At 38.9% G+C, this 144179-nt stretch overlaps 2 protein-coding genes across 3 annotated transcripts in view; one reads left to right on the top strand and one right to left on the bottom strand.

Annotated features, from left to right (window-relative positions):
- Positions 1-2473, top strand: part of LOC136849328 (uncharacterized) — a 107900-nt gene extending 105427 nt beyond the window's left edge. Inside the window, 1 exon segment of the mRNA XM_067122688.1 lies at positions 2075-2473. The gene's annotated coding sequence lies outside the window, so the exon portion shown is untranslated.
- Positions 2474-42042: 39569 nt separating this feature from the next.
- SrpRalpha (signal recognition particle receptor alpha) lies at positions 42043-113075 on the bottom strand. 2 transcript variants are annotated; one of them, XM_067122686.1, is made up of 14 exons: positions 112523-113075; positions 106673-106870; positions 106321-106507; positions 102912-102950; positions 102647-102720; positions 93759-93908; positions 80008-80136; positions 71696-71771; positions 70993-71159; positions 60846-61037; positions 60565-60729; positions 57774-57908; positions 54149-54325; positions 42043-43445 (listed from the first exon to the last, which is right to left on the bottom strand). In XM_067122686.1, the coding sequence occupies exons 1-14, from the start codon at positions 112646-112648 to the stop codon at positions 43320-43322; spliced, it is 1941 nt and encodes a 646-aa protein (XP_066978787.1). In that variant the 5' UTR covers positions 112649-113075; the 3' UTR covers positions 42043-43319. The 2 variants fall into 2 exon arrangements, with proteins under 2 accessions (XP_066978787.1, XP_066978788.1); XM_067122687.1 differs by lacking the exon at positions 102912-102950 and having other exon boundaries at positions 112523-113008.
- Between the last annotated feature and the right edge of the window lie 31104 nt (positions 113076-144179).

The raw sequence follows: 144179 nt of genomic DNA, 5'->3' as shown, positions 1-144179 counted from the left end.
ACCAATAACATCATTCACTAATCTGTTCTGTCACGAATGAGATTAAGGGCAGCTTAATTTCTCATAAGTGGAGACTTTACTACACCCACAAGTGTTGTATCGTCGGCATACTGAACAATCTTGTTTTCCAGACCAACAAAAATATCACTTACATGCACTAAAAATAACATCGGAATAAGAACATTACCGTGTAGAACTCCAGACACAATAGGTGTTGGTTCACTAAATATCCCATCGTCAGCAACTTGTTGCTACCTACCTGTAATGAAATCTTGAAGTAATCCTAAAACATATCCGCCACTCCAACATTCCAAAGTTTATAAACAAGTATCTTGCTATTTACTATATCGAAAGCAGCACTAAAATCTATGTGAATTACCCTACACTCAAAACCCTTATCAAGGTTCTCTTGCAAAGGACACGTCAAATCTAAAAGAGCATTACAGGTACCTGACTGCTTCCTATATGTATATTGACTGTCAGCTGACAACCCTTTTAGATTCCGCATACTTACATAGTGGCTTAAAAATAAGTTTTTCTGCAACTTTGGAGAGCACGGGGAGAATAGGAATTGGCCTGTAGTTGCCGCAATCAGCAGAAATGTCACTTTTTGGAACAGGCACTCTATTGCTAAGCTTGAGCTCATCTGCCAAGATACTACATCGACCTAAAAATCTATAGAATCTACTAACCTTGGGAGACAACACACTAGAAACCTTTAAAAAAAGGGGGAAGAAACCATCAGAATTTTCTCCACCCCAGCTATCAAGATTATCAAGAACTTTCTCAACATCCCCGGAGCGCAATGCAAATTTTGTAAGAATAAGTTCAGGATGACAAGTATCAGAGAGAGGAACACCCTCAGCTGACTGCTTGGCTTCAAAAGCTCAATGAAGCAGTTCAGTCTTTTCCTTAGGGCCCAGTAACTAATCTATCATCATCTATAAGTAGCAGTGGAATGTAAGACGAGCTTGACCCAAAGACAGATGATGAAAATTTTCTCCACCACAAATGAGGCTGAGTAATTCCTTCAAGTTTCCTCTTCGAGGAATTATTGTAATTTTTCTCGGCTATATGATGAATTCTGTGCCCAGAACGGCGATACTGAACAAAAATGGTGTAGTTTCCATGTGGACAATTTTGTCTCCATGTGTTGAATCTGGTCTGTTTGTCATGATATGCTCGTCTACATGTATCATCAAATTATGGCTGGTCATTTGTCCTGAATTTGATGACTTTTCTAGAGACATACCTTACTAAAATAGCCAAGGTCTGTCCTTCAAATAACACCTAATCATTTTCCAACTCTTCACAGTAACTTGATCTACATGTGCTAACAAGAAAAAATCCCATACTGCATTTAAACATTGCATTCCTTTGAGCACACTTTGCATTCAGTACAATAGTACCACTTCATTGTTCCAGACTACAACTTCTTTAATGATCACCATAATCTGGGCTTTGTTTGCAATAATTTTTTATCCCCTCCCCATCATTCTGTTCCATTTCTTAATCATTTCTCCGACTTTTCCTTCGATTCTACCATTAATATTAGGTCATTTGCAGACTGCAGCTACTAGAGGCCGGTCTTTCTGCTCCGTTGCAGCTTTATCCATTAACGTGGTAAATAATATGAATTTGGTGCTGATCCTCAGTGGACATCATCATTCACCTCAGTTTCGTTTGACATACCTCCCACTATCTTCATCTGTAGCTTTCACTTGGTGTCGTGTTTTCATGCTTTGTTGCAATATTCTGTGCTCAATCTTCTAGGTCCAATTCTTCCTTTATGATATTTCATTATACAAGTATTTCATATATTATAAGATAGGCTATATCAGGATTTGAATGGCTGAACCAAATGGACTTGAAGTAGGGTTAGGAAAATAAAAGATTCTATCTACGATAAAGTGTTTAATACTGCAAAATAGGCAGCTACAGCTACTAGGCAGAGACAATTTACTGTGGAATATTTTGTCAGCCATAAATCAACAATAATTTTGGACCGTGTTAAATTCACTTTAAACTGTTTATTGATAAGTTTTCCTTTTTTTCTCTCTCTTTTTGGAAAAAGCCGAAAGTGAACTGAGTTTGCTACTTCATTATCACAAGGTCAGCAAGAACCATGGATCATAATGTCTTTCAATCCTTCCTGATGTCACCCGGCAGTTGACAGCTGTGTACTCCACTGTGCATCCTTATCACAATGTCGTCTGGAAGCATTTCAAATGGTTGAATATATGTATGGCAATTTTTTTCTCCTATATATACTAGATTATATATAATTGCTACAATCAAGTGTTCATTCTCGGAGTAGCTGCATAATTTTACTTAGCCAAGTGCATTTTCTTATCAGGGCTATAAGCATAATTCTCTTGAATGTTGCAAAGTATTTATTGTAATTGTTTCAAACGTATTTTTCTGCAATGTCTTAAGTTATGCGTGCTTGTAATAATATTCCATTATTTATCAATAAATGTATTACGTGGTTCACAGACTTTAAGTTTCCTCATTAACACAATTTCTAAATATTATGGAAGATTTTTACTAAGAAAGTTATTTAAAAGAGATACTTAGAGTTGTTACTCTCTACCCTCTCAGCCGAGATTCTTTATTAATGGAAATTTTCGTAGGCAACAGATTCTCCCTCGAAAATTCAAAGTTGTGAATTATGCTCCTTTAATAATAGTTAATATGTAAGAAACAATAAGATGTAGCTATGATCACGGCAGCAAGTGAGGAAGTTGATTTATCTATAATCCATAAATCTGGAGTCTCGGCCGATTTTCTTAAAAATGAATAATACGTTTGCAAAAAAATTGTTGAGAGTTAATAACTCAAATTTGGTTTCTCTTCATGCCCTCGCACTATTTGGGAAGAAGGGCTGCTTCAAATTTAGAGGATGAATACCCCTCATGTGATATCACAATAGTATCATAGATCTGAAAATATAATAAATATTGATTGATTCTGAGACAATGACCCAATTTTGACTGGTGTTTCGCCTAGTGAAATGTTTTGACACTCTTAGCCTGCATCTCAATTTGGTTCTTTTGCACTTTTCTTTCGTACCATTATGTTTTACAAAGCTAATTCAAATATTCCTTTAGAAGCAATAGCTTTACCTATTTTGCTGATTGGTGAATATTCATTCATAGCAGTTTTTTCTGCCTAATTTTCAGCCATATATATAGACCAGTCTCGTTATAACCAAGAATATATAGTCGTCAAAATGTTTCATGTTGCGTACATTCTAGCAACAACTCTTCTCATTGGGTAGATGTGTTCTTTTAAAGCATTTTCTTCATTCTTTTTCGTAATGGAGAGAGAGAGAGAGAGAGAGAGCGAGCATCATAGTAATTTTGAAGATCATAAAGAGTATTCTTCACTTTTTTACCCAATTTGTTACTCTTTTGAATTAAAGATACCCAAGTGACACGAATGTATTATATAGGCTACATATGAGAATGTAACGCAATGTGTGAGATGAGGTACATTAATGACATGGGCCATTGACTTTATACTGTTGTGATTAAAATAAACACAAATTGTATGTGGAATATAGTTTATTCACAACATTTCAGCAACACTGTATCGTATTCATAGAAACAGTAGTCAAAGAATGTCCTTTGAACTGCTCCTCTCTTTAAGCAAAACACTGAGAGCACTTGAAACTTTTGGCATCCATGTACACATTCCCACAGAGTAGACTTTACATAATCTAGATCGACTCAGACTGCCGGGGGGTATTTTGAACAAAGATATGTAAAACTTCTTAGCAAACCACAACTGACATTCCTTTAGGTGGTACTGTACCATATAACCTGGAATTTCAATAACATCTTAGGAACCAAAATATTCTTAAAAATAAGCATTTGCAAAAAAAAAAAAAAAATTAGTGCATTTAACTAGAGTTCCTGAATCTCACTAATTTTCGAAACCGTAATGTGAGAAATGGTTCTTGGGAACTATACTAATATACCCCTACGTAAGAAAAATTATCTTGGTTTTTCAGTCTAGTCTGCTTGAATAATATGCACCAACTTTGAGCTTTCCTGGAATGCTCTCCACTTGAAAATTCGTAACTACTGTATGGAGTGCTATGGCCCATCTCGTGATCCTTAGTTTCAATCTTGTATCTTTGTATGTGGTATGTCATATCAAAAAATATTATTGCTTGGCATTCCTTTACAATAGTGAAGTAGCTGCCCTTGTTTCTGATTTTCCTAGTTGCATAAGCAATTTGAAATATCACATCTGCAAACTCTTGTAGGAGTATGCCTCCCAGTCTGTCCTTCGATGAATCTGTCCCAACAAAGGTCCAACTGAGGTCTGGTTGCTTTGTGCATGAACATCCTATTACAGCTGACCTTGCGTCCAAGTAATTCCCTCACTTTCTGTAATATAGGTCTTTGAGTCCCTAAGTGTTTTTACCAAACGGCATTCTTTTGAACTAGTAAAACCCACTTGTAAATGTAAAAGCTGCCTCCTCCTTGGACATTGGCAGTATCCCTTGCTCAAATAAACCTCAGTGAAAAATTTGTCATTTCAAAGTATTACCAAAATCCCAGTCTTAATATCAAATGCACATGATATATCTGGATGCTACCACACTGCAACAGACAGCTTTATGGATGCTATTTCCAGTGCACATTATTCATACCTTTGGAAAGAGAACAAAACATTTTGTGACCTTAATAAAGTCTCAGACTATCGCTGAGAAACCAAAGTCCCAAAGGGTTTGACACTTATTGACAGCCATTCCATAAATGATATGATCTTCTGGCTATTAAAAGATCAATTCATACCTGTATACATGTACCATAAAAATTCATCTCACTAAAAGAGAGAGAGAAAAAATTATTACTTTTAATAATATTTAATGTTATTTAATTTACACATAAAAGCTTGGAAACTTAAAAATTACATAAAAAAATTAAACAAACACTTTTGCTGGGTTTCTCAGTGTTCGCGTGTCTGAAAAACTCGTGTATGACCATTATTTAGGTTTCAATGAAAATTTCGTGTGTCTGTGAATTCGTGCAACTCGAATCCCGCAAGTTCGAGGTATTACTGTACTTGTTAAGTGAAACTTGTAAAGTAAGATATCTACGAGACATGCAAGTATGATATCTATGAATCATTGTACGAAAGCAGTATTTGTATGCTGTCTATTCTAAATCTGTAGTTTACACTCCCGCAAGTTAACAGAATGAAGTCTCCTGTCAAGATGTGACATTTCTATTTATGTGGCGTCCACAAATGATTATTACCAGGCTGGGAACCAAACATGGTGGCACTTACGTGGGATTAAAGGCTAAGAACTGTAAGTTACTCTAAATTTGTGTTCGCTCTCCGGCTGCTACTGTTAGTATAGCCTATATCAATATAGTCAGGCTAACTCCAAGCTAACTCTCCAGCTAACTGATGATAACTGTCGTTGATAGGCCTACCTGGTTATGCCTAATGTTATGATGGCAAGCTTAGTTCCTGATGTCGCCAGTCTTTGGCATCAAGGTAATTTAGGCTACCAGGTCTTGATTGCTGAAGAAATTCTAATTTTGCCTAGCCTACGTATATACCTAGCCTACCTAGTGATGAGCCTGCCTGCAAGCACCCTACATTGGTCAAACTTAACCACTTAGCCTATACTAGCCTATGAACTCGAGTTGAAATTATGTCTCTGAAGGCTTAAATCGAGTAATTATTAGCCTAGCTTGTGTTTGCTGAGTCTCTGCTGCCTGATGGGCTACTACGTATCTCTGATCTTCATGATTCCAAGTTTGATCATTCTGTATATTAGCTCCGTGCCTGTTTTTACCTTTTCAACTGGTTTTTTCTACACTTTTAGGGGTTCTGATACTGGCAGTGCATCTGTTTGTTGTCGGCCAAATGGAATGTCCCTTCGCCGTGTTTAGTACTGGCCCGGGGGTGGGGGGAAGTTACCCATACGTTAACAAGTTATTGCACTTGCCAGACGGGATGTGAACCGTTCGAAACAGACGTACCCGTGCTCTGTCTTGTGAAGATCGCATATGGAAACCCCTTGTTGGATGGACTTCAGGGGATAATGTTAATTACAGGTTAATTACACTCGAGCTCCAAAAATTAAAGGTAAATTCATAATTAGCAACCAAAAAAATGTAGAAAAAGTTAAGTTAGAAGGCAGTCGCAGCCACGGAGCCACTATATAGTTCTACCCTAAGTTTTTCTGTCTGATCTGACTGCCTAGCCTAGCCTAACTGTAACAATGTCTGATAATGAAACTCAGAACCACAGTGCCAGCAGAATTGTACCTGGTATTAAGCCACCTCAACAATTTAGTCTGTCTTCTAACGTTCTTGAAAGCTGAAAGATATTTAAACAGAGATGGGACACTTTTGAAACCCTCTCTGAGCTGCAAACAAAGCCTCGGAAAGTTCAGGTTGCCCTCTTTCTGCACACCCTAGCAGATGACGCTCTGAAGGTCTACAATGGGTTTCAGTTTAATACTCCTCAAGAGGCCAGAACTGTTATGGAAATCATAAGTAAATTTCATGAATTTGTTGTTGGTGAAGTTAACGAAACTTACGAACGTTTCATTTTCAACGGTCGCTGTCAAGAGGAAGGTGAAGGATTTGAGGTTGCTAATTAAAACTTGTGGCTACTGTGATAACTGTTTAGACTCTATGATAAGAGATCGCATTGTCTTAGGAATAAAAGTCACCAGTGTCCAAAAAGACTTACTTAAGGTTAGAAAACTTACTTTAGAAAAGTGCATTGACATATGTAAAGCTGCTGAGAATGCTTCCCTTAAGAATAAGGTGCTACGTCTTGAAAGTCCTGAAGTGCATAAAGTGGTTTATCACAAAAAGCATGGTACCAAGCCATTTAAGCCTATGTATCCTAAAAATGTTCCTGTAAATAATTCTGTTAATAAAGAATGTCTGTTCTGTGGTCAGAAGCATGTTTTAAGGAAAGACATGTGTCCAGCTTATGGAAAGAAATGTAGTAGATGTCTACAAACAAATCATTTTGCTCTGAAATGTCCAGAAGATTCTGTACATTTATCACAGTAAGGAACTACCAATAAACCAGTTAACACCCAGCCAGTATGTCACTCATACCCCAGTCCTTACAAGTTTGCCTTACTCCAAAAGAGCTAAACAAAGTCTTATTGTGTGAACATTTTACTCTACCAGTTCTTGATGATTCTTTGTATGAGTTAGGGAAGTCTACTGTATTTTCAAAGGCCGACTTAGCATCTGGCCATTGGCAAGTGAAACTTGATGAGGTGTCAAGCCTATTGACTACTTTCCAAACATGTTTTGATAGATTTAGATGGCTACGACTCCCCTTTCGTCTTAGTGTTTCGTCAGAAATTTTCCAGAAACATATTCTTAATACATTTAATGAATTACCTGGTGGTGTTTGTATTGCTGATGATATAATTGTGCATGGAAAAACTCAAGATGAACATGACCGTAATCTTGACTCTTTTCTTAAAAGGTGTCGTGAACAAAATGTTAAACTAAACAAGGAGAAATTGTTGCTCCAAACTGATAATGTTTCCTTTATGGGTCACGTCATTACCAAAGATGATCTTAGGTCTGATCCTGAGAAAATGAAAGCCATATCCGAGTTTCCTACTCCCTAGACTCTCGAAGAATTATGTCTGCTCCTTGGTATGGTAAACTATATGGCAAAGTTTTTACCTCATGTAACTGATGTTCTACATCCACTTCATAATTTGCTCAAAAAGGGTGTCCCTTGGAATTGGTCGCAGTGCCAAGCAGAAGCGTGTATACGTCTTAAAGAAATTATTGTGAATAGTCCACTTCTTGCACACTGTGATCCTAACAGAGAGTTGACACTCGAAAATGATGCATCTGAGTATGGGTTAGGCTCAGCACTGATGCAAGAAGGAAAGCCTATTGCCTTTGCAAGCCGAGCTCTCACAAATGCTGAAAGAAATTATGCTCAAATTGAAAAGGAGATGCTTGCAATTCTGTATGGTTTGAACAAATTTCATCATTTCACTTTTGGTTGTTTTGTGACAGTAATCACTGACTACCAGCCATTAGCATCTATTGTAAAGAAACCTCTTATGTATGCACTTAAACGGTTACAAGCAATGCTTCTTCGTGTTCAAGAATGCAATTTTGAAGTAGTCTACAAATCTGGCAAGGATATTCCAATTGCTGATGCACTGTCTCGTGCCCTTACATCTAGTTTTGAAGTGTGAAGAAGTTGTATCTGTCAACAATCTGTCATTTTCGTCATTTAAGCCTTATCGTCTTGATGAAATTAGAGCAAAATCACAATCTGATAATACCATGAAGACTCTCAAACAGACTATCATAGAAGGTTGGCCTCAAAATAAGTCTTTGATACTGCAGTACCTTACACCCTAGTTCAATTACAGAGATGAACTATCAGTACAAGATGGAATAATTCTTTGTGGTGAACTTGTAGTCATTCCAACATCTGTGAGGTATGAAATGAAACAAAGGGTACATGCTGGTCATTCTGGTATAAATTATTGTCTACGCCGAGCCCGAGAACTAATATATTGGCCAGGAATCTCTGCAGAATTTAGACAGTATGTTGAATCGTGTGATGTGTGTGCCTGTTACTCCTATAAACAGCCCGAAGAGCTACTACATCTCCATGACATCAGCGTTACCAACGCTTACAGGAAAATCTGTCAAATGAGTTACCTGAAGTACCGTTGGCAACACTGCTGCCAGTCCCGGCCGAGTGAGGCCGAGATCCTCAATTGCCTTTTGTTTGCCATGCTGTGTGGGTGTGCCCCACATCAGGCGAACTTTTAGTCATTTAGCCCGACCCCCATTTAAGAATTTGGACATCAGATCACGATTTGGACTGTTTTCAACGCTTTTTCTCCTGGATGGATACTTTATTGATGGGATTTGGAACTTCTCTCCCGTTTTTTTACTTTGGGATCGGTACTTTGGACTCGATTGGACAAGTCAAACAAGAAGGTGTCGTCGTCTGCTAGCGCCAATACTTCAACTTCGTTTACATCTTCGACGACAGAGCCTTCTTCTGCTGGAGATGCTGACGCTCATCGGCACTACACGTTCTGCAAGCGTAGGATGAGTACCCTCAAACACGATCGACATTCTGTTTGTATTTTATGTAGGAAGATGCAGTGTGGTATCAGTCAGATAGGCGGCGAGTCTTGGTCGGTAGATCAGATGGAAGAATTATTCAAAAGTAAGAGGACAAATTATTAGCTGAGTATGTCTAGTCGATTTTTCTGGCTTTATGACTAAATTAACGGAAACTAGAGATTAGGATAGTAATAGTGTTGTAGTTACTAATCGTTCTTTTTCAGCCCCCCTGCCTGTTCCAGAACCAGCCCTAACGGGTGCTGGGGGTTATGGAGATTCGCAGGCCAATAAAGGGTAGAATCTGCCGGCCCCCCCTGGCGCGGAGCAGGCAGTGTTGGCAGCAGATTTCCCCCTTCCCTCTAAAAGCGCAAGTTCTAGGGTGGATTTAGAATTAGGAATCACTCAGAAGAGTAGGAATTGTAATTTACGAAGTATTTAGGAAGAGTAGTTGAGCGTGCAGTCTTATTTGGGTTCAGGTTTGGTTGGGGTCGCTAATATTTAGGTCTCATTTAGATCAATCGTTGGTTTATTTCCTGCTTTGTGCTCTGTGCAACAAAGGTTTCCAGATCCATGAAGGATTATTCAGATTTGGTTTCTGATGTATCTGGTTCTGAATTTTTGTTTTTCCTTGAATACTCCTTCTTCGAAGGTTCCTTTTCCTTCAGGGGTTAAAATTTCTTTCGTCTTGCGATGGTGGTAATTCTGGCAATCGAATTTTCCATATTCATGATCATGTCTTAAAGTATTTTCTGATTTTGATAATGTCTATCAAGATTAGCAGGGGTAGAGGGAACAGAACCAGCCTATTTTCCTTGAAATCTATGGCTTCTTCGGCCGCTACGGAATTTTCCCGTTTCCCCCGTTTTCGGTAGTTGCTCAATCATTAAAGAATCTGGTCTGCTTTGGCCGTGTCGGGCAGGCAGTAAGGGAGGCAGACGTAGGTTAGTGGCGTTGATAGGGTCGAGTAAGCAGGATTCAACCTTGCTTCCTATTCAGGAGGGGTTTTAACAAGATAGTGGATAACCCATCTGCGGGTGTCAGGGTTTTTCTCAACGTATCTGTTGAGGCCCTTTTCTCTCGGGTTCCTTCGTCAATTGTTGGTCTCAGTTTCATCTAGGAGGCTTGTATCTTGGAGGACACCTTTTGCAGCCATCTGGAGGCCTTGTCTTCTCTATGTGGATATGTCCGGGTTGGTAGGGTTTTCTCAAACAGGATGGATATTCTCCCTCCGGTCCGGTACTACCAGACACCTCATCCCTTCGGTGTCAGTGGGGTTGGCATACCAGGTTAACATTTCGCTTGATTGTACAACGTTCTTTGGCAGAAGAGGAGGTACTTCTTTTTAAGCTTCCGCCCCACTATCCGGACATTCGGTGTGGGTTCTGTTGAGGACGCCTTTGCACTCTGCAACAGTCTTTTAGGGAGGAGGATATCTCCTCCATGGTCAATTTCGTGTAGCCGTCGTCAGCAGTAGTGTCACAGCAAGCTATGATTAGTGTGACTGCTCTGGGTTCAGGGGATGTGGCCAGTACAACGAACTTGTTGCTTCTAACTCATGTCTCCAGTGTCGGCAATTATGCATCATCGAGGGTATAAAATGTTGAAGTAGAGGTGTTCCTGCCCAGCAGGGAACAGCCGGTACACACTCTGGAGAAGCCTCTCTCTCTCTCTCTCTCTCTCTCTCTCTCTCTCTCTCTCTCTCTCTCTCTCTCTCTCTCTCTCTCTCTCTCACTTAAATTCCAGGGTCTTGTCTCCCCACATGTTTTCTCTTCTGGTATGTCTCAGGAATCACTGGGACTTCCACATCGAGAATGCAGGTATAATCTGGAACGATTCTTGCTTGTCAGATCTTCTGTGATAGTCAGAAGCGCATCTGACATCCAGAAGATCTTTAGTCTCCCCTCTTCACAGCATTTTTCAGTCCTAGTGTGCAACACAGTAGTGGGTCTGTTTTGCGACATCGTAACTGCCTTGTCGTATTTGAGAATTCGGGGAAACAAGATTATTAGAGTTTAGAGGTGTATGCTTTCCGCCTTTCGGTCTCATTCATCATGTAATCAGGAATTGTGGGAGTGTCAAGTCGTCTATGACTCTAGCTCCTTGCTGGCCCTAAAGCCCTCGGTTCCGGAATTCCGATTGCTCTGTACAGAAGTTCCGATGTTCTCTTTCAAGCGGAAGATCTTTTAGACAACCGCTTTTCCACCATGTATCATCCAAACAGTTGCGGGCGACTGCCGAGCGAACAGCTAGACAGTCCAGGCACTCTAAAGCTATGTCTGGGCAGTGTTTCTTTCAGCTTGAGAAAGTCAACCCGTAAGCTTACCAGGTCAGCTTGACATGGAGAAGTCTGTGTCGTAAGGAAGGTCATTCCATCTTTAGGCCTGCCATAACCGAAATAGCTGGTTTTTCTCTTGTTCCTTTGGAAAGTCAGGATTCTTCCATTTTCGATTATTGCTGGCTACTGCTCAGCACTTAGCAGTACATTTTCCCATCTTCCTGAAAATTTCTAGTAGTAAGATCTTCGATTTATTACGTTCCCGTAAATTTAATGTCCGGTCTTGCTGACTCGGGCTTCCTCGTGAGATTTGTCGGGAGTTCTAATGTTAACTGATTAGGTGTTTTCTTTCTTTCGGCTTTAGCTGCAGATAAAAAGGTGGGCGAGCTTCAGGAAGTTTTCCTAGGCTGGTTTCTTAGGCGGGAAATGATAAGTATTTCTCCTCTTCCGGAAGTCGTGGCGAAGACAAAGTCGGAGGCGAAACTCTGCTTCGTTCGTTTAAGATTCATCTGCAAGTGTTCGGTTCCGGCATCAGTGGGGATGTCTTTATGTCAGGTGCGAATATTGGTCTATTTATCAAGGTTGAGAAATTCCATCCGCTTCTGTGTACACTTCTTACCGCACCGCGGAATACTTCTCGTCCGCTGTCAAGGATGTGATTAGTTACTTTCGGAGAAAGGGTTCCTGGTTCCTGGTTCATAAGCGCTCACTCCACAAACACAGTTGCGGGCACATTTCACGATTCTGGTGTGGTGCGAGCTTTATGCCCTTGAACACAATTTAATTTGACGTAACATTATTGAGCATTTAACAGTTTTCATTACTGCATGGTATTTGGAGTATGTCCACTTCTTCTTTTCTTGGAATGGTTCAGAGTCTTCTACTCTGGGGTATACTTGCGAGTCCATCTGTGTTTTTTTCCTTTGCTTAAGAGACGTTCAATTCTCTCCACCACGTATAGCGGCGAATTCTCCTATCTAGGGTTCGTTCAATTAGCTGAGGTGGTATTCTCTTAGTGCGAAGACTCTTAAGGTTATTCTCTTAGTCCACGTTTAACGGCGAAGTCTATTATCTAGGGTGCGTTCATTTAGCTAAGGTAGTATTTACGTAGTGCGGTGATAATTAGGTTAATCAGATAGAGGAATTACTTTTAGGCTTTAGAATCTTAAGCAACAGTGATAGTATAATCACATGAACTTAAGTTTAGTTCGTATTAAGTATCCTCGTGGGCTAGCCTAGGTTGTTTCGTCGGTGATGGGATACTTCTTCGCTCGTCGGCCTTTGCCACAACCTGCAGGACGGAGGGTCATCGGCTCGGCACACTACCCCATTCCCTCCTTATTGGATGGGATCTGAATAGCCACTTGGGAGATTCATCGTTCTCCTTTTTACATGAAAGTTATTCTTTTAGTCCGTGTATAGCAGCTAACCCTTCTATCGTGGGTGCATTCATTTAGCTAAGGGGGTACTCTCTTAGTGCAGAGGTTCTTAGAAGCGGCCACTTGGAAACCGGTGTCGGTTTTCACGACTTTCTACCTCAGACATTCAGTTTCTTCAAAGAAGAAGAGTTTCTCGCTTAGTCTCTTTGTTACGACAAACTCGATCTTATAATTACGTAGTAATGCTAAGGGTGGGAGCAACTCTAGGTAATGAATGTAGTCTGAGGAACTTTAGAATTTTGGATTCTCTGTTAGTTGGGGTTCATAGTGAGAGGATTAAGTTTGACGTTAGTACTGTGAAGTTAGGAAGATCCAGTGGACAGGTTTGGTTTCTTCAACTTCTGCGCAGACATCGGTGGCAGCGGGTGGCGAAGAACTCGAAGATCCTGCACACCCAACTTCTTCGTACCCCTCCATACATGAGAGTGCTTTGATTAGCCACATGGGAGGTTCATTGTACCCCTCCATACACAAGAGTGCTTTGATTAGCCACATGGGAGGTTCGTCGTTCTCCTCTAATCATGGGAGGCTGTGATTAGCCACATGGTAAGTTGGTTTTTTTATTTTGGCTACTCTCTATCCATGAGAAGGTTTGAATACCACATGAGAGGTAGCTCGACTCAGACAGTACCTAGACATGAGACTGACGTCGGGGGTACTCTCTCTACAAATATTCTCACCTGCCAAATGGGATAACCAGGTGAGGATATATTCATTTATACAAAGTAGGCAAATAATGAGTTACCTGCTCTCCCTGTTGCAAGGTCGGGCTGAATTAGATTGATCCCACCTCCTTAAAAATGTTGTTAATCGGGCTAATTCAGGTGTTCAGGGAGTGTATTGCAATATGAAGTTTTCATAATAAAACTAGTATTGTAATAACTTAAATGAACACCTGAATGATTCCCACCCTCCTCCCCACTTCAGTTTGATTAGTGAACAATGCAACTGAGGATCTTGGCCTCACTCGACCGGGACTGGCAGCAGTGTTGCCAACGGTACTTCAGGTAACTCATTTGACAGATTTTCCTGTAAGCGCTGGTAACGCTGACAGTTAATTACCCACTTAGTGGGTAAAAGCTATGGGGATGTAGTTCGGGCTGGTCAGGTGACCAGGGCTAATTCAGGTGTTCAGGTAAGTATTACAATATTAGTTTTATTATGAAAACTTCATATTAAAGGAAGAAACTAACCTAGTCACAGTTGATTACTACAGTCAGTTCTGATTATCTGCCAGAAACCACATCTGATGCTGTGATCACAAAATTAAAGCATCATTTTGCACGTCATGGCATATCCGATGTTTTGATTTCAGATAATGGTCCACAATATTCTTCTCATCTGTTTGATGACTTTGCTCGAAAGTGGGGATTTTCTCATGAACCTATAAGTCCTGGAAATAGCAAAGCTAATGGTGCAGCTGAAGCAGTAGTTAAAATTGCTAAAAATCTAATGAAAAAGTGTAAGAAAGCCAAAGAAGATCTGTACTTGGGACTTCTGAACCTGAGAAATACTCCTCATGAAGGCTTAGAAACTAGCCCTATATGGCGCTTAATGGGTAGATGTACTAAAACATTGATTCCTACAGTTAGCAATTGCCTCGTGCCATCTAATTTTTCCACTGAAAAGCAAAGGAGAAAGCTGATTGACAAAAGATTTGCTATTGCTAATCGTTACTCAAACAGAAAACAGTTGAAACCCTTATGTATTGGAGACACTGTTAGAGTTCAACCCATTGACCATAAAACAGAAGAGTGGAAACAGGCCACTGTCAGCAAAAAGCTTAGTGGTCATTGTTATGTAGTATGTACTGATGATGGAGGAACATACCGTAGAAATAGACAATTTCTAAGAAAATCTGTAAAATCTAGAGATAAGTCTCCAGAAGCCCCTTATTTCAGTTCTGTGTCCTGTCCCACTTGATATTGATGCCAATGCTAGTAACGTGAATAGTAGAGATGTTCAGTCTCCATGTAAAGCTCTTGATGTGTCAGAGTAATAACACTGAGTCAGACATTATAAAAACAAAGTCTGGCAGAACAATTAAAGCTCCAGAAAGACTCAGTCTTCAAGTTGCTATTGTTTAAACTGTTAATAAAATTATCTCTATCTTGAATGATGCGTTTTATTTGTCTTTATGAGAAGAAGGTCTCATTTTGATTTTCTGATCCCATTAGTGTTTTGTTATGCCGTTTCCTATACAGTATTGTATGTACTGATGCTAGTGATGTTGCAGGTACCCTGATATGCTGATTATGTTCTTAAAGTTTTGTCTTGTTGTTTGATCTCTTTTTCTTAAGAAGGGGGATGTTAAGTGAAACTTGTAAAGTAAGATATCTATGAGACATGCAAGTATGATATCTATGAATCATTGTACGAAACCAGTATTTGTATGCTGTCTATTCTAGATCTGTAGCTTACACTCCGCAAGTTAACAGAATAAAGCCTCGTGTCAAGATGTGACATTTCTTTTTATGTAGTGCCCATAAATGACTATTACCAGGCTGGGAACCAAACAATACTTACCTGAACACCTGAATTAGCCCTTGTCACTGACCAGCCTGAACTATATCCCCATAATTTTACCCACAAAGTGGGTAATTAGCTGTCATCGTTACCAACGCTACAGGAAAAATCTTGTCAAATGAGTTACCTGAGGTACTGTTGACAATGCTGCTGCAAATACCGGCCGACAGAGGCCGACATCCCCAATTGAGCCATTCGCTATCAAAATTTGAAGTTGGGAGGAGGGTGGGAATCATTCAGGTGTTCAGGTAAGTATTACAATATTAGTTTTATCATGAAAACTTCATATTGCAATACACTCCTTGAACACCGGAAGTAGTCCAATCAACAAAATTTTAATGGAGGTGGGATCAATCTAATTCAGCCTGACCTGTCAACGGAGAATAAGCAGGTAACCCGTTATCAACGCAGTATGTGTAAATGTATGTCACCATATCAGTCAGTGCTTTCGGTGAAGAGACATGCTGGAGGGAGACCCATCTAGGTTGCGGCACTCCCCATTTTACAGCTGCAGAGATGGTAGCTCACTGATCTGCTCTGCATAGGATATCTGTTTAGTCATACACTCACCATATCAATCAATGGTTTCGGTGAAGAGACATGCTGGAGAGTACTTAGATTGTCAGTCAAGTCAGTACTGTCTCGGTCCGTCAACCTCCCATGTGGCTCTTCAGAACCTCTCATGTATGGAGGAGTACGATGAACGTCCCATGTGGCTGTTCAGAGCCTCTCGTGTGGAGGAGTATGATGAACCTCCCATGTGGTTATTCAGAGCCTCTCATGTATGGAGGGGAATGAAGCAGTGTGCCAAACCGCTGATCCTCCGGATAAGGCCCGACAATCAACGAGCGAAGAAGTATCTCAGCGCTGATGAAAGAGCCTAGACTACTAGAGAACCTCCTTGGACTCTCGTAGGGAAATTATCAAAGACTAAGATACTTAAAAACATACCAAACCTAAGTTCATGTGATTATACTATTACTGCTGCCTAAGGTTCTAACGACTAAAAGGAATTCCTCTATCTGGTTAACCTAAGAACCTCCGCACTAAGAGAACACCACCTCAGCTAAATGAACGCACCCTAGATAATAGAGTTAGCCGCTACACATGAACTAAGAGAATAACCCTCCCATGAGGTGAATTGAACGTCTCTTAAGTAAAAGGAAGTAAACATTGAGATGAACTTCCAAGTATCCGCCTCCAGAATGGAAGACACTGAACAATTCCTTAGAAAGGAAGATGAAGTGGCCATACTCCGAATACTGTGCCCTCGGGGTAATACAGAGCTTGAAGATGACTAAGAAGAACCTTGAGAAGCCTGGGAAATCATCTCCCTCAGAAAGTAACTAATCGCATTCTTTGACAGCAGACAGAAAGAATTCCGCAGAGAGACGAGAAGTGTACGCGGATGCGGACAGAGTTTCTCAACCTTTGATAAATAGACTTTTAATGCTTGCACCGGACATAAGGACATCTCCGCTGGATCGCCTGTAACGAACTCTTGCCGATAAAGAACCCTAAATGAACAAGGCAGAGGGTTAACCTCTGACTCCGACTTCACCATGAATTCCAGAAGAAGAGACCAATACATATCATTTCCCTCCTAGGAAACCAGACTAGAAACTGCCTGAAGCTCGCCCACCTTTCTAGCTGTAGTTAAAGCCATAAGAAAAAACACCTTCTTAATCAGCTGTCTTAACATTAGAACTTCCGACAAATCCCACCAGGAGCCCGAGTTGGCAAGACAGGATGTTTAATTTAAAGGAACGTAATAAGTCATGGATGATCTTGCTACTAAAAATTTTCGGGAAGGTGGAAACTACGTGTACTGCTAAGTGTTGAGTAGTAGCCAGCAGTCGCCGAATACGAAAGAACCTTGACTTTCCGAAGGAATAAAAGAAAATCAGCTATTTTGGCTGTGGAAGGTCTAGAGATGGAATGACCTTCCTTACGGCACCAACTTCTATACATTGTCCAGCTGACCTGGTAAAGCTTACGGGTTGACTTTCTCAAGCTGAAAGAAAACTGTCTAGACACAGCTTTAGAGAGTCTGGTCTGTCTAGCTGCTCATATTTTTATGCTTGTCAGAAAACACAAGTTCTGTATGGACGTGTAAGAGCCCCGACGCTCTCTTCCAAACACGTGTGTGTTCATGTGTTCGTCAATCGTCATCATCGGAATGGACAGGACAAAACAGGAGCGTCTCGTTTTCTTTCTCTACAGGAATGCAATTGCAACCATACAATATTTCCGTCTGTTTCTCCCTAAGCATTGTTGTCTTAATGTATGTACAATCACCACCACTTGTATTGCCATGCAAGCATTCTAATCATGTACTCAATGTTCCAACGAATCTTCTGCATCAAACTGTACGTGTGTTTCTGTTTGTGAAGACGCCAAATATCTCTCCATTTCACATATATTATGCTACTGCATTGTATCCATTAATCTGTCTTGAATCTCAAGCAATTGGCCATATGTAGAATTTCCTGGCCTTTCCACTGAGCGGCACCGGCCAGCAGGAGCTCGAGGAGGACGGGAGCGGGTTGAAGGGTGACGTCGGATGATCCTTCAGTGGCCGGCTCGAGGGCTGAAGGATGACGGCGGCTGAGCCTTGGTAGCCAGCTCGAGAGGGGCGGCAGCAGGCTGAAGGATGACGTGGCTGGTCCTTTGTTGGTCAGCTTGTCCAGTACGAGTGCGGGGGCGGCTTCAGGTATCCTGGAGGAGGCATCCAGGGCTCCAGTGGTGGGGTGGGTCATCTTGGAGAACTCAGGAACGGATGGAAGCAGCGAGGCGGCGAATGGTCTGTCGGCGTGTGGGTCGTCATCTTGGGTCGGCCGGGTCCTTCGGGTCACTCCGGGGTCACCAGTGTAAGGACTGGGATATGAGCGACACTCTGGCTGGGTGTTTACTGGTTTATTGGTAGTTCCTTACTGGTATAAATGTACAGAATCTTCGATGTTATTGACGCGTGCGAGCGGTAATGTAGCGTCTACACACAGACAGGTAAAACAGAGATAAAAGGTTCAGACATCTGTGTTTGTCGGCAGACAAACAGATGGTGATATCAAGAGACATGATTAACATACAGTGATGAAACATACATCAGTGGAAAGGCCAGGAAATTCTACATATGGCCAATTGCTTGAGATTCAAGACAGATTAATGGATACAATGCAGTAGCATAATATATGTGAAATGGAGAGATATTTGGCGTCTTCACAAACAGAAACACACGTACAGTTTGATACAGAAGATTCGTTGGAACATTGAGTACATGATTAGAATGCTTGCATGGCAATGCAAGTAGTGGTGATTGTACATACATTAGGACAACAATGCTTAGGGAGAAACAGACGGAAATATTGTATGGTTGAAATCACATTCCTGTAGAGAAAGAAAACGAGACGCTCCTGTTTTGTCCTGTCCATTCCGATGATGACGATTGATGAACACACGAACACACACGTGTTTGGAAGAGGCAGCGTCGGGCTCTTACAGACGCAGATGGGGGCCTTGGGTTGCCTGCTACCTTTCCGTCCGCTTTTTTGTTTTAGAAACACCTGTTGACATTTCTCTTGAACCTCACAAATGGATGTGAGAAATTTTAAATCATTTACTTAAATTTTCATTTAAATAATAATGTATTAAATATTTCATTTATTTCCTAACTTCAGATTGTCATTCAAGTATTAATAATCAAGTCAAAATCAAAGAAATAGGTCTATTTTGCAATGCATATGAAGTTAATGTAAAGTACATCACGACGCATGTGTTGAGGCTTTCTCGCGCCAGAAGGGAGCGTTGCCTTCTTGTCTTTTACTTCTCTTCAGGCAATTCACCAAGCTAGAGATGAATGGAGGTTGGATGTGAACCTCAAGGTCTTCAAGTAAAAGCTGGCTCAAGTGGTTATAGGGGATCCTTCCCTCATCCTCAAGAAGTGAATCAAATTTCAACTTAAAATCTAATGATCCTACTGAATGAACTATTCTGTTAACAAGGATTTCCGGGAGTTTGCAGTCCCCGAGACGCCCGGCTGTTCTTCGTCAAGAAACATTTTTGTCGAAAGCCCATGTACCTCCTACTTAATGGCAAGCCCTTACGGTATATGCAGGTAAGACCTTATGGAGTTTTGGTTCTTGACTTGAAAATGTATTTCCCAGATCAAATTAATTGTGGAGCGTGAACTTACAATCACTGAGTCATAGTTTTTGGGAGCGCAGGCTCCATTCAAAGAGAATTAGAAAAAATAGTTCTCACACAAGCATTCTTCTTTTCAACGAAAATGAGAGTGTGGTTGTTCTTCACGCCTTCGTCATTGTTTTAAATTTAGTTAATTCGCTCACACACGTCTGGCAGACAGAAAAGGGGGGTGGTTGACCTTTGTTTCCGCGCGAACGTCGGTAATTTATCAGGATGTCAAATAAGCCTAACATCATCACTGTACTACCTTGTGTTTTTTGGTGGTGCAGGCTTGTTACTTGAATTCCTTGAATTATTTTTAAGTGTTTGCTTACTGTTTTTGCCGTATAGGCTAGTAGGGCCTAGTGTTTGTATAATTTTTCTTGCTGTGTTCAAATGCATAGCCCATGCAATTTTTCTTGCTTTATGTTGATGCACAGCCTAGTTAGGTTAAGTGTAGCCTATATGTAATATTTTCTTGCTGTTTTTGCCACGTAGCTTAGTAGGGCCAAGTGTATAAATGATATTTCTTGCTGTGTTCTAGTGCATAGCCTAGTCGGGCAAAGTGTATATATAATTTTTCTTGCTGTGTTCTAATGCATAGCCCATACAATTTTTCTTACTTTGTGTTAATGCACAGCCGAGTTAGGTTAAGTGTAGCATATATATATTTTCTTGCTATTTTTGCCCCATAGCCTAGTTTATCAAAATGTCAATAGAAGCCATTGATCAAGATTTGCCCCCTTGGTTAGGAAGAGAGCAGGTTTTAAATCTCGTGTTACAATTGCTCTTGATCTGTTGGAAAAGGTACCTGTGGGTGATCTTACTCAGGAAAATTTTGAAATCAAACTGAAAGTTATCCAGTCCTTCCTGGACAAAATTGAGAATGTCAGTGAACAAATTTTAGATGTTTATTGTGACTGATATGTTTCCTGAAGAACCGGTGGTTCAGAATGAATTTAAAAGTCAAGCTGTATATGCAGATGAAGTTGGTGCAAGGTTAGGTAAAATTCAGAAACTTTTGAATGACCATAAGAAACCTAATGTTGGTTCTGCCACAGTGTCAGTCAAGTTACCTCGTTTACAGTGTAAAGTGTTTGATGGGCAGTCAGACGACAAGCTTGAATTTAAAAATTTTTTATTGAAGTTTGAGAATTTCATCAATGCCGGTGGGCAAATGTCAGATGCCAGCAAACTTACCTTAGGAATTATCTCACAGGCAATGCCTTTAAGCTTATTGCTACCCTCTCAGTCTCAGATGATAATTATGCTGTAGCTATCTATGCAGTTGTTGAAGAATGAATTTCTTGACAAAGAATTCATTGCTGATGAGACTTTCAAATCTCTGCTTAGTGGTTTTCCTAAGTATGACCCTACCTTTACTGAGGTGAGGGCTTACATCAATGAGGTTCGGTCTATGGTACATGAATTGAAGGTGTACAAGGTTGACTTTCTTACTGTGGCACCAGGTAACAAATTTTTGAGTCATGTTGTGTTTTCTAAGCTGCCTCCTTCCATTAAGAGGGAATTGATTCATAAAGTCAATAATAACTAACCCAACATAGTAGATTTGTTTGAACATTATAATGATATCATCAAAATGCTGATGTGAACTGTCAGTTCTAAAGCTGAAAGGTCAAGTCCTGGTCAAAAAGAAAGACTTTGTAAACAAGTCTAAGTTTTCAAATAAACCTCTCAAGGTCAATTCTCAAAAGTCTGCCACTATAGTCAAGAGTTCCCAAATCCAAGGTACCGATGCAAATACAATTCCTAAGCATACCAGTACTTTAGAAAACTTCAGCATGTCAGTAAAGCCAAAGGAAAGTGTTTCCAAATCAGTTGGTCAAACTTGTAAGTTTTGTCAGAAAGTAGGACATATTATGTCCCATTGTACTGCCTATAGCAATTATGATGAACGTAAGAAACGTTGTTTGCAATTAGGTATGTGTTATGTTTGTTCTAGTTCAGCACATTTAGCTGATCAGTGTCCTGGCAAGTTAAAAAAGATGTCATATGCTTGTGTGCACTGTAAGGCATTTTCTCATATTTCACCTTTATATCCTGTTTTTAAGACTAAACAGACTATCCAGTCTCATACTTGTGTGGGTGTACAACACACAAAGGTAAATTTTCAGCCTTTGTTACTTCCTGTTATCACTTTGACTTTTCAGGGCGACAAGGCCTACCAAAACGTTAGGTGCCTTATAGACACGGGCAGTCAAAGAAGTTATCTCAACCAAGAGATTGCTAGTAATATATGTAGTTCCCATCTCATGTCTGATATTACCTATGAGTTCATTACCTTTTTAGGTTCTTCAAAACCTCTCAAAGAAGTAAGTCTTCGAGTCACAGTTCCTGGTGGTAGGAATATTCAAGTGTCTATTTTGGCAGATGCCAGTTTTTATCATAACTTCAGTGTGTCTAATTTGGATGCTGCTTTGAGTAATTTACAGTCAGAGGGCATTTCCGTAGTTGAATCAGATTTAGCTTGTAAGGAAAGTTTTCAAGTTCAAGGTCTTATTGAGGTAGATCTTTTGCAACTTTTCTCAGAATTTAGTTTAGTCAAATGCAGTCAGGGTTCTGCTTGGAGAGAGTCTGATGGATTAGTGCCATTTGGTGACGTTAGAAATTTCTTGCCTCAAAGTCAACCCAAACCTAGGTTGCAGTGTCAGAGTCAGTTGACTGAAGAGAATGAACTGTGTCAATATGGTAGACATGTACAAGGGTAATGTGCCTAAAACCCTTGTCAATTTCATTATGCACCCTAAGAAATCATATTTTTCCCCTCTTGAGTCTTTATTTCCTGATAGCGAAGTGGAACAGGGATTAGAGAACATGTTCAGTTTAGAGTCTGTTGGGTGTTCTGATAATGTTGATCAACATTCACAACTTGGCTTATTAGTGGCTGATGAATTCAAGAAGGGGATTAAATTCAAGGATCATAAATATCATGTTGATCTCCAATGGAAAAAGGACTTGATTTATCAAGTTCCCTCAAATCATGCTGTAGCCTTGTCCGTTCTGGATAGAGTAGTTAGCAATTTACAACAAAAGGGTATGTTAGATGCCTATCAAGAAGTTTTTCAAAATCAGTTGAAGGAAGGTATCATTGAGTAAATTGATGTGAATCCTCAAACCTTTGGTAAGTATATTTGGATTCCTCATAGACCAGTGATCAAAGAGGACCCCAATACCACAACTAAGATACATCCTTTATTCAACTGTTCTCTCAAGACAAACAATAAACCTTCATTGAATAAAGCTGCCTTTGCTGGTGTTAATTTGATGGGAGATATTGTACAGTTGTTGTTATATTTCAGGTCAAATGATTTTATCATGTTGAGTGACATTAAGCAAGTCTTTTTGCAGATTATGCTCGCCAGTGAAGCAAGTGAAAAAGATAAAAACAGGTTCTGTTTTTTCATAAAGGTAGGAGATGGGTTAATAGCTTATATGTATAGAACAATAATTTTTGGATTTAATGCTAGTCCATTTATTTTGAGCTATGTTCTCAAACATCATGCTAGTCGTGTCTGCAGCAATTACATCAGTCCAAATTTTATGTTGATAATTTTGTAGTAATGGAGAATTCCATTTACCCTCTGAAAGAAGTGTACCAGCAGTCCTTTATGTGGGCGCAAGAAGGTGAATTTTGTCTAAGGTCGTGGAACTCAAATAACACTGCTTTGCAAGATTTGATGCAAGCAGATCAAACCCTAGGGACTCATGGTAACAATTATGAGAAAGTGCTTGGTTACAAATATCTGACAGGTGAAGAAGTTATTCATCTGTCCAGTAGCAGTCTTGATATTGGCGTATCAACAAAATGGGGTGTTTTATCTCATATTTCCAAAGTGTTCAATCCCCTTGGTCTTGCTTTACCTGTTACTACTAAAGATAAACTCATGATGAGAGATTTATGGCGTCTCAAATGTTACTGGGATGAAACAGTTCCTCAATCTGCTCAAAGTGAATGGGCCAATCATTGTTCTGATCTTGCTCAGTTGTTTCCCTCAAATTCCCTAGACAGTGTTTAAGTCAGGATTCAAGTAATTCATTGTGTGTCTTTTGTGATGCTTCAAAGTCCTGTTATGGATTTGCAGTTTACTGTATTAGTGATGGTAAATCTCAACTTTTGTATGCAAAGTCGAAAGTAGTGCCTTTGAAGGCTAAAACTTAGCCCATCCTTGAACTCATGGCAGCTTATCTAGCTTTAAAATGTTTACCATTTGTCTTGGATTCTTTCACATCGATCAAATTCAAGGAAATAGTATGTGCATTTGGTTCACAAATTGTCCCACAGTGATTACAGATACCATCTCGACAAAGAATGTATTCACACGTAACAGAATCAAAGATGTGTCGTTATTCAAGGACAATCTTCTTAAAGAATATGGCCAAGATGTTCATTTAAAATATGTCAAGAGTGAAGAAAATCCCAGTGATCGCTTAACTAGGGGTTTAACCTTCAAAGACTTTCAAAAGAAATTCAATTTCTGGATTCAGGGACCTTCATGGTTGGCTGATTTTCATGATTCTTGGCCTACTAGTTCTCTAGGTTGCTTGTCAGAAGCAAATAAATTGCAGCTTATCTGTTGAAGCCAGAGTTGTAGATGGTTCTTCAGGTATGGGTAATATTACTGTACCCATTGTCAGCATTTCAAATTTTTCAAACCTTACCAAACTCTTTCGAGTTGCTGGTCTTGCCTTCAAGGCCATTCAAATTGTCAGCATTTCAAATTTTTCAAACCTTACCAAACTCTTTTGAGTTGCTGGTCTTGTCCTCAAGGCCATTCAAATCTTCAAACAGTCTGGGTGGCTCTTCAAATGACCCTTTCAAAGAAGGAAAGCTGTGTGTGATGAAAGAAATGCAGCGAGATTCCGTTCCTTCAGAACTTGAGTATCTCCAAACCCCTTCCAGTAAAGCAGCTGTTCAGAGTTTAGATTTATACCTGGACAACGAGGTGTCATTCTCCTTAACCCTCCTTCCCCAGTAAACTCTCCATTTCCCACAAAGCTGTCATTGACAAATTCCCCATCTGTTTAACATCAAAATATACGTTTGCTTTTTGTTTTTAAATGGTTGTGATTTAAAGTAAGTCAACATTAAATTTTGAAGCTGGATTATTTGTGGGTGGAAACAAATTCACGAAATGTGACAACAAGACAGTGGTTCTTCTGTCATCATTCCCCAGTCTTCCCCACCAGTGAGGAAGAATAGGTAAAACCATGCAGTATGACAATGAAGTCACAAATCCTGTACTTTTGGGTAAGGAACACCATTTAACTAAACTGATCATCAATTTTTACCACAATCAGTGTAAACATCTAGGTGTACAAACTACCTTAAATATGATTAGAACTAGTGGATTTTGGATTCCTAGGATGAGACAGTGTGTTAAGCGTGTTTGAAGCAAATGTGTTACTTGCAAGAAGTTTAACAGTTTGTCTTTTCGTTATCCTAAAATTACCAATCTTCCTAAGAATAGGGTTAATTTTATCAAACCTTTTATGCACACTGGTGTTGATTTTACGGGTCACCTATTTGTCACTAATGAAGCTGGTAAAGACACAAAGATGTTTCTTTTAATATTCACTTGTCTGAACATCAGAGCTGTTCACATGGAGTAGTTGCCTGATATGTCTACTTAGCGTTTTTAAGGTTTGTAAATTTATATGGGATTCCTTCATTTCTGTACAGTGATAATGCAAAATCATTCACTGTTGGGTATAAAATAGTGGAGCAAGCTTTGGTCTGTGATGAATACAAGTCTCATTTTCACAACTATAATATTCAGCATATCAAATTCCTTTGTATTCAGCTTGGGTTGGAGCTTCTTGGGGACGTCTCATCAAAACCATCAAAACTTCTCTTTACAAAACTGTCAGTAGAGCTAGACTTGATTATTTTGCACTACTTACAGTAATCAGTAATGTTCAAAGTGCTGTCAGTGTACGTCCTCTTACGTATAGGTCGTCAGATGATGACTTGGAAGTCATTACTTCTTTCTCTTTCCTGAAATTCCATTCCATTCCTTATTTGATGTTCAAGGAGACAAAAGAAGGGTATTTATGGGAGCAGGAGCCTCCCTCTCAAGATTCAGTCATTCAAACTAGCTGTTCGAGATCAAGCCTTCTTTCATTTTAAGGAGCAATGGTACGAGGATTATCTACTCAGTCTTCGTGAACACTGTAGAGATATTCACCAATGTGACTGGAAGAACAAGACTCAAGCTGGAGATGTAGTTCTGGTCAAAACACCTAACAAATCCAGGCCTTATTGGTTGTTGGGCCGGGCTTTGGAGTTGATCGTAGGTCATGATGGAGCAGTGTGAAGTGTCAAATTGAAGAAAGGCGATGGGATGGCGGCTCATCATTCCTTCAACCATTTATATCCATTGGGGTTGTCTCTCATTCATTCTTATTCAGATTCTTCAGGGAATGAGTCAAATATTCAGATAGAAGAGGGTGTAGATCCTCATCAAAGGTCCTCTGAAATTGTTGATAGTCAGGGGGACCAAACCGCAAATCAAATTTTCGAGAGTGATGACTCTCTTCAAAGGTCTTCCTCCGTCCTTGTTGATAGTCAGGGAGATCACTCATCAAATTGTCAAAGTCTTGCGGGTCTGCTTCGTTGTGTAGAAAGACTTCATGAGCGCCCTCGACTTAAAGCTGCCGCAGATGGTGTGCTCTGTTAACTCATGAAATTCAAATTATTAGTTACATTTCCTATCATACATTCCTTTGACTTGTTACTAAAAAAATCCAATATTACAATGACATTTTTTTTTGTCTGTCAGGAGTGTGTGAGAAATTTTAAATCATTTACTTAAATTTTCATGTATATATTAATACATTAAATATTTTATTTATTTCGTAATTTCAAATTCTTATACAAGTATTAATAATCAAGTCAAAATCAAAGAAATAAGGTCTTTATTTAGCAATGCGTATAAAGTTAATATAATGGACATCACGACGCATGCGTTGAGGCTTTCTCGTGCCGAAAAGGAGCGTTACCTCCTTGTCTTTTACTTCTCATCAAGCAATTCACCAAACTAGAGGTGAATGGAGGTTGGATGTGAACCTCAATGTCTTCAAGTAAAAGCCGGCTCAAGGGGCTATAGGTGATACTTCCTTCATCCTCAAGAATTTAATCAAATTTCAACTTAAAATCTAATGATCCTACTGAGTGAACTATTCTGTTAACAAGGATTTCCTGGAGTTTTACACTCACCGAGATGCCCGGCTATCCTTTGACAAGAAACATTTTCGTCGAAAGCCTGTGTACCTCCTACTTCATGGCAAGCCCTTATATGAAGGTAAGACCTTATGGAGTTTTGGTTCTTGACTTGAAAATGTATTTTCCAGATTAAATTAATTGTGAAGCGTGAACTTACAGTCACTGAGTCATAGTTTTGGGCGCGCAGGCTACATTCAAAGAGAATTAGAAAAAATAGTTCTCACAAATGGCTGAATGTAAGTCGTAGTGGTAATTCTTTCTCCCTCTCTCTCTCTTTGGCTGGAAAAGGGTATTAATGTTTAAGATAACTGAAATTATATATATAAATAATATAATTTCAAAGATTAAGACAATAGTAATAGGATAATAATTTAAGCTATATTTGATGTAAGATAATACTTCAAGAAGAAATGTGGGAGCACTGTAGTTCTGTGAAATTCCAAGTCTGGTAGATAAGCGGTGAGGCAGTCTCTCTCTCTCTCTCTCTCTCTCTCTCTCTCTCTCTCTCTCTCTCTCTCTCTCTCTCTCTCTCTCTCTCTCTCTCTCTATGGCTCCAAAACAGCGGAATGGTAAAATTTTCTAGGGTTTTTATGAAAGACTCAATAAAAATGCAGGTTACCTCATTTTCAAGATACCCAAGGGATGCTCAAAGGATTAAAAGTAAGTTTTTTTACGATTTTCGATGATTATTTCGGTTTATGACGATTGTCGGCTTTATATATATATATATATATATATATATATATATATATATATATATATATATATGTGTTGTGTGTGTGTGTGTGTATATATATATATATATATATATATATATATATATATATATATATATATATATATATATATATATATATATATATATATATATATATATATATATATATATATATATATATATATATATATATATATATATATATATATATATATATATTTATATATATATATATTTATATATATATATATATATATATATATATATATATATATATATATATATATATATATATATATATATATATATATATATATATATGTATATGTATATATATATATATATATATATATATATATATATATATATATATATATATATATATATATATATATATATGTAATGTTCCTTTTATTATTATTCTTTCCTTCTGTCTACGTCTGCCATTCATTTAAGAAGATTACTTTTTTATAGATGTTGATCTTTCTAACTTTTGTTATGTGGTAGCATAGTTTTCCCAGGGGGCTTTAAGAATACACTTATTATTTTCTTCATTCATTAGCACCAAAGAATATATTTACAATAGATGTACAAGGTAATTTGCAGTACAAAATACAGGGTGAGTCAATGTGAGCCTTTCTTCTTATATCAACCCACAATCGGCGAGGCTTGCAACCTCATGCCCTTCTCTCTTCTCTTCTCTTCTCTGTTCTGTGGTCTTTCCTTCTCTGCTACCTTCTCTTATCTGCTGCTCCCCCTCAGAATTGGACTTCTTAAGGATTTCTGGAAGTCGATTGTCCCACTCATCGAAGGCGGAAACTTTGCTTTTGTCTCCTGCCTTGGTAGATGTTTAATTGGTTGAAGTTATCTAAAGATGTCCCATTTTTGGGTGGATTTTGGAAAATGTACCGCCTTCAAAAGGAGGTGCTTTAATGTCACCAGAAACTGTCGGTTCCGGTGGCTGTTTCTCCAATTGAGGCCACCATGCGTTTTGTTACGAATTCCTCGTGATTTTCAACTCGATTAAGTACAGTCCTAATAGCTTCGATAGCTTCGTAACCACGACACAGTCATAACACGTACCTGAGTTTGGCATTTATAATCATAACACAGGTTTTGCTTTTCTAGCGTGAGCTTACACAACTCTTTGTTCCCGAGTTCTGGCCTTGTCATCATGGTATAGCCAAAACACAGAGATGTTTTGAAATCTCTCTCTCTCTCTCTCTCTCTCTCTCTCTCTCTCTCTCTCTCTCTCTCTCTCTCTCTCTCTCTCTCTCTCTCTCTCTCTCGTTATTTTGATTAACACTTAGAATATTCAGAATTCTTAGTTATCATTACATCACTTGGTCACGTATCGACATTGTCTTCAGTGTTTAAATGTGATTATAATAAAATGAATACAACATTAAAAAAAATCAAACTGGTAATAAAATGACATAACAAAAATTGTTTCTCCAACTTTGGAGTAAAAGATATATGTGTATTAAAGCATCACACTAAATTATAATTAAACACATTAAGATATCAAATATTTCAACTACAAGTTCAATACCTCATTTGCATGTCAAACAATGTTAATATAATGTATACATGATGTTAACACCAATTATCAATTATTGTTTCCCTTAATTCTGTCAAAATCTCTTGTATTTTTCTGATCATAAGATTCCTTACTATAATGATGGATAAAACAGCAAATACCACTACTAGCATTAGATTTAACAATGATAAAACTGGGGAGACGGGTTCTTTATATATAGTAGAAATATTCATCAACATAGTTCAGATTCTCAGGTTTCTTTAACTCTGAGACAACTTAAATTCATCAATTTTGTATGAGTAATTCGTATATGGCACCTTTGTTTTAATTTATGTTGTGAAAAGATGAGGTTCATAATACAATTGGTTTGCTATAACTATCTGACATGATGTGGTAAAAGATTTAACATTTTCAAATTTTACTTCTGTAGTAATGTTGTGACATTTAACTTCAGCTACAACATTTTCTGTTGAAAACACAAAAATCTCCTGATCGACAACAATTGTCTCAAAATTTTTGTCAAATTCTGTTGTACATACACTTTTCTCTTGGTTTTGGTTTAACGCAATTTCTTGAAAACATGGATATGCATTAGTGTTTCTATACAAGTTATCAAAATTACATATATATTCCTGTTCTCTTAACAAAACACACTCCTCAAACTGTTTTTGTGTAAAGAAAGATAACAACAAAGCGTGTTCTTCTAATGCAAAATGTTTGGTTGTTCCCTTTTGAATGATGGGTTGGTTATTAACCAACATGGGAAATGGATACAGTGTGATTAATGTGTTTATGATCCTAGTATTGAAAGGCACAATCAATATAATTTTATCAAAAAGTTCTTTGGCACTTATTAAATTGTAATACATAAATACAACATCTACAGTTGGTTGCAAATGTTTCTACATGATACAAAACTTAATAATGTTTTCTAATTCTTTTAGGAGTGATTAGTGTTGGGCTCAAAATACAAATGAACAATAAAATAAAAAATGAACAACACTGTTAATTATCACCCTTCTGTCTCCTTGAATTGCATTTAATGTTTTCGCACTATTGCATCTGTAAGAAGAGGATTTTATCAGATTTTCTTTATATATACAAGTTTCATTACATACATTATATTTATGATTTTTCAGTCTTATACTTATACATATACATACATAGATATTTAACTCTGTCTGTTTCGTAGATTATATCTTTTGTTTACAACATTATCCACAGCATTATCATCCCTTAGGTTTTCTACAACTTCAGTGGACAATGGATCTGTTTATACTATTTTTATATGATTCCAGTGAACTACTTTTTCCTTTAGATCACTTTCATTGATTACTCTATATTTGTTTAATTTTAACACTTCTACAACTCTATATGGTCCAGTGAACTTGGGAGATACTTTTACATTTGGTCCTTCTAGAACATGATTTTGCACATAAATTTGAGTACCTACTTTAATGTCTGGTTTAATGGTACTTCTATTATAATATTTGGCATGAGTGTTATGACCCTCTTTTAATTTTTCTCTTGTTTTATGATTGTCTTGTAAGTACGTCTGGTCCTCCATGCAACTTAATCATCATAGTTATAAGTATGTCTGGGTGGTGTTGCATCGTCTAATAATGTTAGGCATTCTTTTCTGATAACCGCATAGCAAATAATGTGGAGATTCTCCTAATGTCTCATTTACAGTATTATTCAATGCGAATTGTACGTCTTCTAGTGCTAAGTCCCAATCTTCTGTCCTTGGGCTCACTAAAGTTTTCAGGACATCCTTTATTTTACGATTAGTTCTTTCTACTGCTCCATTAGAACTTGGTTTATAAACTGTTATTTGACACTTATTTATTTCATAAAATTCACATATTTTCTTTAAAAGATCACTAGTAAACTCGGCAGCATTCCCGAAAGAAGAACTTGTGGACATGAATGTCTTGTGATAATTCCAGATTTAAGAGCTTCTGCTACTGTAGCTGGATCTCTATTTCTTACTGGTACTATTTCTACATATCTAGTTAAATAGTCTAAGAAGACTAATATTTGTCTATTTCCTCTAATAGTGGTTGGAAATGGACCTAAAAAGTCCATTGTGACTGCTTGAAATGGACTTAATTCCGATGGATATTTTTCAAGTGGAGCTTTAAGATTTACGTTAACTTTATGTTGATTACAAACTATACAGTTTTTGGCATCTTTACTAAAATGTGGCCAAAAATAATTTATGGTTATGATTCTGCTTGTCTTTTTTATTTCCTGGATGTCCTGCTAACTTATATGAGTGTGTTATTCTAAAACTTCTCTGATTAGTGTTTTTGGGATGTATAGACGAGAACAACCATTCTTCTCTGTTGGCTTTTTATACAACAATCCATTTATCAATTGAAAATCAGGTTCTATAGATTCATCTGTCATTGACTGTCCTACTATCTGTTTGATTTCTGCATCATTTTCTTGTTTTATTTTCATTCTTTCTAGATGAAAATCTACTACTTGACAACTAAAACAAAAGTTATAGTGGTAATGCATTTTTCTGTTTCTTCTTGAGATCTGGATAATGCATCTGCCAAGGTGTTAAATTTCCCTGGAATATACCTGAATTCTGGTGCAAATTCTAATACACTAATGAACCATCTATTGAACTTCATGTTGTTGGTAAAGGCTCTCTTTTTAAATAAGTCACAAATGGGTTTGTAATCAGTAAGCACATTAACCTTATGACCTAAAAGTATGTATCTTTAAACCCCAATATGAAGCTAAACACACTCTTTCTGTGGTATTGGAGTTTGTTTCTGCTGAATTTAAAACTCTACTAGCATAATATACTGCCCTCATTCTAGTTTTTGCCTTTTGTAACAATACAGCCCCTAGCCCTGTACTTGAGGCATCACAAGCTAGGTAAAAGTCTTTGGAAAAATTTGGTTGGACTAAAACAGGGTTCCTGGTCATTTTGCTCTTTAGTGTTTGAAAGCCTGTTTCTCGTTCATCCTTCCATTCGTAATTTACCTTTTTCTTTGTTAATTCTGTCAAAGATTTGGCTATAGTAGCAAAACCCTTTATGAAAGGTCTATAATAACCTACCATGCCTAGGAACCTTCTTAATGCTTTCAAATTAGTGGGAGCTGGGTAATCAACTATTACCTTTATTTTACCTGCCTGCATGCGCAGTCCATCTTCACTAACTACATGACCCAAGTATTCTAAGGATTTCATCAGGAATTGACATTTCTTTTTTTATTTTTAGTCCTGCAATTTTTAATCTCTTTAGGACCATTTCTAATGTTCTGAGGTGACTTTCTAAGTCTTTGCTAAAAATTATAGCATCGCCCAAGTATACAGCAACATTTTCTGTATCCCCTAGAATCTGTAACATTAATCTGACAAATGTTAATGGGGCTAATGAGAGTCCAAAAGGCATTATTTCAAGTTGTAAATGTTCCTTATGTGTGCTGACGACTGTGAATGGTTTCGATTCTTCATCTAGAGGTACTTGCCAATATCCACTAAGCAAATCTAAGGGTGAAAATATTTTGGCCCCTCTTAATTGAGCTAACTTGTCCTGGATTACTGGCATCGGCATTCTATCTGGAACTGTGTTGGAATTCAACTTCCTGTAATCTGTTACAAGTCTGCAACTACCATCTTTCTTTGGAACAAGTAACATTGGGGAATTATATGGAGATTTAGAAGGAATTACTGCTCCATCTTCTTTCATTTCCTCTATCAACTTGTCAACTATAGGTCTCTGGCTTATTGGTAATCTGTAATTAGGAATGAAAAATGGCTTGGCTCCATCATCTAACAAAATTCTATATTGTAGAACATTTTTAAGAGGTGCGAAAGAAACAAGCAGGATAAAGTTACTGCTGCTTTATTGAGGACACAGGTGGATTATATAGTGGCGGACTGACATCACACCGAGGAATACAATGAGAACCAGGGTGACCTGAGGTCAGTAACATTTGACAATAAATACAATGAATAAATACACTCTGAGTTACAAAAATAGACAATAATGAAGTTGAATATATTCTGATACCTGAGCAAAAGAAACATATAATGTACAAGTTGGTAACAGGTAAATATTTACATAAATCAGTTTAAATGATTGGGTATGGCTGATCCTACGTGACCCTTTATCCTAGGAGCGGCAAAGAAAACTGGACGCCATCATAGAAAACCCACTTAGTGGGGACTTACAAATACTCCCCCCCCCAAGACATGGGTAACGTCTGATTAATCGACGTATCTGCTGGGGCATTGAAGAGTGCCACGGCTACGCGAAGTGAGCAGGGGGTTGTGCTGTGCATGGGAGCGGGTGTGGGCGGATGTTTCTGGGGGGGCCCCGCGTCCTCCTTCAGCGGCGGCCCGGCTGTGGAGACGACTGCTCAGGCGGAGGGTGCGGTGCGGTGACGTCTGTTTCCTCCTCCAGGAGGGCAGGCTTGATGCGGTCGACCGACACCCAGTCATCCTTTCCGTGAAGGACGAGCCGGAAAGCCTTGTCGCGGAGGGGCCTCCTGTGGGGCCTGGTCAGTGATGGGCGGATGGCGTCATCCCTGACGAAGACATGAGTGGTGGATGACAAGTCGGGGGGCGTGAAGGCGACTGACCTGTCGGTGTATGTTCGCTTACAGGGGCGAACTTGCTGACTATGTCACGAAGCCTCTGGACTGATGGGTTGTGGCAGTCCTCTGTGACCAGTTCGCCCGGGACTACGAGAGGCTCCCCCTAGATTTTCTCCGCTGCGGACGGGTCACTGTTGGCTCTGGGGGCGGTTCTCAACCCGAGGAGGACCCACGGCAGCTGGTATTTCCAATCCTCAGCGGTGCAGCAGGCCATGAGGGACGCTTTTAGGGACCTGTGGAACCGCTCGACCAAGCCATTGGCTGTGGGGTTTTAAGCAGTGGTGGTGTGGTGAGATGTCCCCAGCAGGCGTGCCAGGGTGGACCACAACTCGGACAGGAAGGCAGGGCCCCTGTCAGTGGTTATGTGGTCCGGGACGCCGAACCGGCTGATCCAGCTGGAGAGGAGGGCCTCGGCGCATGTACTGGTGGTGGCTTCCTGCATGGGTGTCGCTTCGGGCCACCTGGTTCAGCGGTTGACAACCATCAGGAGATATCTGGCCCCGCCTGACGGGGGAAGAGGGCCGATGACGTCGATGTGACGACCTATCTTGCTGGTTTGGCACCGAAGACACTGTCTCGCCCAAGTCCTCGTGTCCTTCTGCATTCCGTGCCAGACGAAATTCTCTGTCAGCAGCTTGGCCATCATCCTGCCGGAGGGGTGGGACAGCCCGTGGAATGACGTTGAACACCTGTCGGCGGCGGGAGGCGGGCACCAGGGGGCAAGGCTGGCCAGCGCTGACGTCGCAGGGGAGTTTTGGACCCCCGGGGGCGAGGGCCACGTCTCTCCACTTCAGGGACGTGATGGCGGTGCGGTAGGCTGGAGTCTCTGGGTCGGCGGTCTGCTCCTGGGCGAGGTCCTCGTAGTTGATCCCGAGCTGCACCACGTTGAGCTCGATTCTGGAGAGGGCGTCTGTTACAGAGTTCTTCCTGCCGGGAAGGTATTTGATTGAGCAGGTGAACTCTGTGATGGCCGCGAGGTGTCGCCGCTGCCTGGAAGACCATGCGTCCCCCTGCTTGGTGAAGGCGTGGACCAGCGGCTGGTGGTTCGTGTAGATTGTGAAGGGCGTACCCTCCAGGAGGAATTTGAAGTGCCGGACTGCCTGGTATACTGCACAGAGTTCCCTGTCGAAGGTGCTGTAGCGGGCCTCTGCAGGGTTGAACTTTTTGCTGAAGAAGGTGTTGGGCTGGGGGGGTGCCGTCGATGATCTGGTCCAGGACGACTCCGCATGTGACGCTACTGCCGTCCGTCGTCAGTTGGAGGGGAGCACTGGGGTCCTGGTGGGCCAAGGCGGTTGCCTCAGCGAGGGCAGCCTTCATCAGGGAGAAGGCCTGCTGCTGGCTGGGTCCCCACACTAAGGATTTTGGTTGGCCTTTCAGGATCTCCGTCAGGGGGACCATGGTGTGTGCAATCCCGGGGATGAACCTCCTGTAGTAATTTACCATCCCGAGGAACTCCTGGACGGCATTGACGGAGGTGGGGATGGGGAACCTGGTGACGGCTGCGACCTTTGATGTGAGCGGGCGGATGCCATCCAGGGATATCTCGTGGCCTAGGAAGTCATCTTTCTCGACGCCGAAGGTGCACTTGTCAAACCTGACGACGAGGCTGTTCTCCTGCAGGCACTGCAGGACTGCCTGGATGTGCCTCTGGTGCTCTTTATGGGACCTGGAAGATATAAGGATATCATCCATGTAGTAGAGGCAGAACTTCAGGTCTCCCAGGATGCTGTCCATGAGCTGCTGGAAAGTCACCCCCGCATTCCTCAGGCCGAAAGTGGAGAAGGCAAAGACGTAGGACCCGAAGGGCGTGATGATGGCGGTTTTCGGGATATCCTCTGGAGCAGCTGGTACCTGAAAGTAAGATTTTAAAAGATCCAGCTTAGAAAATATTTTGGCCCCGTGGAAGAAGGCCGTGAGGTCCTGCATGTTCGGCAGGGGGTAATGGTCGGGTTCAGTTGCAAGGTTGAGCCGCCTGTAGTCGCCGCAGGGTCTCCAGGAGCCATCCGGTTTCTGCACCATGTGGAGGGGAGAGGCCCACGGGCTGGAGGCCTTCATGCATATGCCCATCCGCTCCATTTCGGCAAAGGTGTCCTTGGCCTCCTGAAGGTGCCGAGGGGGAAGCCTCCGGAACCTTGCGTGTGCAGGGGGCGCCTTTGTCTTTATGTGATGGTAGATGCCATGTTTTGCTGGGATGGAGCTCGGGCCTGAATACGTTGGGGAACTCCTTCAGCAGCTGGGCGTACTGGTGGGGGGCGACGGAGCAGATGGTAGGCGCACTGGGTCCCATCGCCAACGGGAGGGACTGGCAGGAGTTGGTGTCAAGGAGACGCTTATGACCGACTTCGACTGCCAGCCCGAAGTGGGCGAGGAAATCTGCACCCAGGAGCGGGGTCCTTACGTCTGTGATGACGAAGTTCCAAGAATACCTCTGGCCAAGGATGGAGATCGACAGGAGCCTGGTGCCATAGGAAGGCAGCCGGGTCCGGTGAGCGCTTGCGGTCCTCCCTGGACAGCGGAAATATTTATCAAACGACCCCGGTGTCGACCAACATCCTGCCGGAGATGGTGTTGCGAACGTAGAATCCTAATGGTTCTGGGCTCCTGGGTTCCTCTGTTGCCATGGCGGCCTGTTCTGTTGGCTGCCGCCTCCCCCGTTTTTTGGATGGGTGAATGAGCATGGGGGTTGGCAGTTCCGGGCATCCTTGCCTGGTGGGTTCCTCTTGTGATGATACGGTGGCCGCCTTCTGGTGACGACACTTATCTCCTCCTCTGCGCCCTCCTCCTGTTGAATGGAACTGATGGGGTGTGCGGGCGCTGATGCCTGCTTCGCTGCCCTTGCAGAGTCGGTTAGCTGCTGCGCCGTTCTAATCAAGACCTCGAGTGGCATGGTGTAGGGCTCGAGGATCTGAGTCCGGACCTCTGGGAGGAGCTGGCAGAGGAGAATCTCCCTCGACAGGCTTGATCTCGGCCTGCCTGCCCTTGCTGTCGGTGTCAGGGAGGGTGAGGAGGTCCTGGATCATGCCCCACGACTCCATGACGCTCTGTTCCTGCCATGGGTTGATGATGAGGTCGAGGGCGCGGGTGGCCCTCTCGGCGATTGGCAGGGAGCAAGCCTAGATGAGGGATGTTTTCAGGTGGCGGTAGGTGAGGGAGCGTGCGGTGGACACCCACGGAACGAGTGTCCTGTAGACCTCCTCCGGCTTGTAGCACCTCGTCCGTGAGCCCCGCCAGCCTGAACTGACCCTCGACCCTGTACAGCCATGATGATGGGTTTCCCTTAGTGAAAGGCGGCAGCTTTATGGCGAGGGTGGCTTTTGTTTGTCCTGCTGGGCAGGGCAGCGTGCCGGGCGCGGGCAGCATGCCAGGCGCGGGCAGCGGTGTGGAGGAGTGCGTGAACCTTGGCGCGGCGGAGGGCGCGGGTGATACGGGTGGGAGGTAAACGTCTGAATCCGCGAGGTTCACGGTTAACTGAACGTGGGAGGGGATGTCCTCATCCATGCTCGCTCTAGCCCTCTTAATTGGAGTGGGATACTCGTGTCAATACATGCTTGGGAGCACGCCGTGAGAGTCCATTAATGACGCTGGTGATTTGCCAACGAGAGTCAGCACGCCCGAATGCTGGTTACAGCGCCGTAATGAGTCCGCTAGGGGCGTGGGTAGTTCCTGGAGCCAAGACTAAGTCGCCGTGTGAGTCTGCTAATGGCGGGGACTTTACACATTTGTTCTTCCTAGTTTATCTCCTCCTATTGCTATTACATTTCTGTACTTCTCTAACACCTGAATTAACTTGTGTCTGTTTTCTGGAAAATCTGTTTTGTTTACTTCTGAATTTATTTGAGTTTTGGCCATTTATAGAGAAAAATGCTTTTTCTTCTATTGTTAGTAAAGGATTGTTAATAGGGATTCTTACGCAAAAGACAATGCCTGGGTTATAGTGTTAGTCTGTTATCTGAATAGTTTTGGACATAAACTTTGCAGCTGTTATTGTTCATGTGGACAAGTGACTTATCCAATCTGACAAAATCTGGCAATTCTTCATTCAATAATAGAACATCCTTACCCTTTACATTCTCTTTTGATCTCAAATATATCATTGTTAAACATTTTGGATACAAAGTTACTGCTCTCTTGAGTACAAATTGTACTTTATTATCGTCAGCTGTGCTAACACAACATATTTCTTTTTCTTTTGTGTCTGAAAAATAACAAAGTTCTACATCTCCAGTGGCTTCCTCTGCTACTTCTATTATACTATTTATATCTGATTTATCTATTATATCTAAGAGCATTACTTCATTTAATATTTTCTCTTCTTTTTCACAACTTATTAATACATTGCAGAAATCATAAGTATAGGCGCCTTGATTTTCGTTAGATTCAGTGTTTTGGTGATCACCATTATTCATATCTGAGTAATTATTGATATTGGAGTATATATATCATATATATGTGTATTGTTAAGATGTGCACGTCTCAACAGTTCTTTATTCTGTGATTGTGGGAATTCCTCTTTTCTATTTGTTTCAATTTTATCTTGCTTGTTCTGGTTACTTATCTGTCTTTCCGGTATGTTCATCTTGCTTGTCAAAACTGTTTCAGACAAATTGATCAGATTTGGGTGAAACTCTTCTTTGTCAAGCGTAAAACATACACTCTTCTGATTATCTTGTTTCAAGCCAATCTTGCCTTCACTACCGTCTAATATCATTCCACATCTCCTCATTGACGTAAATGAAAACGATACTTGTGCAGGAAAAAACCGGTCTTCTAAAACTAGGAAACTTTCAATAAATTTGTGTAACAGAATCTCAATTTCTAGGTTCACATCCATAGACTTTTAATCTGTTTCCCTGCTACTCCTTTCATTACTCTACTTTAACTCTGAATCTGAGTTTCTGCAATGGCTAAATATCTAGTTAAAGTTATTTTATCAGTTATATTTACAGTACTACCTGAATCAATGAGTACTGTACAGGTCTTTCCATTCATTGGAGTTTTTACTATAGGCAAATCCTTTATATTTATTCCTTCCTCTTTTATGGAAAATATTACTTCTTTGCTATGTAAATAGGAAAATGCGGATGAACCTTCATTTCCCATTGTAACTATTTCTTATTTTTCTCTTTCATTTCCTTGAAGTGATTCCCTTTCTTTTCTCTGTAGAGGGGTTAATTGTCACTGGTTAGCTGATTTATTGATTTTTGGGCGACTGTTACTTATCTCTACAGTCTCTTTATTGGCTTCCTTATTATTGAGCCAACAGTACTTAGTTAAATGCCCGATCTTTTTGCAGACTGCACAGATTTTAGGCTTTCTGCATTTATTAGTAATATGATTTGTATACCCGCAGTTTTCCCATGTTATTTTTGGTATAGCTCCTCGAGTTGCACGATTCTCTGGTTTTGAGTTATTTATGTTTGGATATTGACCATTATGATATCTCATGGGTGGACTGTGGAATAATCCATTCCTCGGTTGATTCTGTCTTCCCTGCTGGTTTGGATTCCACTTTCTTCTAGTATTTTGTGCATAGTTCCTTTGAAAGGAAGTTTGTCTATTCCTTACTTGTCTGGAATTATCATTGTACATATTATTTCTTTTATATGACTCATTGGTATTTCTGCCTTTCCTTTCATTTTGTGTTTCTGTTACCCCTACAGATTCCGTGGAAAAATCTATTTCTTTCTTCTGAATTTCTTGTCTCATGGCTATTGAAGTGGTAAGGCTACCACTTTTAGGATCAGTTTTGATTTTCTTGAAAGCCTTCTCTTTTTCTTCAAGTGTGTTATACATGGTTCCAAATGACTAGTGATTTAACACGTCTCAAACTTATTAAATCATTTTCTGTATCACCAAAATCATTCTTACCTCCTATGGTGATGTTTGCTTTTCTTAAGTCTTTTATTAATTTGTCTGCCGATCCTTCAATGTCTGTGTGAAGATTTGCTATTGATTCTCCATCTTAATGTTGATTAAGGAATTTATTAATATTATATAAGGCATCACTCTGACTCACTGGTTTCTATATTGATAAGCAGATTCTTTTAAACTCAGCATATGTGGTTATGTTGCTGAATCTAACTGAATTTAGTGTTGTGTGTGTATCACCCCTTCTGAACTAGCTAAAAGCAAGGCTTCGTTAACCTTTGTTCTTTCATCTGTTATTCTATTTGTAGAAATACGACTGTCAGCGTCTGCTAACCACTGGTTCACAGAGTATGATTCTAATCAAATATTGTCAGAATTGGAACTCTCAACTCTTCCACAAAAATGTGTGGCTTGCTTAATGATCGCTGCTTGTGCCATTGTTCTAAATTGAAATGTGTTAGTATGGGTAGTGTTATTGTTATTGCTACTTGTGTTAGTACTTCCTTGAGTAAATATTTGTGAACTTGGTGCTGGGATTCGACTTTGTCTATCTGCTGTTTGTCGTAAACGATAAGGGCTATTTCTAATTGCATTCCTCAATGCATCAAATGGACTCTGCATTACACTGGTATTCTAAAATCATATGAAAATCTATACCCAAATACACAGCAGTATTCAAAAATACGTCATAAAAATCATATGTAAAAAAGTTTCTAATTATCAAACCTCAAAAAAAAAAAATCAAGATAAAAAAAATTCTTGAGAGAATTATAAATGTTATACCTTTCAAGAGAGATAATCATAAAGTCTTATATATTTTGAGAGAGATTAAAAAAAAAATATACTCACTGAGAGACAGAACTTTTGAGAGAATTAATGTTCCAACTTAGGCATTTTCTGTTGCCGTCCTCCAATCTTAAATTTGCTGTGGTTTTGTTAACTGCTGCCTTTTTATCACTTTCGCGACCAACACAATTTTGTTGTAGCATTCGCTGCCGACTTTCACTGCTGCCGACGTTCACTGCTTTCGCTGTATACCCTCAGGATATATATTCACTGCTTTCACTGTAGACATTCAGGATACGTTTGCCTGTAGACATTCAACTGTTCACTTGTTGTTTTTAAAAGTTGAAGGTTTTACTGGATGCTTGTGTTGCCGTTCGCCAATGTTTTGATTCACTTCAACACTTATGATTCATTGTTCTGTTTCAGCTGTTGACGTTTGCAGAGAGCAGAGAGATGCTTGTTATGAAATTCTGGTATATATGTGTCCTTCACACTGCCTTACACTGCACTATTTGTCTTATTATTTGATCCCACTGCTGCCACCACTTATGTAATGTTCTTTTTATTATTATTCTCTCCTTTTGTTTATGTCTGCTATTCGTTTACGAAGATTACTTCTTTAAAGATGTTGATCTTTCTAACTTTTGTTAAGTAGTAGCGTAGTTTTCCCAGGAGGCTTTAAGAAGACACTTACTAGTTTCTTCATTCATTAGCACCAAAGAAATATATTTACAGTAGATGTACAAGGTAATTTGCAGTACAAAATATAGGGTGAGTCAATGTGAGGCTTTCTTTTTATATCAACCCACAATTGGTGAGGCTTGCAACCTCATGCCCTTCTTCTCTCTTCTCTTCTCTGTTCTGTGGTCTTTCCTTCTCTGCTACCTTCTCTTATCTGCTGCTCCCCCTCAGAATTGGACTTCTTAAGGATTTCTGGAAGTCGATTGTCCCACTCATCGAAGGCGGAAACTTTGCTTTTGTCTCCTGCCTTGGTAGATGTTTAATTGGTTGAAGTTATCTAAAGACATCCCATTTTTGGGTGGATTTTGGAAAATGTACCGCCTTCAAAAGGAGGTGCTTTGACGTCACCGGAAACTGTCGGTTCCGGTGGTTGTTTCTCCAGTTGAGGCCACCATGCGTTTTGTTATGAATTCCTCGTGATTTTCAACTCGATTAAGTACAGTCATAAAAGCTTTGTAACCACGACACAATCATAACACATACCCGAGTTTGGCATTTATAAACATAACACAGGTTTTGCTTTTCTAGTGCGAGTTTACACAACTCTTTGTTCCAAAGTTCTGGCCTCGTCATCACGGTATAGCCAAAACACAGAGATGTTTTGAAATTCTCTCTCTCTCTGTCGTTTCTTCTAAATCTCACTCTCCCTTTCTCTCTAATTATCAATGTCTAACAATGGAAGGTTTCTCTCTCTCTCTCTCTCTCTCTCTCTCTCTCTCTCTCTCTCTCTCTCTCTCTCTCTCTCTCTCTCTCTCTCTCTCTCTCTCTCTCTCATATTCAGAATTCAATGATCATTCCTGCTCACACCAAAGGATATTCCTGATATTTGTTTCTTAGGAACAAATATGTCTTGGTGTTCATACGGAGACATTTTAAACACATTTCAAGTTATTAATTTTAGAAAATGTATATGTAAAATGAACACAAGAAAACTTACGTACAAGGCTTCAAAAATTTGCCATCATTAAGGAAATAAATAAATACCCTTAAATGAAGTCGTATATTTCATGTCTTCCAGCAGTGGTAAATTGCACTGGATATTACATATTGGAGAGGTATACTTTATGCATAAACTTATTCATTGTACCACAGAAATGAAAAATCAGAACTCATCCTTGGCTTCAGTTTATATGTTATGTAGACATCCATCATGTATCAAAATTCAAGGATACTTCATTTTGTTAAAAATATGTAGAATATTGACTTTTAATGTGACAGGATAAAGAATATTATGATGGGAAAATATATAACTTACTTTCAACATAGACAATAAGAATATAATGATGGGAAAATACATAACTTACTTTCAATAAGAATATAATGATGGGAAAATACATAACTTACTTTCAACACAGGCAATAAGCCTAAGATAAAAATGGGATCAAAGTGACAAATGGAATGGCATGGGAAGGAATACAGAGAATGACACACGGCCTTTAAATAAACATATAGAAATTACATAATGTACATTTAAAAAAAGGATACTTGGAAATTCTATGGATATGAAAATCAGCATATACTAACCAGTAAAGTTCCATTGGGTTACAAAAAATACAATTTACACAATCCTTTACTTTGAGAAAAACTACATTAGGTGTCTACAATATACTTTAAACTAAACAATTTGATAAAATGCACAAAACCAAGTTGAAATAAATTTCATGAATAACTCGGGAAAAGTAAACCAAAGGATGTTTTAAATTTCATGACTTAAGATAAATATATATAAAAATACAATTACATCAAGCCTTTCTTTTGCAACTATGATTAATTCTTAAATGCTGGGTAGCACAGATGCTGCTCCATTTCTGACACGAGACTCCTGATATGAAAAGCAATGTTTTAAGCTAGTGAGATAAAGTGGCATTTTATTACTTTTTGTTCTTTTACAAAGTAAATTTCTATTCTCTAAAATGCAATTAGCTTACATATTGTTAATAACTAAAAAAATATTGTTTTTGAAGGAGGTGAAAATTACAAAACAAACATCCACTTTTCAAAACTTGAAAAACTTTTTCCTTCAGTAGCATGGTACTACTATGCTATGAATGCCTCTCAACACCCTGGGTGTCAGAAAAACTACCAGCTGACATGTATAGTCTTTATAACCTACCCAGCATGGAGAATTAAGCTAGTTTCTAACTTATGTGAGTAGCAGATGTGAACTCCTAAAGTAGACAAGATAAAATAGTCATAAAGTAAAAGTTATTAAAGAACCACAATAAAGACCCAATCCATCACAGCCTTCAATTTCGAAGAAAGTTTACTTCATAAGCGCATAAACGACTGCCTTTGCATCCAACTTCCGCAGATCAGTGTATGTCTGGCCGGTACCAACAAATACAATGGGTTGTCCAGTAATGTATGTCATAGAAATTGCAGCCCCAACCTAGATAGACAAAAGAAAAAAAAAATTAAATTTTACACTAAACAAACCAAAACCATTATACAGTGTACAGATAAATATAAGGCAAATCTTAAGCAAAGCTATCATAGTTAAAGTACATCAGTGCAGTATTCTTGTTCAAATGGTGGTTTTAATCCACCCATGAAAAACAATGATGTCATCATTACCCTTGACAAAGAATGATAAGGGCACAGAAGCATGAAATTTTCCATTCTGGTAATTTGGTTGAAAAGTGAACATAAAAAATACATATTAACCCTATTATGGGAGATTTTCCCAGGGTGAAGATGGGCACTTAGTAATTCACTAAGCAGAATTAAATAAAAAGTTCAAAAGACGAAATGTGTATGATTCACGAGAACTCTCTGAACTTCTATTGAAATTGTAAATTACAGCATCAAATTTATTTTTACACCATATGAATTTAGGAGTTTTACACCACTATTTACATACGTGAAAATGGAGTAACTAGAAAGACTGAAAAAAATTACTTTTATTAACCCTTAAACGCCAACTGGACGTACCGTACGTCGACTACAAAAAATTTCAACCTTCGGTCAACTTTGACTCGACCGAAATGGTCGAAAAACGCAATTGTAAGCTAAAACCCTTACATTCTAGTAATATTTAATCATTTACCTTCATTTTGCAACAAATTGGAAATCTCTAGCACAATATTTCGATTTATGGTGAATTTTAAAAAAAAATTTTTCCTTATGTCCGTGCGGTAACTCTGCCTGAAAATTTCAGAAATTCTTTCGTCATTTTGTCGTAATGTTTGCACCGGTTTATATTAGTCGTTACATGAAGTTTTATATATGGAAATGTGCGCAATTTCATGTAGAATACAACAGAAAATAACTCATGGTTGTAGCTTTTATCAGTTTTGAAATATTTCCATATACATCACGATAAGTGCCAAAATTTCAACCTTCGGTCAAATTTAACTTTACCAAAATGGTAGAAAAACGCAATTGTAAGCTAAAACTTACATTCTAGTAATATTCAATCATGTACCTTCATTTTGCAACAAACTGGAAGTCTCTAGCACGATATTTTGATTTATGGTGAATTTTTGAAGAAAAAAAAAACTTTCCTTACGTCCGCACGCGGTAACTCGGCCGAACATCTCGGAAATTCTTTCATCATTTTGTCGTAATGTTTGCACCGGTTTATATTAGTCGTTACATAAAGTTTTATATATGAAAATGTGCGCAATTTCATGTAGAATACAACAGAAAATAACTCATGGTTGTATCTTTTATCAGTTTTGAAATATTTTCATATAAATGATAAGTGCCAAAATTTCAACCTTGGTCAACTTTAACTCGACGAAATGATCGAAAAAACGCAATTGTAAGCTAAAACTCTTACATTCTAGTAATATTCAATCACGTACCTTCATTTTGCAACAAACTGGAAGTCTCTAGCACAATATTTCGATTTATGGTGAATTTTTGAAAAAACTTTTTTCCTTACGTCCATTGTAACTCGCCAACATCTCGAAATTCTTTTGTCACTTTGTCGTAATGTTTGCACCGTTTTATTTTAGTCATTACATAAAGTTTTATATATGGAAATGTGCCCAATTTCATGTAGAATACAACAAAAAATAACTCATGCTTGTAGCTTTTATAAGTTTTGAAATATTTTCATATAAATCACGATAAATTGAAAAAATTCTTTCGGTCAACTTTAACTCGACCGAAATGGTCGAAAACTGCAATTGTAAGCTAAAACACTTACAGTCTAGTAATATTCAATCAATTACCTTCATTTTGCAACAAACGGGAAGTCTCTAGCACAATATTTCGATTTATGGTGAATTTTTGAAAAAAAACTTTTTTTACGTCAGCACGTTACGAATTCATGCATCATTTTGTGATAATATTTTCTCTGTGTTGCTCTGATCGTTTTACAATTTGTTATATACCAAAATCATTGCAATTTAGTGTACAATACAAAGAAAAAAAAAATAACTCTTTAGCTTTAACCGTTTTGCTCACAGCACGATTTGTATACAATTATAAATGAAATTTTTTTTTGCGCTGTCATATATTTCAATATTTATATATGATAATGATATTTTTTTCATTTCTGATGGTTGCATACTAAACTTCAGGCAATTACAAAAAAAGGAGCCAAAAATGAACTGTTAATCTTAAAAACTAAGCGTGCTGTGATTTTTTGGAAAAAAAAAAAAAAAAAAAAAAAAAAAAAAACTTTTTTTCCGCTTCGGCGCTAACTCCCGAACGCCGCCGGCATACGACAGACACTTTTGTAAATAGAGGCTCGGCGTTAGAGGGTTAAGCAGTGAATGGAGAGAAAGAATATGAAAGGGTGGATGTTTATATGACAGGAACCATTCTCTTTACAGTACTTAAATCTATTTTTCACTACAAACCATTACTTCTAGTGTACACTTCATCTGTCACAAAACCATTACTTCTGGTCTGCACTTCATTTGTACCAAAACCATTACTTCTAGTGTACACTTCATTTGTCACAAAATCATTAATTCTAAATAGTTTACACTTCATTTGTCCCAAAACCAGTTTTTCTAGTGTACACTTCGTTTGTCACAAAATTACCTCATTCTTCAATTTGTGCTACCTTCAACAGGGATGTGGAAAAATCTGTGTAATTAATGAGTTTGTATGAAAATTTATTTTGTTTTATAAATTACATTTGATGCACAAGAAATCTATTGTTTGTAGTGGCAAAATTTCAATGGAAGGAACTGACTTATGACAAATCATCAATATATGGTAATTTTTTTCTCTTTTATTCTATTTTTTTTTCAACCTTTTCATAAATCATTTTTCTCATTATTAACCCTTAAACGTCTACTGGACGTATCATACGTCGACTAAAATTGTCTGTTGGGTGCCGAGTGGACGTACCGTACGTCGACTACAAAAAATTTCAACCTTCGGTCAACTTTGACTCGACCGAAATGGTCGAAAAACGCAATTGTAAGCTAAAACTCTTACATTCTAGTAATATTCAATCATGTACCTGCATTTTGCAACAAATTAGAAGTCTCTAGCACAATATTTCGATTTATGGTGAATTTTTGAAAAATTTTTTCTTATGCACGGGCGGTAACTCAGCCGAAAATTTCATAAATTCTTTCGTCGTTTGTCATAATTTTTGCACTGTTCTATATTAGCCGTTACATAAAGTTTTATATATGAAAATGTGCGCAATTTCATGTACAATACAGCAAAATACAACCCATGGTTGTAGCTTTATCAGTTTGGAAATATTTTCATATAAACCACGATACCTGCCAAAATTTCAACCTTCGGTCAACTTTGACTCGACCGAAATGGTAAAAAAACGCAATTGTAGGCTAAAGCTCTTACATTCTAGTAATATTCAATCATTTACCTTCATTTTGCAACCAACTGGAAGTCTTACCTTCATTTTGCAACCAACTGGAAGTCTCTAGCACAATATTTCGATTTATGGTGAATTTTTGAAAAAAACTTTTTCCTTACGTCCACGCCAGAAATTCTTTCGTCACGTTGTCGTAATGTTTGCACTGTTTTATATTAGTCGTTACATAAAGTTTTATATATGGAAATGTGCGCAATTTCATGTAGAATACAACAGAAAATAACTCATGGTTGTAGCTTTTATCAGTTTTGAAATATTTTCATATAAATCACGATAACTGCCAAAATTTCAAGCTTCAGTCAACTTTAACTCGGCGAAATGGTCAAAAAACGCAATTATAAGCTAAAACTCTTACATTCTAGTAATATTCAATCATGTACCTTCATTTTGCAACAAACTGGAAGTCTCTAGCACAATATTTCGATTTATGGTGAATTTCTGAAAAAAAAAAAAAAAAATTTTTCCTTACGTCTGCGTGCGGTAACTCGGCCGAACATCTCAGAAATTCTTTTGTCATGTTGTCGTAATGTTTGCATAGTTTTACATTAGTCATTACATAAAGTTTTATATATGAAAATGTGCGCAATTTCATGTAGAATACAACAGAAAATAGCTCATGGTTGTAGCTTTTATCAGTTTTGAAATATTTTCACATAAATCACGATAACTGCCAAAATTTCAACCTTCGGTCAACTTTAACTCGACCGAAATGGTAAAAAAATGCAATTGTAAGCTAAAACTCTTACATTCTAGTAATATTCAATCGTTTACCTTCATTTTGCAATAAATTGGAAGTCTCTAGCACAATATTTCGATTTATGGTGAATTTTTTAAAAAAACATTTTCCTTACGTCTCGCGCGGTAACTCGGCCGAACATCTCAGAAATTCTTTCGTCTCGTTGTCGTAATATTTGCACAGTTTTATATTAGTCGTTACATAAAGCTTTATATATGAAAATGTGCGCAATTTCATGTAGAATACAACAAAAAATAACTCATGGTTGTAGCTTTTTTCAGTTTTGAAATATTTTCATATAAATCACGATAAATAGAAAAAATTCGACTTTCGGTCAACTTTAACTCGACCGAAATGGTCGAAACTGCAATTGTAAGCTAAAACACTTACAGTCTAGTAATATTCAATCAATTAGCTTCATTTTTCAACAAACGGGAAGTCTCTAGCACAATATTTCAATTTATGGTGAATTTTGAAAAAAATTTTTTTACTTCATAGCGTTACAATTCATGCATCATTTTGTGATAATATTTTCTCTGTGTTGCTTTGATCGTTTTAAAATTTGTTATATACCAAAATCATAGCAATTTAGTGTACAATACAACTAAAAAAATTAACTCATTAGCTTTAACCGTTTTGCTTACAGCGATTTGTATACAATTATATACGAGTTTTTTTTTTTCGCTGTCATATATTCCAATATTTATATATGATAATGATATTTTTTTCAGTTCTGATGGTTGCATACTAAACTTCAGGCAATGACAAAAAAAGGAGCCAAAAATGAACTGTTAATCTTAAAAACTAAGCGTGCTGTGATTTTTTGAAAAAAACTTTTTTTCCGCTTCAGCGCTAACTCACCGAACGCCGCCGGCATACGGGAGACGTTTTTGTAAATAGGGCTTCGGCGTTAAAGGGTTAACCTCTTTTTCTTTGCCTTCTTTCCAGGGCTTGGTGAACCAGAGACAGTTAATCTTTCACCCCCAAAGACAGCAATCAGAGTTACTTCAGTGACAAGTTGGAGATCATCAGTTAAGCTCAAATGAAAATCATTGTCTGGTGTTTCAGCTCCATCAATATCAGAATTTACCTTTTTTGGTCATTTGCCTTTGTATTTCAAGAAAGCCTGCCAGGTATGGCACCTAAGACCTGCAACTGTCTTAGAGACAGCATTAGTAGCCTAAGCCTACAGCATGGTCTCATCAAGAGGAGGGCACTACCATTCCCCTTTTGGTTTTCTCTCCTTGTACAGAAAAAATGGCTGCTGAATGAATGAATAATTATGTTGTCTGACATCATATCAAAAGTCTTTGATGTCAACATCAGTATTAATAAAATTATACTATATATAATTAAAAACAAAAACTAAAAGTAAATTCTTAAAATTATAGACCTTGGGCAGAAAGCCGGCTTCTGAAAATATATCTGAAAATTCCACTCACATCATACACTACTAATACTGCTCCAACTGACTGATTTATTAGGTGTTACCTGGTGTCATGACTGCCAGGGTAGTTGATGTCAAATTCTTAATATAACTTTAGATAAAAATTTCAGATGATGTATAATAAATTCTCTAAGTATAATTGTTAACAGACTAATATACACATTAGTATAACGGTAAAATGTTAATAAAACATTCTAGAACTTGAATTTGTTGCAAAATACCTATTCTGCTATAAATTTACAAACTTCAGTATCCTTGTAACTTGTATTCTCTCTCTTAGAATCTTGACCTCAAGTGACAAATTAGCCCCTATAATCCCAAGACCAAGGCACTCGATCAATAAGTACTTCACAACCAAGGGGACCTGCCCCGGCTCTGACATCTCTCTTGTAGGGGGACCGAAAAAAGTTGATGGGGGGGTCATTGCCCTAATATACGGTCAAATTTCTAACCATTATAAAAGAATATTTCTCAGTGACCTATTATTTTTCTCCTGAACCACATAGGGAGCAAAAGAAGTTAGAAATACTGCAATCGGCTACAGCACGTACATTTATCTTAACACAATGTACGTGTGTATGTAAACATGCACACACACAGAGGAGCCACAGTATGTGCCATGTTTAGTGACATAATTCTTGTGTACATATAGACCTGCACACATACAGCACAAAATCTTACCTTAAGGTAATAAAATATAAACAATAATACATTAAATATAAATCAAAATAGTAAACCTTATAAGATATGTACAGTACATTTTGTGTAAGGGGCATAGTGAGGCTCAGTGGGACTGTGGTGACTGGACATTTTATCACTTAGTGACACTAAGCAGCATGGTGCAATGACAAAAAATTCACTAAGAAACTATTCAATACCTTCCATTAACAATGACTTCCTATTCTGTAGTACACAGTGCAATCATATTTCTTTTAACCACAGACCTTAGTATTTCAAAACACATCCTCAAGCAGTAAAACTAAATAACTTTAATAGAATCCACACACACACAACTCTTACAGGTTTTATTAACAATGATCTACAGTAGTGTGACTGTTCTGCAATACAGGTACAGTACTTAAATGCATGGAATTACACTTAATTTAACCAAATATCTCAGAATTTCTTAGCATGATTGCAAGATAAACATTGATCCTTGCAATTCAAAATACTACTCAAGTATAAATTAAACACTGTACAGCTGGCACATTACATTATGTAACTATGTTGCATACCATATTATACTTGCATAACCAAAAACACAAAAGTAAAAATATTATATTTTTGCTGGACTCTATGACAAGTCTATTAACTAATGAAATCTGTTAAGTCGATGCCCATTAGCCGAGGTGCCAGTGTGTTTCCTAATGTAATGTTTAGCTTTTCTTTCGCCAGCGATTTAAAAATTGGTGCATAAGCCTACACCCAATATTATCAGAATCTTAAAACACTGCACCAGCTGTAGCCCTATTCATTTGCACACACTTGGGCACTGTTGGCCAGAAAAATTGCTAATGAAACACAGCTAGGCTGTTTTACATGTTCCTTTGTAATCCGTTTTGAGTTTTTCAGATTGCTGTTATGTCAAATTCAGAAAAGCTTATTAACCCCTAAATGCCGACTGGGCGTATCGTAAGTCGACTAAAATTGTCTGTCAGGTGACGAGTGGACGTACCGTACGTCGACTACAAAAAATTTCAACCTTCGGTCAACTTTGACTCAACCGAAATGGTCGAAAAATGCAATTGTAAGCTAAAACTGTTACATTCTAGTAATATTCAATCATTTATCTTCATTTTGCTACAAATTGGAAGTCTCTAGCACAATATTTTGATTTATGGTGAATTTTTGAAAAAAACTTTTTCCTTACGTCCACGCGGTAACTCGGCCAAAAATTTCAGAAATTCTTTCGTTATTTTGTCGTACTTTTTGCACCATTTTATATTAGCCGTTACATAAAGTTTTATATGTGAAAATGTGCGCAATTTCATGTAGAATACAACAAAAAACAACCCATGGTTGTAGCTGTTATCAGTTTGGAAATATTTTCATATAAATCACGATAAGTGCCAAAATTTCAACCTTCGGTCAAATTTGACTCGACCGAAATGGTCGAAAAACGCAATTGTAAGCTAAAACACTTATAGCCTAGTAATATTCAATCAATTACCTTCATTTTTCAACACACGGGAAGTCTCTAGCACAATATTTCGATTTATGGTGAATTTTTAAAGAAAAAAAAAAAAAAAAAAAAAAAACTTTTTTACATCTGTAAGTTACGAATTCTTGCATCATTTTGTGATAATATTTTCTCTGTGTTGCTTTGATCGTTTTACATTTGTTATATACCAAAATCATCACAATTTAGTGTACAATACAAAAAAAAAAATAACTCATTAGCTTTAACCGTTTTGCTCACAGCACGATTTGTATACAATTATGTATGAAATTTTTTTTGTGCTGTCATATATTTCAATAATTACATATGATAATGATATTTTTTCATTTCTGATGGTTGCATACTAAACTTCAGGCAATGACAAAAAAAAGGAGCCAAAAATGAACTCTTAATCTTAAAAACTAAGCGTGCTGTGATTTTTTGAAAAAAACTTTTTTTCCGCTTCAGTGCTAACTCCCGAACGCCGCCGGCATACGGCAGACACTTGTAAATAGAGGCTCGGCGTTTAAAGGTTAAACAATGCAGTCAACAAACTTTAAAAACCAGAAAGCAAAGAATTTAAAAAATAAATGAAGTGGAAAAACGTCAAAAATCAAGAAGCTGTATCAGCCAAAGCTAGGGTAAATCAGTGCATTATTGCAGCTTTTGGTGGTGCAACCTTATTCTCTAAATTTTTCTTCAAAATTTTGCCAGTCAAAATGGGGGTGTGTCTTTGAGGTTAGAGCATTTTTGATATCTGGAAATCATTACCGTTATTATTATTAAACTAATTATGAATTTTTTTCTGCATACACTAATAATACAGTACTTTTACTATTATTTACTACCACTACCATATATTTTGGCGTGTAAGACGACCTTTAAATCATAAAATTCACCCTTAAAAATTGGGGTCATCTTATACTACCATTCTAAAAATCCAACCTTGAATTCTACGTGATGTATATCGGTAGGCTAGCCTTGGCCTCAGTGCAATAACCACTGACATACATGAAAAGATTCACATTATGAAATAAAGTGATATTAAAAATAATAAAATTATTTTTACCTTATATACAGTATTATTGGCATATCTTCATAATAAATAATCAAATTCAAGGAATAATCCCATATCAATGAAATAGGAATAGCATGTAGGATAAGATATTCATTTTTCATTAAAATCAGGCTGTTTGCAACTGTTTAGAACAATTCAGTCATACGAACGATAATTATCATACTTTATCGTATTGTTGTTAGGGGTTGCTTATGACTGGCGATGAGACGTACACAAAACAAAGGTTTCCCTTTTAGGCGACATGTGTAGGAAAAACATGATATAGAATTGACTTAGTCACTTCGTTTACCATATATACTTGTTAACGAACGATCTCGCAAATCGTGCAACCCCAAAATTTTCACCCATAACAAGTCATTTTATCATGTATCATGCAACTTCCGTTTTTGAGAGACCAGATTACTATGGACTAACCTCTTTTACTCCATCTCTTTATCCCATCTTCTAGATAAATAAGTAAAAAAAGTAAAAGCGAATGATAAAAGTATCGTTAGTTACGTTAAAAAAGTAAAAGCGAATGATAAAAGTATCGTTAGTTACGTTATACTCGTTGAGTAAACGAGTACAGCCATAAACAACCAAACGAGAAACAACTGTTTTGCTTGCATTTCAACCATCATAAAACAGCAAACAATTACTGTCATTATGTTACAAATAACGTTAAGCAGAATTGGACTGATATATATTTTACATTATACCCTTATTCACCATGGAGAAAAGATCACAAGGAAATATACTGCTAAATTTAAGCTGCAAGTTACAGCTGAAGCTGAGATAACAAACAATATTCAAGCACTGACTATAAATTATTGTGCATCAGCAACATGGATGAAACTTCTAAACTTAGATATGCCATCAGACTCGACCGTACACAATACTGGAGAGAAAACTATTTTAATCAAAACTACTAGGCATGAAAGAACACATTTCACTTTTATCTCAACAAGTATGGCACATGGGACAAAACCTTCCCCCTTGGTTATTGTTATAACAGAATTTGAATTGATGCTGAAACAAAAATTCCTAGAAGGTGTCGCTGTCCACATTCACAAAAACCTAAATAATGCAAATGGCGCAAGATCGCTATGCTTGTATTTTATAATAAAATTAGCAATATGCAAATACACACAATATTAATGGATACAGTGAAGTAAAGCATACCTGTTAAAATATCCATGGAAAAGATGTATATTTGTTGTGTGTGTATTTTATATGATACTAATACTGTACGTGAATATTACGTACGCTAATTTTACGTTTTGTGTATAATGCGACCCCCTTAAAATTAGCTTCAAAATTAGGTCTTCAGAAGTCGCATGATACACAAGTATATAAGGTATTTTGATTTTCTAACGATACAGTAAGTAATACAGCATTTGTAATAACATCATCTTTACATAACCAATATTCCATAAGATACCTGTTGTTGCAAATGCTAGCCTATACACTGATGGTTTTGTAATTTAGCAGTCATCTTATACTACAGATATGAGATATAAATTCATGAAAATTTGACATAATTTTTACCTCGTCTTACCTAAAGGTCGTCTTATACAAGAAAATATATGGTAGTTATTGCTTAATTTTCAAGATTCACTTTTTGACGATTAGATATCGAGTGAATGGTAGTCTCTGATATAGATCACTCCCATGACCTCCCTCCACTATGATGAATTATACACTGAGTGTCTGTGATTCCACATACTGGCAAGGTCACTGGATACTTCTATAGCAATTATTACTAACCAAAAAGACATTTGAAAGGCTTGAAAATTCCAATATACTAAAGCATCACATGATGTTCAAACCCACGCACACAAAGCCTGTATGACATTTATGCACTAAGTACAGTATTGTTACTAACCTTGTCATCAATGGTATCAAACTTGGTAAGGACAATTCCATCAATGCCTTGAGGTGGATGTTTTACAGAATGATTTGCTAGAGCCCTGTTGAACTTTACTAGCTGATCCACTGCTTCATTTCCCACTAGTGCCTCACCCACAAAAAGGGTGAGGTGAGGCTCATTCACCATTATAAGCTGGAAGTATGAACAAAGATATACTGTACAATGAGAGTGACAACTGCATTTTCACTGAGTTGAATATTTTGCAGCAATCGTGATAAAGTTCCAATATAAATAATGAAAAAATATTAAAAAGTTTCATGTTTCACACATACATACATACATACATAATGTTTTTAATATTGTACAAGTGAATGGCTTAAATTAATGCTAATACTGCAGCAGATAAACTGAGTGATACACTTTTAAGCAAGCAGTATTCCTTCAGATCCCTGACCTGTTGTCATTGGGGGGCTTAGAGGATGCCAGCTGAGGTGCAATGTCCCAGTACTTGATGATGGTACACATCAAAGCACAGGAATCCTTGCACCTACCTGCTGACCCAACAAATATTTTCCTCTTAATGACAATTTAATTTTTCTTTCCTTCTATCAAAACAGACTATGCGATGAAGGCTAAAGTAATCTGATTTATGGCAAATTCTACTCTGGAAACTTTGATGGTGGCTGGAGTTGGGCAGCAGGCCTCTCTACCATTAAAACTTGAGTACCTGACATGGCCAAGTGAGGAACTGTCAAACCTTGCCCTCAGTGCTCGGTCCATTCTCAACAGACTGAAAAGCTGAGAGAAAGATGTAAATTCAGGTGGATCTTCCAGGCCAGCTGCCTTTTTAAAGGTCCTTCTTGGGACCCCTTGGATGGTATAGTAGTAAAATCAACTTTTTTCTTCATGCATGCTACAATATGGCAGCAAATATAAAATTCATATGTTATAAATCAAATTAAAATCATAAAAGCTCTTAAGACAGTTTACAGTTACTTAAGTCTGCCGTTAAAATAAATTCATTTTTGCCCAGAAATTTGGCAAAAATGAATTGGGTAAAAAGGAAAGGACTGCACCACCATTCAAAAAGCCAACTCTATCAGAAAGGTTTCCAACTCACTCTTTCTGCTGTAGCTGGTACTAACAAAGAAAGGATTTTGGATGTTATATCCTTTAAACAGATGACTTCTAAGGACTCCACAGGTGGTCTCATCAAGAATCCTAGAACTGCATCCAAATTAAAAAAAATAACTTTCATATAAACAGGTTAGGGTGTCCTATTTTGAATTGTCAAATGGATGGATGTATGATATTTAGGGCAAAAGCCCAGGCACTGGGGCCAAGAAGGCCATTCAGCGCCGGAATTGTCAAATGACTTCTTGATTGTCCCTTTTGTTAGATATTTCAATGTTAGAAAGATGAAGCACAGAGGATAACAATGACTTTTAACTTATGATGTCATCCACAGGTAGTTTTCTTAGAATGTCAAAGAAACCAGTAAAAGGTAATATTTATTAGAGGGGTAAGGGAGCAGGAAATCCCTCATGACCAACATCAACTCTGGCAAAGGCCATTTTCTTGTTTGTTGAGCTATTTAGTTGACTCTCTCTTCATGAAGAGGTTTAAGTGACAGGCTTGAATAACCATCCAGCATGTAGGATATGGTTGAGAGTCTCCAGATGGTTAGCTGAAGCATAAGGAAGATTTGTGAATTCTGACCTATGTACGATTGCTTAGGCAGAGCTGGCATAGAAAATAGGGGAAAAAACTTATTTATCACCCATGACATTGAGCCTGGTAATCATTCTATTTCTGGACATAATGGGGTTCAGAGGGTTATTAATGCATTCTTGGAGGTCTGGAATCTGTTTAGAAATTGCTATGTATATATACATTATATATATATATATATATATATATATAAAATGAATGTCTTTTGCTATAATACCACAGTGTAATATGAATACAAGAAGGCCCTTAAAACACTATTTGAACGTTGCAACCATATATTTCGAGCACTTCCTTCTGTGCCCCTGTTCACTGGTAAAATATGGACAGATGAAATGATACAGGAGTATATATACAAAGCTTATGTAAGTGTGGCATTAAGTCTCCGATGGTATGCAGGTGACCGTTTCCCAAGAAGGAGGGGAAACAATTCCCTAGTGGTTTTTGGCCTCATTAACTCCACCAGACGAATCGCAAAACAGGAGTTAGGTTCCGGAACCTAACCTCGCGTAAATTCGGGGTATGACTGTATATGTGTATATATGTATATATAAAATATATATGTATATGTATTTATGTATATGTATATATATACGTATATATAAATAAAGATAAAATCCACGAAGGAAACAGAAACACTGGAGTGATACGAGGCCTTTCAACACTAGGTCCTTTACTTAGCAGATTGCTAAGTAAAGGACCTAGTGTCGAAAGGCCTCGCAGCACTCCAGTGTTTCTGTTTCTCTTCGGATTTTATCTTTATTTATATATTCATCACGTTCCATATTTTTGTGATTCAGTTATACATATGTATATATAAGTATATACTGTATATATGTATATACACACACATATATATATATATATATATATATATATATATATATATATATATATATATATATATATATATATATATATATATATATATATATATATATATATATATATATATAAAAATCAGTGAATGAGGCCATGCAAGTAAGGTAAGCCATTTCATTAAAGTAAACTGAAGAAAACATAAAAGATATAACAACATAATTAACAGCAGTGAAAACCTTTTATATCAAAACATACAAGCCACATGCAAGGCATGTACAACAAAATTTTGTACAAGGTCATAGTTTAAAAATACTTTTAACATGTACATAACCACAACATGCATCAAATGTGGTTTATAAGTTATCACAGAAATTATAGAGGAAAAAACATATTGTAAAGACAATGTAGAAAGCACAAACATATGATCACGATTCTTATACCATCCTGCGCTGTGTCTACCTTTACCTATAGGGTAGATGCAGGTAGCAGGGTAAATGTAGCAGTTGCAAGTTGTTAAAAGCACCTGTAATAATATCAATAAATCTCCTCTAACACATCAACTGCAGTACTGTACTACAAATTACAGTTATCTGATAAAATTTCATGAATGTGTGTATTGCGGGACCAGGTTATATTAAAGCTGTCAGCTTTTTACTGTTAAAATGCTTCCTAATGGGTACACCATTTGGTTGCTTAAAAATTCATAACCAAGTTTGAATATAAGAAGGTACTGAAGTTCATCTTTGAAAGGGAACTTATTTACCTAATCCCAGACCCAGGTCTACATGCATCTATTCTTTCCCTGACAGCTTTCTATTCTATTTGCAATTGATACCTATCCTGTATCATGTTATTCTGTACCATTATAATTTCTTATTTAGTGTACTCATACATCTTACTGTACAGTCCCTGGCTTAAGAAAATGCCTATCAATAATTTCATTCTTTTATAGAAAATAAATGTAACATGTGCTCTTAAATTAAAAAGAAAAACTTTTAGTATTTGGTTCTCATTTTGACAGATAGCAATTATAAAGGATACTTTTGTAACACCATATTTTTCAATAAAGAAAGACTTTTTCACTAAATACCTTTGCAAGTGCTCGCATAAGTGGTTCATTGTCCTGCATCCGGCCAGCAGTGTCAACAAGAACCACATCAAAATTATTTTTCCGTGCATGTTCAATGGCATGTCGAGCAATTTCAGCAGCATCTTTACCATAACCCTAGAAATAAGTAAAAAATATAAAATGAAACAGTTTTTTATACAGCTTTTCAACTATAAAACACAACTGATATGTCACCTACAGCAACGAAGAATGGTCTCTGATTTAGGAATACTTTTGGAATTTACAAACAAAAACCACTACTGTGATGAGATCTGTAGTTGTGGCCTGAGGTATGAGTGATAACCAGAAGATCCTTATATAAGGAAAAGGTTTAAATAATGCTTAGGAGAAGAAACAAAGAAAATAGCCAAAGTATCATTTGGATTTTGAATGCTTGTTATCATTATTCATCATTTACTGTGTATCTGGTGTACACAAGCTGATTGCCTGAAATGCAGTATTCAATTAGTGAAAATCTACTGAAAGGAAGATCTAACTTCAAATTATGCAGATATCTGGCCTTGATTAATCCTTTAATATGACAAAAAAAAGGCACCTAAACAGACATAATGATAGAGAAAACCCATGAAAATCTGATACTTTTCTACATTTATCAGGTAAAAGAAAAAATGCCTGATAAGAAACGTCATACTCCAGCTCAGCCAATTTCCACTTTTGAAATAATTTACCCTTTCTAAGTCAATAATGGTAGTGTGGGAGGGGCTACTATACTAGGAAACATGTGCTACTATACTAGGAAACATGTAAAAGGCACTTATAATTACAATACAATATAAATGATGCTCTCTCACTAATGCCACTGAGCATCTGAGTTGTGCGAGTTGTCACAGTATCAGGCAGTAAGCAGGCTCCATTGAAGACTGAGTAATGCTTTGACTTGAAAAAAGGGCAAAAGAGAGGTTGTCGAGTAAGAGAACTTGAAGGCAGAATGGGGGAAAACTCAGCAGTTGGAGAGGTTGGAAAGCAAGATTGGAAAAAGCTGATGAAGTCCAAGAGATATAGGTAACAATGAGAAATTGTACAGTAAGATATTTAGACCTGGCCTATGGGGAAAAGATTAACCAAGTTCAAGGGCCCTCTTGGCTATCTTCCCAAGAAAATAATGCTATCTGGATACTGGACTGCTCATTTACATTTTAAGGATGTTACTGAGTTGACAGCTATCCAAGTGGCTGACCATGAAATTTAAAGACATCATTCCTTCCATCTACTTCAGTACTGTGTTCATTGATAAGTTGCAGTGGTAACAATCATGATTGACAACTATGCAGGACTTGGTATATTTGCTCACTAAAATACGTTATTGTAAGGGACTGTTCACTGGACTGTAAACAAGAAATAGAGATGCTATAGAGCACTTATTTCTTTGTTTTTATGTTTTTTACATCTGCATAGAGTAAGCTATGTATTTGGCAAAATTAGGTCCAGGTTTGGGGATGGGGTTAGTAGCTCAATATCCAAGTTTTTCCAATATACAGTAAACCCCTGTATTTGCGGGGACTGCGTACTGCATCCCCCTGCGAATAGCTAAAATCCACGAATACTTAAAACCCCTCTAAAACACTTAGAACTGCCTATTTTGATAGTTTAAACACAAGAAAAACCCTCTAAAAATGCTTATACCTATTTTAATAGGTTTATCATAAAAAGTGCATTTAGTCATGAAAATTATATGAAAATACAGTACTGTAATTAGTTAATATTTCTCAGTGAAAAATACCGCAAATGGGCGAATTTTCCACGAATAATGGGTAGATATGTTCCACAGAGAAATCCGCGAATACGTGAGTCCGCGAATCGTGAGAATGCGAATATGGGGGGTTTACTGTACAACACCAATTAAGGTTATGATCAGTTGGATGAAAAAGGTGTTACCAAATATAAATGAACAGTTGCCTGGTATACTGCACAAATGTTGCCAAGCTTTAAGATGGAAGCCTTGGTTCAAAATGAAGGGGATCAGTTTATCATAAAAACATGAAAATTCAGAATAAAAATTTTTTTGGATACCTACTGTATTGTTAAAGACAGCTATATCTTTGTGCCAGCATGTGAGTTGGCATTAAAAAATAAAGAATATAGCTTAGATCTCTAGTTCAACTGTTCTCCACCAAGTGTGTCTTGAATGTTTTAGCTCTTGTCAGAATTCCTTGTGACTGCCCACCCAGTTAGTAAGAGGTTGAGCAGGTTCTACTGCAACAGTGGTTAAAGATAGTTAATTCCCACACTGAGAAGAGGATTAAGGCAGCTAGAAAAAATCTGCTCAAGCAAACAAGCTATAAGTTTCTTTCATGAAACCCAAATACTGTTCCTTCCCAGATAGTACTGCTACCAGGAAGTGGAAATCAAGAAAAATGTCAAATCTGATACAGAATGAAAGGACCCCTGTGCCTGGGTCCAGAAGCCCACTTCCCCCCCCCCAAAAAAAAAAAAAGTCCAAAAAAGAATTACTCCATAACATAAAGGTAAGCTCCTATACAAACATTTACCTTCACACTCCCTGCAAAGTCAAACCATGGAATTTCAGTGAGAAGAAATTTTATAATCACTCTTTGGCTCAGGAAACGACTTAACCCATTACAACTAGCAGACTAAGGGATTTACAATTCTCAAATTACATTTCCATCTTTGCGCCAAATAATATTCTTTATTTCTGAATGCCCACTCACCTGCCAGTGTGAAGGTAAGATTAATCCCAAATAAATTAGCTTCTAGTACAAATATATCTATTAATGAAAATCCATTTACAAACCTGTTCAAATAATTGAACCATTGAAGTGCCATTATGTTTCTCAGGTGGATGAAGAGCATTCAAATGATGCATGTGTGTTCTCAACTGTTCTACAGCTCCAGCTCGGAAGGTGTCACATGCAGCGATGAGGACACGGTAGTTATTTTCAATGAGCCAGAAAGTAATCTGAGAAAGAGAAATGGAGGAATATTCTAGCAAGCTTTAACGATAATATTACTTGACATATTTCTACAGCTTCAATGAAATGAATAATATAAAATACACAGATAGTGTAATCTTACCTTGGCTAAATTGGTACTTTTTCCAACACCATTTACACCACAGAAGACCATGGTATACACCCTACCATTGGCTTTAGCTTCAACAACATCACGTAAGACATCGATACGACGTTTTGGAGTTAGAAGCTGAACTAAAGCCTCAGTCAAAGTACTGCGGACTGTTGCTGTGACACCATCAAAAGTACCAATGACCTATGACAGAGATACAGACTATTAGAACAGGCTTAGTTTCACACTATTTACAGCAAGAGAAAATCTAAATACTTGAAATTCTTTACACAGAAAAGTAAAAGGGAATTTTAATTTTACACAATTACTGTACACTATTTTTTTATTATAAATAAAAATATTGAACATTCAAATTTTTTCAACATACCAAATATAATCTCATCATTTTCTTGATGGTACTGTATATATACAGATAGTCGTCGACTTACGACCGACCGACTTTACGACAATATAATAATATATAATAATATTTAATTTTATATTTTGCTAAAATACGTCGGCCTAGCAAACAATACTTTTTCCGCTACCGCAGCATACACATATCCGAGAGATGCTCAGCTTTTGGCAGCATTCAGTGTGTTTGTGTCGTTCAAAATGGTAAAAGATTCATATTTTTGTAATGTATTTTGTATTTCTATTTTTTGCAAATAAATCAAATGTAATAACAAATTACCGTATTTGATGGCTTATAAGATGCATGTCTGCACAGGACGCACCCCAATTTCAGCAGGACATTGAGGGAAAAAAAATAAGGTTTTCTAGCCTATGCTCATATGATTTTGGTGAGTAAAAACTGTAGTATTAGGTTATCATATGCATATTGTTTCTTACCAACAGAATCAACAAAAACATTAATAAAGAAGTTATTTACCATATTTATATTTATCAAAATATGTATTATACAATCAGCCATTTACTACGATCGAATGTTTCGTCTACTGCTGAAAGCTACCTCATAGGTTTACCAATAGATTTCAACACATTCATTTGTAAACATTGTTTCTTACCGGAAGAATCAACAAAAACATTAATAAAGATGTTACCTATGGTAATATATGTTATATATATCCATTATATATTATAAAAGTATGCAATCAAGGGGTAAAATCCAATAAATAAAAATGTTTCCTATGTAACGGCTCAAGTCTCGTGAGCAACTGAACAAAGCCATGTTATTATTCTTAAAAGAGATTGCTAGTATGAGTTACGAAGTATCAACTCAACGAAGCATTGTTATTATGCCTAAAGAGAATGGTATGCCTTCATCGAAAGAGAAAAAAAATGTTAGCAGGAATTGCCAACTACCAACTGAACAAGCCTTGTTATCCGTAAAGCTCTCAAGATAATCATCAATAGGTGGCAGCACGTACTGTAGTCTGTAAATGTGGAATCATGTTGTTAGACGACGATAATGATATTAACACATTTTAATGAAAATATCGATAACAACAACGTAGATATTGATTATAATACTAGCAGTAGTAATTGCAGTGATGGTAAGTGTGATAATGATAGATAATTATAATAAACTTTGTTCTTTAATAGGTTATGAGGATAATACCGAATGTTAGGCTAGGCTACAACATCTATGTGACGATTCGTGTATAATTTCGGCTAAAATTCTTAAATTTTGAGCCTACATTATGTACATAGGACACAGGGGGATTTTTTAGGCCATTTTTTTTTTGTTAAAAAAGTGCGTCTTATATGCCGTCAAATACGGTATGTATTTAATTCAAACCTATAAATAAATAAACAGGTTTTGACATAGGAAAAACCTATTTTTGGTAGTTGCTGTTGAGTCCTCAAAGGAGTTACCCCCCATGGTGTGCCAGTGCTCCCATGGTGACTAGACTAGTATCAAAGAAATATTTTTCTAGCCTGGTATTGTAGCCGGGTATTGTGTCGTAATGAAAACACTATGACACGTGATAGAGTATAATGGACTCAAAGATAAGAGGGCATTTTCCCTTATCTTCAGCGAAGCTGAACCCAGTTTTTCCTACGTCAAAACTGCAAGAAGTGACTATTGCGCATGCGCGTCTGCCATCTTGTTTTACGACCGGGCAGGCAAAAAGACCATCTCCATTACTCTCTGCTGGTCAATGTAGGATTATCCCTTGCCCAAATCCCATGTCTTTTGTCAGGGAAGTGGGAGGGTTTTGAGGACTCAACAGCGACTACTAAAAATAGGTTTTTCCTACGTCAAAACCTGTTTTTTTATAGCGTAGTCGCTGTCTCATCCTCAAAGGAGCTTTACCAAAGAAATTGACAGGTGACAAAAGGCTTAAGCTCTTAAAATTTAAATTCCAAACAACCCAAAGAAAAAACATTTATGGTCCAAGGTCAAGCCACAAGTTTCAAGCCCCATTCCTTATTCCAAAAAACCTTTTGGGGTTTTGGAAACAAGAAATGAGAAAACTAAACAAGAACTTGCACTTTTAGGGTGAAGTTCTGTAGTGACTTACCTAAGTATGCTGGGTGTGGCTGCAGTCTTTTCGTATCTTTCCCAGCAATAGTCAGCATACTCACCCGTCAGGAAGACCCCTGGTTTTCTGCTGTAGAGCCTATGGGGTCAGGACTAACCATTCCACCTACTGACATGCAGTGCAGACGAATTTGTTCGAGCTCATGGCAGTAATGTTTTAAGAATACTGTCTCTGATGCCCACCCTGTACTTTCAGAGACTTCTTCAAAGGAGGCATTTCTGAAGAAGGCCAATGATGTACTTACTTTCCTTATGTCATGTGACCTGGGAAAGGAGTGTGGGTTTGCTTTTTTGATTAGGGACACTAAAATTATTCTTAGCCCTTGTAGAGAGAGTGGTTATTCGTGCTAAGGTGTAGGAAAATCGGACCTTCTGGGATGTTTGCCGTGACCTCTAGGTAACCCTTAAGTAAATTAAGTTTCCTTATAAGAATAGGAGATTTCATTTAGAGTCCCCGTCGAAGAGAGCCCAGTTCACTAATACGGGCCCCTGAAGCTAATGCAATTAGGAAGATCGCCTTTTGTAGTTTTGAGAGTTGCGGTTGTATTGGATCCACTGAACTGAGGAGTAGATAGAAGTCCAAGTACCTTGTTCAGGGACCAAGTAATTGGGAGTCTTTCGGGAGCAGGTCTTTGTAGAGCAAAAGACCGTAGAAGGGAAGTTACGACTTCTATGCTGGAGTCAATCCCGAATCCATTAAGCAAGGGTTCTGATAATGCTGTCTTGTATGACATGATTGTTGTAACCGCAAGGCGTTTGTCTTCAAAAAGATATATCATAAAATTTAAAAGTGTTTCTATAGAAATTTCAACTGGGCTCTCAGTATGGATATAATCTAACCATATCTTCCATACGGACTGGTATTGTCGGATAGATGACGTCCGTAACTTTTGCACTAGGTACCTAGCAATGTTGGGTGAGTAGTTTTCACGGTAGATAATGTTTAAAAAATCCACATGTGAAGGTCTCGGCTCAGAAAGGAGGATGCGTAAATAATTTTCCCTCCTACTTTCTGGGATAGTACAGCGGACGACAGTGGAATTGATCTTTTCGCCCGCTGTTGAAGTGATAGGAACCAATGTCTGTTTGGCCAATTTGGGGCTATTAAGTAAGCTGTTCCTTTGAAGGTTAGGAGTTTGCTCAAAACCTTCGAAATCTGGGACAATAGCGGAAAAAGATATATCGTCTTCCAATTGTTCCAGTCTTGTAGGAAGGCATCTCTTGCTATTGCTTGATTGTCCAAGTTCAGAGATAGATATACTGGAAGTTTGTGGTTCTCGTATGTGGCGAACAGGTCCACTTCCGGTTGTGGAAGCATGTTGGCTATTGTTTGGAAAGAGTGGTTGTCCAACATCCACTCCGTTGAGGCTGTCGTTTTCCTTGATAGAGAGTCTGCTATTACATTGAGAGACCCTGTGAGGTGAATTGCAGACAGGTGCCACTTCTTTACTTGTGCCATCCGAAGAATGGCAAGCATTACCATGTTGAGAGGAGGTGAACGTGATCCCGATCTCTTGATGCAGGACACTGCAGTCGTGTTGTCTAGGACCAACAGAATGTGTGTCTCTTCTGGAGGTTTGAGTTTTTTGAGAGACAAAAACGCAGCCATCAGTTCCAGGAAATTGATATGACATTTCCTCAGAGACACTGACCACCTCCCTGCCACCTAACGATCCTCCCAATGTCCTCCCCAACCTGTCAATGAGGCATCTGTGTGTATTGTCACTCTTACAGATGGAGGAGTCAGGGTGACCTGTTTCGCCAGAGATTCCTTCCTGGTCCAAGGCCGAAGTATCTCCCCGACTTTTTGATTCTTTTGGTGAGATCTGTCTCGCAGCTTTTGTCTTGCGTGTGACAGCCAAAATTTGTTCACGTTTTTCAATTGCAATCTGAGCATTGGATCTATTATGGATGCAAATTGCAGTAGACCCATCATGCGTTCTAATTGCCGTCTTGAAACTCTGGGCTGGTCTAGGAACCTTTTGAGGTCTTTCCTTATCCTGCTCTGAGTTTTGATGGGGAGAGACAACAGGCCCTGAAGAGTATCCCAACACAGTCCCAACCACTGAAAACGTCTGCTGGGTGTGAGACGGGATTTTTCCCAATTTATTAGGAAACCTTTTGACTGGAGTCTGGTGATCACTGCTCTTAAGTTTTTTAGGCATTCTTTTCTTGTGGCCCCCCCAGATTAACCAGTCATCTAGGTAAGATATTAGTTTTATTCTTTCCTTCCTGAGTTCCTGTACGACTACCGTTGCTAGTTTTGTAAAAATTCTTGGGGCAATGTTTAGTCCAAAGGGCATGACTTTGAACCTGTAAGTCTCTTTCCCTATCTGGAACCCTAGGAAGGGGCGAAAGGGAGCGGCAATAGGGACGTGCCAGTATGCATCTTTCAGATCTATAGAAACTGTCCAACTCCTTTTTGGAATGACTGAACGTACTTGGGCAACGGTAGTCATCCGAAACTTTTGGCAAAGAATGTGCTTGTTCAATGTTGATAGGTTGAGGATCACTCTTTTTTCGGAGGAATCCTTTTTGGGAACGCTGAAGAGACGTGCCTGGTGGTGAATATACGTATGTTTCTCTATGGCACCTTTTAATAGGGCCTTCTGCACGTAATCTTCTAGAGAGGGGTTTGATGCTTGAAAGAACCCCTTTAAAGGAGGGGGAGGGTGGGACCATTTCCACCCCAGTCCGTTGAGAACAATGCTGTGTCCCCAAGGAGAAGACTTCCATTCTTTGTGGTGTCTTTGGAGTCGACCCCCGACCAAACAATTCCTATTGATATCCTCCTCTTCCTCTACCTTTTCCTTTGATGGGCATTCCAGGCGTTGCTTTTCCTTTTCCTTTGTATGATGGTTTTTGGACCTTATGAAAAGGATGTCCTTGCTTATGTGGCTGTTGCTGTACTTTTGAAGGAGTTTGTCCTTTCTGGCTACTTACCTGTTTGTGAGGAAAAGATTTGGAGGTGATTACAGGCTTATATGATTTTTTTATCAAAACGAGCCTTTTTTGAGCTGGGTAAAGGGAAATTCCGGGTTTTTTGCTTCCCAATTTCTCCTTTTCCCAGAAGAGCATACAAAGTACAATTTTGTTGTCGTGCTTGTTCCTTGACTTGTGTTACCACAGCATCCTCAAACAGGTCCCTACAGAAGGGATTAGACTGTAATAAGGCCATTACATTAGGAAGTGACTTGTTGGAGCCCTCCAATGTTTCCATTCGCGCTTTTAAGCGCCAGTCTAAAAAGTCGTAGAGTGCTTCCCATAGGGTTCTCATGAGACTTTTAGCCACAGCAGCAAAATATGTCCTGGTGTCCTCTGGAAGCCTTTTGGTGGCAGCTTCTAGCAAGGTGGAAGAGGTCAAGATACTGAGGAGAGAGTCCTAGCACGGAATTCTGATGAAGCTGTCTCATCTGAGATTCTTCTCATAGGAGTCCCAAATTGTTGAGTAGCAACATCCAAGGGGAGCTTTTTCCTTTCGAAAGGGAGCTGAAGTGTTGCCCACTCCTTGGTGGAATTTTTCGAAACCGGGAGGACTGTGACAAATGGTTTTAGTTCTGCCATCACATGATTAATTATTTTAAAAGTGAAGGGACAGAAGGCTGGAGGTACTTGGTGAGCTAATTGAGTTTTATTCATGATGGGAGTATAGATCCACCTACCGTTGATCTGGTAAAGGGCATCATCAACAGCTTTTAATGCTGTGTTACCACATAAGAGAACTGTTTCCTTTTGAGGTTTCTCCATGTCCGGTAACGGTGGAATCAGGCGCCACTCCGTATTAGGGAATGCTGCCTTGTCTCTAAACTCCACATGAACAACTTCAATCATGGTTTTTCTCTCGTTAATGAGATACTTACCATCAGGAGAGAAAATGCACATTGAAGCGTCTCGCCAAGGATTGTTAGGATCATCAATAGGGGAGAATGTTGGAGCCCCTGTTGTTTCCACTCTCCCTTTTCGATTGCAGGATGAAGTACTTTTACACTTTGGAGTGTACATCACTGACTTTATTTCTTTAATTTCCTGTTCGGAATCATGCAAAATGCCCATTATGTACTGCCGTTCTGTGGCAAGGGCATCTTTGATGTTGCTCATAATTTCCTTATGGAACTGGTCAAATACTGCAAACTGTGTATCCCTTTTGGGGGAGCTTGCATTCTGACTGAGCATCTGCAGCCGAAGTGTGACTGCCTGTAGCCCAGGGAGTAGAAGTCCTGGGTGAGTTACTATATCCCTCTGAATATGTAGTAATTTCACTTGGGGTTAACTGAATCCTTGTATCCCTTTTGGGGGAAGGATCCTGATCAGCTTCTGAAATATGCATGGGGGATTGAATTCCTTCTGGAAAGTTTCTGCCCCAATAAGCTGAAGGTAGTGTCCCTGGTCCTTCTGGGTTCAGCAAGGACATTTCGGTAGCAATATCAATTTCATCTAAGTGATGATCACCTCCAAGAGGAACTTCCTCCATTTTCTCCGCAGGGTTTGCCTGGGAGGTCCTGGGGACTGATGTTATTGGGTTTTGGCCCGAATATGGATCCCCTGAGAACGGGTTAAGTATACGCTGCCGAAGATCTGCCGGAAAGATATAAAATACGTGTAGCCGATTGGCAATGCAAATGGCAGATAAGAAAATGTAAACAGACCAGACAGATGGTTTGAATGCCTACAATAAAAATGTTAAATACAGTAATAAAAGTAAGTATTAATCAAGGAGTTCAAGCATGATAAGATTTCATATGTTAAACGTAATAATAGGTACTATACATGCACATTTTTGGGATAATATAAAATGTATATGTAGGCTAGTCATACTTAGGACATAATATATGATGGATAATATACGGTAGGTACAGAATACATGTACATATGTGGTTGATCAACTTATGACGAGATTGACTTACGACCGCTCTGTCAGAACCTAATGCCGTCGTAAGTCGACGACTACCTGTAACACTTTATCATAAAAACGTCGTTTTTCCTATGTCAAAACATGTTCTATTGCCAAACTCAAATGGGTATCTGGAATAAAGAATACAGCTGATAACCTGTGACCTCACCTTGGATCAAAAATTCCTTAAACACTATTGCTATGAGAGTGGTGGTCGTGCCGAGATATTGCCTTAGTTTTACCAGACCACTGAGCTGATTAACAGCTCTCCTAGGGCTGGCCCGAAGGATTAGACTTATTTAACGTGGCTAAGAACCAATTAGATAAGTCATCTTGGCACCACAAAGAATAATACATATGTAGGATCAAGTTGTTTCCTGTTCTTTATTGCCAAACCATAATGGGTATCCATAATAAAGAAAATGGTTAATAACATGTGGTTATACTTCTCACCAAAAATTTATATGGGCTGCTGGGATTTATTTATTAAGAGTGTAGCCATTTCATCACCTATTTTTGGTAGCCGCTGTGAGTCCTCAAACCCACCCACTTTCTCCTGATGACAAGGCATAGGACTAGGGTGAACATTTATACTGCACAGACCTGGCATTTAATGAGGAAGATAGACAACATATGCACTAATGTCCCACACTTTGAAGATACTGGAAAGGATGACAGATGGCAGACTAAGGGAAGAAGTAGAAATACGTAAAGAGCAGATGGGATTTATGAAGGGAAGAGAAACAACAGATGGTATATTTTGTCTGAGACAACTAATGGAGAAATTCGGGAAAAAACAAAGGGACCTACATATGGTATTCATTGACCTTGAAAAGGCTTACGACCAAGTCCCCAGACAAGAGGTATGGAGGAGCCTGAGGGAGAGGATGGTGCCAGGGAAGTGCGTGCGATTGATACAGGAGATGTACGGAATGTATTTACCAGAGTGAGGAGCAGTGTTGGGGAGACGGAGGGTTTTGAGGTGAGAGTAGGATTACACCAGGGGTCGGCTCTTAGCCCATTTATTTTTAACATAGTGATGGACGTTATCATAGAGGAAGTAAGGGAGGCAGTACCGTGGAACATATTGTATCTGGATGATATTGTCCTGTGTGCAGAGAGCAGGGAAGATCTGGAAATGAAACTGGCAAGATGGAGACAAGTACTGGAGGACAGAGGAATGAGAATAAGTAGATCTAAGACAGAATATATGTGTATCACCAATGATGGTGGTGATAGGGAAAGTATTCAGCTTGGGGGAGAACCAATAAAGAGAGTTGAAAATTTCAAGTATTTGGGATCCTTTGTTAATACTGGAGGACGTATGGAAGAAGAAGTAAAACATCGGGTACAGGCAGGCTGGAACAACTAGAGAGTGGCCTCCGGAGTTCTTTGTGACAAAAGAGTACCGCTGAGGTTAAAAGGAAAATTTCATAAGACGGTGGTAAGAACAGCAATGATGTATGGCATGGAAACAGCAAGCTTGAGAAAGACAGAGGAGAAGATGGATGTGGTAGAAATGAGAATGCTTAGGTGGATGGCTGAGGTGACGAGAGAGGATAGGATCAGAAATTATTACATTAGGGGGTCTACTAAAGTGGTGAAAATATCAAGGAAAGTGCAGGAGGGGAGGCTGAGATGGTATGGACACCTGTTGAGGAGAGATGAGGACCACGTTGGTAGACATACTATGGGGATGGAGGTCCAGGGAAGAAGAAGAAGAGGGAGACCAAGAAAGAGATGGAAGGACTGTGTAAGGGGAGACCTGCGTGAGAAGGGAACTGATGAAGCAGAAGCACACGATAGAAATAGATGGAAATGGCTCATCCGAAACGACGACCCCATATAAAAATGGGAACAAGCTGGGAAGAAGAAGAAGATAGACAACATATGCACTGTTGTCACATCCCTGCAAGTAGGATGAAGGAAAAACTGAGGCAGTCGTTGTGGACAGGATATAGAGCCCTCTTGTCCCAAGTCTTTTATATTCTATCCTGTGCCAACAAACACTGTTCTGGCCAAGACCAACCATAAGAGAATTCTTTGAGATTGGTTGGTCTGTCTTATGGAGCCCCTGGGGGGTCCATGAGAGTGAAACTCCTTTAAGGTCTCACAGCGGCCACCAAAAATAGGTTTTCCTATGTCAAAACTCATTTTTTAAACCATTGCTTTGAACCTTAATAACAAGAAAACAATGGCTGAGCTCAAAACATTTTAAGAAATTAAGTTCTTAAAACACAATAAAAATAGGCAAAAGCAATCCATGCTCTATACTCTTTCTAAGAACCTGAATACTTCCAAAGAAAAACAAAACCTATGTAACAATCCCTAAGTTCTGTGTCAAAATAATGACATCATTTTACATGTACTCTATATAGGTACAGTGAACCCCCCGTATTCGTGGGGGATGCGTCCCACAACCCCCCCCACAAATAGCTAAAATCCGCGAATACTTAAAACCCCTCTAAAAACACATAGAACTGCACATTTTGATAGTTTAAACACAGAAAAACCCTGTAAAAATGCATATACCTGAGTATTTTAATAGTTTTATAACAAAAAGTGCATTTATTCATGAAAATTATATGAAAATACAGTAATTAGTGAATATTTCTCAGTGAAAAATACCGCAAATGGGCGAATTTTCTGCAAATAATGGCTAGATATGTTCCAGAGAAACCTGCGAATGTGTGAGTCCGCGAATCATGAGAACGCGAATACGGGGGGTTTACTGTACTTTCTTAAATGACATAACATACCTTGCCTTCAAGTTTCTGGCCAACAGACTGGCACAATTTGATGGAAATTTCAGCAGCAACATTCTTACCAATAAGGTGGTCTTTCATCTTCTCCAACACAGGAGCTATATCCGCCTCAGTAAGAGTTTTACCTCCAACCAAACTCTTAAACATAGAAAACATACCACCTGCAAAGAATAATTTGTAAATCAGAAACACTTTTGAAACAAAATTAAGAACTCCAGTTACACACCTACCACCTAGAAGGTGAATAAATACAAGACCTGTCATACTCCTGTTTTATGCACTCACAAAAATGAAGTCTTTCTGACACACTAAGTCCTTATAAATACATGTTTACTTGTGTACTTTGTTAAAGATGCATTTACGAAAATATTTTTACTCTAGTTTTTAAAATGAAAGCATTATCTTTAAAAAGATATACTGTAACAAATATTAATATTAAATCCACTTATCAATGAATGTTTTTATATAACAGATACACAACTATCAGTGTGTGTGTGTGTGTGTGTGTGTGTGTGTGTGTGTGTGTGTGTGTGTGTGTGTGTGTGTGTGTGTGTGTGTGTGTGTGTGTGTGTGTGTGTGTGTGTGTGTGTGTGTGTGTGTGTGAGAGAGAGAGAGAGAGAGAGAGAGAGAGAGAGAGAGAGAGAGAGAGAGAGAAAAGACAGCAATCTCATACTTTGAGTAACTTTAATATTCTCACCTGATGATTTTTTGCCTGAAGACTCTTTTTCAGAAGGAATATCCATGTCCCTCAGGTTTCCAGACAGTGTACCAATCTGTGTATTATAAAATAAAACTTTATCATTACTGAATTAAGTCTGCATCATCACAAGCCCATTACAATGACATGGCTAACTTCCAGCAATGCATGAAATTTCAAATGCTTTGTTCAAAATTAAGAAAAAAAAAAAAGCAGGAGTCGGGTAGCTCCACTTGCTGCATGCACACAGGACTCTATGGTACCAAGTAATTAACTGAATCATTCTTTGTGGATCTGCCAACTGGCCAATAGCTCCCAATAGATTCCAACACTTTTAGAACTATCCAGGATTACTGTACTCTGTCATTTTCTTTTCATTTTATTCAAGTCTAATCTTATAATGTTTATAGCAATATGTAATAATGATATCAATGTTTTCAAAGCAAATCTTACTCAGTTTCATGAATGCTATCAACAAGTTTCCTTTATCTGACTATAGGTACAGGCAGTCCCTGGTTATCGGCAGCCTCGGTTACCGGCGATCTGGTTTTACGGCGCTTGTCTAGTGACGACGATAACCACATTTTCGTCACTGATAACTGGTTATCGGCGCTGATCGCCTCTTATCGGCGGCGCTGATCACCGGTTATCGGCGCCGCTAACCAGGGATCAGTGCTATTATCGCCGATTTTCGGTTGTCGTCACGTCGGGAATGGAACCCCGCCGATAACTGGGGACTGCCTGTAGTTACAGAAGTTTCTGCAATTACTATTCTTACACTCATTTGCATACCAATACTTAGTTCTACATGGCATTCGATGTTCTTTCATTGTTATGTACAGTTTTTACAATTACTACTACTTTATAATGCAACTGCCAGTGTCTTAACTGGGAATACATGGTTAGTTTGCTGGTTACCAACTGTGCTTTCAAGACATTTTTTAAAAAGGATTATCATACCATAATATTTGTTGACATATAAGATTCTCCCAAATTTGGTGAACATATTCTGGAAAAAATAAAAAATGCCCATTTTCCATAACTTTCATAATCCTTCCCATGATAGGTTATTTTGAGGCTTCTTACTTATCAGTACTTTAACCCTTATGGGATGGGTTAAATATACTTCAAGCACACACCCAGACTGGGCAAACTTTAAGGTTGGTCAATTTAAGCAAAAAAACACATCAATGGAAAGAGGAAGATATGTGGGGCCTTATATACAAGGCACTCGTAAAAATATGTTAATTTTACAAAGTTATGCATGTTTTTTCTAATAATTTATTTTCTATTTTGTAAAATTATAATTACAGCTCACATAGTATCATAACAGATAAGAACTGAAATCAGTAACAAATTTTGAGTATATTTGTTGTAAAATAATTACGAGATTTACTGAGAAGGGGAGATGCAGTAACTTTCTGTGAGGTATACATGTTTTTTCTACTATTTCTTTGCACTTTTCTTTGCAAAATTACTATTACACTTGACATACTATCATAAAAGATAAGAACCAACAGCAATCCTTGGGTATATTTATGAGCGAATACATAAAAAGACATCCTGGAGCTGCAGAGGCAGTACATTCGCCTCTGAAATCTCAAGGCATACTGATCGATGTCTCTCCCGTGCTGAGCTATTACAGTTTCCATAAGTCATTTATGGACCACTGAAGCGCTATGAACATCTTTCCACTAAATTCACCCAAACCGAATAGCATATAATATTAATACTCATATGAGTTATCCCGTCCATCACTCAAAACCTGTTATAGATACTCATATTATGCTTCTCGTCCATTGCTGTAAGGGTGAAGAAATAGTAAAACCTGTCTTTTTGACATGTTAGAGGACTGGCCCTCTTCTCATCTTCCCTGTCTCTCTGTGTTAGCATTCATATCTGATACTGTACTTTACTTTTAAACCTATCCAAGATATACAACAGTATTATTATTATCTATATGATTCAGCATACAGAAAATTTATCCTATCAATCTCAAAATTCATCATAAATACTTTAACTAACACAATCACACACACATCTGTCTCACTAACCAATAAAGTTTCTTTTCCCTTCTCCCACAAATATATATCACTAATATACCACACCTTTATTGTTCTATATTTCATATGGTACAGTATATGATAATATCATCATTAAAACTGTGGAAACAAATACTGTATCAATCTTTCACTGATCTGGGATGCGATCAAAGGAATACAGGAATCATTAGAGAGTCGTACAGCAAGCCACCAAACTCCTTTGAAAGACATATCTATTGTTTCCTTTCTGCCCAGCAACATGAGAGAAGTGGGGTTGCAACATGAGGTCGAGGTAACCATAAACATTCCCCCAGTGGAAAACGCCCTCTCTCCAACAGATGAAGCTCCCACATCACTGTACACCTATCGAAGGGGACCGATGGACTCCCAACCTCCCCTCCCTTCCTAGTACCTCCGGTGGAAGATAGCTCCTCAGTTAAGATTACCAGCCCTCGTGAGTCTTCAGACCCTTTCTCTCTCCCAAAACTGGCCCCTGGTGGATGATGATGATAATGATCATGATGGGATAGGCAGATGGCAGGCACAAGCCAGTAGGAAAAAGAGAAGAGCTTCTCGCTTACCCGCTGGACTGGACCCCAACAAGCGTGAATCACCTCACCCAAAACCTGAGAAGGGATGTCATGTTGTGATTCACAGTTTGCATTCATCAGTGAAGCTAGACGCCATAGTAGGGAGAGTCGAGTTTCTAACGGGCTCCAACCCCCTTATCTCCCACGATCTCCCATGCAAAATTATACATAAAGTAGCTTATAGGATTACCTGCCTATTTCACCACCTTGATGTTCTTAAAGGCAAGAATTTTGGTCCTAATATAGAAGTTTCAAGGGATTAGGTTCCTCCCCCACCCCTGCGAACTTTCTGACACTCAATGCCTGGGTATGGGTGCAGGACCACAGTCTACCACAAGTGCCAGCCAACCTCCCACCACCAGCGACTGCCCACCCCAACTGGCCAACCCCTCATCCACCCAAGAGATCAATTCATTCATTTCTCAACATCGTGAGTAGCCATGGATACACTAGATATAATTTCATGGAATATTTTTGGCCTCAAGCGGAACATTCCTCTCCTAAACATGTTCTGCACAGACTTCAAAGGCATCATTGCATTGTACAAAACACTCCTTTGGCCACATGACCTTGACATCTGCGATTCAATGCATGAAGACTTCAGAGCTTTCTCCACATCACTGATGCAAGTTACATATAGCATCATAGCTGATTGCCTGAAAGAGGGCCTTTCTTTCCTGTGGCACAAATCTTTAGACAGCATAGTGAATGTGACGCCCTACAGGAGTGATAGATTACTGGGTCTTCAAGTGACAGTAGGAGACTTTAAGATCTTAATAATAAAGGCAGTTCCCGGTTATCGGCGATCCGGTTTTATGGGGCTTGTCTAGTGACGAAAATCAGCAATTTACGGTGCTGAAAATCGCCAATCTCTGCTTATCAGGGCTGATAATTGGGTAATGGTGCCTTTAAATGCCCAACAGAGGCACCTATAACCAAAAATTGGCGATTTCCAGTGTTTTTCGTGCCAAAAATCGCCAATTTTCTGTTATTGTCACGCCATCAGAACAGAACCCCCGCCAATGACCGGGGACTGCCTGTAATGTTTATATGCCCAGGGAAAATAACAATTCTTTTGATCAATACTGCATGACCTAGGTGAGTTACACAGCACTATCCACGATTCTACTGCTGATCATATTTGTATATCTGGGGACCTTGACTCTCATCCCACAAAATCAATTCTATAACGAACTTACTGGCTTCTATCAAAATCATGCTCTCCAAATTAGCAATGTAATACTCCCCCCCCCCCTCTTCTACACTACCTATGTACGGAACAGAACTGACACAATTACAGCCTCCTGGCTGGACCACTGCATCACATCACACCATGAATCGATTGTGACCTGCAAAATTCACTACAGTCTTGCAACAGGCCATGATCACATCCCCTTATGGGTGCCATTCAATAGCCCATCCCTCCCTACCATGAACCCCCTGACTGGTCGCCTACCTGTGGTGAACTGGGGCTTTAAAAACCACCAGAAAACCAGATCCTTTAGGGTGGCCACAGAAAATAGGTTGCAGTAAACAGCTCAACCAACAGACATCTTATTTTGCACTAACCCAAAATGTAGAACTGACCACCATAGGAGAGATCTTAAAAGAATTCTATTCTAATATAATATCCGCTATGCTTTCCTCCAACAGGGATACCTTTAGACTTCATCAAGGCAATGCTTGTAACATACCTGGCTGAAATGACTTGGCTAAAGATCTGTATACACAGTCATGAGAAATGTTTTTACTGTGGAGGCAAAATGGTAGCCTGAGGGAAGGACACTTTGCACTGGTAATGAAATAGGAGAGAGCGCAGTTCAAACTTGTTCTTAAGCACTGCAGACTAAATGAAAAGCAACAAAGAGCAGATGCAATGTCTAAAAAATTAGAATCTGGCCATTACCCTCGTCTTTGGAATGACATTCAATTCCTAAATCCCAAAACTACGAAGCTATCACAGAGAGTAGGAGAGGCAGTCAGCAACGAGGATATTGCTAGAATGTGGGGCGTTCACTTCAGCGCTATGCTGAATTGCATAAATGATCAAGACTCCTTACTGATAACATTCGATTCCATTTCACTGATCGTATTACACCAGGTAACATCAGCAATGCCATAAACAACTTACCCAATAATAAATCACCCAGGTGTGATGGTCGTCCTGCAGAAGCTTTCAAATTCTGCCACCCAACAATCTGCATTTTGCTAGCTGCCCTATTCAATGCATCCGACAAAATAGTTTTAGTGCAAAAATCAGCTCTCTAGCTGTCACAGTTTCATCATTATTACAAAACAAGCACTAATTTTTTTCTTTTGCCATTATCTCAAAACTTACTTTTTTCAAAAATAAATGCTTCAATCTCCAAGACAATTCAACCAAATTCAATGAAACTTTTACAGTGTGTAGTAAACTATATATCTATAACTACAAGTAAGGAAAATTATTATTGAGTTCAATCTTTTTTGTCATATTTTCTAAGTTTCAAATTTTTTTTTTCAACTGCAAATTTTATAAACTTAGAAGTCAAATTTATTTCCTTACTTGTATTTTTTCAGTATTAGTTGTATTATAAGTGGCAAAATTTAAAGCAAATCCCTTCAGTAATAAGGTAGCAACAAGCATTTACTTTATAATGAGGCCTTGTGGCATCAGCGGTCCCCCTTAAACCTTGAAGACCAAGAGAAAATTAATTGTATTAAGTCCAAAACAGGAAAACAGTATAGGAAAATTCCAGTCATATTTCTTGTAAAGGTTTGTCATTAACTGATTCGTTTGATGTTTCTGAGCACAAAAATCATCTCTACTTGTCCAAGAAAATTCTTGCTGGATTTCCTCAAAGTATCCATTAGCCGACTGCAGGGTTTACCTTACACAAAAGGATTCACACATTAACTGAAAATTATAGGTGAATTTCCTTAAAAAACTTCTCCTCAATGGTGCCTACAAAAAAGAATTTAACATGTCAAGGAAAATTCTGGCCAATATTCTTTAAGTGATACTTATTAACTGATGGGTTTTGGAACTAAAAAAAAAAAAAAAAAGGCAAAATTTTTAATGCAACAAGTAAAAAAAAGAAAATAATAAAAAAGGGAAAAAGGAAACTTAAGGTTCTCCCTCCAAGTACAGTTCTTCTGGGCCCAGGGTCTTTTCTTCTGAAGGGCAGGCTCCAACTCCTGCAACTCCCCAACTCCAATTGGATGTATGCTTCTTCCTCGGCGAATGGTTTTACTTCGCAGGGTGTCCTCCCTCCCCACTGATCTTGTCTGATCTCTCCCCATGGGGGAAGGGAGGGATCCCTCTACCAACGTTGCTCCTGTAAGTTGTAATCTACTACAGTGGAGCACCCTACCAAAGGAAAGAAAGGCAGGGGAGTGGTTAAAACTAAGAGTGGCGTTGAGATAAAAGTGAAAGATCTCCCTCGGCTTTCCTTCCACTAGCGAGGAAGTACTCTCTCTCTCCTCTCCTTCCCCAACTCTCAGGTGTTAAAGACTCTCTCTCTCTCTCTCTCTTTCTCTCTGGGACTTGGCTGGGAGGAAGGGGGAGAGAGAGAGGGAGGGATGGGGATCTATAAGGGGCCTTGACTGCTCTACCTACCCCCCTCAACTTCAAAATCAGGGGATGTGGTGGGAAAACTGATGTGGGTTGCCATATTGGAGTCTTGAACCTTCACAAAGGATATCTAGCCACCCTCCATCACGACACTGGAAAGCATGGAAAAGGGCTAAGAGTCAATTCCCTATAAGGACTGCCCTTCTATGGCCTCTCTTCCCGTAGAGGCCATCAGGATGAGCCAACCCACACATTCAGCAAACAAGCACTCTTGTCCGTAATACGACATTACACAGAATGCAGGTCTACAGGAATAAGGGACAGGAGACATACACTTACTGCAGTGTCTATCTCTGCCTGACTACCACCTAAAACCAGGTTTAAGGTTCTCTTCCCTCACTGCCAAAACATACACTGGGAAGGGAGGAGGGGGGAAGACACATACATGGGTACCTAGCAGTACCTTGAGAGGGAACAAAGAGGTGCTTGACATGATTCTCAAAACTAAAATAACTAGGGGGGCCTCAAAGGTATCGTAAAATATTTGTCCTTCGGGCAGACACAGTAGCCCACACTCTAAAAAGCAAAGGGAAATCAACACTGATACACACAGAAGAGGACGCCATGTGATTCATGCCCCTCAGCACAGGTATGCACTTACTTTTTCTTAAGAAAAAAGAGGGGGGGGGGCAAAAGTGATGTACAAAAAGGACTGCACACCATGTTAATGTCAAGGGAGAAACACTTGTGGGGCTACAACCAGAGGCTAAATGCATGAAGGGCACACAAACCCTACAGACACAAAAACAAAACACAGTGAAAGCGAGAGACGATCCAGTGAGCAAGCACAAGCAGATGTGGCTGCTAGCACAATGGACGGGTCAGGGCTAACCCCAGGTCGCAGATGACTGTCAGCCTAACCATTAGTGTTTTGTTTTTAAAGATTAATTGGTGATAGCCGAAGCATGCTACGCGCGAATACTCCATATATGAAAGCATAGGTTTGTACTCATCATGTCGGAACAACTTATTTTTTGTGGGATCATTTTCAGAATGTAGGTGTTTGAATACAAGGTATTTATTTGCACTTGGGGAAAGTTTTTATAAGCAAGAGCAGGTGGCCTCTGTACCACTGTAATGCAGCATTTTCAATATAACTTATCTGCATTTAGTATCATATATCTTTTTTTTTTCCTTAAAAAACAAACAAAAGTTATTTGCTTTAACCCTCTTCAAATATGGTTTTCAAAATTATGCAACAGATCAGGTTTGGACCAATTTTTCTATGATCTCCATTGGGTTCGGGTGAATATATTGTCTGTTTTCAAGATTATAATCTTTAGTTTGCCATTATTTCCATTACTTTAAATATACAACTTGTTAGAGATATGGGTCTACAGTATGATGAAATACATGATCTTTGCCATGTTTTGTTACTGATATAAAGATGACATACTCCCATCCTTTGCCTCAGCAAAGGTAGAGATGTTTGATTCCTTTAAAATTGACACTACCTTGACTCTGAGTTGAGCTATTACAGGAAGAGAAAACTAAAAATCTTCCAGCTGTAAAACATTGGCATTTTTTTCAGTTTAGATTCTCATACTGAAGTAAGCATCAAAATATTTCTCACTGGCCATACATTACAGTAATATCACATTCCAAGTTTTTTTCAAGCATATCTGATAACGCATATTGATTATGAACTCTGGCCATTACATATTAAGGCTTGTCTGGGTGGTCTTGCATTTGATCCATAATTTTCAAAATTTTGTGTGTTTAATGATTATTCTACTATGATCAGACATTGCAAGTTCGCATTACCAGCATGGGTGAACTGGTGAAGAAGGAATTTGGAAAATATTTCCGCGGTAAATTGTGTGATGTATAAGGATCAGGATTTGCCCAATAAGCAAGCTTATACAGCTGACTGGTGAAATTCAAATTTTTATCCTTACTGAAACTGGTATACACTGTACTGTATTACCATATGTCCTATTTGCCATCAAATATGAACACACATAATGGCTTCATCCTTTCATGATTTCCTGTACAACTCTAATCAGTATATGATAGTGACCACTAAACACAGAAAATTCATGAGAAAATTTATGTGCACATATTTACCTGCGACTGGTCAGGAAGAAAATCAGGACGAAAAGAGGATATCCCAGAATTAGAAGAAGGACCTTTTGATGAGTAATCTAGACTCTTTGAATCTTTCCCATCAAGATCCCAGACAGTTGCTTCCTTTCCCTGAAAAATAAGATATCATCTATCATACAGGTTAACAGATATTTAAAGGCAGAGCAAGAGAGAAGTATGGATCAACACAGATGGAAAAAAGAATATCACATAAATAAACTCATGACATTATTATTTACTGGTATCATAATATCACCAACAAGGAGTAAATTTCCGTAATAGAATTTATTATTTGGATACTAACCTACTATTAAAGATAGCTTATATCTCTACGCCAATAGGTAAGTCAGCATTCAAACAACAATAGAACGAGATCACTTGGCTGACCTATTTGACTGTCTAGTACACCTATCTTCCACCAGGTGTGTTTTGAATATTTCAGCTCTAGTCAGAATTCTCCTTTTCAGCCGACTAAGTCGACCCCTCTGAACCTCCCCACAACAGTAGTCAAGTATCAAAATAATAAATTTCATGATAACTTTCATTATTTGGAATGAATCTTACCTACTGTTACAGACAGCTGATTTCACATTTAGAATAGGATTGTGGGTGGTACTGCTAGACAAAATCCACTCAGCCAATCAAGCTAAGGGTTTCTTGCATGAAACCCAAAATATTCTTACCTGACCTGGAATCCTTTCTGGATCTTACAGCCACCATAAAAGTTGGATTCCATTCAAGGAGTAATGCTCTCATGTGTTTGCAGTAAAAAGCAGTCTTGCAAAGAAAACCACTTCAATTCAGCAAGGATGAAAAAGAAGCAGTGTGAAGGCACTGATCATTAGACAGATCAAATTGGGCATGATGCAATACCAAGGAAAGCATTGATCTATAACCTCAAAAAGCAAGCAGCTAAAAACTAACTATATATAGCAGGGAGAACTTTCTGAAATATGTGTAGATATTTCCTCCTAACTATACCATCACGTAGGAAAGGAAAAGTACCATACATTTTCAGTTTTGGTGCATTTAGATCATAGGTGGTTTATTTATTTTTTCATTCAGCATTTTCCTTACAGCCCTTTAAAACAACTTTGATAGAAAGCAACTGTCTTCAAAACATTTTGTTAGGAATAAAATTTCCTGGTGGAAAGCAAACCAGTTTGATGTATGAGTAAAAGCCCTATGGAGTACAGTCTCAATGGCATTAATCTTGAAGTTAAAAAAACAAGAGCTGGACTTGGTATAAATTTTTCAGCTCTTGCTTTATTAAATTCAAGATTAATGCTGAATGAAATAATAAATAAATCACCTATGACCTTTACTGCACCAAAAATGAAAATGTATGCTACTAATGACACTGACCTAAACATATTAGAATCTCTTTCAATAGAAAAAAAAGGCAGTTCCAACTCTACATACACAGTTGCCATCTATGCAATTGTGTGTAGCCAAATCCGATGTTTTACATACTGGCTTTCAGTCTCCTCACCTCCACTGCATGGGTAGGTTCTTGTGTGTAATTTCATGTTGAATCTGTGTCTTTTTTTCTTTTTTATCTCACTCTTTTTATTGATTTTCAGTGTTTTAGTATTTTCAATATTGTTTATATGAATGTTTTTTAAATGCAAAGTTAAACTATTATACTGTCTATGATTATTCCAGCCTTGAAAATGCAACTTTATATGCATAAATATTGTTGTTTCTTTTAACTAAATTCCAGCCTTGCAACCTTTGTTGTTTCTTTTAAGAGTGTAGTCATTTTTGCATCTGAAATAAACACAAACCTCTTCCTTTAAAGGCAATCGATCACTGCCATATCGTTCAATGCAACATACGGGGGAAGTTTAGCGTTCTATTAGTTCTGCTATTATCTTTTATCACGCATTCTTAAGCTACACTTTGTTATTCCATTTGAGAGAAAGTTTTTCCTTAAGTATTCCTTGTTACCCATCACAGTAGGGAACTTGATATACCCTTGGTATATGAGTTGATTAAATTATGACCATTGCCTTTACCATAATCAAATCCTTCGAATTAGCAAACATTAATTTTACGTGTAAAATATTAATTTCTGGAATCACATCTTTTTATAAAAAGCTAGCATCTCCGTGATGTTTGATTGTCCACTATGCCTTTGATAAGTGAATTTAATTATTGCTAGGATAAAGGAAACCCTTTTTAACGTACTAAGCCGTACTGTACTGGAATTTCCCAGTCTTATATATACTCATTTGAGAAGTTTTCGAATCCATTCGTAGCCTATGCTTATCAATGTGCTTACTGTGCTAATTTTATATTTTTTGTGTTCCACCTTTGCTCCATGTGTTACCATTGTGTCCATGAGCAAGCTGTGCACTCGATGTTCAAACCTTATGTGCCTTGTGATTTGCTGCCCCATAACCAGACACCAGTGGGAGCTAGGGGGAGCTAGGGTATCTTGGTAGCAGTACTATATTCACAAAAACATGTTATTCTGCAACCAAAACTAGACACTAGATGCGAGTAGTTTCCATTTTTCGAAAATATGTTGTGGTGAATATCAGTTTTACACATACGTACCATTCAGGTAAAATAATCACACCTCTGCTCCTGTTACCACTATGTTCGTGGGCAAGTTCACAAATTCAAATACACAGACCTTTGCATTCATAGGCTTTGACCCATATTTTGTGTTAAGTTAATTATACCTTTGTATTTGTAGGTTTTGACCCCTGCTTTGTGTTGGAGTAGTCATACCCTTGCATAGTAAGGCTTTGACCCATACCTTGAGTCCAAATTACCTTTGCATTTGTAGGCTTTGACCCATACATTGTGTCACAAAAATTATACCTTGGCATTTATTGGCTTTTGACCCGTGCATTGTGGTCCAAATACTCACACTTCTGCATTGTAGGCTATGACCCATGCATTGTGGTAAGACTCAAATTTTATTAGTGTCCTCCTTGCCATAGAGGCACTCTTATTGTAGTTGGAGCCTTATATGGGCCCACTTTATTATTTTGTTGGCATTATACTCTGCCTAGTTCAGAGTGCCATTTCCATTCCATACAGTTGTTTGCATGGCTACTCATTATTCATTTACATGTGCCTAAGGCAACGCCTTTCAATACAGTGCCAACCTCTAGCAATTCAGTCAGACTGATCACCTACGATAAGGCAGCTAATGCCTATGCCAGGCCTGGACTGAGAGTAAACTATGCTGGATACAGGTTCCAAAAATATTTCAAAACAATGCTAGCCGGATGGCTAAGAGGTCACCCCTTGGGCCAAGCCAAAGGGGGAGCCCTTCTGAAGCATCCCTCCGAAAGAGATTTCAGTAAGGCATATTGTCGTTTGTGCAAAGCCTACGGGCACACACAGTACAGGCGGTCCCGGTTTCTGACGGGGTTCCGTTCTTGCGCGTCGTAACCCGAAAATCGTCGTAAACCGGAAAATCGTTGAAAATCGTCAAAAATCATAAGAAAACCTTACTTTTAATGCCCTGGGTGCATTGAAAACGACATAAACTGCATTATTATTGAGTTTTACATCAAAAAAACCTTCAAATTATGATTATTCTGCCGTTTTGGGGCCAAATTTCTTCCGTCGGATCGCATTTATCGTCGTAACCTCGAACATGCGTCGTAAGCCAGTAATTTCTGATGAATATATTTGAAAAGCGTCGTAACCTCGAACGTCAAATGGCCGGAACCGTCGTAAACCGGGGACTGCCTGTATTATAAAAAGTGCCCTGCAAGAACCACTTAACCAGTGCTTAGACCTGGCACACCTCCAGTTCCTCTGCCGGCTACCCTAGGTATAGGCAGCTTGTTCAACATGCCAGAGCCTGAGACAGTGCCAGAGTCTGCAACTGCCCTACAGCTGTATAGCTTTCAGCTGGGACAGTATGCATTGGCCTGACAAAATCCCAAAGCCAGAGCCGGAACACCAGATTTCAGCTGGATCAGTACACTTTGGCTGGACAAAGAGCCAGTGTCAAGACCTGGGCCTGCCGCAGAGCTACAGCCTGATCACTCTTCCAATCTCCCTTCAGGAGATCCAACTCCCTTTCATTCTCCGTCCGGAGTGGATGGTTTTTCCCGCCCTGCTGTTGAGATACTACCAGTACCAACTGAATGCACTGATCAGGGCAGAACTCTATCCATCATGAACAATGAGCTGTTCCCCAAGTCAACTCCTCTGCCGGAGCCTGCCTTAGTGCCAGTGCCAGAGCACACCCTCAATCTCCCTTCAGGAGGTGTTACAACTCCTAAGTCCCCAGAAGACAAGACTCTGGTGGACAGTTCCCTAAGAGTCAAGTTGATTAACCAAATCCAGGAACTGCAACGACAGTTGGCAGAGGTACATTATCATTCCAGACTGACAAGCACCTTTTCCCTGACCTCTACTGTAACTGTTACATACCCTTCCTCATGTAGCCTACATCTTTCAAATCACTAAAGGTATGGAATTCTTAACTGTTTATGTTAAAAATTGTTATATGTACAGTACATTTGATAAAATATAACGTAATTTACTATAAAGCTTTATTCTAATTCCAGACTGCCCAGCACCTTTACTAGAGCTCCCTCATCCTAGCCTACATCTTTTATAAATTGCTGAAATTAGGTAAGGAATTCATATTTTATTTTTATAGGGTATTTTTGTACTGTTGAACATAGGTCTGTGAAATACCTGAACTGATACAGAACAGTGTACTGTACACATAATCTCCAGTAATTTTATCCTTATCACTGCAGGCTCCCTACACATGCACATCTACATCTCCCACAACCTCGCCTGCGGCTGTAACGGCTTTGAAAATCACTGAAATTTGGTAAGGAATTCCTAACTTTTTCATTTTCATACATTTTATTATTCTACTGTAAAATACAGTATTTATACTTTATTGCCTACAGAACTACTGTATATGTACACCAATAGTAAATTTTTACATTACAGAATAACCTGAATCATGTGGCCACACTAACATTTTTCTAGGGTTAAGCAGCATGGGGTTTTAAAAATAAAGGTAAGGAATTCACTTTTTTTTTCATCTTTTATACATTCTTTGGTATAAATGACAGTACTGTACACCTGTATTACTGTATAATAAAATGTATTTTACTCTTGTACAGTATATGTACAGTACTCTATACTTTATTGCATACAGGACTTTACAATCACTACTGTGCAGTGCACTACCGTATACTTTGTACTAAATTGCAAATTTTTACATTCCAGAACCACCACTTTTTGGATGCAAAACACATCAGAATGTAGGTAAAACATAAAGAAACAACATGCAGTATACCCAAAGGATTAAAAGTACGGCTTTCACTCTACACTATGTACTGATTAAAATCCTGAGCTGATGACATTTTAAAGACAGGATAGCAAGAAATGTCACACAACCAGCAGGTTATCCCAAGAAATAAGACCAAGTACATTGGAAAAATCAATCTAAGATTATATCACGAAAGTCAGAAAGAAATCTACAGTTACAAAAACTACAGTTACCTTTAAATCAATCCTTATTTTTTCACAATTACCTATAATATTCCTTTAACCTCTTCCCGCTCAACCCTGTGTATTCTCGGGTTTCAGATAACCGTCATATTTCAGTAAGCCCGAGTATACTCAAAATTCTGTTATCTCTTTCCTAGCAACTCCCAGTAAACTCGGCTGTTGTTTCTATTAGTCTCCCACTATAGAAAGCCGTTTTCTATGCATATAAATGCCTTTTTTTTTTAGAAAATTGTAGCTACCTTGGCGCCAGTTGGCCATTGGAGACGCGTCCTTTCATCAGGCAGGATTTCCATTGTTTTTCGTGGATTTTCTTTTATTATTATTGATATAACTATCATGAGTAGTGAGAGTTGATTGTATGTTAGTTTTATAAGTTAGTCATTATTTTATTTTCTGCATTGATGAAGTGTATGGGTATTACAGAATGTATAAAAAGAAAGCACATGTTTAATTTTATAAGTTTTTATAGCATAGCATTCCTTATGTTTAAAGAGTATGTTATTGTTGTGACGTCATAGGAAGTGACGTCACAGGATGGCGGGAGGGAGAAAAATGTAAACAAACAAGAGGCGGGAGTGTTGAAAGCATGGTGGAAAGAGGTAGAGAGAGCTCTCTGAAAGGTTAGGTCGATAATGGTTGGGTTGTAAGTCTGTTTGTGGTTTTTGTTGTCGAAAGCTGGATTGCATAGAGTAAAAAGAACAACGTGAACAGGTGAGTGGATCACATAATTGAATAATTTAATGATAGGTTAGGCTAGCAAAATTTTCAAGTGGTAGCAGAGCGTGGTTCGTTAAAAATGGACGGATCTGATGGTAGACTTTGGGAGATGAAATGGAGAAGAGACTGTCCGAGATTTAGCGGGGCACAGGGCAATTATAAAGGATGGAGAGGACAAGTCGAAGATTGGCTTGTGGTGTGTGGAGAAGAAGTGGAATATCCGGGGATAGAGATAAGGATGAGCTTAAAAGGGAAAGCTTTAGAAGTAACAGAAGGAATAGATAGAGATGAACTTAAGGATAGCGAGGGGTCAAAGATAATCCTGTCCAAACTAGATGAAGTGTATCTAAAAGATACGTTAATGGAAAATTACAGTAAAATGAAAAACTATTTTAAAATAGAAAGAGAATCTAGTGAAAAGATGAGAGATTTTATAATTAGGTATGAAAAGGCAGAGTCAGAGTGTAGTAGGGCACTAGGGAAAAGCATGCTTCAAGGGGGAGCAAAAGGTTTTCATGTACTAGAACAATCGAATCTTACAGAAGATCAAAAACAAATGGTATTAGCAGCTTGTGGTCGAGAAAAGTTGGAATATAAAACAGTGTCACAAATAATGAAAAGAATATTTGAGGGATTAGGGAATAGAGAGGAGGGGGAATGGTTAGAATCAGAAGGTTGTGAGAATTTTGGGAAAGGGTGGAAAAACCAAAGATATCGGGAAAGGTGAATCGCGGTAGAGGTGGAAGAAATCCTTTAAATAGAGAAGGAAAGTAACACTGTGTGCTATATGCAAATCTGAATGGCATTGGGCCAGAGATTGTCCTCAGAATTTTCAGAATAAGAAGAAATCAGAAACTGGACAAGAAGAAGAAAAAGTTTATATAGGAAAAGTTAGCAAAATAGAAGAAGAATCTTGGGAAGAGGTTGATGCAATTTTAGACACAGGATGTAAGTCAACAGTTTGTGGGGAATTGTGACTAGCACGCATTGTTGTGGTTTTGAATCAGGAAGAATTGAGGAGAATGAATGATACTAAGAAAGAGTCTAATAAAGTATTTAATTTCGGTGAGTCATCATACAAGTCGAAAGGAGTAATGGAAATACCGGTGATATTGAAAAACAAAAGTTTTATTTGAAGACAGAAATTTTGCAGGGTGATGTACCATGGTTAATAGGTAAGAAAACCATGAGTAAAATGGGGATGACCATAAATTTAAAAGAGAATTGTGTTAAAATAGAAGTATTAGGGAAATGAAGGTAAAGTTACGAGAAGACAGACAGGGCCATTTAAGAATACCAATTTTGAGGAGGGGTGGAAGGGAAAGAGCCAAAGGGAAATTTAAGGTACAATGACGAAGTTACATCTACAATTTGGCCACGGAAGTGGAGATAAAATATGGAAGCTAACAGAAGAAGCACAGTGGAGTGACGGTTTGGGAGAGAAGGAAAAAGAGGAAATAAAAAAGTTACTGACTGACTTAATCGCAAGTTGTGAAGTATGTAAAAGATATAAAAGAAACCCAGCTAAACCAGTAGTGGGATTTTCTTGGAGTAAGACATTCAATGAAGTTGTAGCAATGGATATGGGAGAGATAGAAGAGAGAAAGTTCTTGGTAATGGTAGATATGGCAACAAGGTATTGTCAGGCTTTTTGGATAAAAGACAAGAAACCAGAAACTATTATAAAGACTCTTTTTGACGGGTGGTTTGCGATATTTGGGGCACCTTCTAAAATATTATCAGACAACGGGGGAGAATTTCAAAATGAAAAAGTAAAGAGGATGGCAGAAAGATGGAATATTAAAGTATTAGCCACAGCATCAGAATCTCCATGGAGCAATGGATTGTGTGAAAAGACAGTAGGCATAATCAAAGAAAGCTTAAGAAAGATGAAAGATGATGAGGAAGTGGATTGGTCCATAGCATTAAGATGGGTAGTGAGTGCCAGGAACTGCTTAATAAATAATGGTGGTTTCTCCCTAACCAATTAGTATTTGGGAAAAATCCTTCCTTGCCTAATTTAATGGGAGAAGAAAGTTCAAGTCCTGCAAGCAGAGAGAAAGGTATGGAAGAAAGCATAGTAAGGGATACACTGAATGCAATGCATAAGGCCAGAGAAGTGTTTATCAAAAATGAGTCTTGTAATAAAATAAGAATTGCTCTAAACAAAAATGTCAGAGAACATAAATTTAAAGAAGCAGTAGTGGGAGACGAGATATTCTATAAGAGAGAAAATGAAAATGAATGGAGGACCTGCTCAGGTAGTGGGAGTATCAGGTAAAACAGTAGTGGTTAAAGATGGGGATTCTCTAAGAGAAGTAGCGAGAATACATGTTACTAGGATTCAAAGACTATCACCAGAAAAGGAGAAGATACTTAAAGTAGACAAAACACACAGTGTGAAAGATGAATCCCTTGCATCAAAGGAAGGGAATATAGATGAGCAGGAAGGAAAGATGATAATTGGCTGGAGAAGGAATGCTGATATAGAAGAGACTATAGAAAGAGATTTGGCAGAGGAAACATTGGAAGATGAAGGGGAAAGTGAGGTAACAGAAGAAAGTGAGTTAATAGAAGAGATACCCAAATTCAGAAAGGGAAATAGAGTTAGAGCTATAAACAAAAATACAGGACAAGTAGAAGAGTGGACGATATTGAGCCTTGCAGGGAAAAGATCAAGCAAATCTTGGGCTGATTCATACAATGTAGAAGACTCACAGTCAGGTGACAAGGGATGGGTTGACTTAAGAGATTATAGTCATGTAGAAAAAATTGAAGATGAAGAAGAGGTTTTGCTAGGATTCGAAAATAGAAATGTAATTGAAGCTAAAGAAAAAGAACTACAAAGTTGGAGAGAAAACAAGGTATATGAGGAGGTAAATGACATTGGACAAAAAGCTATATCTACAAGATGGATAGTAACTGAAAAGGTAAAAGGTGGGGAAAGGATATGTAAAGCAAGATTGGTAGCTAGAGGTTTTGAAGAAGAAATGGCTGAATGGGAAAAGATGCTCCTACATGCAATGCCGAAATTTTAAAATTTTTTTTAACGGTAATAAAACTGAAAGATTGGAATTGTTATACGTTAGATGTAAAACCTGCATATCTACAGGGTGATGAAATACAACGAGAGGTATATTTAAAACCACCTAGTGAAGATGGTTGGAGTGGATTATGGAAATTGAAGAAAACTGTTTATGGGCTCAAGGATGCAGCAAAGGCATGGTATTGTAAGGTGGTAAAACTGGTGGAGGAGCTTAAAGGCGAGAGGAGTAGATTAGAACCTAATATATTCTTTTGGAAGAAAGACAATAAATTGAATGGTATTTTATGTACACATGTAGATGATTTTTGCTATGGAGGAACTGAAGGATTTTTAAAGGAAACAATTGGGAAATTGAAAGGAAATTACAAGTAGGAGAACAAGAAAGTAAAAGTTTTAAGTATATAGGAGTAATAGTAGAGCATAAGGAAAATGGAATTTGTCTTAATCAGTGGCAGTATATAAATTCTATAAGAGAACCAGAAGCCAGAAGATTTACAGGTAATAGAGTATTACGACAAAAGGAGTTAACAGAATATAGATCAGTGGTAGGACAGTTGAATTGGGTATCGCTACATACTGTGCCAGAAATATCATATGATGTTAGTGAATTAAGTAAAGCTTTTAAAGAAGGAACGACTCAAGATATGAGAAAGCTGATTAAGATAGTGAGAAAAACTAAGTGGATAATGGGAGAAGTGATAATAAGTGAGTTAGAAGAAGAAAAGATTTATTGGGAAGCCTATGCAGATGCTTCATTCGGGAATATTGAAGATGGTCATACTCAATTAGGTTATGTGATATCATTGACAGATGGTAAGAGGAGAAGCCCTATATGGTGGAAATCCAGAAAATCCATTGAAGCACCATTGAAGCAGAAGCTCTGAGTGTTGGGGAGGCCATAGAAGGATTGATATATTTCAAACATTTGTGGGAAGAGATAGTAGGAGGAGAAAATTAGAAGCACTGGTGAAAACTGACAGTAAAACCCTAATGACTGCAATAAAATCAAGTACCGGAGTAAGTAGTAAGAGATTAAAAATTGATATTGCAGCAATAAGAGAAACAATAGAATCTGGAGAAATAAGTGAGGTGAGATGGATAAAAGGAAAGCATCAAATAGCTGATGTATTGACCAAAGCTGGAGTTTCTGGGGAAAGCATTAGGAATTATGTAGAGGGTAAAGAATTGGAGAATAATGGAGATTAGAGGGGATTAGGATAAGAAAAGGCTGGAGGGGAGGGAGAAGGAGATAAGTGTGATTGTATGTTAGTTTTATAAGTTAGTCATTATTTTATTTTCTGCATTGATGAAGTGTATGAGTATTACAGAATGTATAAAAAGAAAGCACATGTTTAATTTTATAAGATGTTTTTATAGCATAGCATTCCTTATGTTTAAAGAGTATGTTATTGTTGTGACGTCATAGGAAGTGACGTCACAGGATGAAAATGGCGGGAGGGAGAAAAATGTAAACAAACAAGAGGCGGGAGTGTTGAAAGCATGGTGGAAAGAGGTAGAGAGAGCTCTCTGAAAGGTTAGGTCGATAGTGGTTGGGTTGTAAGTCTGTTTGTGGTTTTTGTTGTCGAAAGCTGGATTGCATAGAGTAAAAAGAACAACGTGAACAGGTGAGTGGATCACATAATTGAATAATTTAAGGATAGGTTAGGCTAGCAAAATTTTCAAGAGTGACAGTGATACAGAGTATTATGATGGAATGGACGATTCAGGGAGCGAAAGTGATGGTGATATGATGTCAGAATACTCTGATACTTCAGATGAAGATGATGACGATAATGTTCCTGATAACCAAGGCTGGCAAAGAATAACAATTTCGGATGATAAACCACCCTCTCCTCCACAGCCTGCATTTCCCTTTATTGGTGATAATATAATTCATCATGTATATAATACTGAAGATGATGAAGAAAATACATATATTCAGTATTTTGAGTCATTTCTTGATGACAATATTTTAGACATTATTGTCACAGAGACGAACAAGGAATGCTGAACAAAAGTTGAGTGGAAAATCAGAAACAGAGAAAACGAAATGGCATCCAACATATCGGGAAGAAATGAGGATTTTCCTTAGTGTTATTATGCTACAGGGGACTGTAAAGAAACCTGAAGAAAGCCAATACTGGTCTAAGATGCCTTTGTTACATACACCAATTTTTGCTAAAATTATGCCACATCGCAGATTTTGCAAAATAAAACAGTATTTGCATTTGTCAAATAATAAGGATTTTGACCCTGCCACTCATCCTTGGCCAAAGCTCAACAAAATCTGGAAGTTTTATAATAGCATTGTTACCAAATTCAAAAGTATGTACACGCCTGCACAAAATGTAGCTACAGACGAAAGTCTTTTACTTTATAAAGGACGTCTTGGTTGGGTACAATATTTACCACTAAAAAGAGCTAGATTTGGGATAAAATATTTCATGTTGTGTGAATCAGAATCAGGATATGTTTGGAATTTTGTTATTTATACAGGTCAAGGAACAATGTTTGATAATGATTATGAAGACCTTCCTGTGTCTTCAAAAATTGTTATGACGCTGATGAAGCCATTACTGAAAAAAGGCTATTGCCTTACAATGGATAATTATTATAACTCTCCCCAATTAGCAGATTTACTGACAGAAAATGAAACAGATGTATATGGCACTGTTCGTGTTAGTAGAAAGGAAACGCCCTCTGGATTGAAACGAGAAAAACTGCAGAAAGGCGGTATGGTGGCTTACAAAAGAAGAAAAGTAACAGCAATAAAATGGAAGGATAAGAAAGATGTTGTATTACTTTCCACAGTCCATAACACAGAAATGGTAGAAAGAGAAAAAAGAGGAAAATTGGTGAAGAAGCCTAAACTAGTTATGGACTACAATAACACAATGGGAGGGGTTGACAAAGTAAATCAACGTCCCCAGGATTATCCTCTTATAAGAAAAAGGAGAAAGAGGTATTACAAGAAAATATTCTTTCATATGGTTGACTTCGCATTGTGGAATTCCTATCTTTTGTATCTCAAATCAGGAGGAGAAGCAACAGCTCTAAAGTACCGTCTTCAAGTGATTGACGAGACAATAAAAAAGTACCATACACCTATGATGTCATCAAAAGTAGGACGACCAAGTAGTGTACCTCACCCTCTTCGTCTTACAGAAAGGCACTTCCCAGATGTCGTGCCACCTACAGAAAAGAAAAGTAACCCCACAAGACAATGTGTAGTTTGTAGCAGAAAGCGAGATGCAAGTGGAAAAAGGCTAAGGAAGGAAAGCAGGTACTGCTGTTAAGTGTGTGATGTAGCGCTGTGTATAACTCCTTGCTTTAGGATATATCACACGAAAGATAACTTTTAGGAAAAGATGAAAGAATTTATTTTATTTTATGTTCTGTACAGGAGTAAATACATTTATTTTCAAAATATAAAGCTGAAATAGGTAATAGGGAAAGAAAAGTATTATTCATTATGATGAAGGTAAAACCTTTCAATTTCAATTTGTCCTTTTCTATTACTTTTTCATAAAGGCAAGAATCTTTTTCTTCTTGTGATAATGAAACCTTTTACATTTTCTATTGAAAGTATTATATTTTTGTCATCATATTTTTTTCTTCTATGTTAGTCACCAGGCTTTACTTTTTCATATTGCATTTTTTCATAAATGCAAGATTTTTTTTTTAAAAAATTTGCTCCTTTTATTTTCTTTTGAAGATCAGTTATGTTATAAAGTTTTACATTTATCATGTGTAATTATTTTGTTGTTATATTGAAGAATTATGAAAGAATAAAAATATAGAAGAAAATGCAATAAATATATTCTTTATTTGTTATTTTCCTTGTTTTTTTATAATTTCCAAGAAAACTCGGCCTTGAGAAGTTATGTAATAGTTGAAGACTATCCTGAAAAAAATATTTTTTTTAAGAAATATTTGAGGTGATTTATCACTTTACCATATACTTTAGATATAAACAATAAAAAAATATGTTTCATAAAGACTGGAAGTTGGGATAAAAAATGTGAGAGGGAAGGGGTTAAATACCAAGTCAATGTACAAAGTCAGTCTTGTTTCAGGTTTTAATATGATCATTTTATGACATATAATAAACACTACAAAGAGGTTTATGGAAATGAATTCATATGTAACAATGGGATAACCTCAAAAGGAAGTGAAAAAAATGCAGTTGATGCCACAAGTATTTTCATAAAATGATACACCCTAAAATGAGGTTGCCACTTTGCATTCTCATAGAAATAACAATTCACAGTTAACTGATTAAGTAAATAAATGTTCCTTTCTGATCTTTACCTTTGCCTGCCTCATTCTCTGAATGAAAAAAAATGCATGTACTATCATCTTGCCATGATTATTTCCTCCATTTCATTTGACAAGCAATCTACAATGCATAACTGAAAACAATTACAATGAGGCAATGTGAAAACATCATTCAACTTACCTTCTTGACAGCTTTAGGGCTTTTTGTCTTCTCTGCCTTAGTCGCCTTTGGAGTGCGCTGCATCCTGTTGCGCATTTTTTCTCTATTTTTTTCAAGAGCCTCCTCATCTAGTTCACAGCTTTCATTCTCCTTAACTACTGACACTTCAACCTAAGAGGAAAAAATTGGTCTTAAAACATACAAACCTTTATATAATAAAAAAATTGACTAATCTTATGGGACAAAGAAAAACTAATTTACCTAAAAGGCTCTTTTAAGAATGTTATCACAGTCACACAGTAATAAGGCTTTTTTAAGAAAGGTACAAAAGTCATAAAGTAATAAGCTGTCATAAAAGACAATATCCATGACACTAACAATTCACTAATTTCATTTGCTGAGTGACTAGCAGTTTCTTTCTTCCTTTAAATCTCAAATCTTCAGCTGAAAACCCTAAATGTCAAGGGTCAACAAGACTATAAACCTAAGAGGGATACAAAGGGACATTAGCCTGTAGAAAGAGAGAAAAGTTATAGGTAAAGGTAAGCCCTCTGTTGGCCGACTCGGTAGAGCTTTAGACTAAATATGGGCAATTCCAGGCGCCGGCTGATGAAGAGTTAGAGGAATTTATTTCTGGTGAAGAAATTAATTTCTCGCTATAATGTGACATAAGCTGTAGGTCCCGTTGCTAAGTAACCAAATGGTTCTTAGCCACGTAAAATAAGTCTAATCCTTCAGGCCAGCCCTAGGAGAGCTGTTAATCAGCTCAGTGGTCTGGTAAAACTAAGGTATACTTACTTACTTATAGGTAAAGGTGGTAAATTAATAAATATGTGGCAATTGAAAATCAAACCAATACATCTGAAATTCAGGAGACATCAGGAGAGAGCAAGAATGGATTTGCTCCTTGCTTAAATATTGGATGTCAGATGATTCCACAATTACACTAGGTAAACTATTCTAAAATTTAGTTGTAGCCAAGATAAAACTCCTAGCAAACAGTAGTATTAAACCTGGAACTAGAAAACATCACACTATTTGCTGCAGTAGCCTGCCTAGTGTTGAAAGCAAAAACAGCTAGGTCAAGTAAGGAAGAGTGCCAAGGATATTTGTCATTGTAGCACATGTTATGTAACAAACATAATGAGCTCACTTGAGTCCATGCCACAAGTCAACCTTGAGAGTTGGCATAATAAACTTGCCTGATGACATACCTCTATCCAAGATTTTGAGGCGAGAGTCAGCACTGGAAGATCACACTGAAGGACAGTGCTCAAAACAAGGAAGCAAAGAGTGAAAACAGATAAAATAACCTCATCTGGCAATATTCTAAAAAAGATTTCTGCAAGATACCAACTTTTTGAGAAACAAAGGGAGGCAATATTTAATATATGCTTCTCAAAAGTCAAAATCTCATCAAAAGTTACACCTTAGACATTAAAATTCACTAACATTTAAAACCGTACCTTTCAAAGCTAAGCTGGATGCAAAGACAAAGTGTTCTAGATCAACTAATTATTATACTTTGAGTTTTAGAAGGGTTAAGCTTCATGCCCAAAAGCCTAGTCCACTCATGAATATGTGTTGTTCTCTATTGATGGGTTCTGCAACCACAGACCTTAGGCACAGAGAAAGCAACCACAGACCTTAGGCACAGAGAAAGAACAACAGCTAGATGAGTAGAATCATTAGCATATCCAATCAAATTTCTTTTCCAGATCTTCCCACTTGTCATAGTACTGTACAAACAATAAACAGTAATGGTCCAAGAACACTACCCTGAGGAACACCTGAAAAGACATTAATAAAGCTAATGTAATGGCCATCAACAAAGAACCTTTGGGCTCTGCCGATTACAGTGAACGCCCCGTATTCGCGGGGGATGCGTCCCACATGCCCCCGCAAATGGCTAAAATCCGCGAATACTTAAAACCCCTCTAAAAAACACTTAGAACTGCACATTTTGATAGTTTAAACACAGAAAAACCCTGTAAAAATGCATATACCCGAGTATTTTAATAGTTTTATCACAAAAAGTGTATTTATTCATGAAAATTATATGAAAATACAGTAATTAGTGAATATTTCTCAGTGAAAAATACCGCGAACAGGCGAATTTTCCGCAAATAGTGGCTAGATATGTTCCACAGAGAAACCCACGAATGCGTGAGTCTGCGAATCATGAGAACGTGAATACGGGGGATTTACTGTACAGATTAGTTTAAAATATTTATCAAAGAGTCCCCAATTCCCAATAACTTTAGCTTGTAAATAAGTGCTTCAGGATTCACACAGTCAAAGGCTGGACTAAAATCTAGACTGACCTTGCATGCCTCTGCACCCTCATCAAAGCACTCAGCTAGACAGCAGATATTGAAAAGAGTGTGTCACAATTTCCAAACCCTTCACAAAACCCAATTTGTAATGCTGGTAGCAGGTTATTATCTTCAATAAACCTACAAAGACACTCAGAGAGCAGATTTTAAAATACCTTAGATAAAACAAGGGTAATTGAAATTGGCCTATATTCAGAGGGATGTGAGGATGGATTTAGTTCCTTAGGTAATGCAGCTAAGTTGGCCTACTTACAAACAGGGAAAACTTGCAAGTCCAACTGGTCTTCTGAAACAGTAGAAGTATACCTTAGTTTTACCAGACCACTGAGCTGATTAACAGCTCTCCTAGGGCTGGCCCAAAGGATTACTTATTTTACGTGGCTAATAACCAATTGGTTACTTAGCAATGAGACCTACAGCTTACTGTGGAATCCGAACCACATTATAGTAAGAAATGAATTTCTATCACCAGAAATAAATTCCTCTAACTCTTCATCAGCCGGCCGGGGAATCGAACTCCGGCCCAGCAAGTGCCAGTCTGCAGCTCTACCGACTCACCCAACAAAGAGCTGATGAAGAAACCGTAGGAGCAATGAAATCACCAATCTTTTTAAAATATATGGGAAAGATCCCATTAGGGTCTATGATGCCATAAGTGTCAAAACCCAGTAGCAAAATTTTGACTTCTCTAGACCTGAAGGCCATTGAACACAACTTCGGCTCTGAAAAGCATAACTGAGGCAGCACCAAGGACTCACTACACTATTTGCTCACACAGACAACCCCAGAGTTCTGCCTTCTGTTTAGGGCACTATACAGCAGTTCTGTCAGCTTCTGAAAGAGAAGGCATTCTTGAATCAACTCCAAAGACGGATAATTTGAGAGACATCACCACTGGAAAGCAAGATCTCTTTCATACTCATTATAACCTCTCTCACCTCTCTAAAAGACAACCTGAGTTTGATTTCTAAGAGCAATGAAATTACGCCACAAAGAGACTGATCAATTGTTCCTCCACAAATGATAAACTTCTTTTTTTCATGGTAGGCAAGCTGACATGCAATATTAAACCAAGGCTTATCTTTAAGACAGAACTTGAAGATTTCACGACTTCTCCTCCTGATAATAGTCCTGAATATAATCACTAAGTTTTACTATATTATGAAATGATAAAGTGCATATCTACTGAGACTAATTTTGATGCTTCCTAACCTGCATCATCACTGCAAGATGGAAAGGGCCTCTGCGATATTCTAGCACTCAGTCTTTCCTGTAATTAATCTTTCACAAATCTCCAATCATCTCCAGGTTCCTTACTCATAGTTCTCATCCAAACAGGACTAAGTCTTCTAACTTTTCTGGTGAACACAGAGCCCAAGCTGACACTACAATGTACTATTCTTTCAGGGGTTGTGCCAAACAGGTATATGTCCAAGCCATCTCCATCTCCCTTTCATCATTATTTCAACTACATCTGGCACTTCCATAATTTCCTCATGACATCATTTGTGATTCTACCCTGCCATCTGACTCCTCAGATTCTTCTTATGGCTTTACAGTATTCTCAAATAAACATCTTGTAAAAATTTTTGCTGTCATAACATGATTAATGTTTGTTTGACTGATTGACTGAATTATGGAAATTTGATCTGATGACCTGGCACTGAAACCATTCAGTTACACAGTACCATCTATGATATAAAATTATTAAAAGATAAAAATGATGAAGCAATTACTAATATAATCTAATAACAGATGAAAATAGTTAAATATCCTAAGTGATGCCAATAGGTTTGAAAAATCCACAACACTGTCAACATTAACATCACTGAACACCTCTCCTATGGAATCTGAAATTTTATGTTGCGTTCTCTCATCTACATATTAGGGACTGGTTAAAAAAGATCACATGCATTGGTGGACTATCACCCTCCAGGATGAACCTGTGGGTTAAATGCCTATGACTTTTCCTCAGTCTACTTACCCTAGTCTCAACTCGACAATTTCTCTAGTATGATAATGACCACAAGTCAACTGATTTAAGTTCTTCTCAGAGAAAAAGTCCATTTACTTTGCCATTTTGTTTTTTGACCAGATAGGCCATTTCATATCAGTACAAGGAACTGAGGGATGATAAATACTATTTGTTTGTTCTATATTTAGTTTCAGCATCTGCTTCGCCATTATCTCTCATATCAACATGGGTAAGCCACCAACAATACTGTACTGATCTGTGATGCAATGCAAACCAGCAGATCCATCCCTGATTTTTCTGAGTAGTTGTGTGAGAGGGCTAAACTGTCTAATGGCTATGATAGCACAAAACAAATCTGAGTAAATAATGAAATTGCTGCCATATGTTTTGTTCAAAAGTTCTATAGCTTTTAATATGGCTGTTAATTCAGCTCTAAAAACTGAAGCATTATTGGACAATTCTGCTAAAGGGGACCCATCATAATGCAGAACTGCAATGCCTACCCCCCCATCTGAGTAGAACCTGATAGTCTTGATGAATTTTGTCAAGGGCTAAGCACAGGGATTTCATTACCAACTCAGATAAAGATTTCTGGGTTATGATGTCTTCGTTGAGATGTTTTTAGAAAGGTTTACTAGTCAATTTTTTTCATACATTCTCAAAGCACATATTTAATAAGATCAGATGATGAACTCTTTCAGCAGTTTATGTAAAACAGTCCCAGTTCTTCCTATTCTTAGACTTAAGAGGCATTTGATCAGTGTCCACATATATGCTTTCCACAGGAGAGGTTCTAAAAGCTCCACACTATATACATAAATCCTTGTTATGTATAAAATCCAATTTGTTTTAGTTCAGTTTTATGAGTACTAGAATAAATTTGGCAGCCATGCTCAAAAATTAAATTAGTAAAACCACTGTACAAGTACAAATTGGATTTTTTATCTGTCCTTCAATTAAAACTGGATTCAACTACAGGCAGTCCTCACTTATTGGTGATGTTGGTTAATGGCGTTCCAATTCTACAGTGCTTGGCTAACAACGTCGTTAACCAGACTTTTGGCGATGGTAAGCGATTTTTGGCATCAATAAGCAGTTTATTGGCATCGGTAAGCAATTTATTGGCATCGTTAAATGGTTTATCGGCACTGATGTGTGGTTAATGGCACCAATAAGCAGTTTACTGGCGCTTACGATGTCGTAAAAGCCATTTATTACCATAATTATCGGTGATTTCGTTAGTGGCGCTCAACCGGGAAAGGAACCCCCACCATTAACCAGGGACTGCCCAACATTAAAATATCTAGCAATTTTCTAACTTAGTCCGTTTAGAAGTTTATGTGTGGAGACCCAGGGGGTCTCTTGTCAAATATTAATCCATAAACTTCAATTCATTATTACAAGGCTGAATAATACCATTCACGTTTAAAGTTTACAGAATCTCTTTAGTTCTTCTACGGCTGGAACATACTACGTTCAACAGTCTTTGTAGCAGAAAATTTTAATTCATTCTCCTATGCCCATTCAGTGACAGCTTCAATGGCTCTCTGGATGTATAGTTTTGCTATTTGCTGATCATGCGCAGTACAGTAGATGGCAAAATCATCAACATAGAGAGAACTCCTGACAATAGTCAGAACTGCATTATGATCTTACTGATATCTACAAAAAAAACACACACATTTTGTAAACTTCCTTGAGGGTCTCCTTCCTATTGTTTAAATAGAGGCGATATTTTATTTCCACCTTTTATGTTGAGTATCTCTATGAAAGACATCATCTTCTAATAAATTTTACCATCTTACCTTTGATACCTAACTTATCAAGCTGTTTTATGATGTTAATCTGCCATGTGAGGTAACATACCTTCTCTATATCAAAGAATACTCCACTGATTTGCTTTTTCCTCTGCAAATTTTCTGTATCTGGTTGGAGAGATGATCAAGAGGATAAAAAGTCCTTCTATTCTTCAAGACGCCATATTGACTGAGGTACAGCCTGACCTCTTAAAAGCAGCACCTTTGGTACCAGACCACTGCTGGACCCCAAAAACTCCCATATGATTCAGAAGGACATTCAGTATCTAGAAAACTACCAGAAAATCCTGAAGGATCAGGAGGATAGGGGATTCATAGAGAGAGTGGAATGTTTTAAAACAGAGGAAGACTGTCATTTCTTGGCACATCATGGTGTTAAAAGGGACAGAGCAAAAACTCTATTAAGATAGTATTTGACTGTTCGGTCAGACAGGGGAAAAGTGGGTTAAGCTTGCACGATTGTTTGTGATAGTATCTTGGAAAGATACTATCACCAAACAAACCAATCTAACTCCCCAGCCATGCCTCTTGATACATTGAGGAGGCCTTTGAAAGGATTGTCAGGTAGTTGAGAGATGGTTATCAGTTTCAAGGAGGTGTCACATTGATTTTGTTGAACTTAGTCCTAGACAACTTGACAGAAAAAAATTGCTAAAAAAAAAAAAATAAACTTCTGCTCAGCTCCTCTCAATGCAATCATTCTCTCTATCCTGTGGATGGCTCAAGCAAGGATGTGGCATTTGTCATCAACTCACCTGGTGGGTCACTCAGTCTGATTGCCAACCAATTTCCACATAGGGAGGTAGAACTGTCTGCGACATGGGAGAACCACTGACTTTCAGTTTATGAAACTCCAAACCTGGGCATTCAGGCAATAGCAAGAGATGCATTCATAAAGGTTTGGAACAAATGTAGGGCAATCTACCTCTTTCCTCCACTGTCCCAGATTTGGAAGGTTTTAATCCAACTGCTAAACTTCAATGAAACCACCTACCTAGTAGTAGTATCAAATTGGGCCAACAATCACTGGTTCATTCTGCTGCAACCAAGGGTGAGGAAATTAATCTCACTGCTATCCATTGGATAGCAACAAGGGAAAGTAATCTAGACATCCTCCTTCCTGAGCTGCAACCTTCTGGTACACCGTGAAGACTTCACCTAACACTGCTAGGTACCTGGTGCAGAAACTATGGACTTCATCTAATCCACAATACCAGTCATATGGAATGTGTGTGGTTGAAATTACAATTGCAATCATTCTAAATCTTTTAATCCACTTATCTGAGGGCAAGCACCTTGCCACACAATTATGGCACACAAGGCTGCACTTTTGTTGTAGCTCCCTTCTCCAGTCCTTTGAACTATAAAGACATGCTCCTGCAAGGGCCTCTCTTAACTAGTCCCTGAATAAGTTTATCCAACCCCTGTCGTCCCCTCAATTCAGTGGTCCCAGTGCAACCACAACCGAAATGCTTCAAAAAGGAGCCTTTTTGACAGCCTTGGTGTTAGGAGCCCAGATCAGTGAACTTTGCTCCCTTAGACAGGGACAACACTTCATCACCTGCAAGCCTCGCTGTCACTTGCCCTTCATTCCAGAACAGGAATGAGGACCAGTTAGGGAGGAAATCCTCTATTCTTTTACAGTAGCTCAGCATTACTTTTTTTGGCAATATTTTTCAAAAAAGTTTCTAAGTTTACAAAGTGGTCATCAGAGAAACACTCCTACTGTACTGTGAGACTGAAGAAGTTTATGGGAACCATGAATAGAAGAGGGGAAGTGACCCCTCACATGAATTTACCAGACAGGTTTAATCTGGGTAGCGGGAACTCTTTTCTCAGAAGCTGGGCCATTTTGTCACTAGTCAATTTTTTTTTATACACTCCTCTGATGACAATAACAGTTAAACTATCAAAAAACAGATTCTGATGTGAGAAAACCTAATGTAGTAGCTGCTGTTAATCCTCAAACCCACCCACTTTTCTTGATGAAAAAGCATAGGAATCTTTGGTGTCAAAAAAGCATAGGAATCTTTGGTGTGGAGTTTCTTCAACAGACCAGGCAAGTAATGGCGGGGCTTGACCAGCCTGTGCCCAATTTTCACATGTGGAAGAGGGGTGAACAGTGATCTTCCAACTAATTGCTGTAAGTCAGAATGAAGAGCTTTCCAGCCTAAAGTCCACTTAAATGACATAACTGGTGTTAGTTGGTCTGTCTTATAGAGCCCCAGTGAGACCATAAGGCTAACTCCTTTGAAGGCAAACAGCACTGTCAAAGAATGATTTTCCTAAAAAGAGAAAGCAAGTCACACACACACACTCAGGCATGACCAGCAGATGATCACAAATGTACTCGTGTATGCCTTGCAATGTAAATATATTAAGTTAGGTACAGTTCACAGGAATATCTTTAGCCTGATAAAAAAAACTTTAGAACTAAACCACTAAACAGAAAATACAAAAAGAAAGTCTTGAAACTGCATAAGGAGTCAGAGGGGAATTGGATTAGAGACCCTGAATAGGATACTGAGTATTTCACAAAAAGAGCAATCAAATTTTCAACTGGTCATATAGCAATAGTTGCCTACACAGTACAAGGATCAAGTACATAATTGTGATTTTCTAACACAGTGTTTTATAAGTTGTCACTCTATAAGACCCCATAATAACAAAAAATTTGAGAACTAAATTATGAAAAACATTGGAGAAATCTATAGGAAATGCATTGATCACAGCCATCAAACCACCTTAATTACCTATTTAAAAAAAAATTTACGAACTTACATCTTCTATATCTTCGTTTATGTCTTCCTCCTCTTCCTCCACATCCTCAATCTCTTCAATCCTGCTCTGTTTGCCTGCAGTCACAAATCAGTAAAACGGATCTTTAGTTTATATTACCTGCACAAAATGCATTTCAAGTATATATTTTATATTTCTAAGAATAAGAATATATCAACTTTAATCAAAAACATAATGATATAAGTCAACATAACTCAGTCCTAATGAATATAGAGTAGTAGGGTAATATAATCAGATTATCACTTACTATTATTATTGCATTCACCATTTCTCTTCTTCCCTTTACCTGGAACACAGATTACAAGAACCATCACCAGTGTTTATGTTAAACTGTACATGCAATGAATTAATTAAAAGCAATGTTCACTGTTAGTTTGAAGTAATGAGTAGAGTATACCTTAATACAATGTAACATTTAATAAAACAAACTACAAATTTAGTTATTTTCACAGGAAAAACCTTGGTCATACCATGTTGCCATGTCCCTCATCCAAATTCAACATGCCTGACATACCCAGTAAAGCAAAACAAATTTACTTTAGTATTTGCAATATACATATGTTCCTAAGATAATTAAATTTCCACACCATTGTTCTTTGAATAATTAAGATACTAAATACTAATGCACAGTACAACCAATGAACAGTTATTCCAGTTTTTACACTAGTAAATCTAAATAAACATTTTGGGTTATGAAATACAGTTGCAAAATTATTTAAGTGCTTTTGAAATGCTGTCTTGTAAAATATAATGAAAAAACAATTAAAATAAATGACTGTATACTGTATGGATAAAATTACATTCATGTATGTATTTCCAAATGAAGGCATATATGATTAGGTTGTATCTTATGTAATAAACACTGATATTTAAAAATCAAGCAGAATCTATTAAAATAGAACTATGGCCATAAAGATTAAAGTATAAAACAAAGTAAAAACAAACCTTTTATAGAAGGCCAGTTTCTGAAATGAGTATTAAAAAATGGTACAAAGAAAACTAGATCTTTTTGGTCTTCAAAGAAAACTAGATCTTTTTGCTAAAGACCAACTTCTGAAACATATCTATAAGTGCCACTAGAATCATAAGCACCTAATCCACCAAGGACTTTGGCAAGTACATATCTGCCATCTATGTTTATGGTCCTCCAGATCTGGGTATTCAATTAACGTGTCTCACTTTTAAAGGAACAATTAATTTTAAAGGAACAATTAATTTTCAGCCGTCATAAAAAACCTGCATAAATTTAATGTGAACTACTCGTACGAGGCAACTCCTAGGCATACCGCTATACCTCCAAAGAAGATTTCCCACCTGTTCCATTACAGCATTCTTGCCTTTTATCTTAACAAAAGTTATGATTCTTGGCAGGAAATCCTTGCATAAAAGGTGACATCCTGAAAGTAATTCTACTGCACCAATGCACCTACTTTCACTAACCGGTCAGCCTCTTCATTACTGCTCCCACCTGGAAGAGGAGGAGGAGAATTGCAAAATTCGGCATCCTCCAACCTTCTTTTTCCCCTAGGCCTTCCTTCCGGGCTAAGGGCTAGCTGGAAGCCTAAGAGAAATAGGATGACTCCTTACTGTTTCCTGACGATGAAGAATTCAGAGAACCTAATCAGGATTTGGAAGAAGTATGGCTTTTTCCAAAGTCCAATGTCAATGGTGTGGCCAACCATGAAGGTTTGGCTGCAGTCCCCTTCATAGATCCGAAATTTCTCACATACTTCTTCAGATTGTCCTGGGAAGTCTTAATATCAGGCAAGGTTGACCAGGCAATGCCATATTCTTCAATTATACATGCCTAGGTCCAACCTTGCTTCATTCTCTCAACAATTTCTAATTTCTGTTCAAGGGTCAACACTTTCCTCGCAAAAGGAAGTGGAAATGGAACAACGCGAGCTATGAACCACTTAAATATTACAGGGGAATCAACCAAATCATGGCTGAAATCTCTTAAGTCTAAAGGGAGAACTGAAATGGAAGAAAAACGGCAATCTACGGATGATGGTGAGCTGAAAAATACCAGAGTTGACATACCAAGGAACACCAACAATGACGTCACAGAATGCTGGTAGCAAGTACTGGACGGCTGGAGAGAGATGGCTGGTGGATGAGGAAGTTAGAGGATTCTTACATGATGTTACAAATAACCATTATGACAGTCAGAGCCATCTGCACAACACTTACGAGGTGATTGCCGAGCAGTGAGAGCCGTTCCATCACCAAACTAACTCACTCTAAATAAATGAGCAGTGGAAGAGGAAGGGCCGCTATTACAAATAGGAACAATTGTCACAAGGTGACGAATAAGTGGCAATAGAGGGAAAACCGAGTACGAGGGGGGAGCAGATGATACAGGGCGAGTAAATGATAACAGAATTGACACTTAGTCAGAAACTATTGAAGTAAATGTAAAACGTCTGTATCCCTAAATAAGTCTACCAGTTCACATATATCATTATCACTTTCTCTAAAATGGATGGTACATGAACCGGTGAACATGAGCACTAAACTAACAAATAACTCCTTTGGAGAACACATTGAATTCGAACCAGAAGACGGTTGAGAGGGGTGGCGAAGGGCACAGACCTTGATCCCAAGACACACCCTGGTTCCCTGTCTGCGGAGAAGACCAACAGACTTAGGGCAGTTCAGAGGGCGGGCTACAGACAGATGCCAAAGCTTCAACACATTCTCTTCTCGCATGGGGAAACCGATAAAAGGTCAATCACTGGGGGGGGGGAGCAATCTTGCCCTAATACATATTGTCAAATTCTGACCATAATGAAATATTTCTCAATTACCTATTATTTTTCTCATGAACCTCATAGGGAGCATGAGAAGTGAGGGAGGAATTAACCTAGGCTATCAAGTAGGCTAAAGAGGGAGGAGAAGCACCACTGGAAGATAAAAGGAAAAGGAAAAGACTGAATAGGCTTACGGTCTACCCTAACTTATTGTCTATGTAATCTATCAGCCTCTAGCATCTCCTGATACTTCACAAAATTTTCATCATCTCATCAGATCACTCATCTTCACAACCAGAAAACCTCACTCATGCCTCACCGGCTAGGCTAACACACACGTGGCCATCATGCACAACCGAAAAACTTGGTTTCCACAAACTCTTTCCTATACAGCCTAATGCTTTCTTCTCTGTTTGTTGCTGATGACATGTTGCAAACCCGAAAACAAGCATACAGTAGTACCGTACACGAGAAAATCAGCCAGAAATCATCAAAAGTATTACTAACACTGATTCACATCATCTGTATACGGACATGGCATGAATAATTCTGACAAGAACATAAACATTCCAATGCCACTTGGTGGGAAACAGGTGATTACAGAGACAGTCCTAGCAGGTTAGCCAAGCACCATTCTTTTTTAAATGCCGATCGTGTGGCACGGCACGAAGAAGTAAGCTAACTTTAACAGTAGGCAAGATTCATTCTAAATAATTTAAAACCATCACAGCATGTTTGTAAACCTACACAAAACATCTCTCTGCAACAAGTCAATTGTGCTACTCACCTTTCTTTAAACTATACTTATCTTTACCTGAAGGTAAAACTGAGTTTCATCTTTGTCTCTGCAGTCATAATTGGTCCTTTCTCGAGAAAGAAATACTAAACGATAAGCACACTCACCTTCCTTTTTCTTCAGAGGTTTTCTTGGCTGATCTCCACCTCTTTTTTCAATCATGGAAGAGACAGTTTTCTTAGATTTTGCCGACTCTTCAAAGCTTCGAGGTTTCTTTACTTCTAATTTTACCATTCTTGAAGTCTCCTCTGCTTGCCGAAGAATTCTCTCATATTCGCTAGAGAAATCAAAACTCTGCCAACAAAAACAAGACAAGTTTCATAAGAAAAACTTAGCATGAAAATTGAGTCTTTTTCAATATATTTACCAATAGTGCATAGGAAAAGCTAATAAGAAGAAACATATGCTATACACTCATATTCATATAGTATAAAACTCATTCAAATCACTGGACTGTACCTGATAATATAACCCATGTCGCAGTTCATCTCTGTATCGCTCTCGAAACTCACGCTGGATGTCTGATAAAAATTTGTCCACATACGACAACTGTAATATCTTCTGGTAAACAGCAACAAACAGTAAGTCAAATTCATTATCTAACTGTTCTTTGATAGCCAGGCTGCCATGACTGTATATCCCAGACCCTCCTCTTTCCTGTAGGTAGAGGCCATATTTCACATAAAAATTCAAAAAGACAATTATCATAAACAATTGCTGCAACGCTTTGCAAACTTAAAATAAATTTAAAAAGTAATTTGTATTTTTCCTAAGTATACAAACTATAGCTTTGCATAAATGGGGAGTATCTACTACACTATGCATGTGTTAGCTGTGTACTGACTGACAAACAAAAGAATAATGCAGGTAGCCCTTGGCATGTTGCCCTGATCTCTCATGGCCTACCCTCGACATTGTAGGGTCCGGCCAAACTTCAATCCATAACAAAAAGGTAGATCTGGAACAAAAAGGGGTCTACCCCCGAGACTTTCTCTGAGATGCATGTGCGGAGGCTAGATCTCTGCCAGCTCACTTCATGCTCCTCTACATTACTGTACTGTGGTATAGTGTTTCGTGTGTACCTGTGTAATTCTACGTCTTTGTTCGCAGTGTTAATCTGTGAATCCTTGTGAATCGTGCCCAAGATGCCTCCTAAACGTCCTGCTCCTTCTAAGGCAAAGAGCCTAAGCGCCAGAAGAAGGTCACGGCGCTCCAGAAGGTAAAACTTCTGGAAATGTTGAAAGAAGGCAGGAGTTACGCAGCTGTAGCCCACCATTTTGGTGTGAATGAGAGTACCATGTGCTACATCAAGAGGAAAGAGGCGGAGATAAGAAAGGCCATGAGTGTTAGCTGCTTCAGTAGTGCAAAAACAGTTTCTACAGTGTGAGATAAGACCATCGTGAAGATGGAGTCGGCATTGGTGTACTGGATAAATGTCTGCCGTAAGAACATCCCCCTTGACACCACATCATTTGTGAGAAGGCATGACAACTCTACCGGCAGATTTCGACTCTTACGAAAGGCAGCAGCACGGAAGGTGCCGATGGACAGGAAGCAGACCACTTAGGCTTCGACATACCCACCAGAGAAGAGGAGGAGCAACAAGCAGGACCATTGTCAGCTCCTCAAGGTTTCCAGGCCAGTAAAGGGGGGTTCCATCGTTTCCAGAAGCAGTTCTAACTGAGGAAGCAGCACTAGCAGACACAGAAGCAGCCACAAAATATCCTGAGACCTTCAAGAAAATCATCATCAAGGGCTACCATCCCTAACAGATGTTCAATATGGATGAAACTGGTTTGTTCTTTAAGAAGATGCCCCACGGACATACCTCATGAAGGACAATGCAGAGCCTCTGGGTTCAAGGCCCTGAAGGACAGGGTTACCCTCATAATGTGTGGGAATGCAGCTGGCTTCATGCTGAAACCAGGCCTCATTTACAAGGCTGCAAACCCCAGGGCCCTCAAGAATAAGAACAAGCACTTGCTGCCTGTGTTTTGGATGCATATCCCCAAGGCCTGGATCACCAAAGTCCTAACGGATCACTGGTTCATTTACAGTTTCATCCCTCAAGTTACATGGGGTGCCGACAACTGAATTTCAAGGAATTGTTGAATTTTAGTTATTAACATTTTCCAATTGTTTTATGTCTAAATAAACATGCTGAAGCGATAGTGCTAAAAAAAATTTTTTATTGGTTTACTGACAATTTTGTTCATTGCTTTTATGACACTATGAACCACAAATTTAAAAAAACTTGCAATAAAGTCTGTATGAATAATTCAGGATAGGATTAAGTAAGTTATACACCGTTTTGGACTGTTTTATGTGTAAATAAACATATCTAGAAATGTTATTGCTGAAAAATTTTTTTAGATTGGTTCATGGACAATTTTGTTCATCAGTGCGAATGACAAATTGTAAAAAAAAGCATGTAAAACAAGTGTGAACAAAATTTATTCAGAAATAATTGTCACCCACTAAAATATCCCATCCTCTCTACTGGACATGTCAGAGGAAACAGGCTACAATGATACAGAGATAACTTTCTCTAGATGTCCAGATTCTCTCAGGAGTTTTGAAAGTCTACAAATATTTTTCTTTTGCTGTTTTCTCAAAACTTACTTTTTTCAAAACTAAATGCTTATTTCTCCAAGACTGAACCAAATTCAATGAAACTTTTACAGAGTGTAGTATAACTACAGTGTATATCTTTATTTGTTGTCAGGAAAATCACTTTTCTGTGCAACTTTTAATTTTACATATTAATATTGAAAAGTGATGCCATGAATTTTTTTCAACTGCAAAACGAACGAACTTATCGAATTTCTAAATTTCTCCAAAAGAGAATTTTCATTATTAGTTGTAGAATAAGTGGTAAAAATTCTATGCAAATCCCTTGAATCATAAGGTAGAAACAGTCATTTACTTTATAACAGGGCCTTATGGCGTTGGCGCTCCCCTTAAGGAATACCTCAAGGACTTGGGCATGTTGTTCAAAGTGTTGTTGATTATGGATAATGCTGGTGGCCACCCTGTGGATCCTTATTATGAGGTAGTCCAACTTGAGTTCCTCCCTGCCAACACCACCTCTCTCCTTGCTGACGAATCAGTGTGATCTCTGAAAAGGTCTTTTGCCTCCTACCCAAGGACACACACACTGGGGATAGGAGGGTTTAAAAGGTCTATCAACATTCGTTCTCAAAAAAGTAAGGAAATTTCCCACCAAAAAGTTGAAGGGCAGTCAGGCAGAGAGCAAAGAACAACGTCCGCATTCTACGACGGCCGAAAGCAAATTGGAATGTTTACATCCAGGCAGGCGGTACCCCCGCGTCCCGGACGGTAGTTACCTGCCTAACCACCTTGTTTGAAGTTCAACAGCCATTTCCAGCCTGCGCTGAAAGTAATTCCTAATGTAAAGGACCGAGGGTTTGTATATTGTGTCGGAACGAATTCACTTTAAATTACCTGTGGAAGGTACAGAAAATTTTTATTTTTTTTCTTATACATGAGTATTTGCCTTTCTTTCTTGTTCCACTGATGTATTTTTTTTTTTTAACTGGCCAACCTTAAGCTTAAGCCAACCCAGTCTCAACGTATTCTTAATTTATATTTTACCTCAGCTTGGAAGGGTTACATTTCCCTAATATACTTGATACAAAAAATTATGGCCAATATAGACGGAGGGGTCAAACGACCTGGCGTAGGATACTCCCTCAAGTGTAGTAGGTACTTCAGAAGGGATACAACCTAACCAGACACACCTTGAGTTAATCTAACCATGAGAGCCCATGCTGTTACTTGGTCAGGGGGGCTCCGCCCACTCTGGACCCCACCAAATAAGTTGTGACCCCTGTCTGCATAGGCCTACTACTACATTCCTATGTGGTTGGTACTAAACAAGAGTGGTTGGGGTCACTATTCAAGCAAAAATTAAACATCTCCCCTTGGTTACCCGACAGTGGCAGGGTGCATAGCAATACAAAGTGCGAGCAAGGGTATTTCTAAGTAAGAGCTCTGCATGGTCTATTACCTTGGAAACTGATTTTTTAGTGTTGCTGGTGAAGGAAGTGGTGTTGTTTATAATTAGTCAATTATTATTAACCACATCTACCCAACATGGTTGGGGACTCTTTGGGAATGAGGGGTTTTGGAAACAGGAGAAAGACCAGACTGCCATGTTGTTGTTATGGAAAGGTTTCGCGCATGCGAAAGTCATCAGGGAGCCATATGTTTAACCCAAGAGATGCTAGGGGGACGCCACTTAAGGACGACGGCAATATTATGCATTTGCAACTTCAGTAATGGAAACAATATTTTCTTGCTCATTTGTTCATTTTAAAAACTTACATTTAAAAAGACTATTTTTTGGAAAGAAAACATTTTTTCAAGAACCACTTTTTAGTTTTGGAATGCTTCGTGCAGAATTTTCTGAGACAATTTCAATTTTTTTCATGACAATATTACTCCTTAGCTATTTAAGAAATACCTAAAAAAGTACAAATATACAACGGTTATTAATTGGGTGAATGTGTGTATGTATGTTAACTGTTATATGTGCACTGACTTTAAAACCAATATTACTATTGTCACTGTCACTGTAATTATCTATCTCGATATCACTATGTGATGAAAATGAATAGGCATCATCATCAAAAGCCATTTTCTCCAAAATTCACAAAATAAACAACTTGAGGATACAAAAGCCTCCCTGGTCCTGCCCCCAGGCTGACAGAAGGTTTACAGTTTTGCAATTTTTATACCTACAATTAAAAGAAATCTGGCATCTTTTATGTCCAAGACTGAGCCGAATGGCTGGCGAGACTGTTGACCTCACTCAAATAGAGCTAAGGGGAGAGAATAAATTTACCGCAATATTTGAAAATAAAGCTTTGATATCATCATCATCCTAGCGCAACGTATAAAGCGTCGATTCTAGCAATGCACAGCACCTTGTGGGTTAAGAAGGCATTGGCTAGGGAAACCTATTATAAAAGGAACTATACTAACCTAACATTTCCTAACCTAAACCGAGAACTATATAGTAGCTCCGCTGCAGTGACTGCCTTCTCATGTAACTTTTTCTACAGTTTTTTGGTTGCTAATTATGAATTTACCTTTAATTTTTGGCGCTCGAGTGTAATTAACCTGTAATTAACCCTGAAGTCCATCCAACAAGGGGTTTCCATACATGATCTTCACAAGACAGAGCAAGGGCATATGCGTCTGTTTCGAATGGTTCATATCCCGTCCGGCAAGGGCAATAACTTGTTAACATATGGGTACCCAAGCCACCACCCCCCCCAAGGCCAGTACTAAACACAGCGAAGGGACATTCCATTAGGCCGACAACAAAGAGATGCACCGACAGTATCAGAACCCCTAAAAGTGCAGAAAAAACCAGTCGAAAAGGTAAAAACAGGTGCGGAGCTAATATATAGAATTACTGAACCCTATTACAAAAGGAACTATACTAACCTAACATACCCTAACCTAAACTGGCAGGCCATGTTACTTAGTAGCCCCGGGTGAAGGAAAGGTAAAATTTTATAAGGTGCCAATAAGACTCCAGCCAGCCATTTTTGCATGAAAAACCATTTTGAGTTTTTCATGCAAAAACGACTAGGAAATAATAGGGCACTAAAAGAACCTTAAAATACCAATATAACTTCACCTACGGGTGTTGACTGGTTACAATTTTGCCGTATTAGCTATGGAAGGGGGGGGGTGTTCTTACCTTATGTTGTAAATTTTCTAATTTTTTATTTATCATTTGCGCATGGTGTTTATGGGGTTCAAAATAATGAGAATGAAGGGCTCTTTTCAAAAATGTAAGTTACAATTTCATAGTGTGTGTTGGCAACTTATAAAATAATACCGAAGGAAACCACTTTTTACCTAAAGCTCCCCTGTAACTCTTCTGCACATACAGGACAGCATTCCAGGATGTGTACAACTTTCGAGGTTAATTACAGTCGACTAACAAAAAATAATGGTAAATTCTTCAAAATACTAGAAAAATTAAATTTCCAAAGTAATACCCCATACAGAGCTATTGTTTCGTTCTGCCCTCAAAATCGCCCCTCGTTCCCTAGGTTAGGCTACTAGCCCAGTCACAACCGCCTAGCCTGTAGTCTGTAACCTAGGCTAGAATGAGCAAAGCACAGAAACGAGGAGCTTGCACCCACAACGTTAGTTGAAAAAATACATAAAACACGAGATTAAGTCTGACAACGACCAGGTAATTAAACTAATCTGATTAGGCCAGAAGAAAAGTCTTCCTCGTCGTTTAGGCCGAGACACTCTACTGACCTGTAACACAACGTTTCTAATTAACGCATTGATGGCATCTATAGACGTTTTCAGCTGTTGTGCGGCATCTTGAAAATACCATAGAACCAAGCCGCCTTTGGTAATTACAGCGAAAAAGTCCAACATATTGAACTAGGAAACCTCCGTTCACATACAGGACACTGTTTGTTTTGAAACGATCTTCACTTTTTCTTCCGTGCGACAGACACTGTGCGTCATACAAGTTAAGTAAACTACTAATGAAATTAAATGTGGAAAAATACCAACATTACATCTAACTGAGAAGTCATGTTGAATAACTTATACTTGATTAACATTACATGTACATTTCGCAATAGATTAATGTTCTAAATACTAAGCAGGGATTTTTTTGCATTCTGAGGGTTCCTACGTTAGCATATTAATTTTCTGCATATTGTTATAGGTTATATCATTTACAATTAGTATTGCTTCTGCTCTCGTCTACCGGGAAAATGGACAAACTGTAATGTAACTATAATAGAGCAGCGTATTCAACCTTTTTTGATTCAACATGGGAAAGAGTGTTACCCTACGAAACTTCGACTTCTTGGTGACTTTCTATTTCAAGGTATGAAAGCGTACTGTAGTTAGCAATTGAGCATACATTTCATGGAAGATACTACTTTTGCACTAAATTATGTTCATTTAAAGCATATACCAACATTTTTCAATGAGAACTGAAGTAATTGAGAACATACACTACTTGGCTTATAATAATAATAATAATAATAATAATAATAATAATAATAATAATAATTATTATTATTATTATTATTATTATTATTATTATTATTATTATTATTATTATTAAAACTTCTTTCAGTTTTCTTCTGAAGATGGAAAGAGAAACCCACAAGATTCCTGTGTATAACTTGTTTACTTGTAAATATTTACATGTTACTTTTAAACTCGAGTGTTTTCAGGTCCTAACCGTGACCCTCTTTCAAGAGATGAGGTAATCAGGCTGGTTCAAGGCCCAGCAATCTTCTGGAACTTCTTCTCCCTGTGCTGTCATTTAAATGATGGCTGTCCTGGTTTCCATTCTCTTGAGAGTTGTTAATCTCCTCCTGACGGTTTGATATCCTGATCTGATGGTCAGTGGTATTAACCCCTGTGGTACGTGAGTAGTTACCATCGGTCTGTTGGGCAGGAGACCTAGCCTCCAGGTGAGAAGGGTCGATCTTAGCTTCTTTTAATATTAAAGATCGGCTTATGGGACCTTCTGAGGTAAATCCTTTGTTTCCTTCTATCACTTTAATCTGTCTGATGAGTGCCCCTTCCACAAAAGCAATAACATCAGTCATAGGAGGGTAGTGGAAGGAGCACTCATCAGACAGATTAAAGTGATAGAAGAAAACAAAGAATTTACCACAGAAGATCCCATAAGCCGATCTTTAATATTAAAAGAAGCTAAGATCGACCCTTCTGACCTGGAGGTTAGGTCTCCTGCCCAACAGACCGATGGTTAACTACTCACATACCACAAGGGTTAATACCACTGACCATCAGATAAGGATATCAAACCGTCAGGAGGAGATTAACAACTCTCAAGAGAATGGAAACCAGGACAGCCATCATATAAATGACAGCACAGGGAGAAGAAGTTCCAGAAGATTGCTGGGCCTTGAACCAGCCTGACTACCTAATCTCTTGAAAAAGGGTCACAGTTAGGACCTGAAAGCATTCGAGTTTAAAAGTAACATGTAAATATTTACAAGTTATACACAGGAATCTTGTGGGTTTCTCTTTCCATTATTATTATTATTATTATTATTATTATTATTATTATTATTATTATTATTATTATTATTGTCGAGAATTTCTCGATTTATATAACGGTTCCTGGCCTCTGTTCCTGGGCAAGGATAGAAAGTCTAATGACAATGGCTTCGACCCAGTACAATCAGGTGGTGGAAACATAAGACGCGAGTAAATTTTCTAAATTTTATTACGAAGATAAACTATCATACACAAAACATACCCGAGCTATTTAAAAATTACGTTAATCTAACAAAAATACAAGCGAATCCACAAGAACTTTAATACAAGCTATAACTGGGTTTACAAAATTCCAGTGACCACGAACTCAAGAGAGAATAAATAATCACAGAAAAGGAGATTTTACAGAGTTACTTGAAAGCCACGACCTTGTAAATATTGTGAAAAAAAGCGACATCATTACTGAACCATACCATTGACCTAGTGATATAAAACAAAAGCAACGAGATCGTGAGTGACATACAAGTTGAGCCCGAAGGCGAGATATTTCCAATACTAAACTAGTTACATTTAGTATAAATATCTCGAAAGGCTATACACTGAAAAAAACTATCACTTACAGAAACAAAACCAGCTTTAAAGCTGATGAATTTATTGTTGAGAGCATAAAGAAAATAAGAGAAACAAGCCAGGAGCGCAGGTGTAATTTGAGGAATACCTTAACAGGCGACCAAGTATCTGATTGGGTGCCCAGACGTCCTGCTTTAGGAAGGACAGTCCTGTTTTTGACCATTCTGTCCTCTGTCCTGCTTCACCTTAAGAAGGATGCTAATTTGTCCTGCTTTTTGGGTCTGTTTAAAAATATATATATTAATACTAAAAATATAAATAAATACAAATACATATACTAAAACAGTGAGAACTGATGGTTACAATAACCACTGATTTTTTTTCATTAGGCCAATAATTTTATATAGTGGCTGAATAAAGTGTCTGCATACACTGCTGATAATGCAAGTGTAAACTATGGAAAACACGACAGTGTATATCAGAAAATTAAAATGGCTCAAAAGAACATTGCTGCAAACTGTCTGGCTCATATTTTGCACAATAAAATTTGCTACAGCTAAACTGGATATTGATGTTGAAAATACTGTGCTCAAAGTTTACAGCTATTTCAGCATTTCAGCTAAAGGAACAGCACAGTTGAAGGAATTCTGTGAATTTGTGGAGGATGAGGTTGCCAGTTGCACTCTATTGCGGCATGTTGTGACTAGATGGCTTTCCCTTTTGCCAGCTATTGATAGAATATTTTGCCAGCTATTGATAGAGTACTTAAGTGTTGGGAAGTCCTAAAAAGTTATTTCCAGAGCATAGGTGAAGAGGAGTGCCCTAAGATACTATGGAAGTGCTTTGGAGATGAAGGAAATGCCTGTGAATCGTCTGAGATCTATTTCTTCTTCCTTAGTCACACTCTTAAATTGTTCTCAGGCACAATTGAAACACTAGAAGCCAAGACATTCAGCATAACTTCAGTATTCAAGCTAATGTCTGAACTGAAAAACAAATTTGATAGAAGAGTAAATGACCGTTTTTTTTTTTTGGCTTTGCAGTAAACAACAAGCTTAGCCAACTTACAATAGATTTGTTGACGAAATGTAAAACAGACTTCATTGCTTACTATGAAAGAGCTATAAAGTACCTAAGTGAAAGGTATGACTTCTCTGAAGACAACTTTCATAACAAAGTGTCAAAATTGAGTCTAACAAGAGCAATACCTTTCGAAGAATTCTGTGATGCAGTCAAGGCTTGTAACATTCAAGAAATTGACATGGATAATTATATGAAGAGTATGGGATTGTGGAGGCAATTATCAATACTCCTGAAATGATAGATAGCCACAGTGAGGAACGTTATCTCAAGCTGTTCAGTAAATGTGAGGTCCCTTTGACAAATCTGAAGAAGGTGAGTGCTTATATTTTCTCTATTCCATGCAGCAAAGCTCACAAAGAACGGGTTTTCTCAATGATGACTTCAGCTTGGACAAATGAGAGAAACCGTCTGCAAATGGACTAAGTCAAAGCAGAGCTCCAGATTTGTAACAACTTTTCAGAAGAGTGCCCAGCCATGTACAAAAGACTTCTAGCCAACAGAAAACTCTTAGAGGTGGCAAGAAAAGGGGCAATATACAAACATTAGATTGCTAGTTCCTTTAGTTTCTGAAATAATGTTAATTTTTTCACCCCAGTTATGTACTATACTAAATTGTTCCATCATGAATAAAATTGAATATTAATTAATTTCAGTTCTTTATTCATACACTATTTGACATTTAAACATTCAAGTCAAGATATATATATATATATATATATATATATATATATATATATATATATATATATATATATGTGTGTGTGTGTGTAATATATATATATGTGTGTGTGTGTATACATTATACATTTTATATTACAACTCCTTAATAATCATGTTTAATTTAGGTTAAGAATTGGTGTTGGCAAAAAAAAAATTGTCCTTCTTTTTGGGAATTTGGAAATGGCCACCGTAAAGTATGTGTAAGCTGTTTTACAGTCTATGGCAAAAGTGTATTGGCGTCAAGCTACAACGATAAATGTCCAGAAGTAACAAGGCAAATAATAGTTAAAGAAAATGCTAAATGGTTTAACAGTGAATTACGTGAAGGTAAGGAAAATAAAAGAAAAATGGAAGAATCACGGAAAAGATCGAAAGAATCAAGAAGTAGTGAAAATTGGTCACTCTATCCGTGATTTCATGTTAAATGAAGTTTCACTTTCACTTTGTTTGGTTTTATGTACAGCCCTCCACAGGGATGATTCCCTCTGGCGGGCCCTTGTACGTTTTCAAAATAAGGTGCTTCTTATATTTTATAGTTACCTTTTAGTGTTTTCTCGTCAGCATCATAGCTCCTGCAGAATAGGAGAGCCTTGAGTTCTTTTTTAAATTTGCTTTCTTCTTGTATGTTCTTCACTTCAGGCGGTATTTTGTTGTATATATAGTCTTGGTCTGGTGCGCACTGTACAGTACAAATGCCCTCTCGCCTGACTTACAAGTTGTTCTGGGTTCAAATAACCTAAATGCTTCACTTGCATGTCTGATTACAATATTCATTTCAGGTCTAAAGAAGCTTAAGCAGTTTCTGAGATATGTTGGTTCACCATATTTTAGTGCTTTAAAGACTGTAAGAAGTATTTTGGATCATGTCAAGATTAGTGAACCCATTCACAGCAGGGTTCGCTGTTCTTTACAAGAAGATTATTGGGTTAGTTATTCTTCACATGGGAATAATCGGGTTCGCTATTCTAGACATGAACACTTCGGTACCAGACATTTGATCCCCCAGGGGCTAGTACTAAACTAGGCGAAATACATTTGACACGCTCCAGGGGCTAGTATTAAACACGCTGCTGGATCTTGACATGGAGATGGTTTCGCTAATCTTGACATGATCCAGTATTTTATACTCTATTCTTGCTTTTACTGGGAGCCAATGTAGCTCAATTAGTGCTGGGGTTAGTCTATCACGGGAACGTAGTCCTTTTATTAATGTGGCGACTCTATTTTGTACTCCTTGCAATTTTCTCAATAGGTAGTTAGGGAGACACTAGTATGACGTTGCAGTAGTCAAGCCTCGAAAGTATTTGGTTGCAAACAGCTGTTTTCAGATTATCTTCGTTTTGGTATTTTCTAATAAATGCAATGTTTCTGACATGACTCTTTTTTATCAGTAATTATTCCTAAGTTCCTCAATGCTGCGACAATATTTATTGTTGACGAACCAATAGTTATTCTTTTGAAGTGATCATATTTTCGTAGTGCACTGTCTTCATTCAATTTCAGTTTCTTCGCCGACACCATTTTTGGATATCTTTCATTATTGCATCAATTTTGCTAATAGCGTCTTCTACCGTTTCGACAGGAAAATAGGACTGAGTATCATCATCATACAGTTTATATTTAACCTTGTGCTCATTTAGAATTCTAGATAGTTCTTGTGTAAATGCTAAATAGCAGCGGACCTAGAACGCTGCCTTGATTCTTCCTTTTGTTAGGCCTTTCTTTTCTGATTTCACATTTGATATAACCACTGTAACCTTCCTGTTTTCTAAGTAGCTTTTGCACCATTTGTGTACATCATCTTCGATGCCTACTGCTCTCAGGTTTCAAGCAGCAGACTGTGGTCAACTGTGTCAAACGCTGCACTTAGGTAAAACATAAAAGTTTTTTCTGTTCTACCAGATTGCCACATTATCCATTTTCTATCATTTTTACCATATACAGTATATTTAACATTTATAATTGTGCACAAGGTAGTCTGCTGAGTGGTTTTTTCTGTACGCTGACTGACCATCAGCGATAATGTTCAGGGTTTCAAGTGCTTCCAGCTTTGTTTCTAAACTTCCGTTTCTATAAATTTTGATAAGTACGATAGGTTCGATATTGGTCTATAGAAGCTTAGATTTTCTTTAACGCCTTTTCCTTTATAGACCGGCTTTATACAAGCAAGCTTTTCACTGTTTGGGAAGGATGCCTGTGCCAGACTCATTTTGACAATATCAGCTGATCAAAGTTTTTTGCCTCTTTTAAATCACTTATGGGAAACGGGTCATTTTCACAGTACTGTGGGTGTTTCTTTTACTTTACTCATCGTTTTTTAGTCATTCATGTTCAGTTCTTTAAACTTACAAAATTTGCTATTTCTCATTGCGATCACCGGTAGATCAGGAGGGACCTCCTTATCTAAACTATAACAGATTCTTTCAATTTTTTCTTCAAAGTAGTTCACAAAGTTATCGGCCAGGTTTTTATAGTCACTAGTTACATGAGGTAGAACTTTTTCTTTCTTGAGTCGCAATACTCCGGCTAAATTGTCATGGATTTTTGGGGGATTTTTCTCTACACTAAACATTTAATTGTAATATATTTTCTTGGTTTTCATAATCAAGTCGTTGTACTGATTTTTGGCTGTTTTTACTGTCTTCATGTCGGTCATTCACCTCTAACATGATAATGTGGTCGACCGGCACGAGACATCCTCACCTTCGCACAAAACCTTCGCTCAACGAACGACATCGTCCTGTCCGGGGCAGAGTTGTGTCATTCTTCCGAGAGGCCAGAATTGACGACGTCAGTCGATTCTTTTTACTAAGACGACGTCATCGTTTCTGAGTGGAGTCGGCAATCGGCATACCAGTGCCAAAATCATGACGTTGGCGTAGAGCCTGTAGATATTCCGTGCTCCAACGAAAGGCACGTATCAACTTTTGATATTCGGCTCGAATCTTCTTGGAGATCAAGCATACTCTCGTTTGAACGGACAAGTGGATAGTCATACTTCGTAGGAGATGGGGACTCTCATCCATCCTCGCGGTATCACCACAGTAAGTAAGAGGACGGTTGTTGACAGCACACTCCGCCTTTTTTTAACTAGCGTTCTTGCCTGTTCCTCATTAAACAAGGCTCTTTCGAGTGAGACTGCCAGAGCACGCTTCGTCACCCCGATTATAATAATTCTACTGACGAAGTCAGTCCAAAGGGGGGCCCGCAATCTCTGTACAGCGTGACATATCTCCGTTTCTCGAAGGTAACTCGTGAATTGTGGATACCCTTTCCTTCCTAAGACCTTGACCTGTTATAATCGGTATTGCTTGGTTTTGTTTCTCTTGTAAACAACGGAGTTTAGCGCTAACTCTTCTTTTAGAAACGTTATCATAAAGGAAGGTATGTGGGCATAAATTAAATAAAATTTAAATATTAACTATCACCAGGTGACTTTCTCATTCCTCTGAATGTTAGTTCATAATTTTGGACTGTTTTTCACATTAGGCCTACTTCCCGTGATTACTAGTTTTCCCTTAATTTAATTATCTTGCAAATTTGACTATTTCATGAGAAACGGTATTTCTAAGTAATAGATACACGGAAGGTATTTAGCGAGAAATGGCAGTTTCTTATAGTATTTTGGTTGCTTATTTACAATTTAACGTTATTTTTGGGGGGTCGGCTGTAATTAACCTGTAATTAAACCCCAAAATCCATCCAACAATGGGTTTCCATACGCGATCTTCACAAGACAGAGCACGGCTACGTCTGTTTCGAACAGTTCATATCCCGTCCGGCAAGTGCAATACCTTGGAAACTGGTTTTTTCTACACTTTTAGGGCTTCTGACACTGACGGTGCATTTGTTTGTTGTCGGCCAAATGGAATGTCCCTTCGCCGTGTTTAGTACTGGCCCGGGGGGGCCGGTACCCAGACGTTAACAAGTTGTTGCATTTGCCGGACGGGATATGAAACGTTCGAAACAGACGTAGCCGTGCTCTGTTTTGTGAAAATCGCGTATGGAAACCCATTGTTGGATGGACTTCAGGGGTTAATTACAGGTTAATTACAGCCGACCCCCCCAAAATAACGTTAAATTGTAAATAAGCAACCAAAATACTATAGGAAACTGCCATTTCTCGCTAAATACCCGCCGTGTATCTATTACTTAGATCTACCTTGAGAAACTTCTCCACCCTTCTCTAAATATCTACACAAAGTGGGCTAATGGTGTTGTTCTACATAAGCTAGCTTCGTTAATGGATCATCTCTAATCTTCATGGATTTACAAACATGTTGCATGATATTGTAAAGAGAGCTGTAGTTGAATGTCCTCTCCCAAAAGTGAAGTAACAGAGCAGGAGGTGCTGGCTGAAGTTCTCTCTGCAACTCTCTTAGAGCAGACATTACAACTAGTTGCTGCTAGGGGTCCTGGGATGTATAACATGGCTGGGCCTCATGCCCTCAAAGATTTCTTACGCAGACTCACGCAGTTGCTCGAGGTCTGCCCCGTGGACAGTGCAATGGCTGGATTCTCATTGGTTAATTGAGACATACTGCAACTCGAATCCGCACTCCTGCAGGTTAAAGGATAGGCTACCTTCCGTGCCCTATTGGCTATGAAAGTACTTTTGTTTTCAACCTTGCTACCCACCCATGTAATTGCCACTTTACTATTTCCCAAGATTGTTACTTTACTGAATTTAAAGGTTTGACTGAGATGCTTGGCTAGTCTGCACCCCGACGAGTAAAGCCATCAGTTCTAGTTGTGGGATTGTTAGCGTGTGTTTGTTAAGATGGGCAATTTTCAGTTTGGCAATTAAAAGATAGGTCGTCCATTGACGTTTCTAGCATAAGCTAAGTAGCACCATAGGCTTTCATGGAAGCATCGCGAAACATGTAACTGAATTTTCTGAGACTATTCCCCTTTTGAATTTTGAGTTATCAATCTCTTGAAAATCAGCGAGTATTTCCCTCGCTTCTGCTGCTCTCGCAGGGGTTAGCACATCGTCCCAACCCACTTTCTCATTCCATAAAACTTGCAAAAAAGTTTCACTTCGAACAAAAATTGGGGAAACAAGTCCGAAACAGGTCCGTACCCAGCGTTTTTTATGAGGGCCGGGTTCGTTTTTCCCAAAACTGGACCTTTTCTTCCATATATGTCATTGCATATATATAGGTATATGCAAGATGAAATACTTATAAATGTTACTTTAGTTATATTAAAAAGAAAAAACTGGGCATGCGGTCTATGCCCTTCTACCCGATTAGATGTTATTCAAAGTACTGACTTTGGTTAACAGAATTGTATTTCCTACTATTAAAGAAAGATGTCAATGTTTAATTAACAAAATTTATACAAGAAGACTTGCCAAAAAAACAAAAGATTGTTATTTATTACTTTATAAGTATAGTTCAATGAAAAGGATAGTCACAGAAAATATGGACTTCCAGAAATTTTTTTTTTTTTTTTCGTTCGACCATAAACCAACCGCCCCCCCCCGTACAGGCCTGCTAAAGGGTCAAAGTTGGAGACAACTAAGAACAGGATCTTCCTTTTGGTGGGCACCCATTTATCACTCTCTTCCCTTTTAATGGTTTGAGTGACAAAGTGTCGGATTCGCGATTCCAAATCATTCCAAGAATCGGAATTTCTACTGGTTCTTCTACATGAGCTTCATTATCAAATTGCACATTATTACTAGCCCATCCCAAGAGTGGCATGTGAGCACACTCCAAAAATGCTTTGACTTGGACTGAATCTTCCATCAATGTTCTCTACTGATACATAAGTTTTGACGAAATTATCTGCATGAAAATGCTTTAAGAGCTCTTCTCTATCCTCCCTCTGCAGATGAGTTTGTAAGACTTGCTGCAAGAGGTAGGGGCTCGAGGTTACACCAAATACTACTACTTTAAACTCTTAAGTACTAATGTTGGATGAATTTTCTGGCCACAGGAAACGAGCATATTTTGCATCTTTGGGGTCTAAGAGAACGCGGCGAAATGCCTTAGCAGTATCTGCTGTTACAGCCTAAGGATTGGACCTGAATCTCAATAACAAATCAAACAACACTTCTACTAAGTTAGGGCCGGCATATACTGTAGGCACTCATTAAGTGACCGGCCACCACTTTGCTTTGAAGAAGTATTAAACACTACTTGTAGTGGTGTAGTTGCGCTTTCCTTAACTACCCCAAAGTGGGGCATATAATAGCCATCGTTGACTGGGCTTGTTACTTTACTAATAAATCCGTTAACTACATTAGTTTGAATCACAACGGAATATTGCTGACGGTACACGGGATCACGACTGAAACGAGCTTCTAACAATTTCAAGTTAACGATTTCACAATTGGCTTCATAGAACAGCAGACTGACCTGATCATGGTCTAAGAAAGAGAAGGTCTGTTCACGCACAGGTGGGCGGAGCTACACCTACGTCACGCGGCGAGGTGGGTAGAAAGACTCAGAAGGGAATGTTTATAAACCAAAAGATTTTAATTTTAATTAATAACGGGATTTACCCAATACTTTTGTGAAAATGTGATTAAGCAAAATGCAATAGTTTGTTTTTAAAAGATAATGGAAGAGCAATAAAAGATTTATTTCATTCATAGAATATTTAACTTCACAATAATGTCAAGAATATAATTAAGAAACAACTCCCGGCTGGTAGAGACATAATTTCCTGTAATATTTACAATTGATTTTTAGTACAAAAGAAACAAAAAGAGTTATATCTGGTGACTTAGATTCAACTGAAAACAATTTATCATTACCTGTATTGTTAGGCCTAATCTTATAATTGGTGGTATCCGGTCAACTGCAATTATATTATTTACTGGGCAAAGAACAATGGAAATATTGCCGAGGTATTATAAAAAGATTAAGTAGGTCAGCCATTTACTCTCCAAAAGAAACTTTGGTGTTTTAATTCCCTAAACTAAAGTTCATAATTTGTGGCATCCGGTCAACGGCAGTTATATTACTGGCAGAGAAACAGACGAAATATTGCTCAGGTACTATGAAAAGATTAACTAGGTGAAAAAGTTATTCACCAAAAGAAATTTTGGTATTTCAGTTCCCTGGCCCAAAGTCCATCATTAGTGGCACATGGTCAACTTAAATTATGTTATTTACTGGACAAAGGAATCAGAAACTTTGCGCAGGTATTACAAAATGATTAACTAGGTCAACAATTTGTTCACCAAATGGAATATTGGTATTTTAATTCCCCGACCCAAAGTTCTAGTCTAGCAACTATCTTTTAAGTTTCAAAACAGAAAAATTTCGTAACCACGTTGATGATGATTGTTAGCTTTACAGGAAATCAACTGGAATGCTCAGAGGTTTGATTGTATAAAAAATAAATATAAAAAATTAATTTACATTACATCTCCTCTTTCCTTGTACACCACCCAAATCTAAAGTGAAAATCGTGACATCAAACCATTTGCAACATTTGATTATCAATGGTAATAGTAAGCATAGTAAATATTAAGTGACAAATATACGTCATGCTGTAAATATGTTCAACTATATATAAACTGATTCATTATGAACAGTTAACTTCACTAGGACAGAATACCACTACATTTACTCTCTCCTTGCATACCACCGAAAATCCAAATAGGGGAATCGTGGCATCTATCAGTTGCAATATTCAGTTATAAATGGTGATAGAAAACACAGTAACTATTAAGTAACAGATATTTGTCACATTGCAATATATTAACAATATAAACTGATTCATTAAGAACCATCAACTTTACTTCAAAAGCATACAAAATTCTAAACTTGTCCAATGATGCTGGCAGATGCATTGTTGGTATTGCATCAATCTGTAATTGTACAAGATGTCTTGGTATTGAGATTAGAAGTAATTCATATTGAAGGTTCCTTGCATAATTAGTTGATTCAAAATGCAAGCTACAAATCCTCGAAGAATCCGCATTAAATTTGTCTTTTCTCTTGCACAGATGAATCCATTTCCTTCGGAGTTCATTTTAGGAAATTTATGAAAAGTAAGATCAGTATTTCCATCTCAGCTGGAGTTACACCCATACTGCACAAATATTCGGCATGGTTTTACAATGACGATGACCAAAATGTGCGTGAACACACAATATAAAATCACGATCGCATTTACACCTCCTCCTTTCTGCTATACTTCCTTGGCCTGGCTGACAGGCAAATAGCCCATCCGCTCGCCCTGTGACGTCATGCGCGAAGTTGGTCGAATTTGGGTCAGCTGTGAACAGACTTTCTCTTTCTTAGACCATACCCTGGACCATTAAGAACCGTCCGTGATCTTCCTTTTCGAACAAATGAGGAGGAACCGACCTCTGATTGGCTGAATAACAGAGGCTTCTTTCCAGCTGACGCTAGACGTTACAGGGTAACACCGTAACGTGAAAAACGCGGGAAAAATCAATGCATTGGACCTTCAACATACAGGGTGCTAGAAGATTTAAGAGGTGCGAAAGAAACGAGCAGGATAAAGTTACTGCTGCTTTATTGAGGACACAGGCGGTTTATATAGCGGCGGACTGACGTCACGCAGAGGAATACAATGAGAACCAGGGTAACCTGAGGTCAATAACGTTTGACAATAAATACAATGAATAAATACACTCTGAATTACAAAAATAGGCAATAATGAAGTTGAATACATTCTGATACCTGAGCAAAAGAAACATATAACGTAGCCTAAGTTGGTAACAGGTAAATATTTACATAAATCAGTTTAAATGATTGGGTATGGCTGATCCTACGTGACCCATTATCCTAGGAGCGGCAACGAAAACGGGTCGCCATCATAGAAAACCTGCTTAGTGGGGACTTTACAAATACTCCCCCCACCCCACAAGACGTGGGTAATGTCTGTTTAATCGATGTATTTGCTGGGGCATTGAAGAGTGCCGCAGCTACGCGAAGTGAGCGGGGGGTTGTGCTGTGTGTGGAAGCGGCTGGCTGCAGGTGTGGGAGGATGTTTCCGGGGGTGGTCCCGTGTCCTCCTTCTGCAGCGGCCCAGCTGCGGAGACGACTGCTCAGGTGAAGGGTGCGGTGCGGTGACGTCTGTTTCCTCCAGGAGGGCGGGCTTGATGCGGTCGACCGACACCCAGTCTTCCTTTCCGTGAAGGCGAGCTGGAAAACCTTGTTATTTCTCTCCAGCACGCGGAAGGGCTCCCTGTAGGGCCTGGTCAGCGGTGGGTGGACGGCATCATCCCTGACGAAGACGTGAATGGTGGAGGACAAGTTGGGAGGTGTGAAGGCGACTGACCTGTTGGTGTATGTCTGCTTACAGGGGGCGAACTTGCCGACTATGCCGCGAAGCCTCTGGACTGATGGGTTGTGGCGGTCCTCTGTGACCAGTTCGCCCAGGACTACAAGAGGCTCCCCATAGATTTTCTCTGCTGCGGACGGGTTGCCGTTGGCTCTGGGGGCAGTTCTCAGCCCAAGGAGGACCCACGGCAGCTGGTATTTCCAATCCTCAGCGGTGCAGTGGGCCATGAGGGACGCTTTCAGGGACCTGTGGAACCGCTTGACCAAGCCGTTGGCTGCGGGGTTGTAAGCAGTGGTGGTGTGGTGAGATGTTCCCAGCAGGTGTGCCAGGGCGGACCACAACTCGGACAGGAAGGCAGGGCCCCTTTCGGTGGTTATGTGGTCTGGGACGCTGAACCGGCTGGTCCAGCTGGAGAGGAGGGCCTCGGCGCACGCACTGGCGGTGGCTTTCTGCATGGGCATCGCTTTGGGCCACCTGGTTGAGTGGTTGACAACATTCAGGAGATATCTGGCCCCGCCTGACGGAGGAAGAGGGCCGACGACGTCGATGTGTATGTGGAAACTCGCCTACTCCGGACTCAGTGTGACGACCTATCTTGCTGGTTTGGCACCAAAGACACTGTCTCGCCCAGGTCCTTGTGTCCTTCCGCATTCCGTGCCAGACAAAGTTCTCTGTCAGCAGCTTGGCCGTCGTCCTGCCGGAGGGGTGGGACAGCCCGTGGATGACGTCGAATACCTGTCGGCGGTGGGAGGCAGGCACCAGGGGTGCAAGGCTGGCCGGTGCTGACGTTGCAGAGGAGTTTTGGACCCCCAGGGGCGAGGGCCACGTCCCTCCACTTCAGGGGCGCGATGGTGGTGCGGTGGGCTGGAGTCTCCGGGTCGACAGCCTGTTCCTGGGCGAGGTCCTCATAGTTGATCCCGAGCTGCACCGTGTTGAGCTCGATTCTGGAGAGGGTGTCTGCTACAGGGTTCTTCTTGCCAGGGAGTTATTTGATTGAGCAGGTGAACTCTGCTATGGCCGCGAGTGTCGCTGCTGCCTGGAAGACCATGCGTCCCCCTGCTTGGTGAAGGCATGGATCAGCGGCTGGTGGTCCATGTAGATTGTGAAGGGCGTACCCTCCAGGAGGAATTTGAAATGCCAGACCGCCCGGTATACTGCGCAGAGTTCCCTGTTGAAGGTGCTGTAGCAGGCCTCTGTGGGGTTGAACTTTTTGCTGAAGAAGGAGGTGGGATGGGGGGAATCATCGACAATCTGCTCCAGGATGGCTCCGCATGCGACGCTACTGGCGTCTGTCGTCAGTTGGAGGGGAGCGGTGGGGTCCTGGTGGGCCAAGGCGGTTGCCTCAGCGAGGGCGGCCTTCGTCAGGGAGAAGGCCTGCTGTTGGCTGGGTCCCCACACTAAGGATTTTGGTTGGCCTTTCAGGATCTCCATCAGGGGGACCATGGTGTGTGCAATCCCAGGGATGAACCTCCTGTAGTAATTTACCATCCCGAGGAACTCCTGGACGGCCTTGACGGAGGTGGGGACGGGAACCTGGTGACGGCTGCAACCTTTGATGTGAGAGGGCAGATGCCATCCAGGGATATCTCATGGCCTAGGAAGTCAGCTTTCTCAACACCGAAGGTGCACTTGTCAAACCTGACGACGAGGCCGTTCTCCTGCAGGCACTGCAGGACTGCCTGGATGTGCCTCTGGTGCTCTTTATGGGACCTGGAAAATATAAGGATATCATCCACGTAGCAGATGCAGAATTTCAGGTCCCCCAGGATGCTGTCCATCAACCGCTGGAAAGTCGCCCCCACGTTTCTCAGGCCAAAGGTGGAGAAGGCGAAGACCTAGGACCAAAAGGGCGTGATGATGGCGGTTTTCAGGATATCCTCTGGAGCAACTGGTACCTGAAAGTAAGATTTTAAAAGATCCAGCTTAGAAAATATTTTGGCCCCGTGGAAGGAGGCTGTGAGGTCCTGCATGTTCGGCAGGGGTGATTGTCAGGTTCAGTTGCGAGGTTGAGCCACCTGTAGTTGCCGCAGTGTCTCCAAGGGCCATCTGGTTTCTGCACCATGTGGAGGTGAGAGGCCCATGGGCTGGAGGCCTTCTTGCATATGCCCATCTGCTCCATTTCGGCGAAGGCGTCCTTGGCCTCCTGGAGGCGCTGAGGGGGAAGCCTCCAGAACCTTGCATGTGCAGGGGGCCCTTCGTCTTTATGTGATGGTAGATGCCATGTTTTGCTGGGGCCCCAGGTACCTGACGGAGCTCGAGCCTGAATATGTCGGGGAACTCCTGAGCTGGGCGTACTGGTGGGGGCGACGGAGCAGATGGTAGGCGCGCTGGGTCCCGTTGCCAACGGGAGGGACTGGCAGGAGTCGTTATCGAGGAGATGCTTGCGACCGACGTCGACTGCCAGCCCAAAGTGGGTGAGGAAATCCACACCCAGGAGAGGGGTCCTTACGTCCTCGACGACGAAGTTCCAAGAGTACCTCCGGCCAAGGATGGGGATCGACAGGAGCCTGGTGCCGTAGGAGAGGATGGGGACCCGTTGGCGGCCGTCAGGAAGGCAGCCGGGTCTGGACAGCGGAAATATTGATCTAACGGCTAACTTGTACCTTCATCTGTCTCATCTTGAGAATGAAGTAAGAGAATACAATGAAGACTTTTGGGAACGAGCAGAATTAATTGAAAATTTTGGCTGTATGGGTCATGATTTTATGACACTGCAAAAAATTTTTTTTCTTAAATGGGGGAGACTGAACATAATTTAGACATACAGTACTGTTGAATAGACGTGCATGTAAACGAGGTCCACAGAATACTACAGCAACTCACTGCAGCATTAACCTAGATAATGTGATTGATTGTAATGGTATGAAGGTTGATTGTTATTCTTAAAAATTATGTATATGTGTTGATGAATGTCATGATGAAGCTCTGGATGATGTTTTTATCTCCTCAGATCAAAAGAATATTGAAGAGTGCTACATGGATATTTGAGGCTGCCCTGTACACCATTTGAGGCTCTTGTGATGTGAAATCATGTGACAGGTTTAGAGTTAATATCACGTAAGTCATAATTTCAATGCTTTTGTTTTTGGGTGTTGTTTATAGGCCTTAGTGTTGGTGGGCATAGATTGTATGTGCTCTAGGTCACCTGGTAACACAGCATAAGAACAAAAATAAACATGTAAATATGTTCAAGTATTTTGAAGTACATATTTTGAACTGGTATGGCTACAGAATAGAGTATCTCAATGTTTTGGTTTGGAAGCTCACTGAATTGAACTAATAATATTAGTGTTTGCACTGCTGTCATTGATATGACCACTCTTCCTTCAAGTACTGCACTGGTACTAAGCAAATACATTACTGTATATCGGTTTTTCTGCCTCCAGTGTATATTTAAACAATGTTTTTTTTTTTTTGTATTGACTGCTAAGGTGTTTTGAGTGTTCCTGACGGAACCATTGGCAACACAACAGCGATGCTGACTCACCAATGTTGCGTGAAAGAATGAAGAAGTTTTGAGGTTTCATGAGTTGTGAGGACTTTTCAGTCCTGATTGGTATAGATTGGTGCCACTGGATTGCATCATATGGAAGTACATGAAAGGCATTAAGTGTATGATTATTGGTGTGAATGAAGAAAGTGTCCCGACCTATAAAAGCTGCTGCTATAAAATTGTATGTTTATTGGTGGGTTTGAGCTCACACATTTTGGATGATAAACCCTGGTGAGTGTGTGGATTCAGTACCCATGTTAAAACTGTCCAGTTATCTTTTTATAATCAGATATCAGTGTGTTCTCATTTTGTTATTTAAAATTCTGAGGTCTAATTTTAGTTTTGAGTATTCACAACATACAGTTTTGGTTTAGAGGAGTGTAAGATAGTTGTTGAGTGTTTTCAAGTTCTTGTAGCTGAATGAGAGTATATATTTGCTTCCCTGGAGTTGGCTGCTTATCGTGTAGCCTGTCTGTTGGTGATGACTGTGGGAGTTCTTTAATACTTGTTTTCAAATTCGTTCTTTTGGTGGGGAGTGTGATAAGAGAGGCATTGATGTGTGGGTATTGTCTCACTTTTCATTCCCAGTGTTGGAATATCTGTCTCACTTTTCATTGCCAGTGTTGGAATATCCAGAGAGTTTGCAAGGCTTTTGTTAGAAGCAGGAGTGCAAATTTAGATCTTGTTTGCGAGATGAAAATGATGTTGGTCAGTACTTGTCTCATGTTAGGTCGCTTGTTTGTTTCCTGAACATGTATTTGGTAGGTACAAAAGTTGCAAGTACCATCTTCACGGAACTTCCCTTCACACCATTGTCACTTTTCGAGTCTTTGATAGCTTACATAGTCTCCACGTATTCATAGTATGTTCTTCAAACTGATTAAATCTTGTTTCTGTTCATAGTGCTGTATATTCTTCGAAATTATTTTTAATCTTGTCTTATTCATAGTACTGTATATTCTTCAAAATGATTCTTAATCTTGTGTTATTCACTGTACTGTATATTCTTCAAACTGATTAAATCTCGTCTTATTATAGTATATTCTTCAAAATGATTGAATCTCACAAATGTTAGTGATTAGCTGATATCAATTCTGTTATAGAAGACCCCAATTTACATTGGCTTTTCACTTAGGCGATTAATTTTAGGACGAACATCAATTTTTCCATCATGGTTTAAAAAATTCTGAGAAGTCCATTGTATCAATGTTATTTCACAGGCTTCTCTAATGGTTGGTGTTACTACAATGCTGACCCCAAGGAGTCCTTTATTTTTGAGTCTTTTTCTACATTTTTTTCAGTTTTGCATTCATACAGTGTACATATATGTAAGAAGACCTCTGTATTTCAGCTTACGTCCTGCATAAAGAGCAAAATTCCATAATTTTCTTTAAATCGTTCAGGTTTACAAACTAATTTTTAATCACTGCAGACACTGCTCTAGTTCTCACTTTGTACACAAATATTAAGGTCAAATGAACCTCCTAAATTAATCACATTAAAAAACATGAACTGTTGAAAATATACGACAAAAGACAATAGAATTCCCTTTAATTTAAATACTAAAGCAAATATTACACCTAAAGATTAACCTGTTTTCATACCCTAATCTAAGGCCTTAATATCTGTGATTATGGAAAAACTGAACACATAAATTTTAAGTGTGTGTTTAGAGATTTTTTAATGTGTTCAGAGGAAGAGTTTTTGAGTGTGTGAATTTTGAGAGTGAAGTATTTAGCACCTGTATAGAAGTAATGGAAAAAGCACCTTGAAGATACGTAGTGTGAATGAGGGGGAATTCAAGTGTGGAATGATAATTTAGAAAACCAAGGAAAAACTTTAACAAGGCACAAAATGTGTGTGTGAGAGAGAGAGAGAGAGAGAGAGAGAGAGAGAGAGAGAGAGAGAGAGAGAGAGAGAGAGAGAGAGAGAGAGAGAGAAAGAGAGAGAGAGAAATGAAACCTCATGAAAACAGGGTGTGCAGGAATCAGTCAACAAATCGTAAAGGTTTTATTACAGCTTAAACCTCACAGGGTTTCTGCTACCAAGTGTTCAGGTAATCAGAAGCGCTTCTACAGGGAAAAAAAGTGTCCAATACTGCAGCTTCTAAGCTGTGCTGTAAATCTACAGTGTTTCTATGTAACAGCTTTAACAGGACACTGAAGAAATTCCCTTGAATGTATATTATGCGATTTCAAGTTGACAGAAACAAAGTCTAGTCAGAATGGAAGGTCAGGAGGAAGAAGCAAGAACAATATCGTAGTTATTTCCATTAAGTTCCAACAATATCTCATTCCTATATCCAGTTTCTATAATTAATAACACTGCAAAGAATTATTGCTACCCCAGATTTCTGCAAAAGGTGGCCAGTGAGGAAAATCTGCATAGCTATGAGTCTCCAAATTTAGCTTATCAAAGCTTGACTAAAATACCTACATGATATACCATAACTAAGGAGACTGGATATCGTTATAATTTTCTTCTGAACGATTTTGGTGCCACTATAGTTTTTTCAGTGGGTTTTAAAGCTTTTGTTTTGTTTTGCTAGGAACTAACAAAGGCACTAACTGCTTTTCACAGCTACACGAAGGGCAAGATTTGATGAGCACCGAGCAAAGATGAAATACAGATGCTCTTGTACAGTTTAGTATTACAATAATTTTCCCATTGTTGAAATTGTGAAGTTAAATTTTTAACAATAACGGTTAACCCTTTAACGCCGACTGGACGTATTTTACGTCGACAAAAGTTGTTTGTCGGGCACCAAGTGGACATATACGTTGACTACAAAAATTTGTTTTAAATATTCGTGGAAAAATACTTATAGGCCTCGTTTGCGAAAAATTTTAAATCACGCACCTTGAGGGATGCTGGGAGTTCACGGATCACACTGTTGTTTTGTTTACAAGCGTGACCCAGCTGCGGATGCGCGAATTTCTTTCTTATCCCAAAAGAAAGCATCAGCGAACTCTGCTGAAAATCTCAGAAATTCTTTAGTCACATTGTCGTAATTTTTGCACCGTTTTCTATTAGCCATTACATAAAGTTTTATATATGAAAATGTGTGCAATTTCATGTAGAATACAGCAAAAAATAACTCATGGTTGTAGCTTTTATCAATTTTGACATATTTTCATATAAATCACAATAAGTGCCAAAATTTCAACCTTCGGTCAACTTTGACTTGGCCGAAATGGTCGAAAAATGCAATTGTAAGCTAAAACTCTTACATTCTAGTAATAATCAATCATTTACCTTCATTTTGCAACAAATGAGAAGTCTCTAGCACAATATTTCGATTTATGGTGAATTTTTGAAAAAACTTTTTCCTTACCTCGAGCTAACTCTGCTGAAAATCTCAGAAATTCTTTTAGTCACTTTGTCATAATTTTTGCAGTTTTATATTAGCTGTTACATAACGTTTTATATATGAAAATGTGTGCAATTTCATGTAGAATAAAAAAAAAAAAAAAAAAAAAAAAAAACTCACGGTTGTAGCTTTTATCAATTTTGACATATTTTCATATAAATCACGATGTGCCAAAATTTCAACCTTCGGTCAACTTTGACTCGACCGAAATGGTCGAAAAATGCAATTGTAAGCTAAAACTCTTACATTCTAGTAATATTCAATCATTTACCTTCATTTTGCAACAAACGAGAAGTCTCTAGCACAATATTTCGATTTATGGTGTATTTTTGAAAAAACTTTTTCCCTTACGTCCGCGCTAACTCTGCTGAAAATCTTGTAAGAGCCTGACGCCGTCTCTTCCAAACACGTGTGTGTTCGTCGTCCATCGGAGTGGACAAGACAACAAGAGCATCACGTTTTCTTTCTCTAAAGGAACGCGATTTCAATCATACAATATTTCCGCCTGTTTCTCCCTAACCATTGTTGTCTTGATGTATGTACAATCACCACTACTTGCATTGCCATGCAAGCATTCTAATCATGTACTCAATGTTCCAACGAATCTTCTGTATCAAACTGTGTGTATGTTTCTGTTTGTGAAGATGCCAAACGTCTCGCCACTCCGATGGACGACGAACACACACGTTTGGAAGAGACTGCGTCAGGCTCTTACAATCTCAGAAATTCTTTAGTCACTGTCGTCATTTTTGCACAGTTTTCTATTAGCCATTACATAAAGTTTTATATATAAAAATGTGCGCAATTTCATGTAAAATACAACAAAAAATAACTCATGGTTGTAGCTTTTATCAATTTTGACATATTTTCATATAAATCACGATAAGTGCCAAAATTTCAACCTTCGGGCAACTTTGACTCGACCGAAATGGTTGAAAAATGCAATTGTAAGCTAAAACTCTTAAATTCTAGTAATATTCAATCATTTACCTTTATTTTGCAACAAACGAGAAGTCTCTAGCACAATATTTCGATGTGTGGCGAATTTTTTAAAAAACTTTTTCCTTACGTCCGCGCGTGCTAACTCTGCAGAAAATCTCTGAAATTCTTGTTACTTTGTCGTAATTTTTGCACCATTTTATATTAGCGTTTACATAACGTTTCATATGAAAATGTGCGCAATTTCATGTAGAATACAACAAAAAATAATTCATGGTTGTAGCTTCTATCAGTTTTGAAATATTTTCATATAAATCACGGTAAGTGCCAAAATTTCAATCTTTGGTCAACTTTGACTCGACCGAAATGGTCGAAAATGCAATTGTAAGCTAAAACTCTTACATTCTAGTAATAATCAATCATTTACCTTCATTTTGCAAAAAACGAGAAGTCTCTAGCGCAATATTTCGAGTTATAGTGAATTTTTGAAAAAAACTTTTTCCTTACCTCTGCGCGCACTAACTGCTGAAAATCTCAGAATTTCTTTAGTCACTTTGTCATAATTTTTGCACAATTTTATATTAGCCGTTACATAAAGTTTTATATATGAAAATGTGCGCAGCGCAATTTCATGTAGAATACAACAAAAAATAACTCATGGTTGTAGCTTTTATCAGTTTTGAAATATTTTCATATATATCACGATGCGCCAAAATTTCAACCTTTGGTCAACTCTGACTCGACTGCAATGGTCGAAAAATGCAATTGTAAGCTAAAACTCTTACATTCTAGTAATATTCAATCATTTACCTTCATTTTGCAACAAACGGGAAGTCTCTAGCACAATATTTCGATTTATATGGTGAATTTTTTAAAAAACTTTTTTTTTTTACGTCCGCGTGTTACGAATTCATGCATCATTTTGTGATAATATTTTCTCTGTGTTGCTTTGATCGTTTTACAATTTGTTATATACCAAAATCATCACAATTTAGTGTACAATACAAAAAAAAAATAGCTCATTAGCTTTAACCGTTTTGCTCACAGCGCGATTTGTATACATATGAAATTTTTTTCGCACTGTCATATATTCCAATATTTATATATGATAATGATATTTTTTTCATTTCTGATGGTTGCATACTAAACTTCAGGCAATGAGAAAAAAAAGGAGCGGAAAATGAACTCTTAATCTTAAAAACTAAGCGTGCTGTGATTTTTTGAAAAAAACTTTCTTTCCGCTTCGGCGCTAACTCCCAAACCCCGCCGGCATACGGCAGACACTTTTGTAAATAGAAGTTAACTGAACCTTGACCTGATAAATTTAAATTCAATGAGAACTCAATGCAATAATTTAATACTGAAAAAATAATTATATCTTAACCTAAAATTCTCCATATGTCAAGACACTGCTGCACCTGAAAATCTAAAACTGAAAAAACCTATAACTCAGAAATAACCGAATTTCTCAAACAACTTACGTTAACAAAGCCACAAGTATATAAGACATACCTTCTTAAAATGTAACTACTGTACTGACTATTTCAGAACTGATTTGGGTCGAAGATACTACAGACCTCTGTTGTTTAGATGAAATTTCTAGCAACTATTCTTGGGCCAAGACCAAGCATAACAAAAATCCCTGATTATCACAGCTTCCCAATTAGTTTCTCCAAGTTTGCTGTTCAACTGCTTTAACCTAACCTTACTCCAACTGACACTATTCATACAAAATCAACTCCTTTGTGAGGACCTTGCAAGGAAAGATACAGTCAAAGGCCCAGATTCACAAGGGATAGGTACCAGAACTCCCTGCAAATATATGAAACCCCTCTAAAATCACTTATGACTGCCCTATTGTAAGAGCTCAAACACCAAAGAGCCCCCTCTAGAAACACTTATAACTGACTATTTTAATATTTTTATCATAAAAACGCATTTAGTCACATAAATGATATGAAAATACAGTACTTAGTGAATATTTCTCTTTGAAAAATTTTGCAAGTAGGCGAACTTTCCGCAAGGCAGGGATCGACTGTAACGTGTGATTTGCTGGTCTCGCTAAAACATAATAAAATGGTACTTAATCTAAATGGGAAACTCCCCTAATCGCTAAATGTCCCCTAAGCAAGTAACTTACACTTTGTATCAAATGTCTGGAAAATATACAAGTGCCCTAGTGAAAAAATACTGGCTAGTTCTCAAAGATAGTTTTAAATGTTTTAGAAAGAGTACTTGTCAATGTAACATCACGATGAATATACCCTTCGCATAATCGAGAATGCTTATTCATTCGTATTTCAAAGATGTCCTTGCCAAATTCCCTATAAAAAGGTATTTTTTAGTTTATTTATGTACCTAAGATAACATCTGTTAACACTACTTAACTTCCTTTCAAACAACAATTCCAATTTAAGTTTACTTACATATTCGTTTATCTAAAGTATCATCTACAGCAAAGACCTAAGCAGCATTTTGAAATTTTTTTAGTTTACATAATAAATCATTTACCTGCAGAGTAAGACTTCAATTTGGAACCTTCACATGCCAACAGTGTCTTGAAATATGCAGGGATGCGTGATAATATTGCTCTTGGTAAGATACTCTCCAGTGTATATAAATTTGTTATTTTTTTATTCGATTTATGTTTAATGTCAAGCTAAATGCATTATTTTCATGGCAACGATTTGTATAAATACAAAGAGTTTTCATATTAAACGAATGCTTTCAGTAATTTAAGTCTCAAAGTGAGAGTATAAATCATAAGTTTATACTGCAATAACGTAAAACTTTCTATTACAAAATTAATGTCAAAGGAACTCTGATATCAATCAGCAACTGAAATAAGATGAGTTTTATGGCTACAATGAGTGTGTAAAGTCACCACATCGACGTCAGCGGAGTGCTTCGAAGGCGTCATTAATTAAGTCTCCGCTGACCAAGTTTTCTTTGGTGACTTCCCACTTTCTTCGCACTCAATTCGTCACGCCTAACGTGCCAGGTCACGCATTTTCTACCATTTCAACTTTATATGTATTTGTCCAACTGTCACAAATTATGTATTGTATGTTTCTTTATTCGCAGGCATCAAGACTGTATCCATATTGGAGTTCTGTATGTTTTTCTATTGTAAATTGTACTTGTTCGCCGTATGTTATTGTTAATTGTTTTTTACCTCAGGTCACGCTCAATGTCATTGTCTTCCGCGGTTCGGCGCCAGTCGGCCGCTATATAAACTGCCTGAATCTGTAATAAAGGAGCAGTAACTTTTACCTGCTCGTTTCTTTTGCACCTCCTACAGTGGTGACCCCTGGAGTATCCCGGAGCCATTAGCAGACCGACAAGGCGACTCAGTCTTGGCTCCAGGAACTCTCCAACGCTCTTAGCGGCCTAAACACGGCGCTGTAACCAGCGTTTGAGCGTGCTGACTCTCGTCGGCAAACCCACCAGCGTCACTAACGGACCCACACGGCGCACAAAAGTGCGTTCTGACGTGAGTACCCCACTCCAGTAAGAGGGCAGAGAGCGAGCATGGATGTGGGCATCCCCTCCTTCGTGTAGTTAACACCGGACCTCGCGGACTCGGAGGTCTACCTTCTTCCCATCTCACCCGTGCCCGTCCCGCACCGAGGCCCTCCTGCCCTCCACACCCATGCCAGCGCCCCGAACACTCCATGGCCCGGCAACACAGTCGCTGGCTGCACTGACCATAAAGTTGCCACCTTTTATACAGGGGAACCCAACGATGTGGCTGCATAGGGTCGAGAGCCACTTCAGGGTGGCGCACCTGACGGACGAAATCCTACAGGCCGACACGGTCCAACGCCCCCCGGAGGAGGTATACAGAAAACTCGTCTCGTGGGTGCCTGACACACCCCTCATATACAACGCCGCTAAGAAGATCCTCCTCGAAACGTGCTCCCTACCTATCGCCGAGCGGGCCGCCTATGCCATCGACCTCGCTGTCAACCCACGGCATGACCTCAACGCAAGAGACGCATGGAGCATGGTCGAGGACCTTTTTCACTACCAGATTTCGACGGCACGAAAAAGCAGCAGCAAATAAGCCTGTCGCGGGAGATCTACCTTCGCCAGCTCCTCCCGAAGGTCCGCACCCAGATTCCTCACCCCTACACCATGCCTCTCGACGACCTCATAGAAACAGCGCAGCACTTCACGGACTGCGTGAAGGCCAACACAACCGGCTAAAAAGCCCACACAGTCGGTCAGCTCTGTCCAGCAGGAAGAAGAAATGGAGCAGGGCGTCAACGCCGTTGCCAGGAGGCGTCCACCGCCCCACAACAAATGGACTTCCCCGGGCCTCTGTCGCTACCACAAGTGGTTCGGCAAAGACGCCCGAAACTGCCTGCCGCCCTGCTCATTCGCCCATTCAAAAAAACGGGGGTGGCGGCGGCCAGCAGGACAAACCGCCATGGCAACCGAAAAACCCAGGGGTCCAGAACCAGTAGGTTTCTACGTCCGCGACACCGTCTCCAGCAGGATGATGCTGGTCGACACAGGGTCTTTAGATCGATCTTCCCGGCATCCAGGAGGACCGCAACCAGAAACCAGACCCAGCCGCCTTCCTGACGGCCGCCAACGGATCCCCATCCTCTCCTACGGCACCAGGCCCCTGTCGATCTCCATCCTTGGCCAGAATTACTCCTGGGGCTTCATCGTCATGGACGTGCCATTTAACCCCGCTCCTGGGGCGGACTTCCTGCCACACTTCGGCCTGCTTAGTCGACGTGGGGCGTGCGCCTCCTCGATACTGACTCCTGCCAGTCTCTCCCATTAACAGCGGGACCCAAGGCACCCACCATCAGCTCCGTCGCCCCACCAGTATGCACACCTGCTGACGGAGTTCCCAAAAGTGTTCAAGCCCGAACTTCGACAAGTCCCGGGGCCCCAGCCAAACATGGCATATAACACCACATAACAACTAAAGGCCCCCCGACACATGCGAAGTTCCAAAGGCTTCCCCCACAGCGCCTTCAGGAGGCGAAGAAGGCATTCGCAGAGATGGAGCGGATGGGAATCTGCAGAAAGGCCTCCAGCCCGTGGGCCTCCCTCCTCTACATGGTGCAGAAACCAGACGGCTCCTGGAGACCTTGTGGCAACTACAGACGTCTCAATATTGCAACGGAGCCCGACCACTACCCCTTGCCCAGCATGCAGGACCTCACGGCCTCCTTTCACGGAGCCAAGGTATTCACTAAATTGGACCTTCTTAAATCATACTTTCAGGTACCTGTCGCACCAGAGGATATACCAAAGACCGCCATCATCATGCCGTTCGGGTTCTACGTGTTCGCCGTCTCCACCTTCGGATTGAGGAATGCCGGGCGACCTTCCAGCGGCTCATGGACAGCATCCTCGGGGACCTGAAATTCTGCGTCTGCTACGTTGATGACATCCTCATATTTTCCAGGTCTCACAGTGAACACCAACAGCACATCCGGGCAGTCCTGCGGCGCCTCAAAGAGAATGGCCTCGTCGTCCGTTTTGACAAGTGCACCTTCGGTGTCCAGAAAGACGACTTCCTGGGCCACGAGGTATCCCCGGCAGGCGTCCGCCCACTCACATCAAAAGTAGCAGCCTTAACCAGGTTCCCAATCCCCACCTCCGTCAAAGCCGTCCAGGAGTTCCTCGGGATGATGAACTTCTACAGGCGGTTCATCCCAGGGATTGCACACACCACGGCCCCTGACGGAAGTTCTCAAAGGCCAACCAAAGTCCCTGTCTTGGGGACCCAGCCAGCAGCAGGCCTTCTCCTGACGAAGGCCACCCTGGCCGAGGCAACCGCCTTGGCACACCAGGATCCCAAGGCCCCTCTCCAGCTAACAACGGATGCCAGTAACGTCGCCTGTGGTGCTGTCCTGGAGCAGGTCATCAACAGTGCCCCCAGCCCATCGCTTTCTTCAGCAAGAAATTCAATCCCGCAGAGACCCGCTACAGCACCTTCGACAGGAACTCTGCGCGATGTACCGCGCAGATCCGGCACTTCAAGTTCCTCCTGGAGGATGCCCTTCACAATCTTCACGGACCACCAGCCATTGGTTCACGCCTTCACTAAGCAGGGGGGACGCATGGTCTTCCAGGCAGCAGCGCCACCTCTCAGCCATAGCCGAATTCACCTGCTCCGTCAGGTACCTCCCCGGCAGGAAAAATCCTGTAGCAGACGCCCTCTCCAGAGTCGAGTTGAAAGCAGTGCAGCTCAGAGTAAACTACCAAGACCTCGCCAGAGAACAGGCCGCTGACCCAGAAACCCCAGCCTACTGCACTGCCATCACGTCCCTTAAGTGGCGGGACGTGACCCTCGCCCCTGGAGGCCCAAGTCTCCTCTGCGACATCAGTACGGGTCAGCCCTGCCCCTTGGTTCCAGCCTCACGCCGCCACCAGGTATTCGACATAATTCACGGCCTCTCACATCCCTCTGGCAGAACTACGGCCAAGCTGCTCTCAAAAAAGTTCGTCTGGCACGGGGTGCAGAAGGATGCCACGTCCTGGGCGAAACAGTGCCTGCAGTGCCAAACCAGCAAGGTGGGACGTCACACGCAGTTCGTTTTTGGCGAGTTCCGCAGCCAGAGCGCCGCCGGCCACATTCATGTCGACGTCGTCGGGCCCTTCCCCATCAGGCAGGTCCAGATACCTCCTGACGGTGGTAGACTGCTTTCGACAAGGTGGCCCGAAGCCACACCTATGCAAGAAGCCACCGCCAGCGCGTGTGCCGAGGCCCTGCTTTCCAGTTGGGTTAGGCGCTTCAGCGTCCCAGACCACATCACAACCGACAGGGGCCTCGTCTTCCTGTCCGAATTATGGTCCGCCCTGGCTCAGCTGCTGGGGACCACGCATCACACCACCATGGCGTACAACGGCCTGGTCGAGCGGTTCCACAGATCCCTGAAGGCGTCCCTCATGGCCTGCTGCACAGCCGAGGACTGGAAACATCAGCTGCCGTGGGTCCTCCTCGGTTTGAAAACCGCCCCCAAAGCCGACGGCACCCCGTCTGCAGCCGAAAAAACCTACAGAGAGCCCCTTGTGGTCCCAGGCGAACTTGTGACAGAAGATTGCCACATCCCATCACTGCAGAGGCTCCGCGATGTGGCCGGCAAGTTTGCAGGTTAAGTATACACTGAACAATGACCTACTGGGTACTGCAAATCAAAACTAGGTTAGTGAAATGAAAATGATCCTATACAGGCAGTCCCTGGGTTACGGCGGGCTTGGCTGACGACGTTCTTCAAATATTTTTATCATAAATTATTTCCTGGGTTACAACGCATGTTCTGGGGTTATGATGCTGATCCGGCAGAAGAAATATGGGTCCAAAACGGCAGAACGGTCAAAATTTGGAGGTTTTTTGATGAAAAACTCAATAAAAATGCAGGTTATGGCTTGATATATAAGATATATTATCTTATATATCAAGCAGCCTATCCTGAACTAATGAGCATTATGGGTAAGAATTGTGAATTCTGAAATGTACAAAGCAACTCAGGAGCTAATAGCATTGCTAGGACATTGAAGTGAAAACTATGTACAGTATATTGAAGCATAGGTATTTAAACTTATATGACACCAAAGTAAAATATGTATCCTGAAGTATGTCAGATATCTAATACTGAATAAGAAATTTAAATTACCTATGGAATCAAAATGGTACTAGATTCTAGCACAAACAAAACTATGTATCCTGAATCATGCATAAGTACTTGATAGCTGATAATACACTAAGAAGTAGTTAGCAATAAGAACCTCTGTATCTTAATACATATTAAGGTGTCATAATCTTTATATTTTTGTTCCTTTTTCAGCCAACAGTAATTTTGGCAACTGTCTTGTCCCAGTTAATTTGCTGAAAATTGAAGGGGTTCTACTTTTGAAGAATTCCTTGTGTAGAATATCTTCTTCTTCTGCCTTCTTTGTACACAGTTAGGGTTTCTTGGTTCAGTCTGGTATTTTTTATTTTCTTCATAAAATACTTTAGCCATGAGCCTGCAAAGAAAAAATATTATATAGAAAGCCTGTACCTGAATATGAAATGATAATGTATAGTCTAAAAACCTTATCCTATTGAGTGACTCAAGATATATTCACCTACAAACCTGACATGACGCAGTGTAGTACAAAATATAGCTAACAGTGGGTAACTAGATTGTTAAAAATAAAGACACTTTATGGAAGGCAACTTAAAACACGTGACACTACTGTTACAACACAGCGTTATGTGCAAATGGCCCTTTGACGTCACATTTATCGAAAGGTTTAATCAAATATGGTTCCTAGTGCCATTGCTGTACTGTAGCCTCCACGAGGAAGTTGTGCAATTGGAACTTCAGAAGTGCAAGCGAAAGATGCAAATGCATTACTACCCTGATACTATTCTTGTATTTTAATCATTTACCTTCATCTTTATTTATTCATTTATTTGTTAATTTATCTATTTTTTCTAATAACTTATCCTTTCTTACTGTATTTCCCATTACCTTCTGTTACTTCTTTCAAATGAATACCATATTCTTTGGAAGCTTGGTTTCTAAGTCAATGGCCCTTATTCTATGATCTTTTTTGGCTGTTTCTATAGGTCACTGCAACTGTTATCCATAAAATACAAATCTACACTAGATAATTCTTTACAACAGAAGCCAACTGATACATTACACTGTGCAATTATTAAAGTCAATATGGAATGGAATATAGAGTTTAAGCCAAACTCCAGGCGCTGGAGCCTATGAAGTCATTCAGTGCTGAAAGGAAATTTGAGAGTATAAAAAGTCACAAAGGTGTAAAGGGAGGAAAACCTCGCAGTTGCATTATGAAATAATTGTTAGAGGATGGATAGCAAGATGGAAGAAAGATATGAAATGAGGTACAGTAAAAGGAATGAAAGGGGTTGCAGCTAGGGGCTGAAGAGACGCTGCAAAGAACCTTTAGTAGTGCCTGCAGTGCACCCCATGAAGTGGACTGACAGTACTACCCCACCTACGGGAGCAAAGTTAATATGAAACAACTACAGTGCTTTTACAGTACAATGAAAATCTAATTCAAAAGAAAAGAGAAGGTTCTCCCAGTGCTTGTAAATTTGATCAAATGACACGTACTTTACACCAATCTGTGACACACATCCTGCTGCACTTACTTATACTGTACTTACAAAAACCCTTTTTTAAAGTCTATGCCAAAGACGCTTGCAGAGAAAATTCAAAATGGGGGATATACTCGGCACTTCGTCAGTATGATTCTCCATCCTGGCAACCATCTTAAAGACTGGTTTACCATGCGTTGCTCCAAAAGATTCTAGCTCTACGTGACTTCGCGATTTGCGAACTGCTCGCACCTTTCAGAAAAAGAAATCAACAATTAAAATACTGTATGTACCTACCTAAAAAACTAAATAATGAATGTTCTAAGTTCTTACATTTATGCAACTTTAGAAGGCAACTGCTTCTGGTGAGCAAATCCTAAATACTAATCACATATAATTACTAATCACAGTCTGTAGGCTTACAAGATCCATTCAAAAGTGGCCTGACAAATATGCAGGTGACGACAATCTGAATGCTTTACAGCCAAAATCACTTTGAGGATTGGATGACCTTAACTCCTTGCCAGTAACCAGCAAGATAAAGATATGTCCTTTTTAAGACATACTAAACTCTTACCAAATCATTTTCATTCCCTTATTTCACATATTTATTCTACCACTATCACTCATGAAAAAAAATAAAGGCAGAATCCTCCTCACGTTACCAGTGGGTAAGTGAATAATTTTCTGTACCTGCCAACTGCTTTCCAGACTTTTGGAACCTTGCAAAATCAGTGTGCCTTATCTATTTTTCATTTGATTTCCATTACTTGTAATTATTTCATAAGTACTTTATAATTTGCACATCATCATGAAGGAATAGTCCAGTAAACCATGCTTCTTCTATATGCAGTATGATGTTGACTTGTTCTGACTTTTGTGAAGTGGTTTAAGTTTGTTTGGTAATGGTATGACAATCATTACTGTCCACTGTGGAGTTGGTTTCTGTTTTTATGTCTGTGACCAAAGCATTTACCACTAACTGATCTTGGTTTATTTAATTAATGCACCATAAACTATACTAGTATTTAAAGCTAAGTGATATTCCATTGTGTTCATAATAAACCCATCAATCATACTATGCACTAACTTCTGAGCTTCGGCCATATGACGTTAAAATCAAAAAAGTTTTTTTCCTGAAACTCAAGTTCACATAAAATGTTCCAATGTGATTCTTACCTCGTCGTTATTCCAATAACTGGTGCTCGGTCAGTGGCCTGTGACGCTGTGGCTAGCATGTGAGGTGGATGCAGCCAGCCTTCTCAGTCGGTCAGAGAAAACCACAATTGCACTGCATCTACGTCTTCTCTGCAAGCCTGAAAAGATGTTAATGTACGAAAGTAGTTGTTCTTTTGACTGAATGGGAATTAAGGGCATCATT

Source organism: Macrobrachium rosenbergii, chromosome 20 (genome assembly GCF_040412425.1).
Source record: "Macrobrachium rosenbergii isolate ZJJX-2024 chromosome 20, ASM4041242v1, whole genome shotgun sequence".
Classification (NCBI taxonomy): domain Eukaryota; kingdom Metazoa; phylum Arthropoda; class Malacostraca; order Decapoda; family Palaemonidae; genus Macrobrachium; species Macrobrachium rosenbergii.
This window is presented reverse-complemented; position numbering and strand designations above follow the sequence as displayed.

Excerpts from the sequence above, each read along its gene's own strand:
- SrpRalpha (XM_067122686.1), bottom strand. The coding sequence starts at position 112,648 with ATGTTGGACTTTTTCGCTGTAATTACCAAAGGCGGCTTGGTTCTATGG. Across the intron at positions 102,951-106,320 it reads ACCTCTGAAGAAAAAGGAAG|GTAAAGGGAAGAAGAGAAAT; the intron begins GTGAGTGTGCTT and ends TCTGTGTTCCAG. Across the intron at positions 43,446-54,148 it reads TTGATACCATTGATGACAAG|GTTGGGGCTGCAATTTCTAT; the intron begins GTTAGTAACAAT and ends TTGTCTATCTAG.